Source organism: Bufo bufo, chromosome 9 (assembly GCF_905171765.1).
Source record: "Bufo bufo chromosome 9, aBufBuf1.1, whole genome shotgun sequence".
In the NCBI taxonomy this organism is placed as follows: Eukaryota; Metazoa; Chordata; class Amphibia; order Anura; family Bufonidae; genus Bufo; species Bufo bufo.
Genome location: NC_053397.1, coordinates 18003068 through 18112762, shown reverse-complemented (window position 1 = coordinate 18112762; position 109695 = coordinate 18003068). Strand labels below are relative to the sequence as shown.

General features: G+C 45.0%; 1 protein-coding gene across 2 annotated transcripts; it reads left to right on the top strand.

Moving 5' to 3' along the window:
- Positions 1-17817: 17817 nt before the first annotated feature.
- Positions 17818-108350, top strand: LOC120978498 (sodium- and chloride-dependent creatine transporter 1-like). 2 transcript variants are annotated; one of them, XM_040406664.1, is made up of 14 exons: positions 17818-18204; positions 64402-64644; positions 77523-77654; positions 78136-78412; positions 81638-81770; positions 86031-86165; positions 87560-87663; positions 91984-92108; positions 92315-92427; positions 93105-93242; positions 95595-95697; positions 106129-106229; positions 106579-106749; positions 107042-108350. In XM_040406664.1, the coding sequence occupies exons 1-14, from the start codon at positions 18165-18167 to the stop codon at positions 107183-107185; spliced, it is 1959 nt and encodes a 652-aa protein (XP_040262598.1). In that variant the 5' UTR covers positions 17818-18164; the 3' UTR covers positions 107186-108350. The 2 variants fall into 2 exon arrangements, with proteins under 2 accessions (XP_040262598.1, XP_040262599.1); XM_040406665.1 differs by lacking the exons at positions 106579-106749; positions 107042-108350 and adding an exon at positions 106387-106572.
- Positions 108351-109695: the final 1345 nt, after the last annotated feature.

The window sequence follows — 109695 nt, the reverse complement described above, 5'->3', positions numbered from 1 at the left end:
ATCTGTGTAGTCGTCACGCATTTCTTGCTTTTGCAAGATTTGCCTGCATGGAAGTTACGTTTCTGCTTTCACTTTGGACCTAAGGTGACCTTAAAGGGGTTGGGAGCTGTGATGCCAGACGCAACCCATGGCACGGTGTATGGAAGAAAGCAGCCATGTTTTTCTAATCACAAACCCCCTCCTAAATGTCATGTTCACTAAAACACCACAAGAGCTATGGACTGCTTCCAGCTGAAAAGGACAGAAAGCAGAAAGACTCCTCCCCTTCGTTGCCCCTCCCATTGTCTTTTTCAGTTGGATGCCAAACACATTATGTAGCCCTCACCAAACGCCAGAGTTTGGGTGGTCACTGGTTGAAAGGGGTTGTCGGAGATGTTTCTGTAAGCTAGTCAGTGGCTTTACAATAAAAAGGTGACCTTTTATCTCGCAGCGCCAGCGCCATTCAGGATGGCAACGATACAATGTGCAATTTTTCTGGCGGCCGGGGAGTCAAAAGTCCGGAACAGGACCTTCCAGGGCACTTTTTGGCAGCTTTGGAAATGGTGGAGGGGTACGCTAGTATACATTATGGCCGGCCTTCTACATAGGATATTATAATTCATTTGAAGTGTCTTACGGAGATCTAGGTGGATCCTGATTTTAGACTCTAAACCAGAAATATAAATATTTCAGCCCATCAAGATCCTGAGAGCTTTTGACTTCATTTTAAACTATATATATATATTTTTTCACTTCTATGGGGAGCCGGCTTAGTGGTGGCCGGACCAGAGTTCTCCAGCCACCACCTTGTGGGGCTCCGTTCTCGATATCGGTGCGGGTCCCAGCGGTGGGACCCGCACCTATAAGACAGTGGGGCCATATCCTAGCGATATGCCCCCATTGCCCATGATGAGACAAGCCCTTTAATGGCAAAATTCACAGCAGGCTTCAAGCAGTATGTTCTCATACAAGGCCCCGTGGAATCAGATGATGAATGCTGCACAACTTCAGGCACCAAAGTGTCACGTCAGACCATTTGAAACCGTTTACATCAGCGTGGTCTGCGTGCTTGACGACCTGCAAGGGTACCTGACCAGGCCACCGGGCACAGGCGTCATCGTCTTGCGTAGGCCAGGGAGCATCTACGCTGGACGAGGGACCAGTGGGCCTCAGTGCTGTCCACTGATGAAAGTCGATTCACGCTGAGCAGAAATGATGGCCGCCAACGATGTTGGAGACGTCAAGGAGAGCGCTATGCATCAGCCACTGTTGTCACCAAACGAGCCTGTGCTGGTGATAGTGTGGGCAGGTGTCTAGTCAAGACAGAACCGTCCTACACTTTGTGAATGGTCCAGTGACAAGCCCAGACTACTTGAATAACATCATTAATCCAGTCATTGTGCCTCTGCCTGAAAAACACAGGCCTCATTTCATCTTCATGGAGGACAATGTGCCGGCTCATCGAGGTCGCATCATTAGAGAACGGCTGCTGGAGACTGGGGGACCTCACATGAAGTGGCCTGCACTTTCTCCAGACCTGAATTCCATTGAAAACCTATGGGATCAGTGACGCCGTGTAGAGGCTCGTAACTCTGTAGCCCAGAACCTCAATGACCTGAGGGCCGACCTTCAAGAAGGGTAGGATGCCATGCCTCAGCAGGCAATAAGTTGACTAGTAAACAGCAGGAGACGTCGTTGTCAAGCTGGAATAAAATTTCACCCAAAAGCCAAATATCTCTAACTTTTTGTGAGTAGTGTGTGTGTATTGGAAACAATCCTATATCCAAAGATTACGTATAAATATAAATTCCACGGCACTCCCACGGATTGTAGTTTAAAAAAGTGTTCTTTAACCCCTTAAGGACACAGCCTTTTTACACCTTAGGACCAGGCCATTTTTTGCAAATCTGACCAGAGTCCCTTTAAGTGCTGATAACTTTAAAACACTTTGACTTATCCAGGCCGTTCTGAGATTGTTTTTTCGTCACATATTGTACTTCATGACAGTGGTAAAATGAAGTCAAAAAATTATTTTTTTTTGCACCAAAAAATACCTAATTTAACAAAAATTTGGAAAAATTTAGCAAATTTCAAAGTTTCAGTTTCTCTACTTCTGTAATACATAGTAATACCCCCAAAAATTCTGATGACTTTACATTCCCCATATGTCTACTTCATGTTAGAATTGTTTTGGGAATGATATTTTATTTTTTGGGGATGTTATAAGGCTTAGAAGTTTAGAAGCAAATCTTGAAATTTTTCAGAAATTTACAAAAACTAAATTTTTAGGGACCAGTTCAGGTCTGAAGTCACTTTGCGAGGCTTACATAATAGAAACCACCCAAAAATCACCCCATCTAAGAAACTACACCCCTCAAGGTATTCAAAACTGATTTTACATACGTCGTTAACCCTTTAGGTGTTGCACAAGAGTTATTGGCAAATGGGGATGAAATTTGAGAATTTCATTTTTTTGTTTAATTTTCCATTTTAACCCATTTTTTCCACTAACAAAGCAAGGGTTAACAGCCAAACAAGACTGTATCTTTATTGCCCTGACTCTGCCGTTTACAGAAACACCCAATATGTGGCCGTAAACTACTGTACGGCCACACAGCGGGGCGTAGAGGGAAAGGTGCGCCGTATGGTTTTTGGAGGGCTGATTTTTATGGACTGGTTTATTTACACCATGTCCCATTTGAAGCCCCCTGATGCACCCCTAGAGTAGAAACTCCCTAAAAGTGACCCCATCTAAGAAACTACACCCCTCAAGGTATTCAAAACTGATTTTACATACGTCGTTAACCCTTTAGGTGTTGCACAAGAGTTATTGGCAAATGGGGATGAAATTTGAGAATTTCATTTTTTTGTCTAATTTTCCATTTTAACCCATTTTTTCCACTAACAAAGCAAGGGTTAACAGCCAAACAAGACTGTATCTTTATTGCCCTGACTCTGCCGTTTACAGAAACACCAAATATGTGGCCGTAAACTACTGTACGGCCACACAGCGGGGCGTAGAGTGAAAGGTGCGCCGTTTGGTTTTTGGAGGGCTGATTTTTATGGACTGGTTTATTTACACCATGTCCCATTTGAAGCCCCCCTGATGCACCCCTAGAGTAGAAACTCCCTAAAAGTGACCCCATCTAAGAAACTACACCCCTCAAGGTATTCAAAACTGATTTTACATACGTCGTTAACCCTTTAGGTGTTGCACAAGAGTTATTGGCAAATGGGGATGAAATTTGAAAATTTCATTTTTTTGCCTTATTTTCCATTTTAACCCATTTTTTCCACTAACAAAGCAAGGGTTAACAGCCAAACAAGACTGTATCTTTATTGCCCTGACTCTGCCGTTTACAGAAACACCAAATATGTGGCCGTAAACTACTGTACGGCCACACAGCGGGGCGTAGAGTGAAAGGTGCGCCGTTTGGTTTTTGGAGGGCTGATTTTTATGGACCGGTTTATTTACACTGTGTCCTGTTTCAACCCCTCTGATGCACCCCTGGAGTAGAAACTCCCTAAAAGTGACCCCATTTTGGAAACTACGGGATAAGGTGGCATTTTTTTGGGGACTATTTTTAGGGTAAATATGATTTTTGGTTGCTCTATATTACATTTTTGTGAGGCAAGGTTACCAAAAATTTTAATTCTGAAATTTCATCTCCATTTGCCATTAACTGTTGAGGAACACCTAAAGGGTTAATAAAGTTTGTATAATCAGTTTTGAATACCTTGAGGGGTGTAGTTTCTTAGATGGGGTCAGTTTTGGGGAGTTTTTACTCTAGAGTGCATCAGGGGGGCTTCAAAAGGGACATGGTGTCAATAAAAAAGGCCATCAAAATCGGCCTTCCAGAAACCATGTCAGTCCTTTCCTTTTGCGGCCTCCCTTTTACTGATACAGCAGTTTACGACCACAAATGTGGTGTTTCTGTAAACTGCAGTATCAGGGTAATAAATATTAAGTTTTGTTTGGTTGTTAACCCTTGTTTTGTTACCGGAAAAAACGGATTGAAATGGAAAAGTGCCAAAAATAGCGGTTTTGGCACCGTTTTTTTTTTTTTTTTAACCGTGTTAATCTGGGGGGTTAGGTCATGGGATATTTTTATAGAGGAGATTCTTACGGACGCGGCAATACCTAATAAGTCTACTTTTTTTACAATTATTTAGGTTTTTGACTATATTATCTTTTTTGATACAAATCTTTTTTTTGGGTATCTCTAAAGTCTAAGGGTCATTTTATTTTTATTTTTTTTATCCAATTATCTCATGTGGGGGCTCATTTTTTGCGGGAGGAGCGGACAGTTTTATTGGCACTATTTTGGGGGCTATATGACTTTTTGATCGCTTGCTATTAAACTTTTTATTATGTAAGGTGACAAAAAAAAACTTTTTTTGCACCTTTTTTTTTTTTTTTTTCTTGACCGTGTTAATCTGGGGGGGTTGGTCATGGGGTAGTTTTATAGAGGAGATTATTACCGACGCGGCGATACCTAATATGTCTACTTTTAATAAATTATTTTAGTTTTTTTGGGTGTCTCAGGTCTGAGAACCATTTTTTTTTATCCGATGTCAGTGCTAAATTGGGATATAAATTTAGTACTCCATGGAAGTGTGATACTCCCTGAAGCAACCGTCAATGCAGAGGCCCGGATGATCGGGGCACGTGTCGCACTGAGTAGTCGTGTCCTTCCGTATCCCCCTCCTGCGACACACTCTGCACTTTTTTTGGGTTCGTCCCTTCTTTCCAGTATGGGGGACCACACCTGGAAAGTGTTGGCCAGGGACGATCCGGGCACCTACAGTTCCCGAGGTACTCCGGCCTGCTCTTTCCCGGTCCGAAAAGATCAGGGCCTTGAGGACTGCCTCATAGAACTGGAGGAATGTCCCTGTGCTGCCAGCGCTTCGGGATAGTACAAAAGAGTTGTACATGGCAACCTGCACCAAGTAGACCGCAACTTTTTTGTACCATGCCCGGGTTTTGCGCATGGCATTATATGGCTTGAGGACTTGATCCGAGAGATCAACTCCTCCCATATACCGATTGTAGGCGACGATACAATCGGGCTTGAGGACCGTTGCCGCGGTACCTCGCACAGGGACAGGGGTGATGCCGTTACCATGAATTGTGGACAGCATAAGGACATCCCTCTTGTCCTTATACCTGACCAGCAACAGGTTTCCAGTGGTAAGGGCACGGGTCTCACCCCTGGGGATAGGTACCTGGAGGGGGTGGGCAGGGAGGCCGCGTTGATTTTTCCGCACGGTCCCACAAGCGGACGTGGATCTGGCGGCAAGGGACTGGAACAAGGGGATACTGGTATAAAAGTTATCCACGTAAAGGTGGTAACCCTTATCCAGCAGTGGGTACATAAGGTCCCACACAAGTTTCCCGGTAACACCCAGAGTGGGGGGACATTCTGGGGGTTGAATCCGGGAATCTCGCCCCTCGTACACACGAAATTTGTAAGTGTACCCTGAGGTACTCTCACAAATTTTGTATAGCTTCACGCCATACCTCGCCCGCTTGGAGGGCACATACTGGCGGAAAATGAGTCTCCCCTTGAACGCAATGAGAGACTCATCAACCGCGACCTCCCTTCCAGGTACATAGGCCTCCATGAATTTGGCCCCAAAGTGATCGATGACCGGCCGTATCTTATACAGACGGTCATGGGCAGGATCACCTCGGGGGGGACATGCTGCATTATCGGAATAATGCAGACATTTCCGGATGGCCTCAAACCGGGAGCGTGTCATGGCTGTACTGTAAAGTGGGGCCTGGTATAGGACGTCCCCACTCCAGTACAGCCTGACACTGGGTTTTTTGACCAGGCCCATATGCAGCACGAGGCCCCAAAATATCCTCATTTCGGCTGCACTGACCGGCGTCCAGCCACCGGGCCTGGCCAAAAAGGAGCCCGGGTGTTGAGCGACGAACTGTTGGGCGTACAGATTCGTCTGCTCCACCATCAGATTTACCAGTGGGTCACTGAAAAAATGACAAAAAAAGTCATATTCAGTGTAGCCCACTGTGGAAATCTGGATTCCTGATTGGCCTACAAAATCAGGAATCACGGGCTCGTATCGCTCTGGGCTACACCAGACAAGTTCACCGGAAGGGGGCTCCGGTGGATTTAACTGGTGGGCCGGGAAACCAGTACGAGCCCCAGAGCTGCTCGTACTAGTGTGGGCCACAGGGTCCCTAACATGGCGGTCCCCTTGCTCCGCCTGGCGGCGTCTCCGCCGCCTTGGGGGCTCATCATCATCGCTAGATGATGAGGAGGATGCGGATGACAACAGGAATGTGGGGTCATCCTCATCCTCACTGGGACTCTCGGAGTCGGAGGCAAGCTGGGCGTATGCCTCCTCGGCCGAGAACGTCCGGCGGGCCATAGGGGAGTGTGTGTCTGCGTGTATATGTGCGTGTGTGTAACTCTTTATTTTGTGTGCGTGTGTGTGGGGGCACGGGTGTTCACGAACTCACCCTAAAACTAACAGAAAAAAATAAAATAAACTAACTAAAAAAAGGGCAAAAAATGTGGGGGAAAAAAATCAAAACCGCTGATCAACTGTCCGAAGTTGATCAGCGGTGGAGTGTGCGATGCGCTAACAGTGGCCGGACACTAAGTGCCGGCCACAATCAGCGTACAAAAAAAAAAAATGCACCCCAAAAAAGGTGGGGGGGGGACAAGTGGCAGCACCCCTGGGGGGGTCTAGGGTCACACAGCTGTGCTGTGGACCCCAGACACCCTAACTTAGGGTGATGCAATCAAAGTAAGAAAAGTTCAGAAACTAACTTTCCCTTTTTTTTTCCCTGCCTAAAACAAACTTTCCCTATGCTGTCCCTATGTACCTGATGGGGGGTGCTGGGGCACAGATCGGGTCCTGGGGGCACAGATCGGGTCCTGGGGGTGCTGGCAACGATGGTGGGCACACGTGCAGGCAGCTCCTCTCTCCTCCGGCTCCGGAACACAAAAGGAGGAGGAGAGGAGCGCCTGCCTCTTTTGAATTTGGCGCCGGACCGCCCACAGACCAATCGGAAAGCGATCCTAAGTGGTGATGTCACCATCACCACTCAGGATCGCTGGATGGTGATTGGTGGGGTGAAATCACACCACCATCACCATCCTGTTCCGGGTTATCGGGTCTTCAGAGACCCGAACAACCCGGAAACGCAGAAAACCGCAGGTCTGAATTGACCTGCGGTTTTCTGCGATCGCATACATGGGGGGGTCACCGGACCCCCCGGCGCATTTGCCCCAAGTGCCTGCTCAATGATTTGAGCAGGCACGGGGTTCCGATCACCGCCCGCCGCCCGGCGGTGATCGAAAATACACAGGGCGTACATGTACGCCCTGTGTCCTTAAGTACCAGGGCACAAGGGCGTACCTGTACGCCCTATGTCCTTAAGAGGTTAATCAGCAACGCGACGTTTCAGTCCTCTCACTGGGACTGCTCGAGACGACTGAAACGTTGCGTTGGTGATTAAAGAACACTTTTTTTTAAACTACAATCTGTGGGAGTGCCGTGGAATTTATATTTATTTATACACACACACTCATTTCAGAACTTTTTCCACCTTTAATGTGACCTATAAACTGTACAACTCAATTAAAAAACAAACTGAAATCTTTTAGGTGGAGGGAAGAAAACAAAAAACTAAAATAATGTGGTTGCATAAGTGTGCACACCCTTATAACTGGGGATGTAGCTGTGTTCAGAATGAAGCAATCACATTCAGAATCCTGTTACATAGGAGTCAGCATACACTGGCCATCATGTAAAGTGCCTCTAATTAACCCCAAATAAAGTGCAGCTGCTCTAGTTGGTCTTTCCTGAAATTTTCTTAGTCTACTTTCACACTTGCGGCAGTGTGATCCGCCGATCTGCATGTGACTGAAAGCATTTGTGAGACGCATCCAGATGCGGATCCGTCTCACAAATGCATTGCAAGAACGGATCCGTCTCTCCGCTTGTCATGCGGACAGACGGATCCGTCTTGTATCTTTTTTTTACATTTTTACCGGTCCAGAAGGACGGATCCGGCATTCCGCTATTTTGAATGCTGGCACTAATACATTCCTATGGAAAAAAATTCCAGCAAGTCTTCAGTTTATTTCGCCGGAGATCAAACCGTAGCATGCTACGGTTTTATCTTTTGCCTGATCAGTCAAAATGACTGAACTGAAGACATCCTGATGTATCCTGAACGGATTACTCTCTATTCAGAATGCATGGGGATATGCCTGATCAGTTCTTTTACGGAATAGAGCCCCTGTGACGGAACTCTATGCTGGGTTAAGAAAAACGCTAGTGTTGAAAGTACCCTTAGTCGCGTCCCACAGCAGAAGCCATGGTCCACAGAGAGCTTCCAAAGCATCAGAGGGATCTCATTGTTAGAAGGTATCAGTCAGGAGAAGGGGACAAAAGAATTTCCAAGGCATTAGATCTACCATGGAACACAGTGAAGACCGTCATCATCAAGTGGAGAAAATATGGCACAACAGTGACATTACCAAGAACTGGACGTCCCTCCAAAATTGATGAAAAGACGAGAAGAAAACTGGTCTGGGAGGCGACCAAGAGGCCTACAGCAACATTAAAGGAGCTGCAGGAATTTCTGGCAAGTACCGGCTGTGTGGTACATGTGACCACAATCTCCCGTATTCTTCATATGTCTGGGCTATGGGGTAGAGTGGCAAGACTAAAGCCTTCTCTTACCAAGAAAAACATCCAAGCCAGGCTACATTTAAAAAAAACGCATCTGAAGTCTCCCAAAAGCATGTGGGAAAAGGTGTTGTGGTCTGATGAAACCAAGGTTGAACTTTTTGGCCATAATTCCAAAAGATATGTTTGGCCCAAAAACAACACTGCCCATCACCAAAAGAACACCGTACCCACAGTGAAGCATGGTGGTGGCAGCATCATGCCAAGGGGCTGTTCTTCTTCAGCTGGAACTGGGGCCTTAGTTAAGCTAGAGGGAATTATGAACAGTTCCAAATACCAGTCAATATTGGCCCAAAACCTTCAGGCTTCTGCTAGAAAGCTGAACATGAAGAGGAACTTCATCTTTCAGCATGACAACGACCCAAAGCATCCAAATCAACAAAGGAATGGCTTCACCAGAAGAAGATGAAAGTTTTGGAATGGCCCAGCCAGAGCCCAGACTGGAATCCGATTGAAAATCTGTGGGGTGATCTGAAGAGGGCCGTGCCCAGGAGATGCCCTCGCAATCTGACATATTTGGAGTGTTTTTGCAAAGAAGAGTGGGCAAATCTTATCAAAATGTGCACACCTATGCAACCATATTATTTTATTTTAAAAAAAAATTCTTCCCTCCACCTAAAAGATTTCAGTTTGTTTTTCAATTGAGTTGTACAGTTTATAGGTCACATTAAAGGTGGAAAAAGTTCTGAAATGATTTATCTTTGTTTCATTTTTTTTTACATCACAGAAACCTGACATTTATATATATACACTGCTCAAAAAAATAAAGGGAACACAAAAATAACAAATCCTAGATCTGAATTGATTAAATATTCTGCTGAAATACTTTGTTCTTTACATAGTTGAATGTGCTGACAACAAAATCACACAAAAATAAAAAAAAATGGAAATCAAATTTTTTAACCCATGGAGGTCTGGATTTGTAGTCACACTCAAAATTAAAGTGGAAAAACACACTACAGGCTGATCCAACTTTGATGTAATGTCCTTAAAACAAGTCAAAATGAGGCTCAGTAGTGTGTGTGGCCTCCACGTGCCTGTATGACCTCCCTACAACGCCTGTGCATGCTCCTGATGAGGTGGCGGACAGTCTCCTGAGGGATCTCCTCCCAGACCTGGACTAAAGCATCTGCCAACTCCTGGACAGTCTGTGGTGCAACGTGACGTTGGTGGATAGAGCGAGACATGATGTCCCAGATGTGCTCAATTGGATTCAGGTCTGGGGAACGGGCGGGCCAGTCCATAGCATCAATGCCTTCGTCTTGCAGGAACTGCTGACACACTCCAGCCACATGAGGTCTAGCATTGTCTTGCATTAGGAGGAACCCAGGGCCAACCGCACCAGCATATGGTCTCACAAGGGGTCTGAGGATCTCATCTCGGTACCTAATGGCAGTCAGGCTACCTCTGGCGAGCACATGGAGGGCTGTGCGGCCCTCCAAAGAAATGCCACCCCACACTATTACTGACCCAATGCCAAACCGGTCATGCTGGAGGATGTTGCAGGCAGCAGAACGTTCTCCACGGCGTCTCCAGACTCTGTCACATGTGCTCAGTGTGAACCTGCTTTCATCTGTGAAGAGCACAGGGCTCCAGTGGCGAATTTGCCAATCTTGATGTTCTCTGGCAAATGCCAAACGTCCTGCACGGTGTTGGGCTGTAAGCCCAACCCCCACCTGTGGACGTCGGGCCCTCATATCACCCTCATGGAGTCTGTTTCTGACCGTTTGAGCAGACACATGCACATTTGTGGCCTGCTGGAGGTCATTTTGCAGGGCTCTGGTAGTGCTCCTCCTGTTCCACCTTGCATAAAGGCGGAGGTAGCGGTCCTGCTGCTGGGTTGTTGCCCTCCTACGGCCTCCTCCACGTCTTCCTCCACGTCTTCTGATGTACTGGCCTGTCTCCTGGTAGCGCCTCCATGCTCTGGACACTACGCTGACAGACACAGCAAACCTTCTTGCCACAGCTCGCATTGATGTGCCATCCTGGATAAGCTGCACTACCTGAGCCACTTGTGTGGGTTGTAGACTCAGTCTCATGCTACCACTAGAGTGAAAGCACCGCCAGCATTCAAAAGTGACCAAAACATCAGCCAGGAAGCATAGGAACTGAGAAGTGGTCTGTGGTAACCACCTGCAGAACCACTCCTTTATTGGGGGTGTCTTGCTAATTGCCTATAATTTCCACCTGTTGTCTATCCCATTTGCACAACAGCATGTGAAATTAATTGTCACTCAGTGTTGCTTCCTAAGTGGACAGTTTGATTTCACAGAAGTGTGATTGACTTGGAGTTACATTGTGTTGTTTAAGTGTTCCCTTTATTTTTTTGAGCAGTGTATATATATATATACATACACACACATATAAACACACCCATCATTCTTTTATAGAGGCAGCCATTTTCCCCTGTATCACCACCATTATACACATTAAGCAAATTGGCCTGGATTTTGACTGGCCGCCCTGAAAGGGTTAAACGCTACGCACATCTTTGTGTTGAATTTCCTGTTCATTTGCTTTCTTCATGCAAAATGAATCAACTTTCTAGATAGTCGTCTGTTTATGCTTAACAATGGCTAAGTGAATAAGAGGTTTACAAAGCAGTAGGAAAAGACATATATACAGATCACAAACAGCATATTGTAAAGAAACAATCACTTAACCTGCAATCAATTCTCAGGCGAGCGCCTCGTTGCCGGCCAGCGCCCAACAAAGTGGCCGATAAGTGGCTTCAAAGAAGACCTCTATGTGAGAACTACTTGTACTAGAACTCTTGTACGTACCACCTGGTGGCGAGGAACTTGCCTTAAAATTGATTGCCGGTTCAGTGATTGTTTCTTTACTCCATTGTTGTTGTTTTTTTAATGTATATGTTTTTTTTATAACTGCTTTAGTATTTTTTTTATTCATTTAGCCATTGTTTAAGCCTACTTCTTCCTGTACCTTAGAATCCACCGTAAAGCATCATCTTTAACTATTTTGTACCGTTTTGTTTCTACACAGTATGTGTAGGTCCTTCACTAAGCTGCTGAATCTGACACAATTCCATCAGAGCTCTGCTCACCTCCCTCTTATACTTGTTCGAGATGGCAGCAGGGAGGTGGAGGACGTTGTATACAGCAGATTAGGATGTGGAGAGGGGGGTAAGCTTTCAAGGAGGACAGCTCATGGGCTGTAGATGACGGGAAAGGAAATACAGTGGGAGAATTATACAGGTTGTATATATGATTAGAGAGAAAGCAGAATCTGCACTCGTCAGCAAGTTAGAGAGATCCCTCATAGGCTGTGGAAGGAGAAATCAATCAAGGAAAACAAGTTTTGCAACGCATGAGACCTAGTGAAAACAGCAGCATCCTGGACGCACTGATCCCGCATGTATTAATAGGAGGGACATGTCCACATGCAAAAAGTGAACCTAGGAGCAGATTGTAAACTAAATTTCAGAGGTGTCCATTGCCTTTAAGATTGACATCCGCCACTGAGAAGGAGAAGCACTGTACCATGTTCCTCCTGCAAGAGCACCCACAATGCAGGGGGGACAGATTTATAACACATGCATTTTTAGGAATGCTCTCTTTTCTGCCGCCGCTGTGGTCTTATGTGGCGTCTCCTGGCATAAGCATAGCTGCAAGGGTTAAAAAAAAAAAAAAGATTCTATGTTCCACCTATCTGAAGAGCATGATGCTTTAGAGAAAGATGTATACATCTGGGCCTTTTCCTAATTATCCGTTTCTTGAAAAGTTGGATAACAACCAATATGGCCGTCCTTAGCCTTACCACAGGGCTCGGTATGGGAGGTATGTCTAGTTTTGCGACTTTATAGATCTAGGATGGGTGTGTCCTCGTGGAAATCTGGCTGACAATCCTTGTGGGAACCATCTTTCTGGGAAAGCCGAGTGAGAACCAAAATGGCCACCATTACAGCTCCCACGTGAGTTGTCCGTAATATTTCTAATGCTCTAATGCATTTCAGCTTTGACTGGGGTTGGCTTCCAGCTTTTGCAAATTCAAGTTGATGACCATATTGGACAGCATCCAGCTTTTCTAGAAAGGGAATAGCTGCATTTAGTTTTTTCCTACTCCATGAAACGTGGTGACATAAGTTCTATTCAGAAAGCAGCATTACTTACCTCCATCGATGCCAGTGCCGTTCTGAAGCTGCTCCAGCCCCTGCTGCTCTGCACTTCCTGCCCTGGATCGACATGCCAAGAAAGGCCCACTTAGCCAACCACTGACTGGTGGGTGAAAACAAAGGCCATTGTTTGGCCTATTAATCAATTAATTTATTTTAATGTGTTCCTGGAAAATCCCCTTTAAGGAGGAAATTCTCTTTACTTGGTGAAAGTGACACTGCTGTGAGCATGCTTATGGTTCAGTACTGTGGTTGACCCTTTTTTCGCTTTTCTCCCATTTCAGCCTCTTCCGACATGAAGGAGTCAAAAACCTCAACACACATATTTGGAGCAAGTGGCTTTCGGTCTCCAATCCATGCTAAGCGGCTTAGACTTTATTTATACAGCTCATACTCCAAGCTGGAGACGAGCCAAATACCAGCAAGTAGTGAGTTCCTCGGATGATCGAGACCGAAAATTTACGTTAATATTTTCTCTGAATTCTACAAGAGAAATATTCGACCCTTCCAATACGATATATACAACATCGGGGATTCCAGAACATCAAATATTGCTTCTACTCAATCATAATAGCCATTGTTTTAAAGAGCACTTCCCGCTTAATAAAAACAGACCCTCTGAGTTCGAGGACCTCTCCGTTCTCCTGACATGTCTCATTAGACACTTGTATTCACCATCTTTTCTTGAAATATTGCATTGCTCCATTCCTCTTAGAAATTTATTAATAAATTGACAACTGGGAATTACCTTCTCCCTTTTTACAGGAGCATGATCCTACACTGTACTGATCCTAAGTTATATCCTTCATTAAACCCTAGAGCTGCACTCACTATTCTGCTGGTGGAGTCATTGTGTACATACATTACATTACTTATCTTGTACTGATCCCAAGTTATATCCTGTATTATACTCCAGAGCTTCACTCACTATATGCTGGTGCAGTCACTGTGTACATACATTACTTATCCTGTACTGATCCTGAGTTACATCCTGTATTATACTCCAGAGCTGCACTAATTATTCTGCTGATGGAGTCACTGTGTACCTACATTACATTACTTATCCTGTACTGATCCTGAATAACATCCTGTATTATACTTCAGAGCTTCACTCACTATTCTGCTGGTGAAGTCACTGCGTACATACATTACTTTTCCTGTACTGAGTTACATCCTGTATTATACTCCAGAGCTGCACTCACTATTCTGCTGGTGCAGTGACTGTGTACATACATTACATTACTTATCCTTTACCGATCCTGAGTTACATCCTGTGTTATACTCCAGAGCTGCACTCACTATTCTGCTGGCGCAGTCACTGTGTACATACATTACATTACTTATCCTGTACTGATCCTGAGTTACATCCTGTATTATACTCCAGAGCTGCACTCACTATTCTGCTGGTGGAGTCACTGTGTACATACATTACTTATCCTGTACTGATCCTGAGTTACATCCTGTACTATACTCCAGAGCTGCACTCACTATTCTGTTGGTGCAGTCATTGTGTACAGTCGTGGCCAAAAGTTTTGAGAATTACATAAATATTGGAAATTGGAAAAGTTGCTGCTTAAGTTTTTATAATAGCAATTTCCATATACTCCAGAATGTTATGAAGAGTGATCAGATGAATTGCATAGTCCTTCTTTGCCATGAAAATTAACTTAATCCCAAAAAAAACTTTCCACTGCATTTCATTGCTGTCCTTAAAGGACCTGCTGAGATCATTTCAGTAATCGTCTTGTTAACTCAGGTGAGAATGTTGACGAGCACAAGGCTGGAGATCATTATGTCAGGCTGATTGGGTTAAAATGGCAGACTTGACATGTTAAGGAGGGTGATGCTTGAAATCATTGTTCTTCCATTGTTAACCATGGTGACCTGCAAAGAAACGCGTGCAGCCATCATTGCGTTGCATAAAAATGGCTTCACAGGCAAGGATATTGTGGCTACTAAGATTGCACCTCAATCAACAATTTATAGAATCATCAAGAACTTCAAGGAAAGAGGTTCAATTCTTGTTAAGAAGGCTTCAGGGCGTCCAAGAAAGTCCAGCAAGCGCCAGGATCGTCTCCTAAAGAGGATTCAGCTGCGGGATCGGAGTGCCACCAGTGCAGAGCTTGCTCAGGAATGGCAGCAGGCAGGTGTGAGCGCATCTGCACGCACAGTGAGGCCAAGACTTTTGGAAGATGGCCTGGTGTCAAGAAGGGCAGCAAAGAAGCCACTTCTCTTCAAAAAAAACATCAGGGACAGATTGATCTTCTGCAGAAAGTTTGGTGAATAGACTGCTGAGGACTGGGGCAAAGTCATATTCTCCGATGAAGCCTCTTTCCGATTGTTTGGGGCATCTGGAAAAAGGCTTGTCCGGAGAAGAAAAGGTGAGCGCTACCATCAGTCCTGTGTCATGCCAACAGTAAAGCATCCTGAGACCATTCATGTGTGGGGTTGCTTCTCATCCAAGGAAGTGGGCTCACTCACAATTTTGCCCAAAAACACAGCCATGAATAAAGAATGGCACCAAAACACCCTCCAACAGCAACTTCTTCCAACAATCCAACAACAGTTTGGTGAAGAACAATGCATTTTCCAGCACGATGGAGCACCGTGCCATAAGGCAAAAGTGATAACTAAGTGGCTCGGGGACCAAAACGTTGACATTTTGGGTCCATGGCCTGGAAACTCCCCAGATCTTAATCCCATTGAGAACTTGTGGTCAATCCTCAAGAGGCGGGTGGACAAACAAAAACCCACTAATTCTGACAAACTCCAAGAAGTGATGATGAAAGAATGGGTTGCTATCAGTCAGGAATTGGCCCAGAAGTTGATGGAGAGCATGCCCAGTCGGATTGCAGAGGTCCTGAAAAAGAGGGGCCAACACTGCAAATACTGACTCTTTGCATAAATGTCATGTAATTGTCGATAAAAGCCTTTGAAACGTATGAAGTGCGTGTAATTATATTTCACTACATCACAGAAACAACTGGAACAAAGATCTAAAAGCAGTTTAGCAGCAAACTTTGTGAAAACTAATATTTTTGTCATTTTCAAAACTTTTGGCCACGACTGTACATACATTACTTATCCTGTACTGATCCTGAATTACATCCTGTATTATACCCAGAGCTGCACTCACTATTCTGCTGGTGGAGTCACTCTGTACATACATTACATTACTTATCCTGTACTGATCCTGAGTTACATCCTGTATTATACTCCAGAGCTGCACTCCCTATTCTGCTGGTGGAGTCACTGTGTACATACATTACATTACTTATCCTGTACTGATCCTGAGTTACATCCTGTATTATACCCCAGAGCTGTACTCACTATTCTGCTGGTGCAATCACTGTGTACATACATTACATTACTTATCCTGTACTGATCCTGAGTTACATCCTGTATTATACTCCAGAGCTGCACTCACTATTCTGCTGGTGCAGTCACTGTGTACATACATTACTTATCCTGTACTGATCCTGAGTTATATCCTGTATTATACTCCAGAGCTGCTCTCACTATTCTGCTGGTGGAGTCACTCTGTACATACATTACATTACTTATCCTGTACTGATCCTGAGTTACATCCTGTATTATACTCCAGAGCTGCACTCACTATTCTGCTGGTGCAGTCACTGTGTACATACATTACTTATCCTGTACTGATCCTGAGTTACATCCTGTATTATACTCCAGAGCTGCACTCACTATTCTGCTGGTGCAGTCACTGTGTACATACATTACATTACTTATCCTGTACTGATCCTGAGTTACATCCTGTATTATACCCCAGAGCTGTACTCACTATTCTGCTGGTGCAATCACTGTGTACATACATTACATTACTTATCCTGTACTGATCCTGAGTTACATCCTGTATTATACTCCAGAGCTGCACTCACTATTCTGCTGGTGCAGTCACTGTGTACATACATTACTTATCCTGTACTGATCCTGAGTTACATCCTGTATTATACTTCAGAGCTGTACTCACTATTCTGATGTTCCTGTTCAGTTTTGGAAATATTTATTTAATTCTGGAAAACCCCTTTAATGACAACACACAGATTTAGCAGAGCTAAGTTTGTCAACAGGAAGGGTTGGAAGTGTTTTTTTTCTTTTGCCAGAATTGGAGATCCTTATTATTTTCCCACCATAGACATTTTTGGCACATCCACCTCCAGCTATTAACAGTCCCCTGACTTCTGTGCCCCTGGGTCAGGGACCAGTAACCTCCTGCACTCCGGCTGTTCTGAAACTACAACTCCCAGAATCCTTCTTTCACTTCAGGTGGAAGTTACAAGAACAGTCGAGCAATTGCGCATGTTAGGAGTTGTAGTTTCACAGCATCTGGAGTACTGAAGGTTGCTGACCCCTGCACTAGGTGATGACCTTGCATCCAGGCAGGGATTGAATAAAGATTTGTCTGTGAGCTGCTTAATGGCATGCTGGGAGTTGTAGTTTTGCAACAGCTGGAAAGCCATTGTTTGCAGAACAAAGTGGTAGTGTTTAGCTCTGCTACATCTGCCTGGTACATAATGTGCTCTATGTGTTTCCAGCATGTAAATGGTAGGTGATTGATGGAGGCATATATGCAGAGCATTGCTAACATTACAAATTCAGCTCTTGAGCATGTAGGGGACTTGCAGCACATTGTCAAAATGACATGCTGAGAGTTGTAGTTTTGCAACAGCTAGAGAGCCGCTGGTTGCAGAATAAAGTGGTATAGTTCAGCTCTGCTACATCTGCCTGATGCATAGTGCGCACTGTGTTTCCAGCATGTAACGGGTCGGGGATGGATGGAGGTGTCTGCAGAGCTTGCAGCGCAGTGCTGAGCAGGTGCATGTGTCGATGCTGCTCCACCAGCAGAGGCGCCGACCAATCACGAGGCGGGGGAGGGCGGGAGGGTTTTTTTTTTTTTTTTCTTCCTCCTCTATTTCAATTCTTTATTTGGTGACTGAAGGCTCAGTTCTTGTGAGACGGCGGCTGTGATGGAGATCGCTCGCACACAAAGCCTCCATTTCCACCTCTGAACCGGCTCTCCCAGGCAGTTGGCCGCTCGCTGACGCTTCATTCCCACGTTCCGAAACTTCATCAATGCGGTTCTTCCGACTTACCTTCAAGTGTTTTGTGGATTGTTTCTGAACCCCCTCCCCCGCTCCCCGAGGTTCTCTCTGTCTTTTTTTTTTAAAAATCATTCTAATTTTATTTTATAAAAAAAAAGACTAAATATATTTTTGATTTGCTGCGAGAAAAAAAAAAAAAAAAGAAAAGAAAAAAAAAAATCTATAAATATCGGAGACTGAAACCTGCACCGACGATGAGAAGTATAACGACCGGGGCGAAAGACAAGAGCGCAGGTACGTGGAGCGCGAGGGTCCTGTAGGGCCGGCCGCATGGAGTATTGTATGTGTGTAATACATCATGACTGACGGCAGAGGACGGCGTCCATTCACTGCATCCATTCATCATCATCATCAATCGTGTCCCCGGATAGATCTATATCATATCTATCTATTATCTATCTATCTCATATCTATCTATTATCTATCTATCTATCTATCTATCTATCTATTATCTATCTATCTCATATCTATCTATCTCATATCTATCTATCTATCTATCTATCTATCTATCTATTATCTATCTATTATCTATCTATCTATCTCCTATCTATCTATCTATCTATCTATCTATCTATCTATCTATCATCTATCTATCTATCTATCTATCTATCTATCTATCTATCTATCTATCTATCTATCTCATATCTATTATCTATCTATCTCATATCTATCTATCAATTATCTATCTATCTCATATCTATTATCTATCTATCATCTATCTATCTATCTATCTATCTATCTATCTATCTATTATCTATCTATTATCTATCTATCTCATATCTATCTATTATCTATCTTTATGACGCACACACAGATTTCAGACCAATCAGACTGATCTTACAGATGAGAACATTGCTCTGACTTTTCCATTCCCCCCCACAGATACTTTGTGATAGATCCAGTTCTCCTCTCAAGATCTTTCTATAATAAGACCCTTCTATGCCCAATCGCGGATTGTCTTTCGGTTGCCGTTTACGTGCTACAATCCTTGTGATTGGCAGAGCTATCTTTACGCCCGTTAAATCAGATTCCAGTCCAGTCGGTTTACGCTCACCAGTTTAGCATGATATTGGATTGACCGTATAGAAATTGCGTGGCCGGACTTATAACCGTGGCAGGTGTAAGTGCAGCCTGGCCATAAGCGGTCACCAGCACGGGCATCCTGAGGGCCAAGATCACCGCTCACCAATTACCGCTAAAGGCTGGGCCCCCCACCCCCCAGTGTGGTCACCGCGGCTCAATAGTGTCTCTAAAATTATCTATCCCTCAATCTATCCGTCCGTCTTTCTACCGCTCTTATCACGCCTGTGAGGCGGTATTCCTTTAGTGGCGCTCACTGCAGATATGTAATAACACCGCTGACGTCTGAGCAGACACGCACCGTGCGCACCGCGCCTCTGTACGCCACCGGCATGTCTCTGTGCGCATGCTTTGCCATCCGTCATCATCATTGTGTATATGGAGGGAGTTGTAGTCCTCCCGGCTTTGTGGCAGCAGTACGGTCCTCCCAGCGCAGCAGCGAGACACCTTCCCGGCCGGCTGTGATTTCTTGCTGTCAGTGTACGTGCCGCACAATAGACTCCCATCCCCCGCCGCTCTCATCTCTGCACCATCTTTGTACGACACACAGCGCCGTCTCGATGTGTACAGTAATTGTGTGATGCGTGTGCCAAAGAAACACTGGTCATATGAATAAGAGGCAGCACGTGTGTAAAATGCATATCGTATACATGTACAGATATAGCAGAGCTGAGTCAGTAAACTGGCACAATTCATCGTGACGTCACAATGTTACGTGCGTTTTTACACTTGATTGCCACGCTGCAAAATCCCCACCCATAATAATGGCACCTACAAATGCGGCAGAGCGACTTTTGGGTCTTTCAGGTTCCAGGGCCCAGGTGCAACTACTACTAGGGTGCCCCCCCTGACTCGAGGTTATCCTTCTACATTACAGATAATGTACCACCTAAAGAGCCAATTAACAATCTCAGCTCTGCTACATCCCTCTATTGGTGTATCTGTGGGCGTTCTTACGAGCTGCAGTAAATGAAGGTCTCTTTGGGGTTGTATTGTGGTGATGATGTGGTGCCTTGTGTCCCCTCCGCAGAGTGCCAGCTCTTCAGGCCAGGACTGCCTGCTTTAAGCGAATATTACAACGGCACCTGTCAGTGCCAATGCCTTGGGCATGATAGCAGCGGGCACGAGGCACCACAAGTCTGAACATTGCTCTTAAAAGGTTTGTAATGTGACCAACGGTAATGTTATTATTCATTTATTTCCGTGAAAGGCAATGAGAAGACTGGCAGAACCCAAATAGGTGCCACCAACAGGGTAAAGACTGGTGACGGAGCAGATACGTGTGTGTATATAGGGTCAGGTTAACCCCGTCATAGCCATGGAGCCCGGATTAGGCCACATTTGGGTCCAAGTAGTCTGGCGTGGGGGTTAGGGCCCTTGCACGCGACCGTATGCCCTCCGAGACATACGGTCCGTGAGCGGGCCATATGTCCCAGAGCGGCATTGATCGTGCGCACAGGAGCGTGCAGCATCATAGATTACAATAATGCTGTGCACGTCGGGCCGCCCGCAGGGCTATTGTCCCGCACTCATAAGATCATATGAGTGCGGGACAATAGCCCCGCGGGCGGCCCGACGTCTACAGTATCACAGTAATCTATGATGCTGTGTGCTCCCGTGCGCACGATCAATGCCGCTCCGGGACATATGGCCCACTCACGGACAGTATGTCTTGGAGGGCATACGGTCGTGCGCAAGGGCCCTTAACCACGTCCATCTATGTCCTGACATGACAATGGTATGCGAGTCCTTAGCATTGAGAAACTAATTGGTGGATTCCAACCTGTGGTTGCCCAGTGGATTTTAAACTACAACTCCCAGCATGCCCTGAGAGCTGGAGCCACAGGTTGTAACCCTTTCATCCGGGTTTTAGGACCACTGTCCCTGGTGCCCAGTCATCAGTCACTCGTTATCTCTGCGCTCAGTTGCATCCACGTCCCATTGATGCAGAAACAATGGAGCAGCTGCCTCAGCACTGGCAGGACAAAGGAGCCATTGGTTCCCTGCCCCGTCCTTCAGCGTCTTTCTGTGATGTAGGTGGCGCAATGACATCATTGTGCCACCTGTGACATTCTGCCGGAGCAGGCCTGGCCATAAGAGTCCAGGCCCGCATCGCAGGATGACAATGTGTATGTGGGGACAGTTGAGTATCGCTGTGTATTATGGGGGCACAGGGCCGGCCTTAGGTGTCCAGGCGCCCTGTGCGAGCTAACCTTGTGGCGCCCCCCCCCCCAAAAAAAAAAAAACACTGCTTGTTGCTGGCATCATGGCATAGGCTGGCTGACTATCCAACCAAGTAGTTACCAGCCCGCACACCCCAAAGGCCGGTGTAATGTTATACTTCCCTACTTCGTGAGATTTCCCTACCCTCGTCACTTCCGGTCGCACCGGACATGACGTGAGGAGGTGTGCAGCGCCGCGCAGCCGCACAACGACAGGTTAGGGAAATTTCACAGCAGAGTGCGCATGCGCCAGGATCCTCGCCGGCGGTTAGGGTAGGGAAAAACTATGGGCCAGTGCGCAGGCGCAGTGATCGGATGGATGTTCTCAGCTGGACACCGGCCGACACTGCGCATGCACCGGAAGCCTCACCAGCGGTTAGGGAAGGGAAAAATTACGTACGGGCCAGTGCTTTTTCCCTACCCTAACCGCTGGTGAGGCTCCCAGCGCATGCGCAGTGTCGGCCGGTGTCCAGCTGAGAACATCCATCCGATCACCGCACCTGTGCACTGGCCCATAATTCCCCCCAGTATAATAAACATTGGTGGCGCAGTGCGCCCCCCCCCAATATAATAAACATTGGCACAGTGCGCCCCCCCCAATATAATAAACATTGGCACAGTGCGCCCCCCCCAGTATAATAAACATTGGTGGCGCAGTGCGCCCCCCCAATATAATAAACATTGGTGGCGCAATATAATAAACATTGGTGGTGCAGTGCGCCCCCCTCAATATAATAAACATAAAAATAATTAACTCACCTCCTCCAATTGATCGTCTCCTGTTCTTTCTTCAGGACCTGTGGTGACATCACTGTGCTCATCACATGATACATCACATGATCCATCACCATGGTAATGGACCATGTGATGAGCTCAGTGACGTCACCACAGGTCCTGAAGAAAGAACAGGAGTAATTATTTTTTAACCCTCATTGGCACTTCCCACTGAGCCACCAATGTTTCTTATACTGGGGTGTTGGGGGGGGGGGGGGGGGGGGCGCACTGAGCCACTAACGTTTCTTATACAAATACAGGAGGCGGGTGCCGGAATCAAATAGCCGACACCCGACCTCTATGACAGGGAGCTGCGATCAGCGGCAGTTAACCCCTCAGGTACCGCACCTGAAGGGTTAACTCAACTGCAGCTGATCGCAGCTCCCTGTCATAGAGGTCGGGTGTCGGCTATTTGATTCCGGCACCCGCCTCCTGTATTTGTATTACAGGTCAGTTATCTTCATTGGTGGTGCAGTGGCCACAGCCCCTCCCCTCCTCCTCCCGTCTCTCTTCTTATTGGCACAGCGGCGGGGGCAGCAGCAGCACAGGGGGAGGGAGAGACTCCTTCTCCACTGCGCTGCTGAATAGAACATTGGCGGCGGGGCAGAGAACTATCATCTCCAGCCCTGGCTCATCTCAGTGCCTGCCCCGCCCCGAGGGAGAACACAAGTGCCGCCTCGCCTGCCGCATATTACATTGCGAGCTGTCGGCCACCCGGCGCCCCTGTTGCTAAGGCGCCCTGTGCGGCCGCACACCCCAAAGGCCGGCCCTGTGGGGGCACATGGTATGGCACTGCATACAGGAGGCACAGAATGTGTGACACTTTAAATGGGGGGGGGGGGCACAGAGCATGGCATTATATACAGGGGGAACAGAATGGGTGGCACTATAAATAGGGGGCAGAGAGCATGGCACTGTATACGGGGGCACAGAATGTGTGACACTATAAAAAGGGGGCACAAAGCATGACACTGTATACAGGGGGCACAGAATGGCATCATATACAGGGGGCACAGAATGGGTGGCACTATAAATAGGGGGCAGAGGGCATAGCAATGTATACAGAGGGCACAGAATGTGCGACTGTAACAATCACGTCCACACATACAGGGGGAAGGATAGTGACCACTGCGCTCCCCCCTTACCCCTGGCCCTGCCTACTTGCCTCATGAGTCCTGATGACAGGGGACAACTGGACGACAGTCCCTTACTTAGGATATGTGCAGGGAAGACAGACAAGACAAAATACGGAACGTGAACGGACCGGGTCAATACCTAGAGAGCTACGCAGTACAAAGGGTTAAGCAAAGAATGGTCAGGAGAAGCCAGGGTCAAATACCAGGAGAGTAGAGAAGTACCAGAGGAGTCCGCAAAGAGTAGTCAAGTGGGAGTCGAGGTCACAATACCAGGAGGGATGCGCAGTACAGGAGGAGCAGGCAAAGGATCGTCAGGGAACAGGATCAGGTGAGTAATCAGTAGTCCAACAAATAGCCAGGAACCTAGAATTAACAGGCAACCTGTGGCCAGCATTCTGCCTGTATTTATAGTGGGGTCTGAGGGTCATGTGACGTGGCCAGCCTCACATGAACGACAGACAGACAAGTCGAGCACCGAGTGATCAGCTCGGCGCTCAAGGCAGACCTAGGAGCAGGGAGCCTCCCAGCTAGCAAACACAGATCCTCGCTCCTGAAGCTAAGCAGCAGGTCTGCGGCTGATGGGAGACCGAGTGCGCCTTTGGTGCCCCGTGACAGTACCCCCCTTTTACGAGGGGCCACTGGACTCAAGACTTCAGGCGATGGCCTTTCAGGGTGTTCTAAATGAAATTTTCGAACAAGCCTAGGAGCATGAACCTCCCTGGCGGGTACCCAAGATCTCTCTTCGGGTCCATACCCCTTCCAGTGAATCAGGTACTGTAAGGAATTACGCACTCCCCTGGCATTCACGATCTTAGACACCACATACTCGACAGCATCACTAACAAGAACCGGCAGAGGCGAGGCTTACAACGGTGCAACAGGTTCAAAATACTTTTTAAGTAGAGATTTATAAAATACATTATGAATGTGGAACGACTCGGGCAGCTCCAACTTAAACGATACCCGATTAATCACCTCCGTGATCTTATACAGTCCAATAAAACGAGGAGCAAATTTTCTAGAAGCTACCTTGAGAGATAGATTCTTGGAGGACAACCATACCTTATCCCCAACCTGAAGGTTCACCCCCCTTGAACGTCTCCTATTGGCCTTGAGTCTTTGAGAACTTTGAGCCTTTTCTAGGTTCGATTGAACCCGAACCTGTGCACAGTTCGGAGGAGAGTTTATCCGCTTCAGGGTAGAGGAGGAGACGGACGACCCAGAATGAAAACGGGGATGAAAACCATGGTTACAAAAGAAAGGGGAGACCCCAGCAGAAGAATTGACACGGTTATTCAAAGCAAATTCAGCCAACGGAAAGAATTTGACCTATAATTGCTCGTCATCAGCAACATACAACCTCAAGAATTGTTCCACAGACTGATTAAGGCGTTCAGTCTGCCCATTACTCTCAGGGTGGTAGGCGGAAGAAAAAGACAATTAAATTTTACATCTTTGACAGAAGGCCCTCCAGAATTTGGACACAAACTGCACACCTCTGTCAGAAACAATATTTTCCGGGATGCCATGTAAACAAACAATCTCTCTCACAAAACTAGACGCCAGGGTTTTTGCATTCGGAAGTTTAGACAGGGGAATGAAATGAACCATCTTGCTAAACCTATCGACCACTACCCAAACCACAGTCTTACCCTCCGCCAGCGGTAGGTCAGTTATAAAGTCCATCGAGATATGGGACCAGGGTCTACTGGGAATGGGTAGGGGTAGTAGGTTACCAGCAGGGCGAGTCCTAGGTGTCTTAGACCTGGCACAAACCTCACAGGCTGACACGTAGGAGTTGACATCCCTGGTCAGAGTGGGCCACCAATAAGATCTAGAAACCAGATCCTTAGTGCCCTCAAAACCCGGATGTCCACAAAAGGCAGAATCGTGACACTCACCCAACAGCTGGAGACGAAATTGTACGAGAATAAACAATTTATCTGTTGGGGTGGATGCCGGTGCCAGATGTTGTTCAGCCTTAATGCGAGCCGAGATATCCTGGGTTAGAGCTGCTAAGAAGATGTTTGCTGGTAGGATGGATTCAGTGGGTTGAAAAGAATGGAAGCTCCGAGATAATGCGTCTGCCTTCACATTTTTACTTCCCGGCCTGAACGTAATGGAGATATCAAAACAGGTAAAAACAGAGCCCATCGGGCTTGCCGGGGATTTAACCTCTTAGCAGACTCGAGAAACATAAGGTTTTTATGGTCAGTGACAACAGTTACTCGATGCCTTGCCCCTTCCAAAAAATGTCTCCACTCCTCAAATGCCCATTTAATAGCCAGCAGCTCCCTATTCCATATGTCGTAGTTTCTCTCCTTGGGAGAGAATTTCCTGAAGAAGAAGACACACGGTCTCAGGTTAGTGAGGCTAGCAGGACCTTGTGAAAGGACTGCTCCTGCGCCGTCCTCGGACGCATCCACCTCTACAATAAAAGGTCTCTCCTGATCAGGCTGGATCAGAATGGGAGCGCTACTGAATGCCTTTTTTAATGTTTCAAATGAAGAAATGGCCTTGGTAGACCAATTCTCCAAATCCGCCCCTTTCTTAGTAAGGTCGTCATGGTTTAGCAATTACAGAAAAATTCATGATAAATTTACGATACTAATTAGCGAAACCCATAAACCGTTGTAAGGCCTTTAAGGATAAAGGCCTTACCCATTCCTTAATTGCCAAAACCTTACCAGGATCCATCTTAAAGGCGTGAGGAGTCAGAATATGCCCTAGAAACAGTATCTCCTGTACACCAAAGACACATTTCTCTTGCTTAGCGGATAGCTGATTCTCCCTTAACACCTCTAATACTTGTTTGACATGAGACACATGAGATTCGAAATCAGGAGAGAATAGCAAAATGTCGTCAAGATAGACAATAATAAATTTACCTAAGAACTCCCGAAGAATATCGTTCATTAAGTTTTGGAACACAGCTGGGGCATTGCTGAGTCCAAAAGGCATCACCTGATATTCAAAGTGTCCTATCGGAGTATTGAACACTGTCTTCCATTCATCTCCCTCCTTGATTCGGAAAAAACAGGAAAAACAGGTTGCCCCCAGAACCTGGTTAAATAAATCCGGAATCAATGGGAGAGAGTATCTATTTTGGACAGTGATTTTATTTAATCTCCGGTAATCAATACAAGGCCTAAGACCACCATCCTTCTTCTTAACAAAGAAAAACCCTGCTCCCATAGAAGAGACTGAAGGTCTAATATGCCCTTTAGCAAGGCTCTCCTTAATATAATCTTCCATAGCCTTGCGTTCGGGCTTAGAAAGATTATAAATTCGCCCTTTAGGAAATTTGGCACCCTCTATTAGCTCTATGGCGCAATCATAAGGTCTATGGGGGGGGGGGGGGGGGTAGAACCTCTGGAGTAGGGGATGAGAATACATCAGAATATTCCTTAATAACTGAGGGTAATGTATTAGACCTTACTGAAACCCCAGCCTGGACCACGGATAAGCATGAGTCACACTTAGGTCCCCATTTGACCAACTCTCCTTTGGACCAATCTATTGTGGGGTTATGTAAACGGAGCCAAGGCAACCCTAGTACCACCTCAACCGGTAGGTTCTCCAGGACTAAAAGAGAACATCTCTCAGAGTGGCACACACCCACGGTCAGAGAAATTTCAGAGGTACATGACCTCACCGTACCACCAATCAGGGGAGTAGCATCAATAGCCATGACATGGATAGGTGTAGGTAAAGCAAACATAGGAATACCCAATTTACTAGCATATTCAAAGTCAATAAAGCTGGCCGCTGAACTGTAATCAATAAAGGCCTTACCCGGCCACTTATTAACCCCCAGAGAAATTGTTATGGGTACCAAAAGCTTACATTTAGAAAAATCAGGGTGTACCTGGTCTTTAGGTTGTCTTGCCTTAGGAGACTTGTCAGAGAGGACCCTCTTAGGACACTTGTTGATCCAATGGCCAGGATCTCCACAGTAGAAGCACTCTCCGCGTCTGCGACGAAGATTACCCCGGGTCATGCCAACCTGCATGGGTTCCTCGGTAGAGACCTCAGTGTTGTCCTTAGAAAAGGCCTCTGGCTGGACCACCATCTGAGAACAGAACTGTCGTTTCTTGTCGTCTATCTCTAACTTGTCGGTCAAGTTGGACAACTAGGGTCATCATCTCCTCTAAGGTCTCTGGAATTTGATAACTGACTAATAGATCTTTTAAATTATCAGACAGACCAGACCTAAACTGACTCTTCAGGGCTGGTTCATTCCATCCTGAGGGGACACACCACCGTCTGAATTGGGTGCAATACTCCTCCGCAGGGAGATGGCCCTGAACCAGTGCCCTAAGAGCCGTCTCGGCTACCAGGGCCCTGTCTGGTTCGTCATAGAGGGTACCCAGGGACTGAAAAAAAACCTCCACAGAAGTTAGACAACTGGCCCCAGGAGGTGACTAGAATGCCCAGTCCTGGGGATCACCCTGTAGTAGAGAAATGATAATACCCACGCTTTGGCACTCGGGACCGGAGGACACAGGGGGCGAACGGAAGTAGAGTTTGCAACTCTCCTTAAAGGAGAGAAACCTCTTCCGGTCTCCAGAAAAGGGTTCTGGGAGCTTGATCTGGGGCTCAAAATGTGGACTGGAGGGCTGAGGAGTGGAAGAACCTTGCCCTAACTCAAAAGAACTGAGTTTCTCTCCTAGCTCCTGCACCGTCTGTGTCTGGTTAGAGACATGGTCAGTCAGGGTCACAAGAGGATTCATGATACAGTGGTTATTGGGCCTGTTAATCTGTAACGGTCACGTCCACACACACACAGGGGGAAGGATAGTGACCACTGCTCTCCACCCTCACCCCTGGCCCTGCCTACCTGCCTCACGAGTCCTGATGACAGGGGACAACTGGACGACAGTTCCTTACTTAGGATATGTGCAGGGAAGACAGACAAGACAAAATACGGAACATGAACGGACCGGGTCAGAACCAAGAGAGCTACGCAGTACAAAGGGTTAAGCAAAGAATGGTCAGGAGAAGCCGGGGTCAAATACTAGGAGAGTAGATAAGTACCAGAGGAGTCCGCAAAGAGTAGTCAGGTGGGAGCCGAGGTCACAATACCAGGAGGGATGCGCAGTACAGGAGGAGCAGGCAAAGGATCGTCAGGGAACAGGATCAGGTGAGTATTCAGTAGTCCAACAAATAGCCAGGAACCTAGAATTAACAGGCAACCTGTGGCCAGCAGGCTGCCTGTATTTATAGTGGGGTCTGAGGGTCATGTGCCGTGGCCAGCGCCACATGACCGACAGACAGATAAGTCGAGCACTGAGTGATCAGCTCGACACTCAAGGCAGACCTAGGAGCAGGGAGCCTCCCAGCTAGCAAAGCCGCCCTGGGAACGAGGCCACACACAAATCCTCGCTCCCGAAGCTAAGCAGCAGGTCTGCGGCTGGTGGGAGACCGAGTGCGCCTTTGGCGCCCCGTGACAGCGACATTATAAATAGGGGGCACAGAATGTGTGACACTATAAATAGGAGGCACAGAGCATGTCGCACTATCCTTAGGGGCACTGTGTGTGTGCCGCTTTATTTTCTGCCCTCAAACCCTCATAATCAGAAAGTGAGAACAGAATGTTCAAAATGTAATTTATTGAAAAGGAAAATCTAAACTCTCCCATTGAGAAAAGTATTCACACCCTTTACTCAGGATATAAGTATTCACACCCTTTACTCAGGACATAAGTATTCAGACCCTTTACTCAGGACTTAGTTGAAGTCACAAGGTTTGCTTAGGGATTTTTTGCCATTCTTCTCTGCAGATCCTCTCCAGCTCTGTCAGCTTGGAAGGGGACCGTCAGTGGACAACCATTTTCAGGTCTCTCCAGAGATGTTTTATTGGGTTCAAGGCTCTGGCTGGGCCACTCAAGGATACAGAGTTGTCCTGGCTGTGTGCTTACCCCAATCTGAGGTCCAGAGCACTCTGGATCAGGTTTTCATTGAGAATATCTCTGTACTTTGCTCCATTCAACTTTCCCTCAACCCTGACCAGTCTCCCTGTTCCCCCAGTATGATGCTGCCACCACCATGCTTCACTGTAGGGATGGTATTGGGCAGGTGATGAGCAGTGCCTGGTTTCCTTCAGACATGACGCTTAGAATTGAGGCCAACGAGTTCAATCTTGGTTTCATCAAAGCAGAGAACCTTGTTCACAGCCTGAGAGTCCTTTAGGTGCTTTTTTTTACAAACCCCAGGCGGCATTTATGTGTCTTTTACTCAGGAGAGCCTTCATTCTGGCCACTCTGCCATAAAGCAGATTGGTGGAGTTCTGCAGTGACCTTCTGGATGTTTCTCCCATCTGCACACAGGATCTTTGGAGTTCCGCCACAGTGATCATTAGCTTCATGGTCAACTCTCTTACCAAGGACTTTCTCCCCCAACTACATATTTTGGTGGGATGGCCAGCTCCAGGAAGAGTCCCGGTTGTTCCATATTTCTTCCATTTAAGAATGATGGAGGCCATTGTGCTCTTTAGAACTTTCACTGCAGCAGAAATGTTTATGTCCCCTTCTTCACATCTGAGCCTCCACACAATCCTGTATCTGAGCTCTACAGAAAGTTCCTTCCTCCTCATGGCTTGGTTTTTGTTCTGATATTTATCAGCTGTGAGACTTTATATAGACAGGGCTGCGTCTTTCCAAATCATGTCCAGTCCACTAAATTAACCACAAGTAGACTCCAATCAAGGTGGAGAAACATCTCAAAGATGATCATATTTTAGATTTTACTTTTTTTATAAATTTGCTAAAAATTTTATGGGGGATGATGGGGGAACTTGATTTTTTATTTTAGCACAAGGAGCAAAATAACAAAATGTGAAAAAAGCGAAAGGGTCTGAAGACTTTCCGAATGAACTGTAGGGCAAGAATGTGTTGGTAAAGCAAGAAGCTGAAGACATCTGGGCTGCAAATTTTGCAGAGATGATTTATGGCTGGGAGAAATCATCATGGTGGTTCCAACCGGATGATTTCCATGAGTCCTATCCATGACTGCATATGATCCGTCCTGTAGTCATGGTTTGCAGCGTGATGATCGGTGGTAGCATTCTTTTTTGTGAAACAGCAACTCTCAGCATACTTTTACACCTGTTCAGGCTATAGTGGGAGCTGTAGTTCTCTGGGAGATAGTTCTCTTTATAAGTATTGTGCTCAATTCTTTTTGCTGTATTCATATTATGAGCTTGGTTCTGGTACTGTATTTCTGTTATAAAGTTGGTTCTGGTGCTGTACATATGTACTGTGCTTGGTTCTGGGGCTGTACTTACACTGACAAGCAAAAGGGTAACAATGTTTTGAACTTTTGACTTTCAGGCTCCATCTCTCACCATCCACTACAGCTTAGAATGTGAGACTCCCATCATTTTATAGACCATCATCTCGGCTATCTCATACATAAATTGGACTTGCAGCTATTTAGCATATGATCAGTTCTGCAGATTCTTCTCATGTAACTGCATTGTTACTGTTTTGCTCCTGGTGGTGGAACAATCCTTTTCTTCTTGTAAACTACAAATAATTACAACCTGTTCTCACATTCCCCAATAGCTCAGTGTGTTGTTAAGTTGATTCCCAAGTGAAAGGTCACTGGTTTGAATCCAGGAGCAGCCATGAAGGATGTTTCCGAAGAGAAACATCATCATCCAGCTCATCGATATCGGTATCTCAGCCAAACTCCATCATGTGAGAGCCATGACAGCTGGAAGAATACAGAATGAAGTCCATCCATCCATTCCAAAGTCAAGAGGTGGACGTCCGGGCAAAATATCGGAGTCAACAAGTCGGCTCATCACAAGGTCTATCAGTTCTGGCGTGACAAACGCGGCAATAGAGGTGGCTCGTATGCTTCGTAATAGTGAGATCACGGACATCCATGCAAGTGACGCGCATTACACAAGTCTGGAATGGTGAAGAACCCTCGACCTCAATATCATCATAAGAAGTGTTGGCTCAAGTTTGCAAAAGAGTACGAACAGCGGACAGTAGAAGATTGGAAACGGGTGATTTGAAGCGATGAGATGAAAGTCAATAGACTGGGCTCTGATGGGTGCAAATGGGTCTAAAAGAAACAAGTGAAAAGGGGGCTAACGGATCAAGAAGTCGAAGGAACTGTCAAGTTTGGGGGAGGAAGCCAAAGGCGTTAAATACTTGACCAGGATCAATGGTGGTCTCAGTGCTGAGCTATATGTGAGTGTCCTACAAGATGAGTGACTTCGTACACTCGAGTACTATGGGTATGAAAAGGACGACATAGTGTTCCAGCAGGACAATGACCCGAAGCATACCCAGATCGAGAGCATGTCCAGAAGGATTCAGGTAGTGCTAAAAGCCAAGGGTGGATTTACAAAATACTAACAAAATATTAAAAATTTTGAATTTTAGGAGCAAAACAGTAACAATGCAGTTAGGTGACAAGAATTTGCAGAACTAATCATATACTAAATAGCTGCAAGTCCAATTTATGTATGAGATAGCCGAGATGATTGTCTATAAAATGATGGAAGTCACACGTTCGAAGCTGTAGTAGATGGTGAGAGATGGAGCCTGAAAGTCAAAAGTTCAGAACATTGTTACCCTTTTGCTCGTCAGTGTATGTGCTGGTCTTGGTTCTGGCACTGTAGTTTTGTGCTGAGCTTGGTTCTGTATTTTTTGTGTTGAGTTTGGTTTTAGTGTTGTATTTTTGAGCTTGTGTCTGGTGCTGTAGTAATCCTGCTGTAGATTAGCAACGCTCTATTTTGTAAGCCACACCACTGAAAATACCACTCCTGTGAAGGGCTCTCACATACCGACATTTCTGAGCCTACCAGTGCCTGAGGGGCAGGGGTATGGCACTGGAATTCTCAAAATAAGAGCCCACGTGGTGGTGGTGTAGTGTTCAGGCCACGGTATGTCGTGGTTGGTTGTCCAGGGGCCAGTAATGTAATATCCAGTCCTTGATATATAGTGCTTTAGTATTCCTGGTCTCCTAGGGGGGGAAAGGGTGTAGTTAGGGATGAGTGTAGATGGGGGTCGAGTTTAGATGGGGCAGAGATGAGTACAGATGGGGGTGATTGTATATGGGGCAGGGGTGAGTTTAGATGGGAGGTAAATGTAGATGAGGCATGGGTGAGTGTAGATGAGGGATCAGTGTAGATGAAGACAGCACGAAATCCTCCGGGGCACGCTCTGTGGTAGGGAAACACCAGCCTAGATGGAGGTTGAGGTGCCCTTGGTGGCAGTGGTGTTTAGGGTGCTTGTGAAGGCTCGGTCCCTTGGTGTTATTTGTTGTGACGCCAGTACCGGTAATGGTGGTACAACCAATGATAAGAATGAAGTAGACAGTGGTAGGATACAACTCACAGCTTTTACTGCTGTTGGTTCCGGTTGCAGCATATACATCCAGACAGAATACAGTCTTTGGCAATTTAGAGGAATTCTGTTGATCCACAGTTAATAGGTTTAGCTTGAAGGTTCTGTATAAGTATTTCTGGTAGGCGACTTTGCTTCAGGTCCCTAGTAAACCAGAGTTATTTGGTGAGGTTGCCTGTAATGCTTATTTGGTATGCTTAGTCCTTTTATTTCTGTAACTTCCAAGTCCTTGAACAGGTAGCTAGTCTGTATTCTTGAATGTATGGTGAGGCTGCCTGTAGCCAGATTGTCCTCCACCATGCGCAAAGGTGCCCATTAAGCCTTTAGTAATGGCTGTTATCACCGATGTCTCTCTTTAGCTTGGTTAACTTCTTCCAGGGACGAAAACGCTATCCTCTGGTTGTAGGATCTGGGATCTAAGAAGGTCACAGGAGGAAAACGCTCTCCTGCGCCTAATACCTTGGCTCTACCTCATTTCTGCAGCTGGCTTCACCCACTGATCTGTGGTGTGTAGCCTCAGCTTAACCACTCACTCTGCTCTGCACTAACCTCCTAACCTTCCAGACTGTTCCACTAAAAACTGTCTCACTAGGCCTGACCTAGGTATTTATATGGCCTAAATGCTATCCCCATCTAGTGGTGGGATGTATAAATTACACCTGGCCAGCCTATGAACAGGGATACAACAGGTGTTGTAATACAAAATGACATGCAATATGATAATGCCGTTTTACAGTAATTTTGCAGTTCCCACGTGTTCTGAGTGGGACGCTGCAAGTGTAGATGAGGCGTCAGTGTAGGTGAGGCGTCAGTGTAGATGAGGCGTCAGTGTAGGTAAGGGATCAGTGTAGGTGAGGCGTCAGTGTAGGTAAGGGATCAGTGGAGATGAGGCGTCAGTGTAGGTAAGGGATCAGTGTAGGTGAGGCGTCAGTGTAGATGAGGCGTCAGTGTAGGTAAAGGATCAGTGTAGGTAAGGGGTCAGTGTAGGTGAGGCGTCAGTGTAGGTAAGGGATCAGTGTAGGTGAGGCGTCAGTGTAGATGAGGCGTCAGTGTAGGTAAGGGATCAGTGTAGGTGAGGCGTCAGTGTAGATGAGGGATCAGTGTAGGTAAGGGATCAGTGTAGGTAAGGGATCAGTGTAGATGAGGCGTCAGTGTAGGTAAGGGATCAGTGTAGATGAGGCGTCAGTGTAGGTAAGGGATCAGTGTAGATGAGGCGTCAGTGTAGGTAAGGGATCAGTGTAGATGAGGCGTCAGTGTAGGTAAGGGATCAGTGTAGGTGAGGCGTCAGTGTAGGTAAGGGATCAGTGTAGATGAGGCCTTCAGTGTAGACGAGGCGTCAGTGTAGATGGGGGGTGGGGGTGAGTGGAGATGAGGGATCAGTGTAAATCATTCAACTGTATTTGGTTCTGCCACCTACAACATGGGGCCACTTTTAGTTTTTTTTCAGGGCCACTTTAAGTTCCTAGTCCACCCCTGAGATCAAAAGTGAGTATAGATGAAGGTTTAGTGCACATGGGGGGTTAGTGTAGACAGAGGGTGAATGTACATGGGGGGGGGGGGAAGGGGGGGGGGTAGTGTAGATGAAAGGTTAGTGTGGATGGGAGGTGAGTATAGATGGAGGTTAGTGTAGATGGTGGTTACTGTAGATAGGAGGATAGTGTACATGGTGGATGAGTGTAGATGGGGGTTATTCAATATCCATGTACACTATCCTCCTATCTACACTAACCCCCATCTACACTCACTCCATCTACAATCACCCACCATGTACAAGTACAATAACAGTTATTGTACATGGTGGGTGATTGTAGATGGAGTGAGTGTAGATGGGGGTTGGTGAACATGGTGGGTGATTGTAGATGGGGTGAGTATAGATTGGGGTTATTGTAGATGGGAGGATAGTATTGATTGTAGATGGTGGTGAGTGTACATGGGGCTGAGTGTAGATGGGAGGTTAGTGTAGGTGGTGGATGAGGTGAGTGTAGATGTGGGTTGGTGAACATGGTGGGTGAGTATAGATTGGGGTTAGTGTAGATGGGAGGATAGTATTGATGGTAGATGGGAGTTAGTGTAGGTGGTAGATGAGGTGAGTGTAGATGTGGGTTGGTGAACATGGTGGGTGATTGTAGATGGGGTGAGTATAGATTGGGGTTATTGTAGATGGGAGGATAGTATTGATGGTAGATGGGAGGATAGTGTAGGTGGTAGATGAGGTGAGTGTAGATGTAGGTTGGTGAACATGGTGGGTGATTGTAGATGGTGGTGAGTGTACATGGGGCTGAGTGTAGATGGGAGGTTAGTGTAGATGAGGACAATGTATTTCTCCTCTTATGGAAGGAGCTGACTTTCATATCCTGAAACTTTTGCATTATTCATTGAGAGGAAACTCAGTGAAATAATTGTAAGAAATCTGCGTCTCCAGCAATTCATCCCCTTGGTAACAAGATGAAATTACATTTCCGTGACCGACGAGCGGGCGCACTTAATTTTCTACCCATTGAACTTATATAAATAATTTTCATTAGACACAAAGCTGCAAGTGGATATCTACAGTGTGAACATTCCCAGGATGGAGCTGACGTGCTATGCATCATCTGCCCCTACATCACTACCCGGCGGGGGTCATCATCAGGTTCTCCAAAGAACCGTCATGATGACTCCAGGGTTAGACCTAGTGACATCACTGAGGCACGAGCCATTGTGTGCCTCAGCTCTTAATCCTATAATGGGATCCTCTGGATCTTCTGGGCAACCGTTTCCCCAGAACCTGATGGAAGGGGGTCTTAGCATTTGGGGGTCCAACCTCCGAGAACCGGTTGTTTGTATTGTGAACAACCAAACGTGGCAAGAAACCCAATGGTGGAGATCTCAGGCTGGAGATTCCTACATCAGTCTTGGTCTCCTGTGCACTTCTGGACCTTCGTGTACCAGAAACCAAAATCTACACCAGCTAAGAGCTATAGACTTGAGTTAGAATTTAGTTCCGCCTCTGGTGTAAACCTGGCCACACCCCCTCATTAAGTCCCACCCATTTTCTTACCACTTTAAGAAAGGTAGTGAGAAGCGCAAAAAGTCTCAAACTATGGTGCACCATAATTTGCACATTTTTTACACCAAAAAAGTGACAAGGTCTCCAAAGATGGAAGAATCCCTCCAAAGATGGAAGAATCCCTCCAATACAAGGTGCAATCAAACATGCCATGATCTGGGAGGCACGCAGAAGTACAGTATGGGCCCATAGAAATCAGTGGGCATCATATAATGGATTCAAGCAACACATATCTGCAATACATGTGCATGCATGGTAGCTAAGAACTGGTTGTGTCTCTGGTTTGTCCAAAGCTCAAGCTTCCTCTTCTGTAGGTCTGGTTTTGCAATAGGAAACACGTGTTGTCTACAGCTGAATACATCTAATTGTACAAGAGAAGGGTGACATGATGGCTCAGTGATTGGCACGGCGGCCTTACAGTTTTGGGGCCGGCAGTTCAGCCCTGCACTGTAATAATAATTCTACTGGTATGTTCTCTGATTCTGAGTTACATCCTGTATTATACTCCAGAGCTGCATTCATTATTCTGCTGGTGGAGTCACTGTGTACATACATTACATTACTCATCCTGTACTGATCCTGAGTTACATCCTGTATTATACTCCAGAGCTGCACTCACTGTTCTGCTGGTGCAGTCACTGTGTACATACATTACATTACTTATCCTGTACTGATCCTGAGTTACATCCTGTACTATACTCCAGAGCTGCACTCACTATTCTGCTGGTGCAGTCACTGTGTACATACATTACTTATCCTGTACTGATCCGGAGTTACATCCTGTATTATACTCCAGAGCTGCACTCACTATTCTACAAACTTCATAGATAAAATATGCCAACCGTCCCTGCTTGTTCGGTGTCTGCACAGAGCTTGTTGTGGCGATTTATATTCTGGGAAGTGTCATCTTTACACCAGCCTCTTCATCAGACTGTAGGAATATCTCGCTGGGTTACAGGAGCATTCACAATTCATCTGGTCCTCATGGAAACCATCAGTGAGCCTGTGGACACTCATAACCCCAAGACCAAAGCTGAGCTCTCGTGTGGCAGGATCCAGCAGCGCGGACTGCTCCCACTTTTAAAGGGAAGGACTATCACAATGTGAACGTATTATGGAATTGTTATTTATGCAAATCCTTATACGACTGGGTCTTTACAGGTGAAGCGCACTAAAGGTGGAGATTCACTTTTAACTTCTCCCTGTGTTATCAGCGAGCCGGGTGTCAGGGTGTCAGGTCGGAGCGTCAGCTGCAGGCACAATATACATCTGTTCCATGGAGTCTACGTGTGACTGCCTGTAAATGTCTTCATTGTGCCCACACGTTGCAGGGTATAGGAGGTGCCAGCAGACGCCAGCTCACTCTTTCCTGTTTACCTCCTGAACAAAGAGGTTTTCTTTCCCTCTGTGAACATAACACTTCATTTTTGCCAATAATGGAAGAATCCACATAGCGCCTCGCGCCTCCATATAAACAAGTCGTTCTATTACTGCACAATGCTCACCAGGTGAAACTTGAACCTACCATGTGCCATCTATAGTATTGGCAGCCTCTTTTTGGGCCCCCTAAAGGCTCCTATTATTCCAAAATAGGTCCTACATTCTGTGCTGATTAGCTTTCTAGTATGTCCTTATAGAGGGTGGCGTTCAGTTTTTCTAAAAGCTCCAAACCCCATAGAGCTGAATGATAAAATTATAGTCGCCTGCGGCCACCACTAGAGGGAGCCTAGGAGCTTATTGCATACTGGTTATGTATTAAATCCAATAATAAGACAGTGAGCTCCCCCTAGTGGTGACTGCAGGCAGCTAGAATTTTAACCTTTAACTTTATGCAGGGAGATCTATTTTAAAGAAGTAGTATAAGATCTGTGTCTGTATTTTATGTGTGATTATGATAATAATAACGTGTCGTGCATGTGATTTAGCTGTAATCTTTTCTGCGATTGAATATTCTCAGCATTGATGCAATGACTGTAAGCAGGGGATATTGCTTTCTGAATGCATCTGGAGAAATGACATTCATTTTAGTTGGATGTGGGGGTCTCGCCTCCTGTGTGTATTACAGGTGGGCTCAGAGCCACAAAATCCTTATTGTACAGGGAAAAAGATGAAAGGGGTAATATAACCTTTAAAGGGGAACTCCGGTGTAAACAGTCTTCTGATGCGTCCTATCATTGGCGCTTTTTCTGGGCTATTTCCAGAACCTGTGTGACTATGGTCCGTGCAATGTACATGCCTGTAGTGCCGGAGGGCAAGAATACTACCAGATTAGTGACAAAATAATACCACCATATAGTGACTAAATAATACAGCAACAACGTCATCATACAGTGGCCACATAATAGCGCTATATGCTTGTTTGTACATAATAGTAGTATGCAAGGGACACACTCAGAGCCCAGATAATAATTCTATCTAGTATCTATACAGTATCAGATAACAGTGCCCACATAATACTGCCATATAGTACTTATAGGAAGTTCTGTAACCTTGGGGACAGACCCACTTTGGTTCCCATTACATGTAAAGTAATACATATAAAGCGCACTATCTCACTCCGCCCTGCCCTGGACCTTAGAGGTGTAACTTGAACCCCTGGGCCCCATTGCCAAATCTGTAACGGGCAACCCCATCCACCATGCGCCACTTCTAATACTTATGTCGTCTTATGTGGCGGAGGAGCCTTTAGACCCCTAATGCTTGGGGACCCAGGTGCAACTGCTTCCTCTACAGCCTGCTCCAGCCAGCATCATTACTGCTGATTTATAAAGTACCGCCATATGGTACTTATTTAATAGCGTCATACGGTGCACACAAACATTGCCCAGAATCTAAAAAGAAAAATGTGCAGCTGGCGGCAAGGTGGTGCAGGCCCTGCGTCTGTGCGTTCACCATTTCTTGAGGCTGTATCAAGGTCTCAAGGTGTGTGATGCTGCCCTTGAAATCATTACTGTACACACACAGGTTTCAAGGACGCCGCTCTGCATCAATGAGGCAGGATAATGCGCCATGTCCTTGGGGAGGCCTAGAGATAGTGATAAGGAGGCACATGGCTGCCTCTCCTCTCCTGCGCTCCCACTGATGTGTGTAGGTGTCTGTAGGCTACAGCACAATGATTTATGGACGATGCGAGTGACTCATTGCTCTGCATTGTGATGTCACAGGCTGGGAATAGATAAGTAGACGCCAGAGCGGATTTATACGAGGGGAGAATATCAAGGACGTTTCATCTCTGCTGCATGTAAAGTGTGTGGTATGCAGGTCCTGGAGCTGAGCTATAGGGGGTGCAGCGGTAGTAATCACACCCCGGTCCTGGAGCTGAGCTATAGGGGGTGCAGCGGTAATAATCACACCCAGGTCCTGGAGCTGAGCTATAGGGGGTGCAGTGGTAGTAATCACACCCCGGTCCTGGAGCTGAGCTATAGGGGGTGCAGCGGTAATAATCACACCCCGGTCCTGGAGCTGAGCTATAGGGGGTGCAGCGGTAGTAATCACACCCAGGACCTGGAGCTGAGCTATAGGGGGTGTAGCGTTAGTAATCACACCCCGGTCCTGGAGCTGAGCTATAGGGGGTGCAGCGGTAGTAATCACACCCCGGTCCTGGAGCTGAGCTATAGGGGGTGCAGCGGTAGTAATCACACCCAGGTCCTGGAGCTGAGCTATAGGGGGTGCAGCGGTAATAATCACACCCAGGTCCTGGAGCTGAGCTATAGGGGGTGCAGCGTTAGTAATCACACCCAGGTCCTGGAGCTGAGCTATAGGGGGTGCAGCGGTAATAATCACACCCAGGTCCTGGAGCTGAGCTATAGGGGGTGCAGCGTTAGTAATCACACCCAGGACCTGGAGCTGAGCTATAGGGGGTGCAGCGGTAGTAATCACACCCAGGTCCTGGAGCTGAGCTATAGGGGGTGCAGCGGTAGTAATCACACCCAGGTCCTGGAGCTGAGCTATAGGGGGTGCAGCGGTAATAATCACACCCAGGTCCTGGAGCTGAGCTATAGGGGGTGCAGCGGTAGTAATCACACCCCGGTCCTGGAGCTGAGCTATAGGGGGTGCAGCGGTAGTAATCACACCCAGGTCTGGAGCTGAGCTATAGGGGGTGCAGCAGTAATAATCACACCCAGGACCTGGAGCTGAGCTATAGGGGGTGCAGCGGTAGTAATCACACCCAGGACCTGGAGCTGAGCTATAGGGGGTGCAGCGGTAGTAATCACACCCAGGTCTGGAGCTGAGCTATAGGGGGTGCAGCGGTAGTAATCACACCCAGGTCCTGGAGCTGAGCTATAGGGGGTGCAGCGGTAGTAATCACACCCAGGTCCTGGAGCTGAGCTATAGGGGGTGCAGCGGTAGTAATCACACCCCGGTCCTGGAGCTGAGCTATAGGGGGTGCAGCGGTAGTAATCACACCCAGGTCCTGGAGCTGAGCTATAGGGGGTGCAGTGGTAGTAATCACACCCAGGTCCTGGAGCTGAGCTATAGGGGGTGCAGCGGTAGTAATCACACTCAGGTCCTGGAGCTGAGCTATAGGGGGTGCAGCGGTAATAATCACACCCAGGTCCTGGAGCTGAGCTATAGGGGGTGCAGCGGTAGTAATCAGACCCAGGTCCTGGAGCTGAGCTATAGGGGGTGCAGCGATAGTAATCACACCCTGGTCCTGGAGCTGAGCTATAGCGGGTGCAGCGGTAGTAATCACACCCAGGTCCTGGAGCTGAGCTATAGGGGGTGCAGCGGTAGTAATCACACCCAGGTCTGGAGCTGAGCTATAGGGGGTGCAGCGGTAATAATCACACCCCGGTCCTGGAGCTGAGCTATAGGGGGTGCAGCGATAATAATCACACCTAGGTCCTGGAGCTGAGCTATAGGGGGTGCAGCGGCAGTAATCACACCCCGATCCTGGAGCTGAGCTATATGGGGTGCAGCGGTAATAATCACACCCAGGTCTGGAGCTGAGCTATAGGGGGTGCAGTGGTAGTAATCACACCCCAATCGTGGAGCTGAGCTATAGGGGGTGCAGTGGTAGTAATCACATTCAGGTCCTGGAGTGAGCTATAGGGGGTGCAGCGTTAGTAATCACACCCAGGTCCTGGAGCTGAGCTAAAGGGGGTGCAGCGGTAGTAATCACACCCAGGTCCTGGAGCTGAGCTATAGGGGGTGCAGCGGTAATAATCACACCCAGGTCCTGGAGCTGAGCTATAGGGGGTGCAGCGGTAGTAATCACACCCAGATCTGGAGCTGAGCTATAGGGGGTGCAGCGGTAGTAATCACACCCAGGTCCTGGAGCTGAGCTATAGGGGGTGCAGCGGTAGTAATCACACCCAGGTCCTGGAGCTGAGCTATAGGGGTGCAGCGGTAGTAATCACACCCCGGTCCTGGAGCTGAGCTATAGGGGGTGCAGCGGTAGTAATCACACCCAGGTCCTGGAGCTGAGCTATAGGGGGTGCAGCAGTAATAATCACACCCAGGTCCTGGAGCTGAGCTATAGGGGGTGCAGCGGTAGTAATCACACCCAGATCTGGAGCTGAGCTATAGGGGGTGCAGCGGTAGTAATCACACCCAGGTCCTGGAGCTGAGCTATAGGGGGTGCAGCGGTAGTAATCACACCCAGGTCCTGGAGCTGAGCTATAGGGGGTGCAGCGGTAGTCATCACACCCCGGTCCTGGAGCTGAGCTATAGGGGGTGCAGCGGTAGTAATAAAACCCAGGTCCTGGAGCTGAGCTATAGGGGGTGCAGCGGTAATAATCACACCCAGGTCCTGGAGCTGAGCTATAGCGGGTGCAGCGGTAGTAATCACACCCCGGTCCTGGAGCTGAGCTATAGGGGGTGCAGTGGTAGTAATCACACCCAGGTCCTGGAGCTGAGCTATAGGGGGTGCAGTGGTAGTAATCACACCCCGGTCCTGGAGCTGAGCTATAGGGGGTGCAGCGGTAATAATCACACCCCGGTCCTGGAGCTGAGCTATAGGGGGTGCAGCGGTAATAATCACACCCAGGTCCTGAAGCTGAGCTATAGGGGGTGCAGCTGTAGTAATCACACCCAGGTCCTGGAGCTGAGCTATAGGGGGTGCAGCGGTAGTAATCACACCCCGGTCCTGGAGCTGAGCTATAGGGGGTGCAGAGGTAGTAATCACACCCCGGTCCTGGAGCTGAGCTATAGGGTGTACAGCGGTAATAATCACACCCAGGTCCTGGAGCTGAGCTATAGGGGGTGCAGAGGTAGTAATCACACCCCGGTCCTGGAGCTGAGCTATAGGGGGTGCAGCGGTAATAATCACACCCCGGTCCTGGAGCTGAGCTATAGGGGGTGCAGCGGTAGTAATCACACCCAGGTCCTGGCGCTGAGCTATAGGGGGTGCAGTGGTAGTAATCACACCCCGGTCCTGGAGCTGAGCTATAGGGGGTGCAGCGGTAGTCATCACACCCCGGTCCTGGAGCTGAGCTATAGGGGGTGCAGCGGTAATAATCACACCCCGGTCCTGGAGCTGAGCTATAGGGGGTGCAGCGGTAATAATCACACCCAGGTCCTGGAGCTGAGCTATAGGGGGTACAGCGGTAATAATCACACCCAGGTCCTGGAGCTGAGCTATAGGGGGTGCAGCGGTATTAATCACACCCAGGTCCTGGAGCTGAGCTATAGGGGGTGCAGCGGTAATAATCACACCCCGGTCCTGGAGCTGAGCTATAGCGGGTGCAGCGGTAGTAATCAGACCCAGGTCCTGGAGCTGAGCTATAGGGGGTGCAGCGGTAGTCATCACACCCCTGTCCTGGAGCTGAGCTATAGGGGGTGCAGCGGTAGTAATAAAACCCAGGTCCTGGAGCTGAGCTATAGGGGGTGCAGCGGTAATAATCACACCCAGGTCCTGGAGCTGAGCTATAGCGGGTGCAGCGGTAGTAATCACACCCCGGTCCTGGAGCTGAGCTATAGGGGGTGCAGCGGTAGTAATCACACCCAGGTCCTGGAGCTGAGCTATAGGGGGTGCAGCGGTAGTAATCACACCCAGGTCCTGGAGCTGAGCTATAGGGGGTGCAGCGGTAGTAATCACACCCAGGTCCTGGAGCTGAGCTATAGCGGGTGCAGCGGTAGTAATCACACCCCGGTCCTGGAGCTGAGCTATAGGGGGTGCAGCGGTAGTAATCACACCCCGGTCCTGGAGCTGAGCTATAGGGGTGCAGCGGTAGTAATCACACCCAGGTCCTGGAGCTGAGCTATAGGGGGTGCAGCGTTAGTAATCACACCCCGGTCCTGGAGCTGAGCTATAGGGGGTGCAGCGGTAGTAATCACACCCAGGTCCTAGAGCTGAGCTATAGGGTGTGCAGCGGTAATAATCACACCCCGGTCCTGGAGCTGAGCTATAGGGGGTGCAGCGGTAGTAATCACACCCCGGTCCTGGAGCTGAGCTATAGGGGGTGCAGCGGTAGTAATCACACCCAGGTCCTGGAGCTGAGCTATAGGGTGTGCAGCGGTAATAATCACACCCCGGTCCTGGAGCTGAGCTATAGGGGGTGCAGCGGTAGTAATCATACCCCGGTCCTGGAGCTGAGCTATAGGGGGTGCAGCGGTAGTAATCACACCCCGGTCCTGGAGCTGAGCTATAGGGGGTGCAGCGATATTAATCACACCCAGGACCTGGAGCTGAGCTATAGGGGGTGCAGCGGTATTAATCACACCCAGGTCCTGGAGCTGAGCTATAGGGGGTGCAGCGGTATTAATCACACCCAGGTCCTGGAGCTGAGCTATAGGGGTGCAGCGGTAATAATCACACCCAGGTCCTGAAGCTGAGCTATAGGGGGTGCAGCGGTAGTAATCACACCCCGGTCCTGGAGCTGAGCTATAGGGGGTGCAGCGGTAGTAATCACACTCAGGTCCTGGAGCTGAGCTATAGGGGGTGCAGCGGTAGTAATCACACCCCAGTCCTGGAGCTGAGCTATAGGGGGTGCAGCGGTAGTAATCACACCCCGATCCTGGAGCTGAGCTATAGGGGGTGCAGCGGTAATAATCACACCCAGGACCTGGAGCTGAGCCATAGGGGGTGCAGCGGTAATAATCACACTCAGGACCTGGAGCTGGGCTATAGGGGGTGCAGCGGTAATAATCACACCCAGGACCTGGAGCTGAGCCATAGGGGGTGCAGCGGTAGTAATCACACTCAGGTCCTGGAGCTGAGCCATAGGGGGTGCAGCGGTAGTAATCACACCCAGGTCCTGGAGCTGAGCTATAGGGGGTGCAGCGGTAGTAATCACACCCAGGTCTGGAGCTGAGCTATAGGGGGTGCAGCGGTAATAATCACACTCAGGACCTGGAGCTGAGCTATAGGGGGTGCAGCGGTAGTAATCACACCCTGGTCCTGGAGCTGAGCTATAGGGGGTGCAGCGGTAGTAATCACACCCAGGTCTGGAGCTGAGCTATAGGGGGTGCAGCGGTAATCACACCCCGGTCCTGGAGCTGAGCTATAGGGGGTGCAGCGGTAGTAATCACACCCCGGTCCTGGAGCTGAGCTATAGGGGGTGCAGCGGTAGTAATCACACCCCGGTCCTGGAGCTTAGCTATAGGGGGTGCAGCGGTAGTAATCACACCCCGGTCCTGGAGCTGAGCTATAGGGGGTGCAGAGGTAGTAATCACATTCAGGTCCTGGAGCTGAGCTATAGGGGGTGCAGCGGTAGTAATCACACCCAGGTCTGGAGCTGAGCTATAGGGGGTGCAGCGGTAGTAATCACACCCCAATCGTGGAGCTGAGCTATAGGGGGTGCAGTGGTAGTAATCACATTCAGGTCCTGGGGTACTGAAACTGTGTACATACATGCGTTCTTACGTGGGTTTTTTTTTGTGTCTTTGGTGTCTTTTTTTGCACTTTTGGTTCATTGTTTGTTTGTTTTTCTGCCCCTTTTTAGCCTGCTCTTGTATTTTTGCTTTACCATACCTATTTCATCGGGAAAAAAGATAAAAAAATAATGTAATAAAAACATAACATGCATTTTTAACCAGAAAAAAAAAAAAACATAAAAGAGCTTTCCCTGTCTGCCTCCTCCTGGGACCCCCACTGATGACAAGGACAAGGCACCCTTCATGTCCATTAAAGCAGCAGTGCTGATTTCTAGGCGCAGTCTTTCGACACACACGCTCATGCGCTATGCTGAAAGGGTTAATGTATATTTAGCATTACTATCGTCGAACGTCCGCAGTGTTTTCCGGAACTGAACCAGTTCTTCCCTTACAGCAGCTGCAGCCATTACCAGAGTCACTGAACCCAGAATCAGACTCTATTCAGTCACCAGATAGCACATTGCTTCTGAGCGGCGCCCCTTTAAGGGATGGAGACCACCTTGTTAAAGAAAAATATTGGATGTGAACTTCTAACCACTGCAAAAGTCGCCATTGTGGCCGTTCTTCCCTATTCTTAAATCCCAAGTTGCTGATCATTTAAGCCCCGCCCACAACAGCAAGGCACATCCATTTATGCAAATCAGTGTAAGCACCGCCCACGGAACAAAAAAAAATCAGACTGTTGATAAGTATGGTGGGGATCATTTATCAAACTGGTGTAAAGTAGAACTGGCTTAGTTGCCCATAGTAACCAATCAGATTCCACCTTTCATTTTGAAAAGCTCCTTTGGAAAATGAAAGGTGGATTCTGATTGGTTGCTATGGGCTACTAAGCCAGTTCAGCTTTACACCAGTTTGATAAATCTCCCTTGGTATCGCTTGTGCCATAAGGCATATATAAAGTAGATTATCTACATTTTCTGATGCTTAGAAAGCTGGGTGACAACCAACATGGCCACTACTGAGGATTGTCACCCAGCTTTCCCCAGGTCCAGTCCCAACCTTTAAAATCCCTAATCATGGAACATTTTAATCCCCGTTCTGATTGGCAGGGTATTGGTACTGAATTTGGCATGTCTGGGGCCCCAAATAAGGTTATATCCCTATCTGTCCCTATCAGACGGCAAAATTTCGCTTGTCCCACAACTAAGCCCCGCCCCCATCTGTCAGCTAAACCCCGCCTTCAGTTTCTGCTACTGCTCTACAGCTGGGAAGGGCCCCTCAGGTCCCAGTGCTTCACCCTTTATTTTTCAGCCAATCTCTTGCAGCCAGCAGGGGCCCCACTGATCTCTGGGGGCCCCAGGAATTTGATTGGTTTGCAGTAAAGTCCGCCCCTGCTGACCAGGAATGCCTCTCAAAACTGCAAATACAGGCCCTATTTTTTTGCAACCCTGTGTCAATGAGATATCCCTGCAAAATACTGCAGATGTGTCATTCCGGGGTCTGGGAAAGCTGAAGGCAGACCTGAGATCATACGTGGGGGGGATGTATTACTAGAAGGGAGGATGATAATCCCGGTAGGTGCTACCATGGCAGCCATATTGGTTGTTGCTCAGTTTTCCCACAGGCAGGTAGCTGACCAGTACGGCGGCGGCATAGTGAATGAATGCGGGGTATGACGCTACCATGGTTACGGTGGGGATTAATGGATGTTTGGTTCTTAGCAGATTGCAGGATTTTGTGCTCTGAAACTGAATGCTGGAAAGCAAAAACCAGGCGGGAAGCCGAGACAGAGCGAAGGAGCCGCTACAGGAGGATGACCGCACATAAGGGGGGAGATTCATCAAAGTGGTGTAAGGGAAAACTGTCAACCAATCAGATTCCAGCTTTAATTTTTCAGAGTTCCTTTTAAAAATGAAAGATATAATCTGGTTGCTATGGGCAACAAAGACTGTTTTCCCTTACAACATTTTGGTAACTGTCCCCCTATGACCGTCCTGGCAGCGCACAGCAGAGGAGCTGTTGTAATCCGCTGTCAGCCATCACCGTGCTAGGATTTCACGACATATCTGTATGTGGTGTCAGAGGCCCGGGGCAGATTTATCACAGCTATCTAAGGCCTCATTCACACGTCCGTGTCCCTATTTCCGTCCACAAAAAAACGGATATGCTAAATATGACACCTATACGGATGTGTCCATGGCCCCATAGGCATTAATGGCGCAGTGGGCTGTGGCCTCGTCGATAATGATCGTTCACCATCAACCTACTTCTATCTAATGTCTACGGCCATCTTTAAAAAGGAAATCAGGCCTGGTTACCCATAGCAACCAATCACCGCGTAGCTCTCATTTTTCCACAGCAGCTTAAGAAATAAGAGCCGAGCTCTGATTGGTTGCTAAGGTGCAGCGAGCCCAGTAGAGAAGAGAGGATAGGAGTAGTGATAGTAGCAATGCTCGAGGTTGTAGTTACTCACTCTGATGCTCTCCTGAGCCGTCAAGTGATGGGCGCACTTTTTCCTCCCTTCGGGGGACACACCCTGGTCTTAGGTTGTTTTTTTTAATTGGGGTTTGTTTTTGTTTTTTTTGATTGACAACACCAGGCTTGATCATGTTTTCACTGTCTGGCCCTGTCAATCAAAGTGACAGAGCGAGGTGACATGGGAGCGGTGGGGGTGATTGGTAAAGTAAATAATAATCGAGCTGGACATGCCCTTTAAATGATGACATTCTGAGTGCTATCAGTCACCACTAGAGGGAGCTCAGGAGGTTACCACTTACTGTTCTATTAATCGAGTTCAGTCTGTAAACTGTATACAGTGAGTGAGCTCCCCCTAGTGGTGGCTGCAGGTATCCAGAACTTATCATTTGCAATAACTTACAAAAACTATATTTTTATTTTATTATTAGGCATCATTTAACTTTAAGTCTATGCTGGGGATTTGTAGCTCTGTATCAGCAGGATAGCTTGAGGGTGACCAGCTTTACATATGTCTCCCATGTACTACTGGGCCCCGAAACATACTGCCCAACGATGTGGGGGTTTTTTCCCCCCAAGATTGTCCTGTAAAGCGGACGTCAAATGGGGCGGTACTTATGAAAATGTACCTTAAAATGTGCATTTCTAAAATATTTTGGGGGGGACGTTCCTGGCAGATTAGGCGAGGCAGGGAGAACTGACAATAGCAGGGTTGTTAGACCCTTCGCCAACACGGGCACCACCTATTGGGCCTCCGACTACCTAACAAATGTCCGTTAGTGCTACTGTGAGTGTAGGTTGTCACGTGTACGAAAGAGATTGCAGGAAGATAATAACGGGTGCTAATTTTTAATTAAGGGAGAGGTTATAGCACCCAGCGCTGCGGTGACAGATGGCCGGGATTACACGGAGCGCTTGTTTTGTTTGGCCCATGTAATAACCGTAATTTACCCAATGTTTCTCCTAGTAGCACGCAGCCGAGGGAAGCTGCACCAATGTGAGCGGCCGGTACCTGTCATAGATACTGAGCAGTGGATGTTACTATTTACCGTATGTTAATTAAAAAATATGGCTGGTGTAGAAGAGTTGTGTTTGTCACTTGGCAGAGCTCATTGTGATATTGATATGCATTATGAGGGGCTCTATTTAGAACTGCAAATAAACCTTCTGCGATATTCTGAGGCACTAACCATGAAACTCTAAAGAAATGACAAATTTAGCTCTGCTACATATATCTTTACCGCCACAGCAAATCTGAGTTTGCAAACTCGTCCTAAAATAGGGTGGATAACTTTACCTATGGCATTATGCATAAAGCTATCTTTAGTTTCTTCACATACTGTACCACAGTTTTCCTTAAAGGGGTATTCCCATCACAGACATTGGGGTCATATGGCTAGGATATGCCTCCACTGTCTGATAGGTGCGGGTCCCACCTCTGGGACCTGCACCTACAATGAGAACGGAGCGGGGAAATGAACGAAGGGCGCATTTCTATGGGGCCCGCTGAAAATAGCCGAGCGCTGGCTCGGCTATTTCTGTCTGCCTCATAGAAATGAATGGGAGCAGGGGCCGCGCGTGCGCAGTGCGCTCCTATTCACTTTTATGGCAGCAGCGCTTGGTGGTGGACGGATCCCGGGGTCCTCCAGCCACAGCTCTCCCCGCTCCGTTCTCCTTGTAGGTGTGGGTCGCAGAGATGGGACCTGCACGTATCTGACAATGGGGGCATATCCTAGCGATATGCCCCTATTTTCTGTGATGGGAATACCCCTTTAAGCTTTCCCTTTAGTTACTGCTGTTTTAACCTCTACAATATGAGGATCTTCTCAAGATGGCTCCTCTGCCAGTTCCCTGAGGCCAAAACTGCCTTCCCTCACTTCCCATACAGACTAAGCCAGCAGCTTCCTGCCAGCCAATCAGATTGGATTACTGAGAGACACGCCTCCTCAATCTGAAGCCTAATGCAGGCATGCAGTGTGAAGGACCGCCCCTCTGTCTTCTGTTTATACTAAAGGGAAGACAGACAAGCCATAGCAACGTTCTTTTAAGGGACCAGCGGAAAGGGACAGGGGACATTAATGAAAGCTGTTATTATAAGGTAATTACGGATCTTTTGGCAATCATTGACAGACTAAGGGCATTCACACGTTCGTAAGTGTTTTGCGGTCCGCACTTATGTATACATGCCATTTCTGATAAACTAGCAAATAAAAAAAATATGACAGTTACACTTTAAAATGTTTAAAAGAACCATATCTCTGTACATAGGAGCAGTATTATACATAGGAGCAGTATTATAGTATATAATTCAGACTCCTGTACTTCACTTGGTTTTCAAGATCAATGCTTTTATTATAAATTAAACGGCGGTTCCAGTCCAAAACGTTTTTCGGCGTATAGCCTTCTTCAGTACAACCGGTTTGAGCCGCATAGGTGAAAAGAAAAAAGCATAAAGTTGGAGGACCCTCAGTGGGTGGCAGGACGCTGCAGCGATGAGGGGCTCTATGGCCCTGTATGGCAAGCGATGTAGTAAGGCAGTAGCCTAAGAAGAGAGGCGCCAGTATTATAGTAGTTATATTCTTGTACATAGGAGCAGTATTATAGTAGTTATATTCTTGTACATAGGAGCGGTATTATAGTAGTTATATTCTTGTACATAGGAGGCAGTATTATAGTAGTTATATTCTTGTACATAGGGGCAGTATTATAGTAGTTATATTCCTGTACATAGGGGCAGTATTATAGTAGTTATATTCTTGTATATAGGAGCAGTATTATAGTAGTTATATTCTTGTACATAGGAGCAGTATTATAGTAGTTATATTCTTATACATAGGAGACAGTATTATAGTAGTTATATTCTTGTACATAGGAGCAGTATTATAGTAGTTATATTCTTGTACATAGGAGGCAGTATTATAGTAGTTATATTCTTGTACATAGGAGGCACTATTATAGTAGTTATATTCTTGTACATAGGAGCAGTATTATAGTAGTTATATTCTTGTACATAGGAGGCAGTATTATAGTAGTTATATTCTTGTACATAGGAGGCAGTATTATAGTAGTTATATTCTTGTACACAGGAGCAGTATTATAGTAGTTATATTCTTGTACATAGGAGGCAGTATTATAGTAGTTATATTCTTGTACATAGGAGGCAGTATTATAGTAGTTATATTCTTGTACATAGGAGCAGTATTATAGTAGTTATATTCTTGTACATAGGAGGCAGTATTATAGTAGTTATATTTTTGTACATAGGAGGCAGTATTATAGTAGTTATATTCTTGTACATAGGAGGCAGTATTATAGTAGTTATATTCTTGTACATAGGAGGCAGTATTATAGTAGTTATATTCTTGTACATAGGAGCAGTATTATAGTAGTTATATTCTTGTACATAGGAGGCAGTATTATAGTAGTTATATTCTTGTACATAGGAGCAGTATAATAATAGTTATATTCTTGTACATAGGAGCAGTATTATAGTAGTTATATACTTGTACATAGGAGGCAGTATTATAGTAGTTATATTCTTGTATATAGAAGGCAGTATTATAGTAGTTATATTCTTGTACATAGGAGCAGTATTATAGTTGTTATATTCTTGTACATACGAGGCAGTATTATAGTAGTTATATTCTTGTACATAGGAGGCAGTATTATAGTAACATAGTAACATATTAACATAGTACATAAGGCCGAAAAAAGACATTTGTCCATCCAGTTCGGCCTTGTTTCCTGCAAGTTGATCCAGAGGAAGGCAAAAAACCCTGTGAGGTAGAAGCCAATTTCCTCCACTTTAGGGGAATAAAAAATTCCTCCCCGACTCCAATCAGGCAATCAGAATAACTCCCTGGACTAACGACCCCTCTCTAGTAGCTATAGCCTGCAATATTATTAAGCTCCAGAAATACATCCAGGCCCCTCTTGAATTCCTTTATTGTACTCACCATCACCACCTCCTCAGGCAGAGAGCTCCATAGTCTCACTGCTCTTACCGTAAAGAATCCTCTTCTATGTTTGTGTACAAACCTTCTTTCCTCCAGACGCAGAGGATGTCCCTTCGTCACAGTCACAGTCCTGGGGATAAATAGCTGATGGGATAGATCTCTGTACTGACCCCTGATATATTTATACATATTAATTAGATCTCCCCTCAGTCGTCTTTTTTCTAAAGTGAATAACCCTAATTTTGATAATCTTTCAGGGTACTGTAGTTGCCCCATTCCAGTTATTACTTTAGTTGCCCTCCTCTGAACCCTCTCCAGAGTAGTTATATTCTTGTACAGAGGAGCAGTATTATAGTAGTTATATTCTTGTACATAGGAGCAGTATTATAGTAGTTATATTCTTGTACATAGGAGCAGTATTATAGTAGTTATATTCTTGTACATAGGAGCAGTATTATAGTAGTTATACTCTTGTACATAGGAGCAGTATTATAGTAGTTATATTCTTGTACATAGGAGGCAGTATTATAGTAGTTATATTCTTGTACATAGGAGGCAGTATTATAGTAGATATATTCTTGTAGATAGGGGCAGTATTATAGTAGTTATATTCTTGTACATAGGAGGCAGTATTATAGTAGTTATATTCTTGTACATAGGAGCAGTATTATAGTAGTTATATTCTTGTACATAGGAGCAGTATTATAGTAGTTATATTCTTGTACATAGGAGGCAGTATTATAGTAGTTATATTCTTTATCAAATTTCTTTTTATTTGAGAAAAATACACAGTCATGTAGAGAGTCATGCATCTTGTGTCCAGACGCAGCTGGATAAGTGAATATTCAGCAAACACATTATATTCAAAATGATTGCATACACGACTTCAGATAATGGAGTGACATATGCAAACAAATATCTGACGAGGGGGGGGGGCTATAACAAGACAAAGGAAGGTGGGTTGGGGGAGAGAGGGGAGGGGAAGAGTTGGATGTCAATCAAAATCTTAAGTCAAGACATATCTAAGCCTAGAATTTGCGGTAGAGCTTCCAGGGAGACCATAGTTTTACAAAAACTGCTCTCGATTGATTTTCCCAGTGGGCTAGTTCTTCAAACCGATATAGTTGGTCAATTTTTTCCGTCCACATCAAGAACGAAGGAGCTGATTCATTTTTCCACAATAGAGGGATCAGCAGTCGAGCTGCTGTAATAAGCATGGTTTGTAGGTTATACTTTGAGGGAGTTAGCGTGCCATTTGGACACCAGAGCAGCAGGAGTTTTGCGTCTAAGGTAATCTGGCTATTACATATCCTGTTTATAGCTGCTTCTACTTCAACCCAAAACGGTTTTATTTTCCCGCAGCTCCACCAAATATGAGATAAAGAACCAATGTCTCCTCCACACCTCCAGCAACTGTTTGGGATAGCGGGATTGAGCTTGTGAAGGAATTCCGGTGTCTTATACCATCTTGTAAGTAATTTATAAGAGTTTGCCTGTATTCTAATACAACGGTTGAAACCATGTGAGTGTGTGAGGATGAAGGCTTTTTCAGGTTCAGACAGGGACAGGGACAGCTCCTTCTCCCAGGCTGCAAGGAACCACAGATCTGGAGGTGCGGAGGAGAGTAGCTCCCTGTAGAAAGTGGAGAGAGGTTTCTTGGGGAGAAGGGCGTTAGAGATTTTCCCCTCCAACCAAGAGGGATCTACCGTAGGCCTGGGAAAAGATTCCAAAAGCGCCAAATCTTTCTTAAAAGCCATAAGCGCTAGGAAGGAGGCTCCCTGAACCCTAGGGATTTCATATATTTTACTCCAATTTAAGGCACCTGATGCAGTTATGATGTCTTTCAGTTTAAAGTTAGGTAGTAAAGCCCAAATTCCTGTTACATCAGAGGTGGTAGGGTGAACGTGTGCCTGCAGCAGCTCTAAGGGGAGACTCAAGCTTGGGAACCTAAGGGTTGAGGACCCATACAGTTTAGTCCATTCCAGTAACAGACCCTTCCATAAGGGCGAGGTAAACTTATTATTAGCAGTACATTTGCGTAAGCCCCATAGAACTAACTTGTCCCTATATGAAAGCAAATCACACTCCAGTCGGGAGACAAGGCCGAGAGGGCGCCAAGAGATGAGGCTCAAAGCTCTGTTCAGCATCGATGCTTTATAGTAAAGGTAGATGTCGGGTAGGCCGAAGCCTCCCAACCTTCTCTCCCGAGTGAGAGTGGCATAAGCCAACCTGGGGGACTTACCAGACCAAACAAAGGTTGAGATGACCCTGCGGACCTCCACAAAGAAGGAATGGGGTAGCCAGATAGGAAGTGTTTGGATGAGATAGAGCAGTCTGGGAACAATAAAAGCTTTAATGAAGTTTTTCCGCCCAATCCAAGAGATAAACGGAAGTTTTAGAGAGTGTAAGTGTGCTCTAATGGATTTCAGTAAGGGGACATAATTTAACTCGAAAAGATCTTCTGGTTTTGCTGAGATATGGGTACCTAGAAAAGGAATTGACTTAGTGGCCCACGAAAAAGCAGCGGAACCTTTAAGCGTGTCTACAGTAGCGGGTGGGCAAGAAATATTCAAGGCCTGTGACTTAGTGTAGTTGATCTTAAAATTTGAGACCGCTCCATATTCTTCAAAAAGGGCTTGAAGTCTGGGGAAGGAGGTTAGAGGGTTGGACGTTATGACCAAAAGGTCGTCTGCAAAAGCGGCCGTTAGATGGGTATGCGACCCCAAGGTGATCCCCTTAATGTCCGGATCTTGCCTGATCCTGGCCAGCAGGGTCTCCATGACAATAACAAAGAGGGCAGGTGAGAGTGGGCACCCCTGCCTCGTCCCATTAGTAATGGGAAAAGCTGGAGAGAGTGTCCCATTAATCCGTATTCTGGCAGAGGGGAGCGAATAAAGTGAGAAAACGGATTGGATGAACTGGTCCGGAAGGCCGAACTTCGACAGTGCCCGAGACATGAATTGCCAGCTGATCCTGTCAAAAGCCTTCTCTGCGTCTGTACTGAGAAGAGCTAAGGGTATTGAGTGCTGACGAGCATGCGTGATCAATTGTATGACACGGACCGTATTCTCACTCCCCTGCCTGCCAGAGACGAACCCCACCTGCTCCTCGTTGATGATGCCAGGGAGAACCGACTGAATCCGTTGAGCCAAAATTTTGGCCCACCACTTCACATCCGTATTTAGAAGCGAGATAGGACGGTAACTCCCGCAATTTAGGGGGTCCTTATTTTCCTTATGGATTACCGTGATATGGGCTGAAAGCGATTGGGGAGGGAGGGAGCCCCCTTGGAGTAAATAGTTACATAAGGTATTAAAATGGGGAATTAGGGTCTGCTTAAAGGTTTTGTAATAAGAGATGGTAAAACCATCAGGGCCTGGGCTTTTCCCTGAGGGTATGGAGGAGAGAACCTTACCAATTTCATCGTCTGTGATAGGAGATAAGAGCTGGGCTGACTGAGCTGGGGTAATAGTAGGTAACTGGAGGGAGGAGAGAAACTTCTCAGATGCCTCGCCTAATTGAGCTGGTGACATATTATCTGGTGTTTTAAGGTTGTATAGGTCCCTATAGAAGGCACAGAAGGTCTTTGCTATGTCTGGAGTTCCTTTATGAAGGACGCCTTTGTCATCTTTAACTGCAGCAATAAAGGAGTCCGTGTTTTGTTTCTTCACTAAAGCGGACATTAATCTATTCCCTTTGTCCCCGTGCGCATAGGAGCGGAACTTGGCTCTAAGTAAAAGCTTAGCTGACGTGACATTTAGCAGGTTCTTGAGCTTAGTACGGGCTTCTGAGAGCTCCAAGGCACAGCTAAGGGCCTGGGAGGCTTTGTGCGTTAGCTCTAGAGCCTGAATCTGGGAGAGAAGTGTCGCCACAGCCTGATCCCGTTGTTTTTTAATATGTGCACCTAAGGCTATTAGTTCTCCTCTCAGGACCGCTTTATGGGTTTCCCAAATAATGGACGGGGAGGGAGCATCAGGGCCTGAGGTATTAGATGTGAAGAAATCCGTTATGATAGAAGATAATTTCGCGGCATGGGAGGGGTCAGAGATGATGGTCTCATTAATGCGCCAATTCCATTCCCTCTTTGGGAGGTCCAGCAGGGACACACTCAAAAATACCGGAGCGTGGTCAGACAGGGTGATGTTCCCTATGTGAGAATTGATAACTCTATTAGCACAGGATTTAGATAAAAATAGGTAGTCTAATCTGTGATAGGACAATTTAGCAGCTGAATAGAAGGAAAAGTCCCTACCAGTAGGATTTGTGGTGCGCCAGATATCTAGAACCCCTAACCTCTGTAGGGCTATCTTAAGGCGCCGCAACCGGGCATGTGTAATGGCAGACTTCCCATTAGAAGAATCTAATGCAGGATCAAGGGTAGCATTAAAATCACCTCCTAAAATAACCATTCCCTCCTTAAAGGAGGATAGTAGGCCCAGGGTCTGAACGAGCCAAGCAACCTGCCCTCTATTGGGAGCATATACAGTTGCCAGGGTAACAGGAGTGTCAGCGATAGTGCCCTTAACAAACAGGTAACGACCCTCAGGGTCTGCAGAGACGGCAGAATGCTTAAAGGGGAGCTGTTTGTGGATCGCTATGCTGACACCCCTGCTAGCCGAACTATACGTGCTGTGGAACCACTGAGGAAATCTTTTGGGGGGCAATTTAGGAATCTTACCCTCTTTGAAATGGGTTTCTTGGAAGAATGCTATAGACACTTTATCCCTCTGTAACAGGGCCAGGATTTGGGACCGTTTGCAAGGCTCGTTCATTCCCCGGGCGTTAAATGAAGAAATCACAATAGACGACATTCTGAAATAGAAAGCAGACAATCAGCAATTGATAATGCAAAACATGACATCTGATGGTGAGGGGGGGGGTGAGACACATGAGGGGAGGAGGGGAGACAAACAGGTAAGGTACATAGCAATAGTGCAAATACATTTTGCGAAAAGAGCTCTACTGAGCACCTGACTACACGACCCTTACTCATCACGGCTACCAGCCGGGGTCTGTCAGGTGGGGGGTCCCGCAGAGCTATAGAGGGCCATTGACTGGCCATCTAACAAGGAAAAGGGGGTGACCCAAAGGTGATACCGGGTTAACCCCTGCAAACTAGAAATGAACAGGCAATAGACAAGGTCCATAACTTTAAGTGAACCAGAAGAAATTCTGGAACTCAATAAGCATCAGCCGCACGCTGAAACAATATTTTCCACAACAGGTGGACATGGCTGGCCTAAATTCAGGTCAACATCTCTCAGGGAACAGAGAAGCTCCAGGGCAAGTCACCATAAGGCACTAAGTCCCAGGTATTTCAAATGGAGCAGGAACAGAACAGAGATCCCTTCAAGATCTTCATGCTCAGGTAGGAGGGTGATCAGACTTCTCAGCCCTGGCCTTGGGCGACCTTTTATTATAAACAGGGCGCCATTCTGCTGCCTGGGGTGGCGGGAGAGGAGGATCTGCCATGTCGGCCGGCATCCATGAAGGGATCTCGATCGGGCTCAGCCCTAGTTGAGCCCAGCTAGCATGAAGATCCCTCGGCGATCGGATGGAGATCTGACGCCCGTTCTTGAGGATTGCGATCCCGAACGGGTATAGCCACCGGAACGGGGTAGCTGCTGCTCTGAGGGCATCCAAGAGCGGCTTAAGGATGCGCCGCTTAGCTAAAGTAGAAGGGGCCAGGTCCTGGAAGAACATGACCGGCGTACCTTCATACTGCAGATGATCCGTTTCTCTCCCAGCTCTCATGAGTGCTGCAGTATCGACGAAACTCAGGAGGCCGCAGATGACGTCGCGTGGGGGATCGGTGTTCTTAGGTTTGGGCCTAAGCGCTCTGTGTATTCGCTCAATAACGATCCGATCCGCTCTCTCAGGCCCCAGCAGGTCGGAAAATAGCTCATGCGCCACTTTCTCTAGCGCTTCGCTGGCAAAGGATTCTGGGAGCCCGCGAATCCTTAGATTCCTCCTGCGGCTCCGGTTCTCCTGGTCCTCGACCCTCAGGAGCGCCTCATTCAGCAGGTCAGTGTGGGAGTTGAGTGCCTTGTATGTTCTCTCCTCTCTCCGGAGAGCCGCCTCCTGCGCGCCTTCCAGATCCGACACCCGGTGACCCATGTTCCGGAGATCCTCTTTAATCTCAGACAGGTCCCTCTTAATAGGGGCTAAAGCCGCATTCATCACTTCCAAAAGTGCCGCTTTAGTGAATGAGCCCCTCTGCTTCCTCGATTTGTTAGTCGAGGCATCTGAGACACTGCCGCCATCTGTGTCTTCCTCCATGTCAGATGCCTGGGCTGGAGCGGGCGCCATCTTGGGGGTCTCAGCCGACCTCAGCTTCGGTTGCTTATTAGCAAATTGATCCATGTCAGGCTGTCTGGATCTCACAGGAGTCGAATCCCCTTGATCTTTAAATCGATCCCTGCCCGTTTTGCCCATCCTAGCGGTGCTGTGAGCTTATTTTAGGGGTTAATTCGCCGGTAAGGTTGAGGAGCTCAGCAACTTGCAGCCATCCAGCTACACAGCCAGGCTCCGCCCCCATAGTAGTTATATTCTTGTACATAGGAGGCAGTATTATAGTAGTTATATTCTTGTACATAGGAGCAGTATTATAGTAGTTATATTCTTGTACATAGGAGCAGTATTATAGTAGTTATATTCTTGTACATAGGAGCAGTATTATAGTAGTTATATTCTTGTACATAGGAGGCAGTATTATAGTAGTTATATTCTTGTACATAGGAGCAGTATTATAGTAGTTATATTCTTGTACATAGGAGCAGTATTATAGTAGTTATATTCTTGTACATAGGAGGCAGTATTATAGTAGTTATATTCTTGTACATAGGAGGCAGTATTATAGTAGTTATATTCTTGTACATAGGAGCAGTATTATAGTAGTTATATTCTTGTACATAGGAGCAGTATTATAGTAGTTATATTCTTGTACATAGCAGCAGTATTATAGTAGTTATATTCTTGTACATAGGAGCAGTATTATAGTAGTTATATTCTTGTACATAGGAGCAGTATTATAGTAGTTATATTCTTGTACATAGGAGCAGTATTATAGTAGTTATATTCTTGTCCATAGGAGCAGTATTATAGTAGTTATATTCTTGTCCATAGGAGGCAGTATTATAGTAGTTATATTCTTGTCCATAGGAGAGGATAGACGTGTGCTGCTGAGCTCTCTGCAGGGAGGGGGCATGGCTTCTGACCCAGGTGGAGGGGAGGGAAGCTGGGCTGATGATCCTGGGAAAGCCCAGAGCCTGGAGTGTGGCCTGCAGCATGGAGAGGAGAGTTTGGAAATGGTGGCTGGTGAGTCTTCTGAATGTAGCATTGTTTCTGACTTAAACATAAATGTGACCAGGAAAAATGTATTTAAACTTGAAATGAAGATCCACAGATTAAGAGATGAAATGAGCAAAGAGTCTGATCCTAAAACAAAGCTTATGAAGTGTGAGTGTCTGGATGATTGCACACGTGGCTGTACTGGAGGAAGATAAAAGTATAATATCTAAAATACAAAACTGGGCAAGTGACAAAAAGAAAGAATCTAGAGCCCATGTTGTGAAAAGGAGAGAAATTCTTAGAAAAAAAAGAAACTGAATATGAGACTGGTCGCAATGTTGTGAAGCAGAGGAACCCTATAATATATGGGGGAGGGGGAGGGGGAGGGGGGGGCAGAGATTGGAGGATCACAGCTCTTGTGTGAACCATGTTTGGGGTCTGAGCCATCAACCTCTGCAAATGCTGCAGAACAAAGTGTGCCAGATAGCAAGGGGTTAAGCACAGTGGACTTTGTTTGTAGCACTGATGAATTTAATTCTAGTGTCAGTCCTGTGATTCAGCAAGAAAACTCTATGTGCTGATATGGTCAGTGAGACCCCGCTCAGTGCTGCGAGCGACAATTCACCCCTAATTGAACCAACTACACAGCGTGCAGCAGAGGTTACAGACATTGTACAGGACCCTCAGCTCTCCACAGCGCAGACAGGACTATCTGCAGCTGAGGAGAGGCCGAGTACAGATCCATCTGCTGAACAACCTCAGTACAGGAGACCGTTCTCTAATGTCACCAGGCCGGCGAACCCCCCACCTCAGAGGAGGAACGTAGTCAGAATCAGGTTCACAGGACCAGAGGAGAACATCACCTCCAGACTGTATATTGGGAAAGTTCTTCTGAAAGAGTTCATGAAGTTTAAGGCTTCTGAGGTGGACGCTCTGATCCATTTTCCTTCCACCAGGAATTATGATGTCAGCTTTAAGCTTCAGTACAGTCTGGATTTATTCTGGAGCATTTATAATGATACTAAAGAGAACAAGATTTGGGAGCACCTCAGATTAATCCAGCTGTCTAGGCCCCAGGTGGTCACGGCCACTGTCCTCTTCCAGTCAGAGGTGGTCGCGCTGGCCGATCTGGAGCTCTGGCTGAACAGACAGTGTATAGTAGAAAGCCGGCCAGCAAAAATCTATGATGAGGAGGGTATACGGAATGGGGGCTACACTGTCAGAGTTCAGCTCGTCCAACACAAGGGGGTGACCCGCCATCTGCCGCACTCCTTCTACCTGGGGTCTGAGAGAGGGATATGTTATTACCCTGGGCAGCCGCGCCTGTGCCATAGATGTGGGGGCAGACACTTCGCCCACAGCTGCTCTCACACCAAGTGCTAATTATGTGGACAGTTGGGGCATGTAAAGGACAAGTGCCCAGGCCCGGTCATCTGTAACCTGTGCTTAGGACAGGGCCACACGTTCCGGGACTGTCCGCACGCAGAACACAACAAGATTACTGAGGAGATGTTCACAGAAAACATGGAGGAAGACCAGGAGGATGTCGCTACAACTACAGATGTAGTCCCTGAAACTGTCAATCCCAATGCTGTTAGAAGGCAAGGTACCAGTGACCCTGCTGTAGAGACTGATCTGCCACCCATGGGTGCTGCTTCACAAATATCACCAGCCACCGAAGAGAAATTCCTTCCAAGAAGCAAAATATTCAAAAAAGTTATCAGTGAATTACCGAAACAAAAGCTCAGCACGCCTGAAGAACCAGCTGCCACCAAAGCACCTGAACAGAGGCCCTGCGTGTCTACAGAACCAGCCAACCCTGCAGGGGTCACACTTGTAAAACCAACTGATCCAGCCACAGAGACTATGTCCACAGAGCCAGCTGCTCCAGCCACAGAGACCATGTCCACAGAGCCAGCTGCTCCAGCCACAGAGACTATGTCCACAGAGCCAGCTGCTCCAGCCACAGAGACCATGTCCACAGAGCCAGCTGCTCCAGCCACAGAGACCCTGTCCACAGAGCCAGCTGCTCCAGCCACAGAGACCCTGTCCACAGAGCCAGCTGCTCCAGCCACAGAGACCATGTCCACAGAGCCAGCTGCTCCAGCCACAGAGACCATGTCCACAGAGACAGCTGCTCCAGCCACAGAGACCCTGTCCACAGAGCCAGCTGCTCCAGCCACAGAGACCATGTCCACAGAGCCAGCTGCTCCAGCCACAGAGACCCTGTCCACAGAGCCAGCTGCTCCAGCCACAGAGACCCTGTCCACAGAGCCAGCTGCTCCAGCCACAGAGACCCTGTCCACAGAGCCAGCTGCTCCAGCCACAGAGACCATGTCCACAGAGCCAGCTGCTCCAGCCACAGAGACCATGTCCACAGAGACAGCTGCTCCAGCCACAGAGACCCTGTCCACAGAGCCAGCTGCTCCAGCCACAGAGACTATGTCCACAGAGCCAGCTGCTCCAGCCACAGAGACCATGTCCACAGAGCCAGCTGCTCCAGCCACAGAGACCCTGTCCACAGAGCCAGCTGCTCCAGCCACAGAGACCCTGTCCACAGAGCCAGCTGCTCCAGCCACAGAGACCATGTCCACAGAGACAGCTGCTCCAGCCACAGAGACCCTGTCCACAGAGCCAGCTGCTCCAGCCACAGAGACCCTGTCCACAGAGCCAGCTGCTCCAGCCACAGAGACCCTGTCCACAGAGCCAGCTGCTCCAGCCACAGAGACCCTGTCCACAGAGCCAGCTGCTCCAGCCACAGAGACCCTGTCCACAGAGCCAGCTGCTCCAGCCACAGAGACCAGTCTGGATGATGATGGGTTCCAGATAGTAAAAAGGAAAAACTGCACAGTAAAGAGAACACCTGAGCTATCGGTACTGGAAGTAGCTTCTGGACGTTACAGTGCACTGGGAGGAGATCAGAAGGAAGAGGCACAAATGGAGAAAGTTCATTCACTCCATCCTGAGGATGACCGTCAGAAAGAAGATCTTGTTTCCTCAGTGTCCACCAAAAGATGGGGCATTACAGGTCACAGCAGTGGGAGGAGGAAAAAAGGGCAAAGAAGTTTAAGTGACCTGAATAAGACTGCAAATAACCTCTTAATGTGAACAGTGTAAAGAATAAGAACAGGCGGCAGGCGAGTTTCTCAGGAGAGATCTGATGTCTTCTCCATCCATACAGGAGACTTATCTGAAGAGCAATGCTCATGAGTTTGCAGCCGGGAGACAAGAGGCGTCTTTCTGGTCCTTTGTGCTGGAGAGAAATGATTGTGCGATAAGATAGAAGTTGAGAAAAATAACTGCAATAATGTGTAGTGGAAGAACGTCCATGTGTCAGCATCTGTATAATGTTTGTGATGTAACTTTATTTAATTTATTTTCTATGACTTTATTGTAAATATATTGTAATATTTTGTTGCTTGAGTTTAAATAAAGAGATCATTATAGTAGTTATATTCTTGTACATAGGAGGCAGTATTATAGTAGTTATATTCTTGTACATAGGAGCGGTATTATAGTAGTTATATTCTTGTACATAGGAGCAGTATTATAGTGGTTATATTCTTGTACATAGGAGGCAGTATTATAGTAGTTATATTCTTATACATAGGAGGCAGTAATATAGTAGTTATATTCTTGTACATAGGAGCAGTATTATAGTAGTTATATAGTTATATTCTTGTACATAGGAGCAGTATTATAGTAGTTATATTCTTGTACATAGGAGGCAGTATTATAGTAGTTATATTCTTGTACATGGGAGGCAGTATTATAGTAGTTATATTCTTGTACATAGGAGCAGTATTATAGTAGTTATATTCTTGTACATAGGAGCAGTATTATAGTAGTTATATTCTTGTACATAGGAGGCAGTATTATAGTAGTTATATTCTTGTACATAGGAGGCAGTATTATAGTAGTTATATTCTTGTACATAGGAGCAGTATTATAGCAGTTATATTCTTGTACATAGGAGACAGTATTATAGTAGTTATATTCTTGTACATAGGAGGCAGTATTATAGTAGTTATATTCTTGTACATAGGAGGCAGTATTATAGTAGTTATATTCTTGTACATAGGAGGCAGTATTATAGTAGTTATATTCTTATACATAGGAGGCAGTATTATAGTAGTTATATTCTTGTACATAGGGGCAGTATTATAGTAGTTATATTCTTGTACATAGGAGGCAGTATTATAGTAGTTATATTCTTGTACATAGGAGGCAGTATTATAGTAGTTATATTCTTGTACATAGGAGGCAGTATTATAGTAGTTATATTCTTGTACATAGGAGGCAGTATTATAGTAGTTATATTCTTGTACATAGGAGGCAGTATTATAGTAGTTATATTCTTGTACATAGGAGGCAGTATTATAGTAGTTATATTCTTGTACATAGGAGCAGTATTATAGTAGTTATATTCTTGTACATAGGAGGCAGTATTATAGTAGTTATATTCTTGTACATAGGAGCGGTATTATAGTAGTTATATTCTTGTACATAGGAGGCAGTATTATAGTAGTTATATTCTTGTACATAGGAGGCAGTATTATAGTAGTTATATTCTTGTACATAGGAGCAGTATTATAGTAGTTATATTCTTGTACATAGGAGCAGTATTATAGTAGTTATATTCTTGTACATAAGAGTAGTATTATAGTAGTTATATTCTTGTACATAGGAGCAGTATTATAGTAGTTATATTCTTGTACATAGGAGCAGTATTATAGTGGTTATATTCTTGTACATAGGAGGCAGTATTATAGTAGTTATATTCTTATACATAGGAGGCAGTAATATAGTAGTTATATTCTTGTACATAGGAGCAGTATTATAGTAGTTATATAGTTATATTCTTGTACATAGGAGCAGTATTATAGTAGTTATATTCTTGTACATAGGAGACAGTATTATAGTAGTTATATTCTTGTATATATGAGCAGTATTATAGTAGTTATATTCTTGTACATAGGAACAATATTATAGTAGTTATATTCTTGTATATGGGAGGCAGTATTATAGTAGTTATATTCTTGTACATAGAGGCAGTATTATAGTAGTTATATTCTTGTATATGGGAGGCAGTATTATATTAGTTATATTCTTGTACATAGAGGCAGTATTATATGTTCTTGCCCATTGGAGACTGCATTGTAGAACTGACAGTAATAATGTTAGATGATGTTTCTCTGTTCTATATTGTGACTGGTGTTTAATAATATACTGTGCAGTTTGCATTATCTTTAATTCGCCATAAATATTTAAAGTTTCTATATATATCTCAATGCAATTATACCGAATCAATATTGGTGAACGAACAGAATCTCTAGGAAAGGGAGTAACATTTTGTGAGGAAATGCAATAAGCACAACTGGAGAAGGCAGATGAGTCCTTGTAAATGACATGAAGAGTATTGATCAGTTCTGTTCTGTTCTGTCTCCAAGGCCAAGACACACTGAAATAACCCATTGACCTTCCTGACAATTGTTTGTGATCTCATGTTTATTCTGTCCCCTCCCCCCTTGCTGCTAGGGCTATTATGTAGCTTCTGTAGGTCACTATAAGCCAAGAATTTCCCCCACCTCATCCTCCGAAATCATTCTGTGCCGAATACTTTCTTAATATACCTTCTAGGCGGTGAACGCTGCTCCAAATCCCCTGCATAGGCATAAAGTGAAGTAAAAAATGTCTGCAGTCACCACTAGGGGGAGCTTAGAGGCCTGTATGGTACTTCACTCATGGTAGATCCACATTTTTTCCCTTCTAATGTTAACCTATGGGCATTGCATTAAATTACTTTGCCTTTGTCGGATATCGCAGAACCCCGGCCTTATACTTCTGTTAACAGAGCTCTGATATAAATTTGTTCAATTGGAGAAACTAATTAGGAGATAATTGTTAACCAATTAGGAGTGCAATTACATGAAGTAATGTCTGTGCAGTACAGTGAGAACTAATTATGATCATAAGTAACAACGTATAATTATTATCCAGGTGATATGTGATTTATAGAGGAGTTATACTACAGTGCCAATTCCCCTACATAGAAATAGAGAAGAATGATAAAACTTTTTTTCTGCCTGCAGCCACCACTAGAGGGAGCTCATGAGCTTGCTGCACACCCTGTTATGACTGCGCAGAATGCATGAACAGTCTGCAGAGCGCTCCCTCTAGTGGTGGCTGCAGAGACATATTATCTTTTAGCTCTCTGTTTTTGGAGCTGTGTGTCGGAATGATATGACGTCAGGATATATTTAAACAGAAATAATAATTGTAACTGTGACCTAACATGGAGATGTGTTGTCTTGTTTTTCTGCAGAGAAAGATGGGAGCTCTGGGGTCCCAGAAATGGAGGGATCGGAGCCAGCAGGTGGCGGGGAAACAGATGAAAAGGCTGTCGTCGCTCCTCTGGTGCTGCCTGCTATGGGACCAGTCAAAATACCCATCCCAGAGAGAGAGACGTGGACCCGTCAGATGGATTTCATCATGTCTTGTGTGGGTTTTGCTGTTGGCTTGGGAAATGTATGGAGATTTCCGTACCTCTGCTACAAGAATGGTGGAGGTAAGAGACTAACTAACTATCTATCTATCTATCTATCTCCTATCTATCTATCTATCTATCTAATTATCTGTCTATCTCATATCTGTCTATCTTATATCTATCTATCTATTATCTATCTATTATCTATCTATCTATCTATGTATCTATCTATTATCTATCTATCTATCTATCTATCTATCTATCTATCTATCTATCTATCTATCTTATATCTATCTATCTATCTCATATCTATCTATCTATCTATCTATCTCATCTATCTATCTATCTATCTATCTATCTATCTATCTATCTATCTATCCCATATCTATCTATCTATCTATCCCATATCTATCTATCTATCTATCTATCTATCTATCTATCTTATATCTATCTATCTATCTATCAAATCAAATCAAATCAGCTTTATTGGCAGGACTAAATACATTTTAGCGTTGCCAAAGCAAGTGGGAAATAATTGGGTAGGGTTGGGAGATGGGGACACATCCAGGGTGGGGGTATAGGAGTCCATGGTATATCAGGCTCCTCTCAGTCTATGGCAGGCAGTAATATATTGTGCTGCTGTGGCCGCTGTGTTCTCCTCTTCCCCCAGCAGTATGGAGAGTCTCTCTTCCTCCTCCATGGAGGTGAAGTCTGGGCAGTAGGGTGACCACGTGTCCCGGTTTGCCCGGGATCGTCCCGTAATTTACGTTTTTGTCCCGTGTCCCGGGAGCCTTCAAACCGGGACAATAGAGAGTCCCGGAATCAACTGCCTGCCAGTCTGCAACATTCACTGCCGCTGCTGCCGCAGTGCTGTTGTAATTAATTCATCCTAAATCACTGGTTGCTACGGCTGCCCCGCTTGGCGTGTAGCAACCAGTGACGTCACCATGTCCCGCTCTCTCTGCGGCTCCGACTCCACACCCTGCACACTGCACGCAGCTGCCCCAGCAAGTGAGAAGAAGAAAACCCTGCGCCGCCCCCGCCGCCTCCTCCTTCACTCCCCAGAGACGTCACGTGGTGTCCCCAAAGCCAATAGGCGGCCGCCGTCGCTCAGGTACAAGATTCAAACTGTGCCTGTCTCCTGGAGACACAGCAACACCGGGGAGAGGCGACCGGGCCGGGGACATGGAGCACTGCATCATAGGCCCGGGCCCCTACAGAGCTACCAAGCTGGTGAGATAGGGTGACCACGTGTCCCACCGGCTGCCAGACGCCAGTGCCTCCTCGAGTCCTGACTGGAAGAACACCGGCGCAAGACTGCCCTGCCCTGCTCCACCACCACCAGTGACCAGATGAGGAGACAGTCACTCCATCTCCATTATATGACTCCAAAAGGTGAGCAAATAGGGGCAATTGACACTGGGTGGCAGCATCTGATGGGGCACAGTAGCGACAATCTATGGGCACACTGGCATTTGATGGCGCACAGTAGCGACAATTTATGGGCACACTGGCATTTGATGGGGCACAATAGCGACAATTCATGGGCAGTTGGGCACACTGGCAGCATCTGATGGGGGCACAGTAGCGACAATTCATGGGCACACTGGCATTTGATGGACTGTGCCCCATCAAATGCCAGTGTGCCCATGAATTGTCGCTACTGTGCCCCCCATCAGATGCTGCCAGTGTGCTAATGAATTGTCGCTACTGTGCCCCCATCAGATGCTGCCAGTGTTCCCATGAATTGTCGCTACTGTGCCCCATCAAATGCCAGTGTGCACGTAAATTGTCACTACTGTGCCCCATCAAATGCCAGTGTGCCCATGAATTGTTGCTACTGTGCCTAGCAACAATTTATGGGCACACTGGCATTTGATGGGGCACAGTAGCGACAATTCATGGGCACACTGGCAGCATCTGATGGGGGCACAGTAGCGACAATTCATTAGCACACTGGCAGCATTTGATGGGGCACAGTAGTGACAATTAATTGACACACTAGCAGCATCTGATCTGATGGGCACAGTAGCGGCAATTGATAGGCACACTGGCAGCATCTGATGAGGCACAGTTTGCGACAATTCATGGGCACACTGGCAGCATCTGATGGGGCACAGTAGCATCAATTGATCGGCACACTGGCAGCATCTGATGGGGCACAGTAGCATCAATTGATCGGCACACTGGCAGCATCTGATGGGGCACAGTAGCATCAACTGATTGGCACACTGGCAGCATCTGATGGGGCACAGTAGCATCAACTGATTGGCACACTGGCAGCATCTGATGGGGCACAGTAGCATCAACTGATCACTAAGTGACTTAATTTTTTTTAAAAAGTATCAAAAATCATATTTTTTGGGGAGTGGACATGGGTGCGGGGGGGCCGGGGCGGGTGTCCCTGAATGGCAGTTTGGAAATGTGGTCACCCTACTGGGCAGAGATCAGACAGTCTCCTGAAGTGAGTCTCCCTCACTGCTGAGTATTTGGGGCACCGCAGCAGGAAATGAGCCTCATCCTCCACAACCTCCTGGTCGCACTGCTGGCACAGTCTGCTCTCCCTGGGCATGTACCTTTGTCGGTGACGCCAGGGGCGTACACAGAAATCATTGGGCCCCATAGCAAGAATTTATTTGGGCCCCCATGCCCGTTCCTAGTCCCTCCCACTATGCGCCCTGGCTCCTCTCACTACCCTCCCTAACGTCTCCCCTCTCCCACCTCGTGCAGCAATATTTTGCTCTACAAAATTGCAGTACTCACGCTGGAACCCAACAGACCCATTACAGTGAATGGGATCTAGTAGGTTCCTGCGGTGTTCAGCATATATTGACAAGAATCTGGGGCATTACATGATGTAATACCACCCAACTTTCCTGCTGTCCAGCATGGCACATGCACATGAGAAAAGACATAGGAAAAGTTTGATGAAGTGAGTGCTCCCCTCCCCCCATCCTCTGTGTCATGCAGGACAGCTGGGATACACGGACATTACTTGCTATCCTGCATGAGACATGTGCAGAGATATGAGTCTCTGGGAAAGCTGGGTGAACCCCTCCCCCCTGCCTTTCCATGTTCTTATTATCTACATTGATGCCTTGCAGGATAGCAGGAAATCTGAGTGACATTACATGATGTAATAGCACCCAGCTTTTCTGCTGTCCTGCATGGCACATGGGGAGAGACATGAGAATAGTCTGAGAAAGCTGAGTAACACAACTCCCACCTCCCCTCATATCTTCTCAGGGACTAGCAGGCGGGAGGCGGAGCTAGGAGGCGGGGCTAGCAGACGGGAGACAGTTAGGAAGATAGACAGGGGCGGGGACTCTCCTCCACTGCGGGCCCCCCTTTCTCACGGGCCCCATAGCAGCTGCGTGGTCTGCCTATATGGTAGGTACGCCACTGGGTGACGCCCGGATTCAATGGCAGGTTGTGGGCGCTCAGTCTGTAGCGGCTCAGGATCTGTCGGTCTTTTGGATTGGGGAGTTCCTCCAGATATGGGGCCAGTTTGTACTCCCTCTGCAGGCCCTGGTATACTGTCAGCTTCTGGGATGTTCGTATGTCGTTCCTCCAGACGCTGATATACTCCTCTTTGCTCTTGTGTATCGTCCTCTGGATTTCGCCCTTTGTCAGGCTATATTGGTTGGTGGCTTGGGAAGGCTGGGTTTGGGTGCCTTGTTGCAGGGCTCTTTGTTTTTCTGGGGCTTCTTGGTGTAGCAAAGTTTTGTGATGGTAGGAGCTGGGACTGCTGCTATGCAGATGGGCTCTGAATGATAGCGCCCTCTTCTGGACAGCAAAGTAGAGTGGGAATCTGCCCAGTTCTGCTCGACAGGCGCTGTTCGAGGTGCCCCTGTGGACCTGGAGAAAGTGTATGCAGAGTTCTAGGTGGAATAGTTCTGTTGGCCCAGAGTACCACTTTGCCCGGTCTGGGTGTATGTCTGGGCCCCAGACATCGCTGCCATACAGGAGGATTGGGGCGATGATGGTGTCAATGATTTTTAGCCAGACGGTCACTGGTGCTTTAAGGTGATACAGACGCCTTCTGATGGCATAGGAGGTTTTGCTCGCCTTGTCTTTCAGTGTTTCCATTGTTTTCTTAAAACTCCCTGATTGGCTGATTTCTAGGCCCAGGTCGGTGTAGCTGTCGGTTTCTGAAAGTGGACGGTTGTTTAGCAGGAAGGGAGGACGCCCGGCTGCTTTCCGGTTTCTTTTCTGGAACACCATGATGTTGGTTTTCTTTAGATTGATCGGCAGTGCCCACGTGTTACTGAACTTCTCCAGGATTTTCAGGTTATCTTGGAGACCTTTCTCAGTTGGTGATAGTAGCAGAAGATCATCTGCATAAAGGAGAAATTTCACCTCAGTGTCATGGAGGGTGAGACCAGGTGCTGTGGAGGACTCCAGAGCCGCCGCCAGCTCATTGATGTAGATGTTAAACAGGGTTGGACTGAGGCTGCAGCCCTGTCTGACTCCTCGGCTCTGCCGGAAATAAGCCGTTCTCCTCCCATTTACCTTCACGCTGCATCTGTTCTCAGTGTAGGAACTTCTGATGACATCATATGTTTTTCCTCCTATTCCGCTTTCAAGAAGTTTCAGGAATTAGCCCGGATGCCACACTGAGTCAAAGGCCTTCTTAAAGTCCACAAAGCAGGCATAGATCTTTCCATGCTTTGTATTGTGGACATGGCTCTTGATGAGGCTCTGCAGGGTGTGCAGTACGCCAGTCCTGCAGGGTGAGCGAATATGAGGTCACAGGGGTAGTTAACAAACCGAGGGTTGCTCTTGGTACTCACAGTTTTTATTTACCCTGGGCAGGCGCACAGCAGTGATGGAGAGGCTGGCACATGAATCCTCTGGGGCACTCTCTGTGTATAGGGACCAGGCCAGGTGGTAGGTGAGGTGCCCTGGGTGTTGTAGGTTTAGTGTGCCGGTGGCAAGATCCCTTATAGTTCGTGGCGCCAGTGCCGGCACACCGATTTGTTGTAGGAATAATTGAGGTACACAAAGTTGCAGTGAACCAGAACTTCTTTTTACTGAACAGTTCAACTATTTACAGGTAGTTCTGTTAGTTCCACATGTACAATGTTGGTCACAGGCAGGCTTCACATAAGTGGCAGGCAAAGTCTTTGCAAGATACTCAGAGGGAATAACACTTACAGATCAGGCTGTATTTTCCTCAGATCCTGTCTGACTTTCTCCAAGGCCCGTATGCCCTATAGCTGGCTTTATCCTTGGGTAGGGAAAACTTCCTCTGATATAAATCCTCTATCTGTAAATATCCTTCTGCCCTTCAGCTTTCTACTTAGCTGGATAAAAGTGGCTCTGCACTGTACTTTTCAAGGTGCTAGATATCTTCAGGAGGCAACTTCTTCTCCTGGGTTAACTTCTGAGCTTTTCTTACTCAGGAACCTCAGGCAGGCTAGACTGAGCTACTTAGCCTCCTGGACTGGACTGCACTACTCTTTTTCCTGTCTGGGCCTAAATATATATATATATATATATATATATATATATATATATATATATATATATATATTAGGGGGTTCCCTAGCTCCCTCTACAGCTTGGGAGGAGAAACTACACCCCTAACAGGCCTGGTACAGGAGATAATCATGAAATTATACATTACAATGCAATATAAAATACAATAGCAATTCCCCACAGGAGGTGGGGCAATATGACCCTTAGTAGTGCCCACCCTTACGTAGTGGGACACTACAGGTGTAGATGTGGTCCGTGGTGCGGTGGTTTGGTATGAAGCCTGCTTGGCTTCTGCTGAGGATGTTGTGCTGGGTGAGGAAGCTGAGGATCCTCTTATTCAGGATACTGCTGAGGAGTTTTCCCAGGTTGCTTCTGACGCATATCCCTCTATAGTTGGCTGGGTCGTACCTGTCTCCGCCCTTGTGTATGGGGGTGATGATGCCCTGGTTCCAGCTCTGGGGGAAGTAGCCGGCACTCAGCACAACATTGTAGAGTTTTACTAATGCGGCCTGGATACCTGGCGGGCTGTATTTGATCATTTCTGGAAGGATCCCATCTGGGCCGCTGGCTTTTTTACTCTTTATCATTGAGATCCTCTCTGTTATCTCCTGCAGTGTGATCGGTGTGTCTAGAGGGTTTTGGAAATCTTTGATTTTTTTCCTCCATATCCTTCAGCTTTTTCGTGATTTCTTTTTGTTCTGGGCTTTGGTCCTCCCTCGAGATGTCTTTGTAAAGATCCTTGAAGTACTGGAGCCAGATGTTGCCGTTTTGGATGTGGAGGTTGGTGTTCTTGCTGGTTTTGTCCATCTGCTTCCATAGTTCCCAGAAGCAGTTGTCCTGGAGAGCATCTTGGAGGAGCTTGGTTGAGATGTTGCCTTGCTTTTTCTTTCTGAGGGTATTTTTGTATTGCCTTTGTATGTTGTTGTAGGCTTTCCTCTGACTGGGGTTGTTCGGATCTTGGTGTTTCCTATTTGAGGCCATTCTTAGCACCTTCCTTATATCTTTACACTCTCGGTCGAACCAACTGTTGGGTGGTTGTTGCTTTTTTGGCCTTTTGTTGCATCTTTTGAGGTCAGACATTTCCGCCATGGTGCAAAGTATATTATAAAAGTCCCTTACCGCGAGATTTACTCCTTCTGGATTCAGCTCATACACTTTCCTATGGAAGTTATGGAGCATCTCCTGGATCTCTGCTCTGTTTATGGTCTCCATATACAGTACAGACCAAAAGTTTGGACACACCTTCTCATTCAAAGAGTTTTCTTTATTTTCATGACTATGAAGGCATCAAAACTATGAATTAACACATGTGGAATTATATACATAACAAACAAGTGTGAAACAACTGAAAATATGTCATATTCTAGGTTCTTCAAAGTACCCACCTTTTGCTTTGATTACTGCTTTGCACACTCTTGGCATTCTCTTGATGGAGCAGATAAAAAGCCAACAAGAGAGTAAGATTTGTAGTTAAAGGGGTCATCCATCATAACAACATTACCTATCCACAAGATGGGGGATAAATATTTGATCGGTGGGGGTCTGACTGCTGGGACCCCCATGCTTATACTGATTGTACAGGGGTCCTTGAGTCCCCGGAGTGACCCACACTCTATTCCTCTCTGGTGATCAGTGGAGCGCTCGACTGTCTCCAGCAGTCCCATAGACATGAATGTAGCAGCAGCATGCATGTGTGACTACCACACCATTCACTCTAAAGGAACCCCATTCTCGTGATCCTGGGGGTCCTGAATACGTTTTTATGATGGGACAACCCCTTTAATGACATACCAGGCAGGGGTTGTCGTCACCCAGCTTTCTTAGAGTCCTTAATGGCATACGTGATGGATGTGGGCAGAACCTGGTTCTTGTCTTCTCAGGCTCTCGCCTCTTGAGTTATGTCATGGAGCTATTTTAGTTTTTTTTCTGGATTTTCCATTACTGCTGTGATACAACTATGTCCTTAAATAACTGCTGATCTCATCGCCTAATGTAAACTCATCCCTGGAGTCCTCCAGACGTCCCATTAAGTGCCCTAATGGCCGTTCTCTAAACTGATGAGAAACTGGCAGCGCCAACGGCCGCTATAAAGGGGCACGTGACATGGTTAGATGATATCTAGGTATGACTGGAGAGAGAGAGCGTCGTCTGAACACACACACAAAGTTGCTAACACCGGCAGCCATTATGGAGGCTGTAGAGAACTATCTTTTGTCACTCGGTCACTCCCATAGTTGCTAACTGAACGTACAAAAAAATCATAGGGTGCTCCCATAGAAAAGCCAAAAGGTGCAAAACTGTGAAAAACGAAAAAGACATGATGTATGAAGTGTAGTTGCATGTATATAATTCTATGCTGATTGTTTCATGATTTATTTATGGGGATCGGTGCTCTCTTTTCCAAATCCCCTGAATAGAAGGAGAGATAAATGATAGAATTCTGGTTGCCTGCATCCACCACTAGGGGGAGCTCAAAGCATATGGATTTTCCATTGAATGTGTGCAGTAAACAGAAACTGGAGCAGTTCAGTGCTGAGTCCTCTCTCACCAAAGGCCCATAGCACTGGGGCAATCTCCTATTGCCAAGAGAGGGATAGCTAAAAGGGATAAAAGTTACGGCCCCACCAAAGCCCTCATGAGGTTATTGACCCCTCTACCAACTCTGCCAACACTGAAACTATCAACGACTTGTAAGGTGTGACAAAGCATTATGTAATGTAGACTTAGCAATGCCACCCTTGTAGGACATGTGATGGTGCATATAGATAGATAGATAGATAGATGGATGGATAATAGATAGATATATATGAGAGAGATTTTAGCACACACTTAACAGTTGCAGTCTCACACATAATGAGGGCATACACACTAGTTGGCGATGACCACATACGAGATACACTCTTGTCAGCCTTTCTTTTAGGCCAGTTTCACACTGGCGTTAAGCTTTTCCGTACTACCGTTTGCACACGTGTACTGCCGGAAGTCCGCCCGTCCCCTTTCACTATAATGGCCGAAGCATGGCTAACATGCCGAGAGGCGGACGGACAAATCACGCACGGACTTCCGGCAGCACACACGTGCAAACGGAAAAGCTTAACGCCAGTGTGAAACTGGCCTCACTCACTCTCCAAGGACTTTGTTTCAGTCCCGTGCACAATCACCATCTTTCTTTGTGGGGAGACTCTTTTCCGCTCTGACACCTCTGCTCCCTCGCGGTGCCCCGCAGCTGTGGCCACTGCCACCTTTTCTAGCCCTGCATCCTCTCACTGGAGCCAGACAAATCTGTGACAGCAGCTAACCCCCTATCAGGACTCCAACTGTACTCTCTCTTGCATCATGGAAAACTTCCCGCATCACTGCAGTTACTGGTGCAAGCACGACCACCGCTGCTGGATTACAGGGTGGTCAATCATAACCATGGAAACAAACAGTTTATAATGTGATGGAAAATTGGATCCAGCCAGCAAAGGAAGCAATATGGATAACCACAATACATTAGCGAGTGCCTTGTATTAACTTCCTCTACATGATAAATGCCATTTGCTGAAGTGAGACAACCCCTTTAAGTTTCAGGTTACTCCTCTACTCTGACTCCTATGTATGGAGCAAAATGATGCAACTTTTTTTATTTTTTATTGCAGGAAATCCCATCAATGTATTCATATTGCATCATATTTTGCTCCCAGTGGCCATAAAACCATATTTCTATTAGCCAGGATTAGTGCAGCCCCCTACTCCTGTGACCTCTCCCCACATAATTGCTCCTCATGTCGCTGTAATAAGAATGGCCTATATAAAAACTGCTATGAGTAATCGGAGCGTCTTTCCCCCTCCACCCTTTCAGTCTTGCAGAGAATCATACACTCTAAAAATGGAAATCTGCAGCAATGGGGGAGGGATAAAAAAAAAACAACAAATGTCGAGGCAGTGTCGCTGCGAGGTGGAGCAAACCGGGAGGAGGAAGGATCCATCTGCCATAATATCTTCTTATAATAGTACCCCTCATACAACAGGCAGCCTCATCAAAGCTCCGAGCAATGTCAGGCCTTAGCTACCCCCTCAAGGGATGTATGACACTGACTCCGACCCGACTCCACCCAGCAATGTCCAATCCAAAAATCATAACAATAAATGGAACGGTCCATCATTTTTGGATCTGATTATTTCATCCCAGATTGTATTTCAATCTTTTTATTGTATTTTCAGTACATAAAAGATAAACATATTTTCGTGGACGCAGCCACGTTTATAGATGCGCACATTGTATTTTGCATCAATTTCATCCCAGATTAGCTGCCATTATGGAGCATTCTGTTTTTTAGATATAATAAATGATCACTACTTTTAAAAAAAATATTATTAATATTAATTGCAACACTCCTGGGAAATGGGTGGGAAGGGGTCAACTGCAAAGGAAGGAGGAAGGGGCAGAGTTTCTGCACATTTACCCCAAACAGGGCGGTTTATGGGCATTTCCAGGGTGTTTTGGAGTTGGTCTTAAATGACCCAGTAACAAGAAGTGCATAATACTCAACATAATTTGGAATACCCCTTCTAATAACAATCCAAGAAACGAGGCGCAGCACTTAATAGGTTTGTACAGTGCAGCTGCCCAGTTTTCTTCCTTCCAGGGGAAAGCTAATTTGCATACTTTTTTCCCAGAGAGCATTGCCTGTGCAACACTTACACCATCTGGATCTCCCCAAGGATAATAGTACCATCTCAGAGCTAATTAGGGTATGTTCACACAAGGGTAATGTTTGGATTTCTGCTGCGGATTTGCAGTTTGCACCGCTGAGGATCCACATTTGGATTAATCCCTTTCAAGGTAATCTGCATGCTTAAAGGGAGTGCGTGCAGTGGTGGCTGGCCGGAGAGGATGTGAGTGGTGGTGGTGGCAATGTGGGGGGCTTATCCCTCTCACTCTTTCATTCCCTTTGCCTCGAGTGCAGTGAATAAAGGGCACAACCCTTCTTCTCCTCGGGGCGCGTCCTGGCTCTCGGGGTTCCTGCTTGATGGTGGCTGGGGTGCCCTTGATGTTAGATAAATTGTGGGGTGCAAGGCAAGAGAGTAGGGGGAGGACCTGTGGTTGATGGTGGGGTCAATGACCAGGCCCGTTTGGTTTCAATAAATATAGTCTCTCATTACTGAGCAGATGATGGGAGTTGCAGTACATATATCAGTAGTTGGCACAGTTCTTGGGCTTTTCCCAATAGCTGCGTATAGGCAGCAGCAATGATGGTAGTAGTCCTCCCTGAGTCTCTCTTACATATTGCAGTCTCTGTCCAGATAATAGATCCATATGGCCAGTCTGTCTCCAAAATGTGACAGGTGCCGGAGGCAATTAGCCCTTTCCCACAGCAGTAAAGTCTATTGTTATAAACGTGCATTACCTTACTGTCTTAGTTGACTTTATTGTTGATATGGGGTTTGGGCCCCAAGAATAATTTCCTCTAGTAGGCCCAAGGAACTCCAGTCCAGAAACCTCAGCATTTACCTGAGCTCTGATGAGCACAGCAGCCTATTCAAACAGCTGATCAATGGGGGTCCCAGGAGTCAGACCCCCCCTGTTGATCTGATATTAATAACCTATCCTGAGGACAAGTCATCAATATGAAGTTCTCAGGTGATTCTCAACCATTGGTGAATACCTGTTCTCTTTCTTTCAGGGGTAGTTTCTCAGTTCAGTAGTTTCTCCGGCAGCTTTCAGTCTTATGGATGAAGGTTCCCTGGACGAGGCCTAGTTCTTAGTAGCTCACTCAAACATGTCCTTCCTCTAGGCCTGCTCAGCAGAGAACTCCTAAGCAGAATTCAGACTTATAGGATGCTTCTACTACAGCCAGACTCATCTGTAGAGAAAAAAAAAGGGGGTCAGTCAGCACATCCCAAAGCGCAGGGGCACGTTGCTATGGCTGAGAACAAGACTGTTAAACAAAACGAGCAATGCAACAGCTCACTGCAAACCAAATAACGTACAAAATTGCATCATAATTGCAAATGCTGAACTAATAAGTTAGAGATACTTGGCAAATCGTTTTGTACAAAATTATTTGAGCCCGTCTGCCGCACGTCAAGGCGATCTCTAGTTAGACGGGTTCCTAACACTAAATATACCTGTTATGTGCCATAGCGGCTATCATATAATTCAGAAAGTGCAGGTTCCACTTACATGCTGGATCCGCCTGAATTTCTTTCGGTGCCAAAATGGCCTCCATTATATCCAGGGAAAGCAGTTACCAGCATGCACGCCGGGCCCACTCCACACCACCCCTGGCGCCACATCGTCACCAAGGACTGCAATGAGAGTCCACACACTATCTCTCTCCTGGTGCCAGATGGCTTCAGTGAGTGAGGGGGAGCAGGCCAAGCTATATACTAACACTAATTAAAATCAACCTGCTGGGACAGACGAGCTGGTCAGGAGTGCATGACTGGGGAGGCAGCCACGTGGCGCCAGGGGTGGTGTGGAGTGGGCCCGGCGTGCATGCTGGTAACTGCTTTCCCTGGATATAATGGAGGCCATTTTGGCACCGAAAATGACAGAAATTCAGTCGGATCCAGCATGTAAGTGGAACCTGCACTTTCTGAATTATATGATAGCCGCTATGGCACATAACAGGTATATTTAGTGTTAGGAACCCGTCTAACTAGAGATTGCCTTGACGTGCGGCAGACGGGCTCAAATAATTTTGTACAAAACGATTTGCCAAGTATCTCTAACTTATTAGTTCAGCATTTGCAATTATGATGCAATTTTGTACTTTATTTGGTTTGCAGTGAGCTGTTGCATTGCTTGTTTTGTTTAACAGCCAGACTCATCTGTAATCCTTCCACAACTAACCATAGGAGGCAGGAACAGCCTGTCTACCGTCAACCTAAGACTGCCAGTTAACTGTTTGCTGCCTATAGACAACCATTTGGGATACACAATGCCTGAGAAATAAATACCTTAGCAATAAATCACAGTAACTCTTTAGCAGTGATCTACTACGCACTATGGTATTATTCCTTTAACGGTGATCCACTGACTAGGTCATTACATGTGTCACCAGGAAATTTTCTGTTGCACCAGGCACAATGCTTTGTAGGGCTAGTCCATCTAAATGTTCTGACACCTTTCACTTAACGATCCGTGGCTTCATTCTGGAGAAAAAGTACTTTTCATCTATATGAAAAATGCGCAGTTAAGTGCCTCGAGGGCAGTCCCCAGCCACTCTGTGCACCCTTGCTCCTCCTGCTTCCCCTCCCCCTCCCTGATCAACAGGGCCAGGCAATAATGGGGCCTAGGTAATATTGTATCAAAAGGGAACATCTATATTGGGGCGTGTGTAGAGAAATTGGTGGGGCTTAAAATTTCCCACAACTTTGGATTTTGGGCAAGGTGAACCCACTCTGGAGCTCGGGAGGTGCCTGATAGGTCCTGCTCCCCGTTAAACACTGATCTGTTGGCATAATTCGTGTGTATTATGTGTACACAGGTGTGTTTCTTATTCCTTACTTGCTGATCGTCTTCGTGGGAGGCATTCCTGTGTTCTTTTTGGAAATCGCTTTGGGTCAATTCATGAAGCAGGGCGGAATCGCAGCGTGGAACATCGCCCCACTTTTTAAAGGTAACCTACATTTAAATGGGACCTGTCATCTACAGAAAGGCCAAACGGAAACTGGCTTCCTACAAGATCCCACTCATATGGAGTGTTGGGCCTTAGGGTCTCAAAATCCACTCTGCCACATAAGAGGATACCCGTATTATAAATGGCACATGGTATGTGCCCTCAAACCTGGAAGTCATGTCTCTGGTCAAGTATCCACCCTCAAAGAGCCACATAGCAAAATTGTAATAGGCCCTGTCCCAACATGACCTGAAAGGCATATGGATATTTTGGTCTCCACTCTATCCCCCATGTTCTTTCCTCCATTGAATGGCCTTCCAGTGATTGTCCATCATCACAGTTATTACTGACTGCAACTCACCAGTAGATACTGACCCCCTTTATTTGATGTGCCCCATACCAGCCAGTATGCCACCAAACATTGTAATTACGCCCATGTTCTTCAATTGGTGAAGTATCTAATGTTGTCTCCTTTCTACAGGTCTTGGTTTTGCTTCTATGGTGATAGTGTTCTTCTGCAACACCTATTATATTATGATCCTGGTCTGGGGCCTCTATTATCTAGTACACTCATTCACCAACACCTTGCCCTGGGCCACGTGTGGAAACCCGTGGAATACAAAGGAGTGTACTGAAGTCTTCCTTGTAGATCAGTGCTCCAATGAGACTACTACAAACGACACCAATTCCAGCTTTATGTACAACATCAGTTGTGAATCTCTATTGAACAAACGTTCCCCCATCATTGAGTTCTGGGAGTAAGTAGACTTATATTCATATGTACATGGGGGCAGTATTATAGTAGTTATATTCTTGTACATAGGAGCAGTATTATAGTAGTTATATTCTTGTACATAGAAGGCAGTATTATAGTAGTTATATTCTTGTACATAGGAGCAGTATTATAGTAGTTATATTCTTGTACATAGGAGCAGTATTATAGCAGTTATATTCTTGTACATAGGAGCAGTATTATAGCAGTTATATTATTGTACATAGGAGCAGTATTATAGTAGTTATATTCTTGTACACAGGAGCAGTATTATAGTAGTTATATTCTTGTACATAGGGAGCAGTATTATAGTAGTTATATCCTTGTACATAGGAGCAGTATTATAGTAGTTATATTCTTGTACATAGGAGGCAGTATTATAGTAGTTATATTCTTGTACATAGGAGCAGTATTATAGTAGTTATATTCTTGTACATAGGAGCAGTATTATAGTAGTTATATTCTTGTACATAGGAGCAGTATTATAGTAGTTATATTCTTGTACATAGGAGGCAGTATTATAGTAGTTATGTTCTTGTACATAGGAGGCAGTATTATAGTAGTTATATTCTTGTACATAGGAGGCAGTATTATAGTAGTTATATTCTTGTACATAGGAGCAGCATTATAGTAGTTATATTCTTGTACATAGGAGGCAGTATTATAGTAGTTATATTCTTGTACATAGGAGGCAGTATTATAGTAGTTATGTTCTTGTACATAGGAGGCAGTATTATAGTAGTTATATTCTTGTACATAGGAGGCAGTATTATAGTAGTTATATTCTTGTACATAGGAGCACGTATATTATAGTAGTTAAATTCTTGTACATAGGAGGCAATATTATAGTAGTTATATTCTTGTACATAGGAGCAGTATTATAGTAGTAATATTCTTATACATAGGAGGCAGTATTATAGTAGTTATATTCTTGTACATTAGAGGCAGTATTATAGTAGTTATGTTCTTGTACATAGGAGGCAGTATTATAGTAGTTATATTCTTGTACATAGGAGGCAGTATTATAGTAGTTATATTCTTGTACATAGGAGCAGCATTATAGTAGTTATATTCTTGTACATAGGAGGCAGTATTATAGTAGTTATATTCTTGTACATAGGAGGCAGTATTATAGTAGTTATGTTCTTGTACATAGGAGGCAGTATTATAGTAGTTATATTCTTGTACATAGGAGGCAGTATTATAGTAGTTATATTCTTGTACATAGGAGCACGTATATTATAGTAGTTAAATTCTTGTACATAGGAGGCAATATTATAGTAGTTATATTCTTGTACATAGGAGCAGTATTATAGTAGTAATATTCTTATACATAGGAGGCAGTATTATAGTAGTTATATTCTTGTACATTAGAGGCAGTATTATAGTAGTTATAGTCTTGTACATAGGAGGCAGTATTATAGTAGTTATATTCTTGTACATAGGAGGCAGTATTATAGTAGTTAAATTCTTGTACATAGGAGGCAGTATTATAGTAGTTATATTCTTGTACATAGGAGCAGTATTATAGTAGTTATATTCTTGTACATAGGAGGCAGTATTATAGTAGTTATATTCTTGTACATAGGAGCAGTATTATAGTAGTTATATTCTTGTACATAGGAGCAGTATTATAGTAGTTATATTCCTGTACATAGGAGCAGTATTATAAGAGTTATATTCTTGTACATAGGAGGCAGTATTATAGTAGTCATATTCTTGTACATAGGAGCAGTATTATAGTAGTTATATTCTTGTACATAGGAGGCAGTATTATAGTAGTTATATTCTTGTACATAGGAGGCAGTATTATAGTAGTTATATTCTTGTACATAGGAGCAATATTATAGTAGTTATATTCTTGTACATAGGGAGCAGTATTATAGTAGTTATATCCTTGTACATAGGAGCAGTATTATAGTAGTTATATTCTTGTACATAGGAGGCAGTATTATAGTAGTTATATTCTTGTACATAGGAGCAGTATTATAGTAGTTATATTCTTGTACATAGGAGCAGTATTATAGTAGTTATATTCTTGTACATAGGAGCAGTATTATAGTAGTTATATTCTTGTACATAGGAGGCAGTATTATAGTAGTTATGTTCTTGTACATAGGAGGCAGTATTATAGTAGTTATATTCTTGTACATAGGAGGCAGTATTATAGTAGTTATATTCTTGTACATAGGAGGCAGTATTATAGTAGTTATATTCTTGTACATAGGAGCAGCATTATAGTAGTTATATTCTTGTACATAGGAGGCAGTATTATAGTAGTTATATTCTTGTACATAGGAGGCAGTATTATAGTAGTTATGTTCTTGTACATAGGAGGCAGTATTATAGTAGTTATATTCTTGTACATAGGAGGCAGTATTATAGTAGTTATATTCTTGTACATAGGAGCACGTATATTATAGTAGTTAAATTCTTGTACATAGGAGGCAATATTATAGTAGTTATATTCTTGTACATAGGAGCAGTATTATAGTAGTAATATTCTTATACATAGGAGGCAGTATTATAGTAGTTATATTCTTGTACATTAGAGGCAGTATTATAGTAGTTATATTCTTGTACATAGGAGCAGTATTATAGTAGTTATATTCTTGTACATAGGAGGCAGTATTATAGTAGTTATATTCTTGTACATAGGAGGCAGTATTATAGTAGTTAAATTCTTGTACATAGGAGGCAGTATTATAGTAGTTATATTCTTGTACATAGGAGCAGTATTATAGTAGTTATATTCTTGTACATAGGAGGCAGTATTATAGTAGTTATATTCTTGTACATAGGAGGCAGTATTATAGTAGTTATATTCTTGTACATAGGAGCAGTATTATAGTAGTTATATTCTTGTACATAGGAGCAGTATTATAGTAGTTATATTCCTGTACATAGGAGCAGTATTATAAGAGTTATATTCTTGTACATAGGAGGCAGTATTATAGTAGTTATATTCTTGTACATAGGAGGCAGTATTATAGTAGTTATATTCTTGTACATAGGAGGCAGTATTATAGTAGTTATATTCTTGTACATAGGAGCAATATTATAGTAGTTATATTCTTGTACATAGGAGCAGTATTATAGTAGCTATATTCTTGTACATAGGAGGCAGTATTATAGTAGTTATATTCTTGTACATAGGAGGCAGTATTATAGTAGTTTCCTCACATGTTTTACACGTTGGTCTCTTTGGCAGAAATAAGGTGCTGCAGATCTCCAGTGGCCTCGATGAGCCTGGGCAGTTAAACTGGCAGATGATACTTTGCCTGCTGGCCACCTGGATTATTGTCTATTTCTGCATCTGGAAAGGAGTAAAGTCAACAGGAAAGGTAAGAAGCCATCGAAGATTGCAAAGATGCCTCTTACCCAATACTGTGTGAACAATCGACTGAATGGTGGAAAGGGGTTCAAAATATAGGAGATAGGGACCTGGTTATAATGTATCAGTGCAGGTGGACCACGACCACTCTCGCCAGCCATTGATCACATATAATATTAGTGGGCGTGGCCTGCCATGTGCATCCCGCTGGGCCATAGCTGGACCAGGCGCATGGCATGTTACAACAGCAACCTCTGATACATTGTAACAAGCTGTGCACCAAGATTAGTTTATTTTGATCAGGGCTCACGCACATCGCTCTGTCCTATGGCGGCTGTATGGCTCCCTCCATGTGCTGGCGAACAAAGATATTCTTCCCCTAGAAGAAGGAAATATGGAACCAGGGGGAAAAAAATCATCTGAAACCCTCTTCATGAAACGTTCTATTCACTGAAGCATACAGAGATCTGAAGCAAGCAGAGATCTTGAAAATGGAGAAGAATTGAGACACATAGGGGGTCATTTATCAAACAGAAATATGTCTAAATTAGGCATATTTCTTGCACAGATTGCAAAGGTCCATTGCGCCGCAATCTGCGACTTTCCCCCGCTCACGCCAGGTCTAAAAAACATGGGCATGGGCGGGGGTGGGTCAGCAGGCCAGTCTCATTGACCATTTTCTACACCTGTTTTAGGTGTAGAAAATGGTCTACATGTAAGCCAGCTAGGAAGCTGTCTTACATATAGACGCGGTGCTGGATCCACCGAAGTTATGAAGACGCCTGGTGCCTCTTCATACCTCCGGCGGATCCACCGCCAGCGCAGTGCAGGGATCTAAAAAGCCGGTCTTAATAAATGTGCCCCATAGTATATTAGAAATCAGGACTAGCAATGAAAACTATGACGGCAGCATTTAAAGGGCATGTGTGAGAAGATTTGTGGCTATGACACTGGCTGACCTGTTACATGTGCGCTTGGCAGCTGAAGGCATCTGTGTTGGTCCCGTGTTCCTATGTGCCCGCATTGCTGAGAAAAATAATGTTTTAATATATGCAAATGAGCCTCTAGGAGCAACGTGGGCGTTACCGTTACACCTAGAGGCTCTGCTCTCTCTGCAACTGCTGCGCCCTCTGCACTTTGATTGACAGGACCAGACAGTGAAATCACCATCACACCTGCCAATCAAAGTACAGAGGGCGCGGCAGTTGCAGAGAGAGCAGAGCCTCTAGGTGTAATGGCGACGCCCCCGTTGCTCCTAGAGGCTAATTTGCATATATTAAAACATCATTTTTCTCAGTAATGCGGGCACATATGAACATGGGACCAACACAGATGCCTTCAGCTGCCAGGCGCACATGTAACAGGTCAGCCGGTGTCATAGGTACAAAACTGCTGACAGATGCCCTTTAAGCTAATATTGGGTGACAACTTGTGACTTTGCAAGAACAGGCACCCCAGTGATGACATGGATGGACGGAGGAGGGGCGGTCACTAAGCATATTCTTGTTTAATGGATGTTTCGCTGCTACCTGTTTCTGAGCGATACTAGGCCGGTACCTCATCATCATGACGGGAACAGCTTGATAAGCAACCGCACAATAATGAAGTCCCCGTCCCTTACTGTTCCTTCGAGTCCCCGAGGGGAAGATTCGCAGCTCTCAGCGCTGATTGTCATGTGGCTCACGTGTCTTCCTCGTCTCCACTTCTCCTTCCCACACGGCTGATTGCACAGGACAGGGGGATTAATCAGACAGCGTCGCCGTGTAATCTCCGCAGCCTCCCTCCCATACTAATGGCTTTATCAAAGGACCGAGCACAGGGCAGCAAGAAGGAAAGCCGCGGCTTAGAGACAGACGTGGAACCGGCATCTGGAGCGCACGGAACGACCCGGTGCAACGAACACATGAAGCTGGAGTACTTGGTATTAAAAGGCCAATGCCACCCAGGAGGCACGGGATCTGGATGCTCGATGCCAATCAGCAAGGACCAAGTTCAAGCAGTGTAATACTGTGCCCCTACCCTGCTAAATCCACTTGTCACTTCTCTTGCCAGGATACAGTCCCTGAAGCCTTAAAGGGGTTAAACATTGATGGCCTAACCTCAGGACTGCTCATGAATATCAGATCGGTGAGGGTCCGCCGATCAGCTTTCACTTCTAGAAGCGCTGCGGAGTGTAACAAGCACAGCGCAGTACATTGTATAGTGGCGGTGCTGGGTATTGCAGCTCAATCCCTTTCACTTTATTAACGGGACTGAGCTCCATAAAGGGCACGTGACATCATAGGCCTGAGCTCCCCAGCCCCTTCAAACAGCTGATTGGTGGGGATGTCAGGAGTCGGGCCCCCACTAATCTGATATTGATTACCTATCCTGAGAATAGGTTATCAATACTTAAGGAGGACCTGTCACCTCTCCTGACATGTGTGTTTTTCTAGCTACCTGCATTCCCCATGTATCTATTCTTATGAGGAGTTCCGGTCCAGCTACAGAGAGGAGAGAGAGTTCCGGTAGAGTAGGGGAGTGAGGAAGCACATGTCAGAGCTTCTACTCCCGCCAACCATATCCTTTTCCCCTGAGAGACCAACACTCCTGAGGGAAAGTCGGGAACCATATCTTATTCTCCTGTGAGACCACAACTCTAGAAAGATCGGCAAAATTCAATAAAGCATCAGTGCGACAAGACAGCAGAGTGATCAGCAAAATGCAGCTCTACAGACACTGCTGCAGGTGAAGGGTTATAGTTCAGACACCACCACCTACCTGAACCATCGCAAGGCCAAGCCTGTATTACACCTGTAGGACACCTATATCCAAAAATGTTTGCTAGTGCCAACCTAATGCCATACAACCGGCCACCATACCTCCTTATCTGGTGCCAGAGAAACTGCACTTTGTATTTATCGCTGCTGGATGTGCCACAAGTTATATTCTGTAAAGAGAGACTGTTCGACGTTCACTTCTGGCCTGATTCTTCAAACTACTCTTTCACTGCACTGACCCCTAGGGAGCGATGGCCTGAGGGAGTACACCGTGAGACAACATCTCATCAGGGCTACTACCACTCCCATCCTCTACACCGGCTCCGGAAGGGCTCACTGCACAAGTAGTTACTAAAACAGACATATCAGGAGAAGTTACAGGTCCTCTTTAAGTCCCAGTAAACCCAGTTAAGAGCTCATGCACATAGAAACGCATTGGGCATGGACAGAGTCCCTATAGATTGTTATAAGGCACCATATTCTCCAAACCCGTAGGCGCTTCATATGGTGCTTCCTTAAAGGGGTTTTCTTAGACTTTTATGGTGACGTTCTCTCCTCTGGATGGGTCATCAGTATCTGATCTGTGGGGTCTGACAACCGGGACCCCCGCAGATCAGCTGTTCGAGGATGACCCTGCACTTGCAGTAGCACCGCACCTTCTCCCTGCTCACCAAGCACAGCGCCGTCCATTGTATAGTGGCCGTGCTTGATATCGCAGCTCAGCCCCATTCACGTCAATGGGACTGAGTTGTGCTTAGGCCACGTGTCCAATGAACGTGATGTCACTGGCCTAGGCAAAGCTGCAATATGGCGGCAGCTCTACTGTAAGCGCCGCTGCCTTCTCAAACAGCTAATCGGTGGGGTCCTGGGTGTCGTACCCCCACCCATCAGATACTGATAACCTATCCAGAGGAAAACCCTTTTAAGGCACTTTTTTTCCCCTTAGAAATAACACACCATATGGTGGCACAAAAAGTACCTATTGGTCCGTAAAAGAGACTTGTTGGGCCGTTCAGGCTCAATGCACTTGGCTTTGCCATGATCCACAGTGGGTATCGGGGAAGGGGCTACCTACAGTATATGGGTAGGTACCATCTATTACCAAAATGATGCAGATACCGTGAAGTGTTAATTAACACAACTTACACTACCATGTCAGCAATGCACCTTGCTTGGCGCACAGATGCCGGCGCCAGATGCTGCAGGTTGCTCGCAGGCATGCTTTTCTTTCCACTGACTGACTACTGCAAAACCTGGACTTTCCTCAGTGAATGCTCCATGTCATTGAATTTTCTTTTTGCCATAGTTTTCTGGAAAAGCTGTGACAATTAACATTATGGCCTCCACTGCAGCTCCATGTTCTATGTTGCAGCATCACTGCACAGATTTTCCATTTAGGAGACCGGGAAAGCTGGGTGAGATGAGCCTCTGGGAGCTGTGATTCCTGCCATGAGGGCTTCTTGTGTATAAATGGAAATGCTCTTGAATGAAACCCAAGCTTTCTGTTGCAGGTGGTCTACTTCACAGCTCTGTTTCCGTATGTGGTTCTGATTATCCTCTTAGCTCATGGGGTCACTCTGCCGGGGGCTCTGGACGGCATTGTCTACTATCTAAAACCGAACTGGTCTAAGCTGGCTGAAGCTCAGGTGAGAAACAAGAAGCTCCAAAGAGGAATATACAGTACTGACCACTTACTATAGGCACAGTGTAAATAGAGAGTGCAGCTCTGGAGTGTAATACAGGATGCAACTCAGGATCAGTACAGGATAAGTAATGTATGTACACAGTGACTGCACCAGCAGAATAGTGAGTGCAGCTCTGGAGTATAATACAGGATGTAACTGAGGATCAGTACAGGATAAGTAATGTAATGTATGTACACAGTGACTCCACCAGCAGAATAGTGAGTGCAGCTCTGGAGTATAATACAGGATGTAACTCAGGATCAGTACAGGATAAGTAATGTATGTACACAGTGACTGCACCAGCAGAATAGTGAGTGCAGCTGTGGAGTATAATACAGGATGTAACTCAGGATCAGTACTGGATATGTAATGTAATGTATGTACAAAGTGACTCCACCAGCAGAATAGTGAGTGCAGCTCTGGAGTATAATACAGGATGTAACTCAGGATAAGTAATGTATGTACACAGTGACTGCACCAGCAGAATAGTGAGTGTAGCTCTGGAGTATAATACAGGATGTAACTCAGGATCAGTACAGGATAAGTAATGTAATGTATGTATACAGTGACTGCACCAGCAGAATAGTGAGTGCAGCTCTGGAGTATAATACAGGATGTAACTCAGGATCAGTACAGGATAAGTAATGTATGTACACAGTGACTGCACCAGCAGAATAGTGAGTGCAGCTCTGTGGTATAATACAGGATGTAACTCAGGATCAGTACAGGATAAGTAATGTAATGTATGTACACAGTGACTGCACCTGCAGAATAGTGAGTGCAGCTCTGGAGTATAATACAGGATGTAACTCAGGATCAGTACAGGATAAGTAATGTAATGTATGTACACAGTGACTGCACCAGCAGAATAGTGAGTGCAGCTCTGTGGTATAATACAGGATGTAACCCAGGATCAGTACAGGATAAGTATTGTAATGTATGTACACAGTGACTGCACCAGCAGAATAGTGAGTGCAGCTCTGGAGTATAATACAGGATGTAACTCAGGATCAGGACAGGATAGGTAATGTAATGTATGTACATAGTGAAAACTAAGGTCCATAATTTCTTAGATTGCCCTCAGCAGTTGGACAGGAAATTTATTTCACAGTATGAACACCATTATGATAATATTATTGGGATTCTCTATGGCAGTGTTATTTGGGCCCACAGCCCCATATTTTCTAAAACAAATCCTGTGTCTGAGAACTGGGAGACGTCTCACCAAAAATTGGGCTGTACTTTTACTGCATAGAAATCCTGCACACCTTGTGTCTGCTCCCTTTCCTGCCGCTGGCTCATGTCTGATCTAATTTATCCTGATTTACTGCAGATTCGCTGTCTTTTTCCTCCAGGTATGGATTGATGCTGGAACACAGATCTTCTTTTCTTATGCTATCGGTTTAGGGGCATTAACAGCTCTGGGCAGCTACAACAGATTTCACAATAACTGCTACAGGTGAGCTTCCCCGGAATTATGGAAGAAACATCACAGTCAGCATTTTCTTATCTGCAATATCTTATGTGACGTGTCCCCATTCACCAGCCACAGAAATGTCACGTTGTATGGTATACATTCTTACAGTCAGGGCAGAACGACCTTCCAGACACATCCCCTGTACATGCTGGCAGACCTCATTGTGGGTGATCTGTCATCTATTACTCATGATTCCTCGAGGAAAACTCGCTGCACTTTCTTTCAAGACTTTATTATAAATATGAAATGTATGGTCAAAAGTAATGGAGGAAGAGACTGAATAACTGATCTGGGCTAAATTATGGCCAAAAAGGTGACTGCTCCCCATGTACAAAATCATAACTACTATAATACTGCTCCTATGTACAAAATCATAAATGCTATAATGCTGCTCCTATGTATAATAATATAACTACTATAATACTGCCCCTATGTACAAGAATATAACTACTATAATACTGCTCATATGTACAAGAATATACCTACTATAATACTGCTCCTATGTACAAGAATATAACTACTATAATACTGCTCCTATGTACAAGAATATAACTACTATAATACTGCTCCTATGTACAAAATCATAAATGCTATAATGCTGCTCCTATGTATAATAATATAACTACTATAATACTGCCCCTATGTACAAGAATATAACTACTATAATACCGCTCTTATGTACAAGAATATAACTACTATAATACTGCTCCTGTGTACAAGAATATAACTACTATAACCTCCCCATCCCAGACCGCCCTGGTTCCACTTCGGTTGAGCAGGCCACAGATGAGTTCCTATCAACTCTACAGCTCCCCTCCATTAGCCCCCTCCAGGCCTCTCAGCTAGTCGCCCCTGTATCTAGAGAAGAGATTGACAAGGTCCTATCCTCCATCCCATCAGGTAAAAGCCCAGGTCCAGATGGACTTCCCATATCGTATTATAAGGCCTTTAGGGATATCCTGACCCCTCATTTTCAGACACTCTGTAACTTTCTCCTGTCTGGAGGATCTCTGCCCACCCAAACATTAGAAGCTCACATAACTATAATCCACAAAGAAAACAAAGACCCCCTCCAATGTGGCAGCTACTGCCCTATCTCACTGCTAAATGCGGATGTCAAGTGGTGGGCCAAAATATTAGCACAGCGTATTCAGCTGATCCTGCCGGATCTTATTGATGGCGAGCAAGTGGGATTTGTGCGGGGCAGACAGTGCTGTGAGAACACGATACGCCTGCTCCATCTTATGGACTGGGCTAGAAGCTCATCTACACCTTTGGCCTTGTTGAGCACGGACGCAGAGAAGGCCTTCGACAGGGTCAGATGGCATTATATGTCGCAGGCCCTGTCGAGGTTTGGTTTTCCAGACTCGTTCATATCTGCGATCTTTACTCTGTACTCGGCCCCGTCTGCCAAACTCAAAATAAATGGTATGCTTTCCCCCTCTTTTTCCATCTCTAATGGGACGAGGCAGGGATGTCCTCTTTCACCGTCTTTATTCGTCATAGTGATGGAGACTTTGCTGTGTAACATCCGTCAGGACCCTGCTGTTAGGGGCCTTACCATAAATTCTCAGACCCACTTGACAGCCGCATTTGCAGATGACCTACTTATAATGACATCTAATCCCGAAACATCCTTCCCTAGGCTTTTGTCTCTTTTTGAGGAGTTTGGCTATGTTTCTAACTTTAAAATCAACTATAGTAAGTCAATGGCCCTTAATGTCACCTGTCCGGACTCGGTAAAAGAGACCCTTCAAAGAACTACCCCCTTTCACTGGGCTACAAAAGATATAGTATTTTTAGGAGTACACATCCCGGCTCAAACAAAGGACTTGTTTGATCTTAATTATGCCCCCTTACTCTCATCAGTTAGGAAACATTTTCATTTATTAAACTTCCGTTCATCTCTTGGTGTGGAAATAGGAACTACCTCAAGACCTTTATAGCCGCTAAATTTCTGTACCTACTTCAGGTTTTGCCTATTTGGCTGCCGCACTCATTTTTTGTTGACATTCGCCGCGTTTTTTCTCTTTTTGTGGGGAAATAAACCCTCAGGAATTGCCTATTCGGTGTTGACCAGAGAGAAGAGGTTTGGCGGTTTTGGTCTGCCTGACATGCGCTCCTACTATGCGGCCTTTCAATTATTCCGAGGTCTATCCCTCCTCAATAACACCTATAGTGCTCCATATGTGCGCCTAGAGCGCTCTCTGCTTTCCACCAAAATGAAGCTAATCCTTTGGGGGCTATCCCCCTGTTCTCCAGGTAGTTCCTCCTTATCACCCCTTTGGAAGAGCCTATTGGTTGAATGGGCCAAGCAATTTAAAGCCAAGGTGCTTACATTTCCAATACCAGGCACTCCACTCTCCTCCTTGCAGTTTTACATTCACCCGGACGCTAAGAAGCCCTTAGGCATTTGGCCTCTTTTAGCTGAGATTCCTTTAAGTGAGATCCGGACCCCAGATGGGAACCTGGATTGGACCCTAGTCTTGAATGACCCCAAAATCAAAAATGCTCCTTTCCTCCAGGGATTTGCCCTGCACAAGGATATTAAATTGATCAAACTACCACCCCCAACTACCTCTAGTCCTTCTTCTTGGTTGGATAAAAGACTATCAGACACCCGTAAGATCCCTAAACCGCTGTCTACCATATATAAAAAATTACTCTCATCCTCCCCTCCTGAGCTACACTTCCTCAATTCGTGGGAAAGAGAACTGTCCATCCGCCTTTCAGAACCGGAAAAGACTTTTGTCCTTTCACATTCTCACGGCTTTAGCCGTTGTATTAGAATACAAGAGAACTCATATAAGCTACTCACCAGGTGGTACAAATCCCCAGAGTTTCTGCATAGGCTTAATGCAGACATTCCAAGTGAGTGTTGTAGGTGTAAAAAGGATACAGGCTCCCTGTCACACATTTGGTGGCATTGTGAGAGGATCAAAGCTTTCTGGTCAAACATAGAAGCATTGATCAATGAGGTATGTGTTACGCAGGTTAAGCTGGATCCCAAACTGATCTTACTTTGGTGCCCCAATGACTCGCTGTCTCCCTGTAGATCTGATCTCCCCACTATGCTCATCACGGCGGCGAGATTGCTGATTCCGCTGCTTTGGAAAGAGGCTGAACCTCCTACTGTTTCGATGTGGAGAGACAAGGTGGATCAGATCTATAGATTTGAAGAGCTGGCCCATTGGGAATCCTACACACGTTCCCGCTTTCTTAAAATCTGGTCACCTTGGAAGAATTATAGAAGGTTTACTTGACGGAGTTGGAAAAACTCTTAACATCCCCCCCCCCCCCTGTCCCCTCCCTACCCCTTCTTTCCTCTCCTTTGTTTTATACTTTTATTGTCTGTTACATTTTTGGCTTCATCTTAGATACCATATGCTGCACTGATATGCAATTATTGTCACTTCCATAGAAGGTTTGTAATAATACCTTTTCATCAATACTACGATGGTATGTGATTGTAAGATGTACTTTATTCTTTGAATAAAAAGAAATTTGGTTAAGAATATAACTACTATAATACCGCTCTTATGTACAAGAATATAACTACTATAATACCGCTCTTATGTACAAGAATATAACTACTATAATACTGTCTCCTATGTACAAAATCATAACTACTATAATACTGCTCCTATGTACAAGAATATAACTACTATAATACTGTCTCCTATGTACAAAATCATAACTACTATAATACTGCTCCTATGTACAAGAATATAACTACTATAATACAGCTCCTATGTACAAGAATATAACTACTAGAATACTGCCTCCTATGTACAAGAATATAACTACTATAATACAGCTCCTATGTACAAGAATATAACTACTAGAATACTGCCTCCTATGTATAATAATATAACTACTATAATACTGCTCCTATGTACTAGAATATAACTACTATAATACTGCTCCTATGTACAATATTATAACTACTATAATACTGCCTCCTATGTATAATATTATAACTACTATAATACTGCTCCTATGTACAAGAATATAACTACTATAATACTGCCTCCTATGTACAAGAATATAACTACTATAATACTGCTCCTATGTACAAGAATATAACTACTATAATACTGCTCCTATGTACAAGAATATAACTACTATAATACTGCTCCTATGTACAAGAATATAACTACTATAATACTGCCTCTCATGTACAAGAATATAACTACTATAATACTGCTCCTATGTACAAGTGTTTTGATGTGAATTTATAGTAACTTCCTAATTGAATTGGAATATCTGTGTAATTTTGGTTATTGATGTTCCTCCCTACAGGGACGCTTATATTTTGGCTGCCATAAACAGCGCCACAAGCTTCTTTGCTGGTTTTGTGGTTTTCTCTGTCCTTGGTTTCATGGCATCAGAGCAGGGAGTGGACATATCAAAGGTTGCAGAGTCTGGTGAGTACAGAATAAGAACATAAAGCCTTCCTACCAGTAGCCACATTTCATAAGGGTCTTATGATTGCTGGAAGGGGGGGTTGGGTCTATCATTTTCCCTGCTGGGATGAACTGTGTACACCGCTTATCCAGGTGATAAGAGACAGCAAGGGATCTAAGGCGCTATTCACTAAGAGATATTGTATAACCTGATGTTTTGTGTTTAGGTCCGGGACTGGCCTTTATTGCATATCCAAAGGCTGTGACATTGATGCCATTTGCTCCGATCTGGGCCGCCTTGTTCTTCTTTATGCTATTGGTCCTTGGTCTTGACAGTCAGGTAATCCCAAAGGATTCTAGGTAATGTCTTTGAGGGATGTAGTTAAGGTAAATGTAAAAAACATCTTTAAAATTTCTAAAAATGTTTTATGGTTCTGGGCCGGATTTCCCATGGAAAGCTAATGCGTCCCACCAGAGGGCCATTGGTTGTATTTGCACCTGAGGCCAATTATACAAAAAAACTCTCAAAAATTTTTCTAGATCCCTTCTGGGTCCTTCTGCGTTTGATGTAGACAATGTCTACCTATGTTGACCAGGGTCAATGGTCCTGAGATGGGAAATCCAGCCCTCATCCAGTTACTAGCAGTATTGATTATATATGTTTTTATTATTATTGGGATGCTCTGGTCGTATTTTGGCACCCAAGAGCAATGTCTTGTTTTTGTCGTGATATCTCCAAGTGCTGAGCAGGACCTGCCCTCCACTTCCAACAGGACAGCTGTCCCCCTCGTCATCACCTTCCTCTTCTCTTACTTGGGCCTGAGACAGGGAACGGCACCTTCAGGGCAGAGGCATACAGGGCAGAGGTGGAGGTGAAAACGGGAGGAAGCCAAGTTGGCCAATGGTGTGAAGGGTATGGGCAAAGGGGTGTCAGATGATCTTAGTATGTTCATCTTCTTCTTGGCACACGTGTTGCCCGTCTTCTTACTTGCTTCTTCTCTTCTCGTTTCTGAACAGTTTGTGGGGGTCGAGGGATTCATTACCGGGATCCTAGATTTATTTCCACAACCAATTAATGGCTTTGTGCGCAGGGAGGTCACCGCTGCACTCTGCTGCCTTCTGTGTTTCATAATTGACCTCTCCATGGTGACTGAGGTAAGAAACAGATAGATTAACCTACTGTTCAAGGTGAAAGACTTTCTGGATCTTCACTTCCTGAGGGTCTTAGTTCTTCTAGGGCTGGCTCAAGAAATGAGCCTGCCCCCAAACAACCATATCAAAATTAAGGCTTTGAGGAGGGCCAGAAAGTAGTGTTCATTGGACCTATGTTAGTGGTATACGAATATACAAACATAGAATAACCAATCTGCATGGGCTCTGTAGATCCCAAGTAAATGAGAACACTGAGAATTTCATGGTGTGCAGTACAATTTTATTACTATTCAAATGTGAGTCCTCAAAACCTGCAACACATATATTTTATAGTACTTCCGAACTTCACCCACTTCCAGATATTGTTAATTCTGCAGGGGTTGGACCTAGAAGAGAGTCCGCCCCAAGCAGCCATCTCAATATTAGGAAACTGGGGGCTGTGAGTGATGCCAGAAAGTACTGTTGGTTTGTTCTATGTCAGGGGTGTAACAATATGCAAACATACAGTAACCAGTCTGTGTGGCCCTGTAGGTCTCAAGTGAATGAGAACAAGAATAAGAATTTCATGGTCTGCCATACAATTATATTACTATTCAAATGTGAGTATTGTTTAGAGCTTGTCAAAAGTAGTCATAGCCTACAGCGCAAATTATTCTAAAATACTTCCCAACACCAACAACATACTGAGTTTCCTAGTTCTTCAGGGGCTGGATGAAGAACAGAGTCCGCCCCTGAGCAACTATTAAAAATTGGGAACTTTGAGTGATGCCAAAAAGTAGTGTTTGCTTCATGTATATCAAGGGTTTGGGAATATGCAAACATAGAGTAACCAATCTGAAAGGCCCCAAGTGAGGCCTTATAAAGGGAATCTGTCATCAGAAAATGACTTATTGTTTAAATCTCGTTTTTGTGTTGAATTTTTGGTGAGTTGTTTCTAATTTTTTTAAATATTTAATTAAAAAAATGTATATAAAACTACATATTTTGCTCTGGCCACTAAGCCTAATAGCAGGTCATGATTTCCTGTTCTGTACAGGTAACTTTTCAGTAGCTATCTTGGTATCGCCACAGGTAGAATTACAATGACAGGTAACACCTCTATTGCGGATCCGTTCAGATAATACAACCGTCTGCATCCGTTCAGAACGGATCCGTTTGTATTATCTTTAACAAAGCCAAGACGGATCCGTCTTGAACACCATTGAAAGTCAATGAAGGACGGATCCGTTCTCTATGGTGACAAAATGTGTCAGATAAAACGGATCCATCCCCATTGACTTACATTGTGCGTCAGAACGGATCCGTTTGGCTCAGTTTTGTCAGACGGACACCAAAACGCTGCAGGCAGCCTCCAGAGCGAAATGGAGACGGAACGGAGGCAAACTGATGCATTCTGAGCGGATCCTTTTCCATTCAGAATGCATTAGGGCAAAACTGATCCGTTTTGGACCTCTTGTGAGAGCCCTGAACGGATCTCACAGATGGAAAGCCAAAACGCCAGTGTGAAAGTAGCCTAAGTCAATGGGTTCAGCTTCTTCTCCTTTGTGCCCATGTAGCTGCTCTAAAAAGACAGTTCAATATATTTTAGGCCTAGTGGCCAGTGTGAAAACTGCAGGATTGTATACTTATTTTTTTTTTAAATAGTTAATGACATGGAAAAATTTAAAAAGATTCTCCAAAAATTCCCAAAAAAATTTGTCTAACATAACTTTTCAGGGTGCAAGTGCAACACTTAAATATTACTTTAGTATAAATATATTCCCAGATACCTTTTGTTAGTTATAATGGTGCATTTTGTCTGGGGAGCAATTATCAGGGGAAATAAAATGGCAGCCGTCCTATTAGTGCACACAAAACCTGTCCTAATCACACAACAGCACAAACTTAAAATCTTCAGCTGAATCCTTAGAGGAATGGAGTCCACGAGAAGACATGAAATACAGAGAGGACGGACAGGACAGACTGTGGTAATGTGGGGCTGTAATAATGGTGACTGTATAAAAAGTGCTGCTCATCAACCACATCCCCACCTCCTCTCTGTACTTCATGTCTCCTCATGAACTCCATTCCTACAGAGATTCAGCTGAAGATCTTATCATCTATATTCAGGATCATAAACCCTGACAAGCAGAGCAGAGAGGAGGATGAGGCAGCTCTTTAGCTCAGTGTCGTGAGTAAACTTGTGCTGCTGTGTGATTAGGACAGGTTTTGTGTATATTAATAGGACGGCGGACATTTTATTTCCCAGACAAGACAAGCCACTTATGAAAGATATTTGGGAATATATCTGTAATAAATTAATATTTAAGTATTTCAGTAATTTTATTTTCTGTATTGTATGTTTTATGATTTTAGGGCGGGATGTACGTCTTCCAGCTTTTCGACTACTATTCCGCGAGTGGCATCACTTTGCTGTGGCAAGCCTTCTGGGAGTGTGTGGTTATTGCGTGGGTTTATGGTAAGCCATTATATCTTAATGATAATATACGTGGCACTTAAAGTTATAATATCATATATACAGTCCATTGGGAAAGTCCTCAGACCCTTTCACTTTTTTCACATTTTGTTATGTTGCTCCTTGTGCTATCAGTTTACCCCTGATTCTGCACTCAGTCCTCCATAAGGAGAAAGTTAAAAGAGAATGAGAGAAAAATCTTGTATTGATATAAGTCTTCAGCCCCTTTACTCAGGACTTAGTTGAAGCCCCTTTGGCAGTGATTACAGCCTCCAGTCTTCTTGGGGATGATGCCACAAAGTTCACACACCTGGATTCGGGAATTTTCTGCCGTTCTTTTCTGCAGATCCTCTCCTGCTCTGTCAGGTTGGATGAGAACCATCAGTGGACAGCCATTTTCAGGTCTCTCCAGAGACTCTGTCTGGGCCACTCAAAGACATTCACAGAGTTGGCCCTAAGCCGCTCTTGTGTTGTCTTGGCTGTGTGCTTAGGATCATCGTCTTGTTGGAAGGTGAACCTTCTGCCCAGTCTGAGGTCCAGAGCTCTGGATCAGGTTTTCATTAAGAATATCTCTATACTTTGCTCCATTCAACTTTCCCTCAACCCTGACCAGTCTCCCTGTTCCCCCAGCATGATGATGCACCATGCTTCACTGTAGGGATGGTATTAGGCAGGTGATGAAACGCAACTGATTTCCTCCAGACATGATGCTTAGAATTGAGGCCAAAAAGCTCAATCTTGGTTTCATCAGACCAGAGAATCTTTTTTTCTCACAGCCTAAGAGTCTTTCTGTTGCTTTTTATAAACTCCAGGCGGCTTTTTATGTGTCTTTTAATAAGGAGAGACTTCTTTCTGACCACACTGCCAAAAATCCCAGATTAGTGGAGGCTGGAGTGGTGGTCGACCTTCTGGAAGTTTATCCCATCTGCACAAAGAATCTTTGGAACTCAGCCAGAGCGACCATCAGATCTTGGTCACCTCTCTTACCAAGACCCTTCTCCCCCAATTACTTAGTTTGGTCGGGCGGCCAGCTCTAGGAAGAGTCCTGGTTGCCCTAAACTTCTTCCATTTAAGAATTATGGAGACCACTGTGCTTTTGAGAACTTTCAGTGCAGCAGAAATGTTTTTGTCTCCTTCTCCAGATCTGTGCCTCCACACAATCCTGTCTCTGAGCTCTACAGGCAGTTCTTTCCTCCTCCATGTCTTGGTTTTTGCTCTGATATCTATTGTCAGCTGTGAGACATTATATAGACAGGGCTGTGTCTTTCCAAATCATGTCCAAACACCTTAATTTACCACAGGAGACTCCAATGAAGGTGTAGAAACATCTCAAAACTGATGTAGAGAAATGGGAGGCTCCAGAGCTAAATGTCAATTGTCATAGCAAAGGGTCTGAATACTTACAGTTGCAAGAAAAAGTATGTGAACCCTTTGGAATGATATGAATTTCTGAACAAATTGGTCATAAAATGTGATCTGATCTTCATCTAAGTCACAACAATAGACAATCACAGTCTGCTTAAACTAATAACACACAAAGAATTAAATGTTACCATGTTTTTATTGAACACACCATGTAAACATTCACAGTGCAGGTAGAAAAAGTATGTGAACCCCTAGACTAATGACATCTCCAAGAGCTAATTGGAGTGAGGCGTCAGCCAACTGGAGTCCAACCAATGAGATGAGATTGGAGGTTTTGGTTATAGCTGCCCTGCCCTATAAAAAACACACACCAGTTCTGGGTTTGCTTTCCACAAGAAGCATTGCCTGATGTGAATGATGCCTCGCACAAATGAGCTCTCAGAAGACCTACGATTAAGAATTGTTGACTTCCATAAAGCTGGAAAGGGTTATAAAATTATCTCCAAAAGCCTTGCTGTTCATCAGTCCACGGTAAGACAAATTGTCTATAAATGGAGAAAGTTCAGCACTGCTGCTACTCTCCCTAGGAGTGGCCGTCCTGTAAAGATGACTGCAAGAGCACAGCGCAGACTGCTCAATGAGGTGAAGAAGAATCCTAGAGTGTCAGCTAAAGACTTACAAAAGTCTCTGGCATAGGCCTCATGCACACGACAGTGTTTTTTCACTGTCAGGGATTTGGCTTCAGTGGTCCGTGTCCGATTTTGCTTCAGTTGTGTTTCCTTGTGTCTCCCTTTTTTTTTGTCTGACAGGGGAAAAAAAAGGAAGGTTAATGAAAAGTGTAATTTTATTGCACCAAGGTCTTGTAGAAAAAAAACCTGACGCGGACACGGATGACATACCAGTTGTGCATCTGTTTTTTTTGACAGACCCATTGACTTGAATGGGTCCGTCCCCTGTTTTCCACTGACAAGAATAGGACAGGTTATATTTTTTTTGACGGACTGGAATCACGGATCACGGACGCGGAGAAAAAACGGAAGACTATCAGTTTTTTTTCACAGCTCCATAGAAATGAATGGGACCTCCGCTAAACTGTGAAAAAACGACGGAACGAACGCAGATGCACACAACGGTCGTGTGCATGAGGCCATATGCTAACATTCCTGTTAGCGAATCTACGATACGTAAAACACTAAACAAGAATGGATTTCATGGGAGGATACCACAGAGGAAGCCACTGCTGTCCAAAAAATACATTGCTGCACGTTTACAGTTTGCACAAGAGCACCTGGATGTTCCACAGCAGTACTGGCAAAATATTCTGTGGACAGATGAAACCAAAGTTGAGTTGTTTGGGAGAAACACACAACACTATGTGTGGAAAAAAAGAGGCACAGCACACCAACATCAAAACCTCATCCCAACTGTGAAGTATGGTGGTGGGGGCATCATGGTTTGGGGCTGCTTTGCTGCGTCAGGGCCTGGACGGATTGCTATCATCAAAGGAAAAATTAATTCCCAAGTTTATCAAGACATTTTGCAGGGAAACTTAAGGCCATCTGTCCACCAGCTGAAGCTCAACAGAAGATGGATGTTGCAACAGGACAACGACCCAAATCATAGAAGTAAATCAACAACAGAATGGCTTAAACAGAAGAAAATACACCTTCTGGAGTGGCCCAGTCAGAGTCCTGACCTCAACCCGATTGAGATGCTGTGGCATGACCTCAAGAAAGCGATTCACACCAGACATCCCAAGAATATTGCTGAACTGAAACAGTTCTGTAAAGAGGAATGGTGAAGAATTACTCCTGACCGTTGTGCACGTCTGATCTGCAACTACAGGAAACGTTTGGTTGAAGTTATTGCTGCCAAAGGAGGTTCAACCAGTTATTAAATCCAAGGGTTCACATACTTTTTCCACCTGCACTGTGAACGTTTACATGGTGTGTTCAATAAAAACATGGTAACATTTAATTCTTTGTGTGTTATTAGATTAAGCAGACTGTGATTGTCTATTGTTGTGACTTAGATGAAGATCAGATCACATTTTATGACCAATTTCTGCAGAAATCCTTATCATTCCAAAGGGTTCACATACTTTTTCTTGCAACTGTGTGTCCATGCAACATTTTAGGTTTTCCTTTTTAATAAATTTGCAAACATTTCTACAAATTATGTTTTCACTTTCTTATTATGGGGTGTTGAGTGCAGAATAACGGGGGAAATTATTTTATTTTTTGCACGGAGCAACATAACAAAATGTGAAAAAGGTGAAAGGGTCTGAAGACTTTCCGATTGCACTGCAGTAATGAACACCAGGAGCAGTGGCGAGTTTCTGGGGCTTGGGGTTGTGACCTAATTTGGGGGAGTTTTCAATTAAAATGTATAGAAAAATCAACAATTACAACTTTATTTACATAGGTAGAATTTTACAGAGCATCCTATGTAGCCAAGCACCCATCAGTGGGAAACATACTATAAAAGTGACACTGTATCATTAACTACCTGGGCTCTTTACTAATTTACATACAAAACTACTTTTTCCATTTGGAAAGGAAACTATAAGCAAGTTGCTGTTGTTGGATCTGTTTTAATTATGCCTGTATATTTAGTATTTCGTATGATATTGTCTTACTTTGTTGCTGTTTATGGGCTATTGTTCTGATTTGAGGATTTAAAAAAAGGTGTGTGTTTTTTTTGTTTTTTGTTTTTTTATAATCTTCCAAAAATGGCACCCCTCTTTTCTTTGGGTTGTGTCTGGTATTGTAGGTCAGCCTTATTCACGTGAGCGCTGCAATACCAGACACAGTCTAAGGACAAGAGTGGCGCTGTTTTCATAAGGCAGACTCTTTTTTTTTTTTTCTAATCCACTAAATCCACTAAGAACTGTTTGCTGAGGGTTTCCCTAAATTAAACCTGTTTTTGAGGGGTTAATTGAACTAAAAAATCAAATACATTCTGAAATTATTTCATAAAGGTTCTCAGTTTTAGTTTTATCAAGTCTACAGGCCTTTCCTAAAGCCATTCCATGAAATAAAGGGCCATATGGTCATAAGTGCGTATTACCAATTGATTACTCTCTTATCAGGCAGAGGAAACTATTATCATGCTTCACAGGCCATTAACTTGTTGTCAGACTGTGCAAAATAGGAAGACATTAGACCTTGATTTCATATGAATTACGCTGACAGTAGGGGCCATTATCGGGCGTGGTAATAAAAATCTGAGTGAGAAATAAGAAAAGTGAATAATTTGCCTAAGATAGTAAAATCCACTCATAATTGGCTTCATACATTCTCTGTAGGGATGAGCGAATCGACTTCAGATGAAATATCCGAAGTCGATTCGCATAAAACTTTGTTTCAATACTGTACGGAGCGAGCGCTGCGTACATATTAGAATGTATTGGCTCCAGGTACCTTGGAACCGAACCCGAGTTCGGGAAATGTTTTTTTTTACAGTATAAATCAATTTCTGAAGACTTCGCAAAGTAATAACTTCGGCTCATCGGAGCCAATACATTCTAATACTGTGCAGAGCGCTCGCTCCGTACCGTATTAAAACGAAGTTTTATGCGAATTGACTTCAGATGTTTCATTCGAAGTCGATTCGCTCATTCATAATTTTCTGCTCTGCCACATTACAGCTGCTGTAGTCTATAGCAGCACATGAACCTCTTCATTTATTTATAGCTAAACCAGTACTCACCATAAGGCTATAAATACAGGAGCCATCGTGTAAGTGTCGCCCGTATCCAAGCAATAATCGGTAGTATACTGCCACCTACTGGTGTGATAGAGCAAGTTAAATATTTTGTACTTTACATGTTTCTTTAAAGGGAACCTGTCACCGGGATTTTGTGTATAGAGCTGAGGACATGGGTTGCTAGATGGCCGCTAGCACATCCGCAATACCCAGTCCCCATAGCTCTGTGTGCTTTTATTGTGTAGAAAAATCGATTTGATACATCTGCAAATTAACCTGAGATGAGTCAGAGCTTGAAAATATGACTCTTCTCTGGTCACACAAGTAAGATATGACTCTTTTATGTTAATTTGCATATGTATCAAATCGGGTTTTTTTACACAATAAAAGCACACAGAGCTATGGGGACTGGGTATTGCGGATGTGCTAGCGGCCATCTAGCAACTCATGAACTCAGCTCTATACCCAAAATCCCGGTGACAGGTTCCCTTTAAACATGAGGATGATGATGATGATGAAGAAGAATTATAATAATAACAACAACAACCATTATTATAATAGTAAGTATATAGTACAAAATATTTTTACTACAATTCGGTTCAGCATAGAGGAACGATCTTACCACTACAGGCCAGCTGTTCTTGGATAAATATATATCTATGTATTAGAGTATAACTACTATAATACTGCCCCCTATGTACAAAAATATAACCAGGGGCGGATTGGCCATAGGCCTTACAGGAAAATTTCCCGGTGGGCCGATGCCCAGAGGGCCGCTCAAGCCCTCCTCTCTGCCACAACCGCCATGTCTTCCTGAATTTAACTGCTCTGGCCCAATTCTAACCTATTAAGCCCCCTGCTCCATATCTTAATCAGAGAGAACTGGGGGAGGAGGACATGAAATGGCAAATATTGGTAGCCACCACAGAGGGACACATTTTAGGGCAATATGTTGTGCTGCTCTGTGATATATGATTCTAATGGGATGGTATTTTGCGCTATGGTATTGCTGACCTTGCCTATTTGTGTTGCCCTGCCTTCTGTCAATTTGGACATGCCTACAACATGGGGCCATTTTTTCCAGGGCCTTTTTAATTTCCCAGTCCATCCCTGAATATAACTACTATAATACTGCCTCCTATGTACAAGAATATGACTACTATAATACTGCTCCTATGTACAAGAATATAACTACTATAATGCTGCTCCTATGTACAAGAATATAACTACTATAATACTGCTCCTATGTACAAGAATATAACTACTATAATACTGCTCCTATGTAAAAGAATATGACTACTATAATACTGCCTCCTATGTACAAGAATATAACTACTATAATACTGCTCCTATGTACAAGAATATAACTACTATAATACTGCTCCTATGTATAAGAATATAACTACTATAATACTGCTCCTATGTACAAGAATATAACTACTATAATACTGCCCCCCTATGTACAGGAATATAACTACTATAATACTGCTCCTATGTACAAGAATATAACTACTATAATACTGCTCCTATGTACAAGAATATGACTACTATAATACTGCCTCCTATGTACAAGAATATGACTACTATAATACTGCCTCCTATGTACAGGAATATAACTACTATAATACTGCCTCCTATGTATAAGAATATAACTACTATAATAGTGCCTCCTATGTACAAGAATATAACTACTATAATACTGCTCCTATGTACAAGAATATAACTACTATAATACTGCCTCCTATGTACAAGAATATAACTACTATAATACTGCCCCCCTATGTACAAGAATATAACTACTATAATACTGCTCCTATGTACAAGAATATAACTACTATAATACTGCTCCTATGTACAAGAATATAACTACTATAATACTGCCCCCCTATGTACAGGAATATAACTACTATAATACTGCTCCTATGTACAAGAATATAACTACTATAATACTGCTCCTATGTACAAGAATATGACTACTATAATACTGCCTCCTATGTACAAGAATATGACTACTATAATACTGCCTCCTATGTACAGGAATATAACTACTATAATACTGCCTCCTATGTACAAGAATATAACTACTATAATACTGCCTCCTATGTACAAGAATATAACTACTATAATACTGCCTCCTATGTACAGGAATATAACTACTATAATACTGCCTCCTATGTACAAGAATATAACAACTATAATACTGCTCCTATGTACAAGAATGTAAGTACTATAATACTCCTCCTATGTACAAGAATATAACTACTATAATACTGCTCCTATGTACAAGAATATAACTACTATAATACTGCCTCCTATGTACAAGAATATAACTACTATAATACTGCCTCCTATGTACAAGAATATAACTACTATAATACTGCTCCTGTGTACAAGAATATAACTACTATAATACTGCCTCCTATGTACAAGAATATAACTACTATAATACTGCTCCTATGTACAAGAATATAACTACTATAATACTGCTCCTACAGGGAGTGCAGAATTATTAGGCAAGTTGTATTTTTGAGGATAAATTTTATTATTGAACAACAACCATGTTCTCAATGAACCCAAAAAACTCATTAATATCAAAGCTGAATATTTTTGGAAGTAGTTTTTAGTTTGTTTTTAGTTTTAGCTATTTTAGGGCGATATCTGTGTGTGCAGGTGACTATTACTGTGCATAATTATTAGGCAACTTAACAAAAAACAAATATATACCCATTTCAATTATTTATTTTTACCAGTGAAACCAATATAACATCTCAACATTCACAAATATACATTTCTGACATTCAAAAACAAATCAGTGACCAATATAGCCACCTTTCTTTGCAAGGACACTCAAAAGCCTGCCATCCATGGATTCAGTCAGTGTTTTGATCTGTTCACCATCAACATTGCGTGCAGCAGCAACCACAGCCTCCCAGACACTGTTCAGAGAGGTGTACTGTTTTCCCTCCTTGTAAATCTCACATTTGATGATGGACCACAGGTTCTCAATGGGGTTCAGATCAGGTGAACAAGGAGGCCATGTCATTAGATTTTCTTCTTTTATACCCTTTCTTGCCAGCCACGCTGTGGAGTACTTTGACGCGTGTGATGGAGCATTGTCCTGCATGAAAATTATGTTTTTCTTGAAGGATGCAGACTTCTTCCTGTACCACTGCTTGAAGAAGGTGTCTTCCAAAAACTGGCAGTAGGACTGGGAGTTGAGCTTGACTCCATCCTCAACCCGAAAAGGCCCCACAAGCTCATCTTTGATGATACCAGCCCAAACCAGTACTCCACCTCCACCTTGCTGGCGTCTGAGTCGGACTGGAGCTCTCTGCCCTTTACCAATCCAGCCACGGGCCCATCCATCTGGCCCATCAAGACTCACTCTCATTTCATCAGTCCATAAAATCTTAGAAAAATCAGTCTTGAGATATTTCTTGGCCCAGTCTTGACGTTTCAGCTTGTGTGTCTTGTTCAGTGGTGGTCGTCTTTCAGCCTTTCTTACCTTGGCCATGTCTCTGAGTATTGCACACCTTGTGCTTTTGGGCACTCCAGTGATGTTGCAGCTCTGAAATATGGCCAAACTGGTGGCAAGTGGCATCTTGGCAGCTGCACGCTTGACTTTTCTCAGTTCATGGGCAGTTATTTTGCGCCTTGGTTTTTCCACACGCTTCTTGCGACCCTGTTGACTATTTTGAATGAAACGCTTGATTGTTCGATGATCACGCTTCAGAAGCTTTGCAATTTTAAGAGTGCTGCATCCCTCTGCAAGATATCTCACTATTTTTGACTTTTCTGAGCCTGTCAAGTCCTTCTTTTGACCCATTTTGCCAAAGGAAAGGAAGTTGCCTAATAATTATGCACACCTAATATAGGGGGTTGATGTCATTAGACCACACCCCTTCTCATTACAGAGATGCACATCACCTAATATGCTTAATTGGTAGTAGGCTTTCGAGCCTATACAGCTTGGAGTAAGACAACATGCATAAAGAGGATGATGTGGTCAAAATACTCATTTGCCTAATAATTCTGCACGCAGTGTATGTACAAGAATATAACTACTATAATACTGCTCCTATATACAAGAATATAACTACTATAATACTGCTCCTATATACAAGAATATAACTACTATAATACTGCTCCTATGTACAGGAATATAACTACTATAATACTGCCTCCTATGTACAAGAATATAACTACTATAATACTGCCTCCTATGTACAATAATATAACTACTATAATACTGCCTCCTATGTACAAGAATAGAACTACTATAATACTGCTCCTATGTACAAGAATATAACTATTATAATACTGCCCCCTATGTACAAGAATATAACTACTATAATACTGCCCCCTATGTACAAGAATATAACTTGTATAATACTGCCTCCTATGTACAAGAATATAACTACTATAATACTGCCTCCTATGTACAAGAATATAACTACTATAATACTGCTCCTATGTACAAGAATATATCTACTATAATACTGCCCCTATGTACAAGAATATAACTACTATAATACTGCTCCTATGTACAAGAGTATAACTACTATAATACTGCCTCCTATGTACAAGAATATAACTACTACAATACTGCTCCTATGTACAAGAATATAACTACTATAATACTGCTCCTATGTACAAGAATATAACTACTATAATACTGCTCCTATGTACAAGAATGTAACTACTATAATACTGCCTCCTATGTACAAGAATATAACTACTATAATACTGCTCCTATGTACAAGAATATAACTACTATAATACTGCCTCCTATGTACAAGAATATAACTACTATAATACTGCCTCCTATGTACAAGAATATAACTACTATAATACTGCTCCTGTGTACAAGAATATATCTACTATAATACTGCCTCCTATGTACAATAATATAACTACTATAATACTGCCTCCTATGTACAAGAATATAACTACTATAATACTGCCCCCTATGTACAAGAATATAACTACTATAATACTGCTCCTATGTACAAGAATATAACTACTATAATACTGCCTTCTATGTACAAGGATATAACTACTATAATACTGCTCCTATATACAAGGATATAACTACTATAATACTGCTCCTATGTACAAGAATATAACTACTATAATACTGCCCCCTATGTACAAGAATATAACTACTATAATACCGCTCCTATGTACAAGAATATAACTACTATAATACTGCTCCTATGTACAAGAATATAAATACTATAATACTGCTCCTATGTACAAGAATATAACTACTATAATACCGCTCTGTTGATTACCTAGGATCTATGAATGATTTTTAATTCCACGTGACATTGTACTGAATGTGGATTACTTCTCTTTCAGGTGCGGATAGATTTATGGATGACATTGCTCGCATGATTGGTTACCGGCCTCTCCCATACATGAAGTGGTGCTGGTCTGTGATTACTCCTCTTGTCTGCGTGGTGAGTGCTATGTTATTATGTAGATAACCGAGACATCACTGTGGATATAAGACACTTGGAGAGATTCGTGGAGTTATATGGTACCACAGTGCCACCTAGTGGTGATGACTAATGTTTCCTATTGTATAAGAAACTTTGCTTTATTTTGCTCTTACAGCTTGCTGTACGGGCTCCTGTGCATGGACATAAACTATACAATTCTGGCTGCCTGCACCCACCACTAGAGGGAGCTCAGGAGTTGTTATCATTGAGTTCAATGTAAAATCTGTATGCAGGAATCGGCTTCCTCTTCACTTCTGCTCGTCCACTGAGTCTTTGTCCTAACTCCTTCTCGATTCTTTGATTTCAGGGTATTTTCGTGTTTCATGTGGTTAACTACAAGCCTCTGACCTACAATAAAACCTATGTTTATCCCTGGTGGGGCGAAGCGATTGGCTGGGGTCTGGCCCTGTCTTCTATGCTGTGTATCCCACTGACTGTTGTATGCAAGCTGCTAAGAGCCAAAGGGTCTCTGCGGGAGGTAAGGGTTCACTTTAAGGAATACCGGGCCTGATACTTGAAAGTTGTAGGACGCATGTAATATCACAATTGCCCTGTAGTGGCCGCTGCATTGATGCGTCCTTAGGCAGCGACTCATTATAGGGTGGCATCAGTGCACAGTAGGTTTGTCATTCTGGAGTCTGCTGGGTGTCATCCCTTGCAGAACATTTAATGGCGGCCATGTCATCCAGCTTATGTCATCCAGCTTATGTATAACTACAAAATAATGGCTGGCCTTGATCATATGTTTTTTTTTTGTTTGTTTTTTGCAGCGTTGGCACCACCTCACCATCCCGGTGTGGGGTCACCACCACCTTGAATATCTTACCCCCGAAGCAGAAACCAAACTGCTCCCCCCCGACTCTCTGGTCACCATCACAATGGAGAAAGCCACTTTATTCGAAACAGTCATCTAAGAAGTCGCCCGTGCAAAGAGCCCGCCACTTATGATGTGTTGTAATGTGTTGTGCCAATCCGTTCACCTGTCTGTAACTCCTGTGCCAGGGTGAGGGCGACCCAGTGCAGGACACCATGATATAACTGCCCCCCCCCCATATCTGCCCTGTAAGAGCTGATTGAATAGTAGTCCTATGTATCCCCTGCTCCACGGGCAGCGTCTTACATGACGCCATAGAATAGTTAAATGGCCCCAAACCCCCTTTACCATGTGAGGGGCCCCATAGCACAGATCAGACTGGCCCCCATTGTGATGCTGGTTGTTGCCACCTTGAACAGAAGGGTAAGGGGTTTGTTCACCCTTACCACGACCCTTTGTCTAGTTTTCCGACCCCCCTTGTTTCCTATGCAGCTCCTCTGGTGTCCTGCACAGGTTCTCCCACCCAGTGGTAAAGAGGCCGGGACCAAACCCCCCTCCCTCGCCGAGGACCCCATATCATCCGCTATGGTATATGTGCCCTTGGAGATGTAATGAGTCCTTCGCTTTTGCAAGGCATGGAGGGTAGAGGAAGATTGGGGTGAACGAGCACTGGGCCGCCCTATCCTGGCATGGTGTGGGGGTATGAAGCAGTGCTTGTGAGGGTCTCTGTTCTGCTGTAGGACCCCTTCTCCTCTAGGTATAGACCTCAGTCCACTGTATTATAGTCAATTCCTTCTCTGCTAGCCTAATATAATACAGGGACATGGCCACCAGAACCATGTGGGCCTGACTGGGAAATGTGGACCTTGAGGTAATGATTCTGGGGTCCCATCCTCCGTCTATATACAGAACCAAATCTGAAACCTTCCTGCCGCTACATATGGTGCTCCATCCTAGAGGTATAGCTTCAAGATCCTGGGCCAGATACAAAACCTAGTGATGTATAGGGTAGGGGCTCAGTAATGGACAGAGCAGTGGGTTTTTATTTAAAGGGGTTGTCCACCATTATAGGGAATCTGTCAGCAGCGTCCGTCCTGTCCCGCTGCTTGCATACACACAGAGCTGTGCTTCGCCTGACTACTGTTTTTCTTTTTTTGATCCCAGTTACGATACTTTTCCTTAATATGCAAATTTGGCCTTTGGTGCAATGAGGACGTCACCATTGCTCTCGTCGCATCCAAGCTCCACTCCTTTTTGTGTCCAGCCCTTCAGGGCCAGGCAGTGAGGGAGGGGGCTGGCCACAGAAAGGAGCAGAGCTTGGATTGCGACGAGAGCAACGGTGACGCCCTCATTGCTCCAAACGCCTAATTTGCTCATTAAGAAAAAGTGTCAGACCTCGGGAACGGAGCAAAAGTAAAACAGCATTTTAATCAGGTGAGAACCGCAGCGATGCGTCTATGCAAGTTTGATAGGGAGCTGGCTGGGGACAGATTCACTTCACGAGAACATGGCTGCTTTTTTTTTTTTTTTTTTAAACAGCGCCACCCCTGCCCGTAGTTTGTATTTGGCATTGCAGCTCATCTCCATTGCAATACTACACACAACCTTTGGACAGCTGTGGCGCTGTTTCTGGAAGAAAACAGACATGTTTATTTTTTTTTTCTCCAATTCTGGACAACCCCTTTAAGGGCTTTCAACATACAGAGATGAGTTCAGGGACCCTTAAAACGTACGCAGAGCAGAGAGTTGTGTGATATACGGAGCAGAAACAGGGTCAAATCCTGGGACCTCCACCCACTATGTGCCATTTATAGCATTGCTGTCCCCTAGTCTGGACTTTGGGCCCCACCAGCTCCCACACACCCTTAGGGTATATTTCAAATGTCAGTATTTTGTAATCCGCATTGCGGACCCATTCATTTCAATGGCCCCGCACAAAATGCGGACAGCACAAAAAACGAAACAGAAATCTGGAAAAAAACTCCGGAGGTGTGAACGGAGCCTTACTGATAGCTCTTTTAGATTGTTAGCTGCTTGGTTTTCTGCTGGAAAATATGAAGGGAAGTCAAAAAGTAAGGTTCCCTCAGAAAGCATTTTTCATCCTCCCTCTGGTCTGTGGGGTTGAACCTGGGATCGAATCCCTGCGGGTCCTAAGATGTCTCTGCTCATGGATTAGAAGGGAAGATTACGCCTGGAAAATATCGGAAGAAGGAAATCGGATGGAGCCACGTCGGGTCCACAGGGAGGAGGCTTACGTACAGTAATTCCATCTGTGGCCATGGCCATATACCACACGAGGACTGAAGCCCACCACATTCTTCCTATGCCAACTTTTCCCTAGGACTCATCTGGAAATCTTTTTGTGAAATTTTTGGATAACCGATCCTTTTCAAACCACCGATACAGCTTTACTCTCCAAAACCCAATGAAGATAACCATCTCGTTGCCCACGGGGACCTCTCAAGACCATATATGACTACAGGTTCGCAGCGGCGAGGTTCTTTTCAGCCCCTGCTTCTTTCATCAACTCACAGAACACCAGTGCTAAACTGGCTGCACCAACATCTCGTGGCCTGAACATGAAGACGCTCCTGCCATCTAGTGTTAAAA

What these genes read in the sequence shown, in the direction of transcription:
- LOC120978498 (XM_040406664.1), top strand. Translation starts at nt 18,165, where the DNA reads ATGAGAAGTATAACGACCGGGGCGAAAGACAAGAGCGCAG. An exon ending in CTAAGCTGGCTGAAGCTCAG is followed by an intron (nt 86,166 to 87,559) that starts GTGAGAAACAAG and finishes TTTTTCCTCCAG; the next exon opens with GTATGGATTGATGCTGGAAC. An exon ending in CCAAAGGGTCTCTGCGGGAG is followed by an intron (nt 106,750 to 107,041) that starts GTAAGGGTTCAC and finishes TGTTTTTTGCAG; the next exon opens with CGTTGGCACCACCTCACCAT.